The 141,273-nt window shown below is 55.7% G+C and overlaps 1 protein-coding gene across 2 annotated transcripts; it reads left to right on the top strand.

Moving 5' to 3' along the window:
• Positions 1 to 29,540: 29,540 nt before the first annotated feature.
• Positions 29,541 to 136,325, top strand: SEMA3F (semaphorin 3F). 2 transcript variants are annotated; one of them, XM_074958352.1, is made up of 19 exons: positions 29,541 to 29,722; positions 37,777 to 37,928; positions 94,870 to 95,030; positions 98,487 to 98,549; positions 100,435 to 100,554; positions 103,651 to 103,740; positions 116,443 to 116,536; positions 119,358 to 119,477; positions 124,995 to 125,134; positions 125,692 to 125,806; positions 126,532 to 126,601; positions 128,123 to 128,267; positions 129,649 to 129,871; positions 131,781 to 131,869; positions 132,468 to 132,509; positions 133,027 to 133,184; positions 133,537 to 133,604; positions 133,802 to 133,935; positions 134,185 to 136,325. In XM_074958352.1, exons 2-19 carry the CDS (start codon positions 37,817 to 37,819, stop codon positions 134,641 to 134,643), a joined length of 2,403 nt encoding a protein of 800 aa, XP_074814453.1. In that variant the 5' UTR covers positions 29,541 to 29,722; positions 37,777 to 37,816; the 3' UTR covers positions 134,644 to 136,325. The 2 variants fall into 2 exon arrangements, with proteins under 2 accessions (XP_074814453.1, XP_074814454.1); XM_074958353.1 differs by lacking the exon at positions 103,651 to 103,740 and having other exon boundaries at positions 29,542 to 29,722; positions 134,185 to 136,324.
• Positions 136,326 to 141,273: the final 4,948 nt, after the last annotated feature.

Here is a 141,273-nt window from a genome sequence, read left to right as displayed (position 1 = left end):
GAGGGGGCTCAGCACCGGGCTGGGGCCATGGCCTGGATGGGGGCAGCGAGTGCTCAGAACCGGGCTGGGGCCATGGTTCAGCTCTGGGTACCTGACTGGAGACCCGCGCCGCTGATCATAGAATCATAGAATATCAGGGTTGGAAGGGACCTCAGGAGGTCATCTAGTCCAACCCCCTGCTCAAAGCAGGACCAATCCCCAACTCAATCATCCCAGCCAGGGCTTTGTCAAGCCTGACCTTAAAAACTTCTAAGGAAGGAGATTCCACCACCTCCCTAGGTAACGCATTCCAGTGCTTCACCACCCTCCTAGTGAAAAAGTTTTTCCTAATATCCAACCTAAACCTCCCCCACTGCAACTTGAGACCATTACTCCTCGTTTTGTCATCTGCTACCACTGAGAACAGTCTAGATCCATCCTCTTTGGAACCCCCTTTCAGGTAGTTGAAAGCAGTTATCAAATCCCCCCTCATTCTTCTCTTCCACAGACTAAACAATCCCAGTTCCCTCACCCTCTCCTCATAAGTCATGTGTTCCAGTCCCCTAATCATTTTTGTTGCCCTCCACTGGACGTTTTCCAGTTTTTCCACATCCTTCTTGTAGTGTGGGGCCCTAAACTGGACTCCGTACTCCAGATGAGGCCTCACCAATGTCTGATAGAGGGGAACGATCACGTCCCTTGATCTGCTGGTAATGCCCCTACTTATACATCCCAAAATGCCATTGGCCTTCTTGGCAACAAGGGCACACTGTTGACTCATATCCAGCTTCTCGTTCACTGTAACCCCTAGGTCCTTTTCTGCAGAACTGCTGCCGAGCCATTCGGTCCCTAGTCTGTAGTGGTGCATTGGATTCTTCCATCCTAAGTGCAGGACTCTGCACTTATCCTTATTGAACCTCATCAGGTTTATTTTGGCCCAATCCTCCAATTTGTCTAGGTCCCTCTGTATCCTATCCCTACCCTCCAGCATATCTACCACTCCTCCCAGTTTAGTGTCATCTGCAAACTTGCTGAGGGTGCAATCCACACCATCCTCCAGATCATTCATTAAGATATTGAACAAAACCGGCCCGAGGACCGACTCTTGGGGCACTCCACTTGATACTGGCTGCCAACTAGATATGGTGCCATTGAGCACTACCCATTGAGACCGACAGTCTAGCCAACTTTCTATCCACCTTATCATCCATTCATCCAGCCCATACTTCTTTAACTTGCTGGCAAGAATACTGTGGGAGACCATGTCAAAAGCTTTGCTAAAGTCAAGGAATAACATGTCCACTGCTTTTCCCTTATCCACAGGGCCAGTTATCTCGTCATAGAAGGCAATTAGATTAGTCAGGCATGACTTGCCCTTGGTGAATCCATGCTGACTGTTCCTGATCACTTTCCTCTCCTCTAAGTGCTTCAGAATTGATTCCTTGAGGACCGACCTGCTCCATGATTTTTCCAGGGACTGAGGTGAGGCTGACTGGCCTGTAGTTTCCAGGATCCTCCTTCCTCCCTTTTTTAAAGTTGGGCACTACATTAGCCTTTCTCCATTTGTCCGGGACTTCCCCCGATTGCCATGAGTTTTCAAAGATAATGGCCAATGGCTCTGCAATCACATCCGCCAACTCCTTTAGCACTCTTGGATGCAGCGCATCCGGCCCCATGGACTTGTGCTTGTCCAGCTTTTCTAAATAGTCCCAAACTACTTCTTTCTCCACAGAGGGCTGGTCACCTCCCCCCCATGCTGTGCTGCCCAGTGCAGCAGTCTGGGAGCTGACCTTGCTCGTGAAGACAGAGGCAAAAAAAAGCAATGAGTACATTAGCTTTTTCCACATCCTCTGTCACTAGGTTGCCTCCCTCATTCAGTAAGGGGCCCACACTTCCCTTGACTTTCTTCTTGTTGCTAACATACCTGAAGAAACCCTTCTTGTTACTCTTAACACCTCTTGCTAGCTGCAACTCCAGGTGTGATTTGGCCTTCCTGATTTCACTCCTGCATGCCCGAGCAATATTTTTATATTCTTCCCTGGTCATTTGTCCAATCTTCCACTTCTTGTAAGCTTCTTTTTTGTGTTCAAGATCAGCAAGGATTTCACTCTTAAGCCAAGCTGGTCGCCTGCCATATTTACTATTCTTTCTACACATCGGGATGGTTTATCCCTGTAACCTCAATAAGGATTCTTTAAAATACAGCCAGCTCTCCTGGACTCCTTTCCCCCTCATGTTGTTCTCCCAGGGGATCCTGCCCATCAGGTCCATGAGGTTGTCAAAGTCTGCTTTTCTGAAGTCCAGGGATGATGGATCAGACAGGCCCAGCAGGGGTGCTGGGGGGTGCTGGAATGTGCTGTTCTCCCGTGTCGAGGAAGGGGCATAGTGGGGAACCTGCTGCCATGGGGCACACGGGGTCCCCCAGGCCCAGGGGAAGCTGCTCCACATTGCATTACTGTGAGCGACAGCCCTGGAAGTGCTGCCCTGTGGCTTTCCTGGAGCTCTGCTCCCGGCTCCTGCTACCCAAGCTACCCAGGCTAGGCTCCTACTACTCAGGCTGGCTCGGCCCCACCGGGTGTCTGGGTGTCTTGTCTGTCAGGCCTAGGAGCCCAGTTAGGAGGCAGCTGATTAGTTATGGGACCTGACCCTGCTCCTTCTTAAAGGGCCAGTATCACCAATGCAGCCGAGGAGCAGGGACTGGGGGAGGATGGGCAAGAGCTGGAGGTTGGCGAGGGACCGGACAGGAGGAGCAACGCAGGGGCTGAGCTGGAGCTGGGGGCTCATAGCAGGTGAGGGGACAGGCCAGATCTGCGGGGATGGGGAGGGAGGAGAAGAGGACAGGAGAGGCTGGGGGGCAGGGACAGACAGGTCTGTGACCACTGAAGCACATTCCCCTCCAGAGCCTGTCTTTGCTCTAACCCCGTATAATGAGCCAGCATCCCACCCTGCATCGCCCAGCAGGGCCCAGGACAGACGGACACCGGGGAGATGCACAGACACATCGGCAGGTCCTGAGTTGTAATAGGTTCCAATAGAGGCTAGGAGAGGGAAGATGAAGAAGGTGGGAAATTGGGGGCTAAGGGGAGGGGAAGACGTGGGACAGAGGAGAAGGGATGAGGGAGTCCATCGGGAACAGGAAATCTCCTTTGCAGTTTGAAAGTCCCATTCCCTGGCAGCTGTGGGAAGGTTTTCTCAGCTCTCAGCAAGGCCGGGCGAGCCATGACCTTGTCGCTGTGTCTGTGCAGAGCAGAGGACACAGCACAGTTAAACAACCTTCAGGGCCAGGGGGTGGGATGGGGCGGAAGGGATTGGGTTTAGTTAATAATCAGAGATTAATTCTAAAGGTTGAACAAAATTCTGCTGATGGCCCGCTGCCCCGTCCCCCAGCTCTGCTGGTGCCCCTCAGTCTTGACTCACAGCCCCCTGCTATTCCATCCCCACCAGCTCTGCTGATGCCCTCAGTCCTGGCCCACAGCCCCCTGCTATCCCAGCCCTGGTGTCCCTCCTGCCCCGCTCTGCCGATGCCCCTCAATGCTGCCCTCTACCCCACTGGCATTCCAGGCCTGGCATCCCACCTTTCAGAGATGGATAAAGGCTCAGTTACAAGCCGTTGTCTAGACAGGGTAAACACAGCCGAAGGCTCTCAGGCAAAGGGCAGGCAGGCAGCAAGAGGCGGCCAGGGGATAAAAAGCAGGAACGTTCCCAGCCCAGCGGGACACCAAAGGAAATTCCTGCAAACCAGCGGGGAACCCAAATCTTCTTATGCTGCTGCTCGTAGGAGGCTCGTCCGGCACAGCCGTCGGGCTGACGCGTTCTCAGCAGAGCCGCGGGAGCCCAGCCAGATGCGATGCCCTCTTCTGAATGCTAAGTCAGCACCTCATGCTGCATGGGCAGGGTGGATCCGTTTGCTGCCACACCAAGCCATGGGGCCACACGCAGGTGGAGGGACTGGGTGTGCCCACCCCTGGAGTGCCTGCTGAGCGTGAGTGGGACACATGTGATTCCGAGGCTTCTGCCCCGGGTAAATCCCGCTGCTGAGAGGGCCTAGGAACCGCAAGGAGAGTAAAGCATGGAGGCAGCAGCCCCTGTACAGGATCTGGCCACTAGAGGGGGATAGAGAACTGCACCAGGTTGGCCCATGTGATCAGTTCCCCACTCCTCCAGGGAGTCTCCCATGCACAACAGCACAGATGGGGACTGAATTTCCTCAGTTTCTCTCTCCACTTTCAAAGCAAAGCAGTCAGGCCTTTGGTTTTCTATACCCGGATCCCTCCCTCTAAATTCCCCTCACAGGTCACCTTGGGTGGAATGCGGCCTGAGTGGGATAAGCCCATTAGCTGGAGGTTTCTGTGATGAGCATCGACAGCAAGATAATTAACACTTGGAGCATATTGAAATAGCACATTAAGTTAGGCTCCCGCATTAGTCCCCCGCGGGGATGAATGGGGGTGGGGAATTTCACAGTCTCTGCATTGCTTGCTCTCAGCCTGCTGGCTCAGCAGCACCGCACAGCGCTGGGACTGCATTATGGGGGTTACTGCCGGAGCCAGAAATGTTCTGCCCCTGGAGCTCGGGCAGTGGGGAGAACCAGCAGGGTAATGCACAGTGACTGAATTTCTACTGCCCCAGCTTGCTACCCACCTGGCTGGATGGGCAGGGAACTGCCCCCCAGACCTCTCATCGCTCTCCCCACTGGCGTGTGCCTGAAAGGAAAAGGGAGGGCTGAAGGGCTGCCAGGTTGGAGACCAGACCAGAAATGCGCTCAAGGGCTTCGCTGAGATGAACTCCAGAGCCAGCCAGTCCAGTTGTTTCTCCATGTAGGGGCGTATGAAGTCCTCCAGCCAGTTCCAGTAGCCACAGAGCAGCTAGTGGTAGTGGGAGGCCCGGCAGAGCCCGGTCCATGGAGATTTGCACTCACAGCTCACTTGAGGCAAGGCCTTTCTGGGCAGCAGGGTCCAAATCCAAGGATCTGTCAAAGCTGAGTGGTGTAAGTGCTGCCTAGGAAAGGCTGAAGGAGGGCTGCGTGTTAGGAGTGAAAGGTATCAGCAGAGCTGTGTGCGGGGGGAGCCCAGGGCTGGGATAGCAGGGGGCTGCGGGTCAGGAGTGAGGGGCATCAGTAGAACTGGGTCAAGAAATGTACCCAGTCTTATCACCTGGCTTTCCGAGCACTAAATCCACATGAATAACCCCGCAAGCCCATCTCTGCATGCAATCAACCACACTGCTGCTCCGTGGCGCAGGAAGGGTTAATCCCGACGGCCCTGTGCTGCCAGAGTGGTCCCTAATTCCCAGAGACGGAGCAGTGACCTTGCCATCACCTCTTCGCTGACTGTGCCTAGCGCTCCTGGCTGGGCAGGGGAGCATGGCTGAGCACTGAGAGTGTCCAGGGAGGGGAAATGGGAGGAGACTTTCCGACTCCTACCGGAGCAGGCCAAGAGCGTGACACTGAGCACAGCCCCACGGCAGCATGCCAGCCCTGAGTTACAGCACTGCTGGTCTTGCAGGGGACCAGCAAGTCAGGCCAATGTCCCCCTGGTTTGCTGGTGCCTGGGGACGGGGCCAGCTCCATGCTCCTTGGCACTGGGCTTCCCCTGGGCACTGTGTCCAGATCGCCCTATGGCTGTGACTTCTGCACCCGCTCCAGGCCCTGTCTGCACGACAGCCCAGAACTGAGTTTAGAGCCAGAGACGCAGACGGCCCCAAGCCTGGCTCCGGCCTGTTGGGCCATTAGTGACTGTGGCAGCTAACAGGGCTTTGACCTGGCCAGAGGCCAGGCTGGGATGTAGGGGGAGGGGTACCTGGGGGTGGGGGGTGGGGTCAGAGATTGGCCTGAGATTCAGGAGACAGGTTCAATTCCTAGCTCTGCCGCTGAACCCCACCCCAGCCCTGTGATCATGGGCAAGTCACTGCATGTCCCTGTTCCCCAGCTGGAAAACAGAGCCAGCCTGTCCCTCTCTCACCAGGGAGGGTGAGGGCTAACGTGGGGATCAGAAGCCATGGTGAGGGGCCCAGATGACACCCGAAAGCAGGTCATTGCACTGTAGACAGAACCTCCTAACTGTGTCTGCACCGTCAGTCTGCCTTGCTCCCAACTCCCTGGTCACTCAGGGGCATCCCCCAGCACAGGGCCCCATGTGCCACTCCCCATTCATGCCCTCTGGGTGCTCTTGTCCCTACCTCAGGAGAGCTGCCAGACTGTACCAATGCCCTCCTAGTCTACTGGACCCACAACCCACCTGCTGCGGGTTTGAGCTGGGGGAAGATCCACTACGCGGACACAGCTCTGCCATGCCAGGGCTGGATGAGAGCATCCCAACCTGGGCACAAAGCCACGGCTGATGTTGCATGAGAGGGAGCAGTGGTCACTTCATACCGTGCCAATAAACCACCCACAGCAGAAACCCTGCCCAGCACAGAGAAGGCTGAGCCTGACAGGAGGCCCGGTGGTACACCTCTTCATGCCCATACATGGCCACAAGCCACACAACCACAATGGAAAACAACATGGCACAGATGGACCCATCACCCCAGTCGGGGCACCGAGCCACATGAGTGAGGGACACTTTGTCACCACAACGTGAGTTGGAGTAAAAGAAATTTGATTGCAGAGCCATTGGTCATTGGCCATTATCTCTGAAAATTCATGGCGATCAGGAGAGGTCCCGGACGATTGGAAAAAGGCAAATATAGTACCCATCTTTAAAAAAGGGAAAAAAGAGAAACCGGAGAATTACAGCCTCACTTCACTCCCCAGCAAAATCATGGAGCAGGTCCTCTAGGAATCCATTTTGAAGCACTTGGAGGAGAGGAAGGTGATCAGAAACAAGTCAACATGGATTCACCAAGGGCAAGTCATGCCTGACCAACCTGATTGCCTTCTGTGATGAGGCTCTGTGGATAAGGGGAAGGCGGTGGATGTGATATATCTTGACTTTAGCAAAGCTTTTGATATGGTATCCCACAGTATTCTTGCCAGCAAGTTAAAAAAGTATGGATTGGATGAATGGACTATAAGGTGGGTAGAAAGCTGGCTAGATTGTCAGGCTCAACGGGTAGTGATCAACGGCTTGATGTCTAGCTGGCAGCCGGTATCAAGCGGAGTGCCCCAGGGGTCGGTCCTGGGGCCGGTTTTGTTCAACATCTTTATTAATGATCTGGATGATGGAATTAATTGCACCCTCAGCAAGTTCGCAGATGACACTAAACTGGGGGGAGAGGTACATACGCTGGAGGGTAGGGATAGGGTCCAGAGTGACCTAGACAAATTGGAGGATTGGGCCAAAAGAAATCTGATGAGGTTCAACAAGGACAAGTGAAGAGTTCTGCGCTTAGGAAGGAAGAATCCCATGCACCGCTACCGGCTGGGGACCGACTGGGTCAGCATCAGTTCTGCAGAAAAGGACCTGGGGATTACAGTGGACAAGAAGATGGACATGAGTCAGCAGTGTGCCCTTGTTGCCAAGAAGGCTAGATTTCAGTAAGGCATTTGATACTGAGCCACATGGGGAATTATTAGTTAAATTGGAAAAGATGGGGATCAATACGAAAATTGAAAGGTGGATAAGGAATTGGTTAACAGGGAGACTACAGCGGCTGGAGTCAGTGCAAAATGTCTGCTGAAGGAGTCAGCTGTCAGGCTGGAGGGAGGTTACCAGTGGAGTTCCTCAGGGATTGGTTTTGGGACAAATCTTATTTAATCTTTTTATTACCTCGGCACAAAAAGTGGGAGTGTGCTAATAAAGTTTGCGGATGATACAAAGCTGGGAGGTATTGCCAATTTAGAGAGAGACCGGGATATCATACAGGAAGATCTGGATGACCTTCCAAATTGGAGTGATAGTAATAGGATGAAATTTAATAGTGAGAAGTGTAAGGTCATGCATTTAGGGATTAATAACAAGAATTTTAGTTATAAACTGGGGACGCATCAATTAGAAGTAACGGAGGAGGAGAAGGACCTTGGAGTATTGGTTGATCACAGGATGACTATGAGCTGCCAATGTGATATGGCCGTGAAAAAAGCTAATGCGGTCTTGGGATGCATCAGGCGAGGTATTTCCAGTAGAGATAAGGAGGTGTTAGTACTGTTATACAAGGCACTGGTGAGACCTCACCTGAAATACTGTGTGCAGTTCTGGTCTCCCATGTTTAAGAAGGATGAATTCAAACTGCAACAGGTACAGAGAAGGGCTACTAGGATGATCCGAGGAATGGAAAACCTGTCTTATGAAAGGAGCTTGGCAGGGAGCTTGGCTTGTTTAGCCTAACCAAAAGAGGGTTGAGGGGAGATATGATTGCTCTCTATAAATATATCAGAGGGATAAATACCGGAGAGGGAGAGGAATTATTTAAGCTCAGTACCAATGTGGACACAAGAACAAATGGATATAAACTGGTCATTGGGAAGTTTAGACTTAAAATTAGATGAAGGTTTCTAACCATCAAAGGAGTGAAGTTGTGAAATAGCCTTCCAAGGGAAGCAGTGGAGGCAAAAGACCTATCTGGCTTTAAGATTAAACTCAATAAGTTTATGGAGGAGATGGTATGATGGGATAATATGATTTTGGCAATTAATTGATCTTTAAATATTCATGGTAAATAGGCCCAATGGCCTGTGATGGGATGTTAGATGGGGTGGGATCTGAGTTACGACAGAGAATTCTTTCCTGGGTATCTGGCTGGTGAATCTTGCCCACATGCTCAGGGTTTAGCTGATCGCCATATTTGGGGTCGGGAAGGAATTTTCCTCCAGGGCAGACTGGAAGAGGCACTGGAGGTTTTTCACCTTCCTCTGTAGCATGGGGCACGGGTCACTTGCTGGAGGATTCTCTGCACCTTGAAGTCTTTAAACCACGATTTGAGGACTTCAATGGCTCAGACATATTTGAGAGGTTTATTGCAGGACTGGGTGGGTGAGATTCTGTGGCCTGCATTGTGCAGGAGGTCAGACTAGATGATCATAATGGTCCCTTCTGACCTTAATATCTATGAATCTATGAATCTATATTGGACTGTATTAGTAGGAGCATTGCCAGCAGATCGAGGGAAGTGATCATTCCCCTCTATTCGGCATTGGTAAGGCCACACCTGGAGTATTGCGTCCAGTTTTGGTCCTCCCACTACAGAAGGGATGTGCACAAATTGGAGAGAGTCCAGCGGAGGGCAACGAAAATGATTGGGGGCTGGGGCACATGACCTACGAGGAGAGGCTGAGGGAACTGGAATTATTTAGTCTGCAGAAGAGAAGAGTGAGTGGGGATTTGATCGCAGCCTTCAACTACCTGAAGGGGGGTTCCAAAGAGGATGGAGCTCAGCTGTTCTCAGTGGTGGCAGATGACAGAACAAGGAGCAATGGTCTCAAGTTGCAGTGGGGGAGGTCTCGGTTGGATATTAAGAAACACTATTTCACTAGGAGGCTGGTGAAGCACTGGAATGGGTTACCTAGGGAGGTGGTGGAATCTCCATCCTTAGAGGTTTTTAAGGCCCAGCCTGACAAAGCCCTGGTTGTGATGATTTAGTTGGTGTTGGTCCTGCTTTGAGCAGGGGATTGGACTAGATGACCTCCTGAGGTCTCTTCCAACCCTAATATTCTATGATTCTATGAAAACAAAAAAAAAAATTCTGCCAAACTAAGAATTCTTGGGGCTAGTTTCCATTTTGGTCAAATTTTTTGGCCAAAATCCAGCAACTCAAACACAGCTTCTGGGCAAAAACCTTCCCCTTGGGGGGGTTTGAAAACCAAAACTCTTCCCCAAAAGTAAACGTTTATACAGAGCTATTGAATGAAAATGGTTTTCAAACCCAGATTTTTTTTTTTTTTTTGGTTAAAAAAAAATAAAATGGAAAAATCCACAGGGAAAATTTCAAAAAGGAAACAAGATTTAAAAAGAAATGTACATGGAGAAATAATCGGCGTTTTCCAACTGGCCCCTGCCATCAGGACTGTGAGGGGGTAATAAGGTAGAAGGGTGGACTCAGGGCGAGTGTGCCCCCTTGTGTCTGGGTATGGCAGAGAAACATGCCCTGCTGATGGTAACTCCTGTCCCACAGTGCTCTGCCTCATCTGTAGGGCCCTACCAAATTCACGGCCAGGAAAAAGTCCTCACGGACTGCGAAATCTGGTCTCCCCCCGTGAAATCTGGTCTTTTGTGTGTTTTTACCCCATGCTATACAGCTTTCCTGGGGGAAACCCGCATTTCTCAAATTGGGGTGTTGCAGGCGGAGTTGCAAGGTTATTTTAGAGGAGTTGCAGTATTGCCACCCTTACTTCTGCACTGCTGCCTTCAGAGCTGGGCAGCCAGAGAGTGGCGGCTATTGGCCGAGCGCCCAGCTCCGAAGGCAGCACCCCACCAGCAGTAGTGCAGGAGTAAGAGTGGCAATACCATACCATGCCACCCTTACTCATGCACTGCTGCTTTCAGGGACAGCTGGAGAGTGGTGGCTAGGGACTGAGGGCCCAGCAGCGCAGAAGTAAGGGTGGCAATACCATACCAGGCCATCCTGACGTCTGCGCTGCTGCTGGCGGTGGCTCTGCCTTCAGAGCTGGGCTCCTGGCCAGCCGCTGCCCTCTCCAGCCGCCCAGCTCTGAAGGCAGCGCCACCACCAGCAGCAGAGCAGAAGTAAGGGTAGCAGTGCCGCTACCCGCCCCCCCCCCACACACACAATAACCTTGTGACATCCCACAACTCCTTTTCGGTTCAGGACCCCTACAATTACAGCACCATCAAATTTCAGATTTAAATAGCTGAAATAATGACATTTATTATTTTTAAATTCCTATGACCGTGAAATTGACCAAAATGGACCATGAATTTGGTAGGGCCCTACTCATCTAACAGCTCAGCCCTCTGGCTGGGTGACGTTTTGGTCCCATCCCTTCCAGGGTACCAGAAAGGCCAACAAATAACAGTCCTTACATCAGGTCTGTGGCCCCACCGCATCCCCCCTTTGCTCAGGGCTTCCTGGTGTTCTTATCCCCTTCCCACGTCCCTTTATTTCCCCAGTGGCTAGCAGAGAAACCCAGTTGCAGCAGCTCTGTGAATAGTTCCCTTAATAAAGGCCTGGAGCCCGCTCCTGCCACTGTCCAACCCATGGGGCAAGAAACGAGTAGGGCAGGTAACAGCTGGGATGGGGGAGGGGCCCTGGCACCCACACCACTGCAGACATGTGGGGTGAAAGCAGCGTTCCCTGGTGCCTGCTGGGCACGCTGGCCTCTGAGGCTGGGGAGGAGCAGCAGGGAATGGGTGCTTTGGAAAGCAGGAAGGTTCCTCTGGGAGCTGCTGGGACATTCGCCTGGAGGGACCCGGGTGCCCCCTGTTCCTCTCTCCTGGCCATGCTCCCCAGGGCTGTCTGGTGGGCATGCTGTTCACCAGCCCATCAGCCAGGGAAGCCCCTCTCCTCTGCCCCCATTTCACTCTGACCTAGTACAGGCCGCTCCCTGATCAACTTCCCGGCTTCTAGGCTCCCTGGCTTAGTCCTGGCTCTGCCCGTGTGTGGCACAGGGAGCCCAGGCACCTCACTGGGGCTAAGGATTCCCCTGGGCTGCCAGCCTACCGGGTGAGGCATTGCACTGCTGAGCCATGGAACCTGTAATGTAGACAGGGATCAGGCCCTCACATCCTCTGCCCCTGCTCCACACCCCAGTCCTGTCCCCACATTGGCCCTGTGACTGGAGCAGCCTGTGGGGGAAGTCTTGAGTTCTCCCCAGGGCTCTCAGCCTGTGGGATGAGACCAGGGCAGAGCAGCATAGGGCTGGCTAGTGAGGGCAGGCTTTGGGCCTCCGAACAGCTGGCCCAGAGGCACAGGGGCTGAGCTATTTGCCTGGGGAGGGCCCAAGCGCTCTGGGCCCAATTCTCCAAGATCAGCCCACCCCCACTGCCCATCGAAGGCCAGTCCTCTGCGCACCCCAGATCCCAGGCATTCACACACACTGGCTCTTCATGACAACATTGGCCTGAGTGATTTTCCTGCAGCCATAGGGCACAGTGGGGCCAAGTCGCAGCTAGTGCCTGGCCCCCAGCCCCTGGCTTCTAGCCCGTGCTTCCCTCCTCTAGCCCAGGGCTGCAGGACTCGCCAGTTCCCCTTTCGCTGGAGCAGGGCCATCCAGCCTGGCTGAGGGTGGTTGACAGGAATCATAGAATCATAGAATCATAGAATATCAGGGTTGGAAGGGACCCCAGAAGGTCATCTAGTCCAACCCCCTGCTCGAAGCAGGACCAATTCCCAGTTAAATCATCCCAGCCAGGGCTTTGTCAAGCCTGACCTTAAAAACCTCTAAGGAAGGAGATTCTACCACCTCCCTAGGTAACGCATTCCAGTGTTTCACCACCCTCTTAGTGAAAAAGTTTTTCCTAATATCCAATCTAAACCTCCCCCACTGCAACTTGAGACCATTACTCCTCGTTCTGTCATCTGCTACCATTGAGAACAGTCTAGAGCCATCCTCTTTGGAACCCCCTTTCAGGTAGTTGAAAGCAGCTATCAAATCCCCCCTCATTCTTCTCTTCTGCAGACTAAACAATCCCAGCTCCCTCAGCCTCTCTTCATAAGTCATGTGCTCTAGACCCCTAATCATTTTTGTTGCCCTTCGCTGGACTCTTTCCAATTTATCCACATCCTTCTTGTAGTGTGGGGCCCAAAACTGGACACAGTACTCCAGATGAGGCCTCACCAGTGTCGAATAGAGGGGAACGATCACGTCCCTTGATCTGCTGGTAATGCCCCTACTTATACATCCCAAAATGCCATTGGCCTTCTTGGCAACAAGGGCACACTGCTGACTCATATCCAGCTTCTCGTCCACTGTAACCCCTAGGTCCTTTTCCGCAGAACTGCTGCCTAGCCATTCGGTCCCTAGTCTGTAGCGGTGCATTGGATTCTTCCATCCTAAGTGCAGGACCCTGCACTTATCCTTATTGAACCTCATCAGATTTCTTTTGGCCCAATCCTCCAATTTGTCTAGGTCCTTCTGTATCCTATCCCTCCCCTCCAGCGTATCTACCACTCCTCCCAGTTTAGTATCATCTGCAAATTTGCTGAGAGTGCAATCCACACCATCCTCCAGATCATTTATGAAGATATTGAACAAAACCGGCCCCAGGAGTCCTCTGGCTAATGGACATTGCGCTCTGCTGGTCCTTGGCTACCACGGTAACTCTCCATCCCCCAGCACAGCCCACCTGGCAGGGTAGGGGCAGGGTAGGGTGACCTTACCTTCCTTCAGCTAGGGGACCCCGTGGCATAACATAGAGCAGCCTGGCTGCGGCTCTCATGCTCACTGGCACCGCGATCAGCGCAGGCCTAGGGTAGAGGGTGCCGCAGGCATTCCCCAACGCCCCTTTCTCTCCCGGCTGAGTGGATCTCGCTCACAGGGAAGACCCGGCACACTGGCCCGGCCTGGGTGGCAAATTCACAACCCTGAGGAGCCATCCCAGAGCTCCCCCTGCAGGCAGGGCGTGCAGCCATCTCCCCATGGCCAACCAGGCTCTGCCCTCCCTCCCCCCCCGCGCCGCTGCCAGTTCACATTCAGGTGACACACTCCCCTGCCCCCCATGCTCCTAGCCAGAGGCTGTGAGAGGGTGGGGCAAGGAATGGCTCACTGCTCCGAGGGGGGGGGGAATGGGGGGGGATGGGACGGACTTGTGAGTTAGTTCTGCCTCCCCTCCCCTCCCCAGTGCACTGCAACTGACCTGGCAATTAACAGGGCTGTTATCCAGGAATGCCCAGGAACAGGGAACTACTTAATGATTACATTAGATTAACCCTCTGAATCTTACCTGCCTTTGCAGGACTCTCTCCCGCAGGTGCTCTCAGCATCTTTGAGCCCCAGCGGGCCAGAGACAGAACAGCAGAGTTTAAAGCCGACCCATCGGATTTAAGCCTGGTCTAAGCTATGAAATCCAAGGGCCTCTGCAATCATGCCAGCTGACTGGGATTTGCTTATTATTAGTCAGGACCCCCTTGCACTCGGTGCTGTACGGACACAGAGCTCTGCCCCGATGAGCTCACACCTGCCAATGAGACAGGAGACAACCAGGAGCCCAGCAAAGAGCCAGGGCGCCCCACACTGCTATTACAACCAGTGTCATGAGGGCCTGTCACAGCTCACCAGCTGCCTAACCACTACCGAGTTCTTTGCAGCCCACGCGGCAGAGGCGAGTTGTCAGGGGGGTCGGGAAGAGGACAATGAGGCTGCTGTTGGGGGGTTTACTGGGGGACTCCTCTGTGCACAGGGCGGTGTGGAAGAACACACAAAGGGGCTGGTGGGGATGAAGAATGGGAATGTCATTGGAGTGGAGCTGCTGTTTGATCCCACAAGATGGTCCCATCTAGTCTTGGGATCTAGGAATCTCAATAGCTTATACCCCATCCCACGAACAGCCAACTGTCTGCAGCCACCACTGCACTGGGGATGAAAGGAAGAAGGCAGAAAGGGAGAGGTGGGTGTGCAGGGGGTTAGGAGAGGAAGTGTAGCCTTACGGTTACAGCACTAGGCTAGGAGTCAGCAAATCCAACTTTGATTCCTGGCTCCACCACAGTCAGCTTGGGCTGCCTTGGCCCACTCCCTGTGCCTCAGTTCCCCCCGTAATGGGGGAGAATGATCCTTCTTTTCTTCCATCTTCTGGCTGTGGAAACCCTCTTCTCTTTGGGGAAGGGACTGCCTGTCACTGATCCTGCCCTGATCTTGATTGGCACAACAGTTATAATCCCACATATGTTCTTATACCATGCCTAGCACTGTGGCATCTGGGCACCAAAGAGAAGATAGATAGATAGATAGATAGATAGATAGATAGATAGATAGATAGATATTACTGTGGTAATATGAGGCTGGATCCAACATTAGCGAGCGTGAGTCACTCCAACAGCCGAAACCCAATGTGTAATAATCCTCGCAATCGGCGCGTATGTTTCGCAAGTTGACGCATTCTAAAACTATGTATAGATTTCAGGAGCCAGCAAAGAGGTCGTCACTTCCTCTCCAGCTGTAATAATACCACAGCGGAAGACAGGGAGGGGGAGCGGCCCAGAGCCTGCAAAGGTATTTTCTGTGCAACCCCTTTGAATTGCACGAGAGAGAGAGATTGGAAGAGGCCGAGCAGAGGAGCTGGTTAATGATTTTTGGCTCTGGAGGGTAGGAGCTAAATGCTGGTTGATTTTACTTTAACCTTGAATAGCGGCAGGCAATTGACCAAGTGCCTCCATCTGGTTCCATTCTGGAGGCAGGCTGGGGCAGAGACATCCCAACTGGCTCACACCAAGACATTCATGAAGTCCCGCTTCTCCTTCTAAACACAGCTCCAGACTGGGATGTTCCCTACCAGACAGATGCAGCTGCCCATTTCCAGAGGGAAGGTCCTGACCCGGGACACCCTACCTATTCCTGAAAGGGTGCTACAAAGAATGGCCAAAGAAGCGTTTGGGGTTGGGAGCATGGCGACAGATTTTGTCCCAGTGCTGGCTCCCCCGGACAAACACCTCCTCTGCCCCTCGTGCATTTCCTAGCATGAGCATGGAAGATCCTTTGGGGGAAAGCCCCAGAAACAGCTTCTTCACTCTTCCCGGGGAAGATCCCAGCAGCCCAGGTAAAACCTTCCTGACAGGATGGCACAGGCTCCTGCCAGGGGGGCAGAGCACATTGCTTGCATGCATCAGAGCTCTCAGTGGTAGCCTGGCCAGAGGCCTTTGGTGCTACAGTCATGGGAGGCTGGAGCAGGGGGAGTGGAGAGGATCTATTGCATATGGGCCAGCCCAAGGGGAAAAAGCTCAGGGGAATTCCTGGATCCACCTGGAGCAGATTCAGGGTGCAGGCCTAGGGTGAAAGGCTGAGCTGGGCTCCTGTGGAATAAATTCCAGGGACCACCCCGGGAGAAGTGCCTGAACTGGGTTTCCATGTTCCTAGGGAATGGACTCCAGCCTGGCTGGCCTAAGAGCTGGAGCAGGATACAGTCCACACCCGGCTTGTCAGGAGTGCTCTGCTGGGAGGCGATGGCAGGGCAAGGGAAGGGCAGGGCTGCTTGGTGACAGCTGTGGCTAACAGGAAGAATTCAGGCTGGACGGGTGCCAGGGGCTGTCAGCTGCAGGGAGGGCAGGTGTGGCTCTGAGATTAGCTGTAGATAAGAGTGTTCACGTCATGGGGTGTGGTAGCTACCTAGTCCCAGGGGACCTGGCCTTGATGGGATGTGCTGGAAAACATCCCCAGCAGAACCAAGAGGATCCCAGCAGCTCCCGGACCGTGGCAGTGGCACGTCTACACAGCAAAAACAGCTCCGCGGTACCGAGCATCAGAGCCCAGGGCAGTTGGCTCGGCCTGGGGCTGCACGGCTCGAAATAGCGGAGGAGACGCTGCTGCTCGGGCTGGAGCCTGGGCTCTGAAACCCAGCGAGTGATCCCGAGACTTGCTGCTGCAGGGGGGGTTTGCAGCGTAGCCGTGCTCAGCGACAACTCCTCATTGCAGACAGTGGCTCCAGCACCTCTACCAAGAGTCACTGGCCCCTTCAATGGCCTTTTGACAGGCATAGCAAGCCCGACTCACCAGCGCACGGTCCCTGTGTGACAGCTCTGCCTGTGCACAGGCTGGTGGAGCCAGCCCCTGGGGAATTCAGCTAGCCTGGGGGAAGGTCAGGAGCCAGGGCCTGCAGCAGAGCCAGGCTTGGGGCAACCTAAGGAGCACTGTTGGCCTGGAGGAGGCTTCCTGATTGGCTTTGCCACATGAATGGTTGGGAGAGTCAGCAGCCTGTTTTTTTAGTTCAGCAGCTGCTCAAACCATTTGCCCAGGGCTGCGATATCTTCTGCTCCTGCCTTGTTCCTAGCCCTGCTCTTGCCTCACCTCACTTCACTTCAGGGAACCCAGCTCTGACTCCTGACTTCAGCTCTGACCTCCGCTCTGGCATCCGGCCTCTGCACCAGCTCTGACCCTGGCTACCAACTCCTTCTCTAACCATGAGGCGAGGCTTGGCTGCCCACAGGCTGGTCCCTGACAGGGCAGTCCCTGTGTAGCATAGAGCCAGCGCAACAGCTTGATAGCACCCCTTGCAGCGCAGGGGCTTGTGGCCAGGAGCAAAAGGGCCCAGTGAGAGAACTGCTGTACTCTGGTTATTCATGGCTAGTGCGATGGCTGCTTGGTCCCCCAGAGAGCCCAGTGCAGATTACAGCCACCCTGAGGCTGCTCTATGTTGCGCTGGAGCTGAAGACTACCAGAGAAGGTGGAGCACAGTCCCCCCCCACCCCACCCCTACCACGCTTTGCACGAAATGGTGCTTGGCTGCACCCCAAAACTGATCCCCAGTGGTCTAAGCACCACCACTTTGGGCATCCCCCCAACCCCATCCACACTGAAGGTCAGGCCTTAGAAACCATAGCTGAGACCTAGGAATAATAAGTCCTAGTGGAACAATCATCTGAGGAGGGAGACAAGAGAAGTTTCCATCAGAGACCTCAGGGGTGTTATAAAGATGCCAGGGACCAGTTAATCTCATTAGTGAATTAGGACAGGAAACAGTGGGTTTAAGCTGCAGCAGGGGAAATGTAGGTTAAATAGGAGGATGATTTATAGCGATCTACACTTGGGAACAAACCATTCCAGTCAGATACCACCAAACCCTAGGTTAGCCGTGCGGCCGAAGCCCAAAGAGCAATCTGGCTAATAAGACCTGCCAGACAATTTGCCTTGTCTCAGCCCTAACGTTTAAACAAAGTTAGGGGTTCAGTGGGATGCCATTAATTCTGCAACCCACCCTAACACACTAAAGCAGTCTAAGAGCTGGGGAATGTAAGCTCTTTAGCTGCTGCAGGGAGTTACAGTGGTTTAAAGTTTAAGTCAGTTTAATGCCCTGTTGCAGTTCAAGAGTTTAAGCCACTCGGGATTTAAGGTGGTTTAAGGCGGCTCGTGACTTAACGTGGTTTAAAAGTTTATGGAGCAAAGCCATTTTAAGGAATTATGATCCGTTAAGCCTTCCACGATCAATCGATTTGTAAAGATCCATTCAACAAAGCAGTGAATGGGGAGCCCTGAGATCTGGGTTTGAGTCTTGGCTCTGCTACTGATTTTCTGGCTAACCCTGTGCAAGTCACATTAACCACAGTGTGCCATAGTCTCCCCATCTAGACTGTGGCACTCGCCTATCACATTACAGCTGCAGCATGGGATTGTGGATGACGGAATCATCTGAAATCACTGAAGGGAAGCGGGACAGAAGTGACTCAAGAGGGCATCATGGACTTCAAAGTAGGATCACTTAATCTTAAAGCCCACATACAATAAATCAGGTTGACTTACAAAGAGTTGAAATAGAAAAATTCAGGCAAGATCTGTACAGACCCTTCCTCCTTCTAAAGGTAAGCTGCCCAAGTCTAGAGCACTCCCACCTGTATCTCAGGCCAAGTTTGAGATCAAACCAGAATCAAGGTGTGACATATATTAACTTCCCCTCCGCATTGAATTTATAGTCCTTTGGCTCCTCCCAATTTTGATTTCAGCCAATCAGAGCTTTGCTGGAGGGAAGGGGGGGTTCAGAAGTTCCCCTCCACTTTTTTTTTTAAATGTCATTTGGTGCATAGATTGTAAATCTCCTTGAGCCAAAGCTATTCGCCTGTCAGAAGGTGTACACTACATGGGGTCGGCAGAACTCCGACAATCCTTTGTAGCCATAGCCTGCAAGCCAGAGTCCTGCACCTCCACTGTCTGGTCTGTAGAGTTTACAGACTCCGCAGTTCGTATGTGCAGGCTTTATAAACGCTGCAACAGCTACTGAGAGAGCAACAAACTCGGCATTCCGAAATGCAAATATTCATAACTCTCAAGTTAATGAGCCAGCCACCTGAAACCAATAAGAATCCTGTGCATTAATGTGCTGTTGAGAGCACATGAATTAAACAACATTTGGAATTTCGATACCAGGCTCCTCTGCGGGGGATGACGATCCTCTAAGGTTTGGTGTTTAGACAAGGTTTTCGGGGCTTTTTCGGGTTCAAAAGGGAAACATCTCTATGTAAAGTCTTGTATCTCAGGAAGCCCCTACATTTCACACAGCTTATTTTCACTCATGATTAGAAGATTACAGGTGGGGGAGTTAATTGGCACAACAATTAGAAATTTCAACTGATAAAAGGAAAGGGCTTTTTCAAGCAACACAGTTAACCTGTGGGACTCCCAGCTACAAGGTGTCATTGAAGTCTAGAGTTTAGCAGGACTCAAAAGAGGACTGGAAAAACAAAAGCTTCCAGAGTTGCAACAGTAAGGATTTAACACAAAACAAAATGTGACTTTTAGATGGGCTTTCTATGCCCGCATGCATGAGGGCCGAAGCCAATGAGGAGGGCTGAGCCATTAGAGAAGGATGAGTCATTGTGGAAGAACAGCCCAGTGACTGCAGGCTAGTCTGAGACTCAGGATACCAGCATTCAAGTCCCTGCCTCAGATTTCCTTGCAAGTCACTCAGTCTCTGTGCCTCAATTGCCCCATCAGTACAACTGTGATAATAGCCCTGCCCCACCTCATGGAGGTGTGAGGATAAATACAGTAAAGATTCAGAGAGGGTCATGGAGGTCCTGGTGATGTCAAGGAACTATGACGTGATTGGAATAACAGAGACTTGGTGGGATAGCTCACATGACTGGAGTACAGTCATGGATGGTTATAAACTGTTCAGGAAGGACAGGCAGGGCAGAAAAGGTGGGGGAGTAGCACTGTATGTAAGGGAGCAGTATGACTGCTCAGAGCTCCGGTACGAAACTGTGGAAAAACCTGAGTGTCTCTGGATTAAGTTTAGAAGTGTGAGCAACAAGAGTGATGTAGTGGTGGGAGTCTGCTATAGACCACCGGACCAGGGGGATGAGGTGGATGAGGCTTTCTTCCGGCAACTCACGGAAGCTACTAGATCGCATGCCCTGATTCTCATGGGTGACTTTAATTTTCCTGATATCTGCTGGGAGAGCAATACAGCGGTGCATAGACAATCCAGGAAGTTTTTGGAAAGCGTAGGGGACAATTTTCTGGCACAAGTGCTAGGGGAGCCAACTAGGGGGGGCGCTTTTCTTGACCTGCTGCTCACAAACCGGGTAGAATTAGTGGGGGAAGCAAAAGTGGATGGGAATCTGGGAGGCAGTGACCATGAGTTGGTTGAGTTCAGGATCCTGACGCAGGGAAGAAAGGTAAGCAGCAGGATACGGACCCTGGACTTCAGGAAAGCAGACTTCGACTCCCTCAGGGAACGGATGGGTAGGATCCCCTGGGGGACTATCATGAAGGGGAAGGGAGTCCAGGAGAGCTGGCTGTATTTCAAGGAATCCCTGTTGAGGTTACAGGGACAAACCATCCCGATGAGTCGAAAGAATAGTAAACATGGCAAGCGACCAGCTTGGCTTAATGGTGAAATCCTAGCGGATCTTAAACATAAAAAAGAAGCTTACAAGAAGTGGAAGGTTGGACATATGACCAGGGAAGAGTATAAAAATATTGCTCGGGCATGTAGGAAAGATATCAGGAGGGCCAAATCGCACCTGGAGCTGCAGCTAGCAAGAGATGTCAAGAGTAACAAGAAGGGTTTCTTCAGGTATGTTGGCAACAAGAAGAAAGCCAAGGAAAGTGTGGGCCCCTTACTGAATGAGGGAGGCAACCTAGTGACAGAGGATGTGGAAAAAGCTAATGTACTCAATGCTTTTTTTGCCTCTGTTTTCACTAACAAGGTCAGCTCCCAGACTGCTGCGCTGGGCATCACAGAATGGGGAAGAGATGGCCAGCCCTCTGTGGAGATAGAGGTGGTTAGGGACTATTTAGAAAAGCTGGACGTGCACAAGTCCATGGGGCCGGACGAGTTACATCCGAGAGTGCTGAAGGAATTGGCGGCTGTGATTGCAGAGCCCTTGGCCATTATCTTTGAAAACTCGTGGCGAACGGGGGAAGTCCCGGATGACTGGAAAAAGGCTAATGTAGTGCCAATCTTTAAAAAAGGGAAGAAGGAGGATCCTGGGAACTACAGGCCAGTCAGCCTCACCTCAGTCCCTGGAAAAATCATGGAGCAGGTCCTCAAAGAATCAATCCTGAAGCACTTACATGAGAGGAAAGTGATCAGGAACAGTCAGCATGGATTCACCAAGGGAAGGTCATGCCTGACTAATCTAATCGCCTTTTATGATGAGATTACTGGTTCTGTGGATGAAGGGAAAGCAGTGGATGTATTGTTTCTTGACTTTAGCAAAGCTTTTGACACTGTCTCCCACAGTATTCTTGTCAGCAAGTTAAGGAAGTATGGGCTAGATGAATGCACTATAAGGTGGGTAGAAAGCTGGCTAGATTGTCGGGCTCAACGGGTAGTGATAAATGGCTCCATGTCTAGTTGGCAGCCGGTGTCAAGTGGAGTGCCCCAGGGGTCGGTCCTGGGGCCGGTTTTGTTCAATATCTTCATAAATGATCTGGAGGATGGTGTGGATTGCACTCTCAGCAAATTTGCAGATGATACTAAACTGGGAGGAGTGGTAGATACGCTGGAGGGGAGGGATAGGATACAGAAGGACCTAGACAAATTGGAGGATTGGGCCAAAAGAAATCTGATGAGGTTCAATAAGGATAAGTGCAGGGTCCTGCACTTAGGATGGAAGAATCCAATGCACCGCTACAGACTAGGGACCGAATGGCTAGGCAGCAGTTCTGCGGAAAAGGACCTAGGGGTGACAGTGGACGAGAAGCTGGATATGAGTCAGCAGTGTGCCCTTGTTGCCAAGAAGGCCAATGGCATTTTGGGATGTATAAGTAGGGGCATAGCGAGCAGATCGAGGGATGTGATCGTTCCCCTCTATTCGACACTGGTGAGGCCTCATCTGGAGTACTGTGTCCAGTTTTGGGCCCCACACTACAAGAAGGATGTGGATAAATTGGAGAGAGTCCAGCGAAGGGCAATAAAAATGATTAGGGGTCTAGAGCACATGACTTATGAGGAGAGGCTGAGGGAGCTGGGATTGTTTAGTCTGCAGAAGAGAAGAATGAGGGGGGATTTGATAGCTGCTTTCAACTACCTGAAAGGGGGTTCCAAAGAGGATGGCTCTAGACTGTTCTCAATGGTAGCAGATGACAGAACGAGGAGTAATGGTCTCAAGTTGCAATGGGGGAGGTTTAGATTGGATATTAGGAAAAACTTTTTCACTAAGAGGGTGGTGAAACACTGGAATGCGTTACCTAGGGAGGTGGTAGAATCTCCTTCCTTAGAGGTTTTTAAGGTCAGGCTTGACAAAGCCCTGGCTGGGATGATTTAACTGGGAATTGGTCCTGCTTCGAGCAGGGGGTTGGACTAGATGACCTTCTGGGGTCCCTTCCAACCCTGATATTCTATGATTCTATGGCTCTGGGGTCATGGAAGCACCAGACAGAGAGAGAACCTTTGACTAATGGGGGATAGGAGGAAAATTTCCCTAGGGTCAGGTTACTCCGTAGCTGCCTCCTGCAGAGTTTCTTGCATCTGGCACTGGCTGTGATCAGAGACAGAACGTCTAATAGGATGGATTTCAGGTCTGATCCAGTCTAGCAGTTCCTATGTTTTTAATAATCAGTCTCCTGAATGGAACTATGACTACTGAGTGCATCTTCTCTACCATCCCCTGGATGACACTGGGCCAGGGACTGCCTTTGTCCTGTGTTTGTAAGGCACCTGGCATCCCGGGGTCCTGCTTAGGGACTAGGGCTCCTAGGAGCTGCAAGTGACCAGGGCAAAGGTGGTCTGGCCTAGTGGTGTTGGCTGGAGCTGGGATCAAGAGGCGAAAGTCAGGGTCCGAGCCAGGTCAGGGTTGGAGACCAGAGATCAGAAAGAGTCCCAAGCTGGGTTGGACCAGAAAACAAGGTGACACCTGGAGTTCACAGCAGTCCAGGACAATTTCCTGGCCCATTTTCCAGGGTTAAATAGTGAGCATTGGCCAATCAGAGGGCTGCAGGGTGCTGGTCCCTTTGGGCAGTACTTCTTGTGGTGCCTAATCTCCACAGAGCTGCTTGGAGGTGGCTCTGCCTGGCCTCCCAGTGGCGATGTGGCAGCCCCAGCTGTCCCAAGCTCCACAGCCCCACTTCTAGCCCTGCAGCTCCTCACAACAACACAGCTATTTCATGTCCATTTAGTTTTCCCCAAGGGGTGCTCCACCCTGCTCTGCCCCAAGGCCCCGCTCCCACTCTGCCCCTTCCCCCGATGCCCAGCCCTCGCTCTGCCCCCTCCCCCGAGGCCCTGCCCTCACTCTTCCCGCTACGCCCCCTCCCCGATGCCCACACCCTCCACTGGCTGCTCTCCACGTTCCCCAAGCCGCCAAACAGCTGTGACTGGGGGGTGCTGGAGCACCCACAGAGTCAGCGCCTATGCAGCCCCAGGGCAGCATTCTAAAGCAGTACTGTCCCAGAGGTGACATAAAAGTTACCAGTCCTCCCCAAATCACACCAGCAGCTGATTCAATATGAAGACCCGGAACACCGGGTGAAGGCTGCCTTTTAGGGATGGCAAGATATATCATTTCCCTCTGCCGCTGTTATCACGTAAGCTTCTCCGAGCCATGCACGTTCTGATCCTTCTCTTTCATTTAATCAGCCAGACTGCAGACGCGCGTAGCTCAGCTCCCCTGGTCATAATCCTCACCTCTGTGCCGCGCTGCCTGTGAAACATGGGCCACAATTTCTACAAGGGCTAATTGGTATTCTCTCCAGCTCTTCCTTTTCTTTAGGAAAGTCACCTGCTGGGGACGTCCTGATGTGAGGGAGAAAGGTAAACAGGAGAGACGACTGGCTCTCTTTAGCTCATTGATCATTTCATATTCCTTGCTCATATCTCCTCCTAGGCCTAGCCTCTTTCATCTCTCCTTCTGCAGAATGTTTTCATCGTCTCTCTCACCCTATTACATATTTCTGCAGTCTCTTCTTTCGGGACGAAGTGAACATACTAACAAAGGGGAAGATGTATTGCTGATTTTGTGCATCGAGGTTACGGTATTTTCCAGATTGCCCTCTCTGTACAGCACAATTTGATCTGGTCCATGACTGAAGAGGACAGCTCTATGGAAAAACCAGCTGGTGTAGAAGCAGCCTGGTGATTCGGTAGGTGACACACTTCTCTGTGAAGATGTACACCCTGCACTCTGCGAGAGGGCATGGGCTATCTTGCAGACAAAATGTAAGCCTAATACTCTGCCCCCCTCATGGTCATTAAAAGATTCAGTGGCAACATAATTAGCCCCAGTGTCCCGCTCCAATTCCAATGCAGGTAATTCCATTCTTCTGCAACCTAACGTTCCTCCTGGAGTTTCCACTTGAGAAGTTATTCTTCACTTAATGATGCAGCAAGGGGCAGAGTGGTGGGGATGTTCTACCTCAGAGGTGGCTATGTTTTAGCCAGTGGATGGAATGAGTGTCAAGTGGTCTGAGCTCCTCCAGGATGAAGGGACTCTGTCTTGTGGGGCTTCCTGGAAAATGGGAAGTATTTGCTGGAGGAAATTCCAAATAAGTGAAAAAACTATTGTGTTTCCACTTCCTTTTGTAGAGACTTTCCAGGTGTGTGTGTGGGTTCTTTTGTCTGCAAAACCCCCTCTTTTTGGCAATAGAGACCCCTTTTTCACTGAAAAAAATTCAGCCCCCTGTAATAAAGTGATCCTGCAAAGTTCTGTGGCTAGCCATGTGCTCCATGCACGTAACAGGGTGAGTACAGAACTGCTGGACTCTTCTCTTTCATTGGCCTCTCCTCATTCCACTGACCTAGGCCAGTTACTCTCTCTGCATATGAAAAATTGCGGTCTCACCTAGGAGCCGCAGTCCCAGATCAGGACCCAATAGTGCCAGGTGCTGTACAAAGAGAACAAAGAACCGGCAACCTAGGTTCTGGCTTTCCTGCACTGGCGTTGGTTTGGTGCTTTGACCCACATCACATACTCAACTTTGCTTCCCATTTGTCCTATGAGCCTAAATTCCCCTTCCACAGGGACTAAGTGACTGTTGATGGTCTGTGACCCAGAGATGAGGTCCCCCCACCACAAGCTCTGCTGTGGCCTGCAGTTCCATGGGACCAGGCTGGTATCAACCCATTCGTAGGGCGCTCATTTGCAATAGCCCCCTTGGTGCAGGGAGACCATCTCTGGTGCGCTGAGCACCCACAGCTCCAGCTGATGGCCCAGGGAGCCACAGATCAGAGCAGCGTTGTTTAAATATGCGTTTCCTAGGAGACGGGGTGGTAGCTTCCTTCCTTCTTGTTTCGTTTCCCGTTGTGCTGGAGCCAAGCCATCTCCCTATTGCCCAGACCCTGTTCATGGGGGGTTCAGACTGAGCAATGCATCCAGTCAGCTGGAGCCTATCCCGTGGATACGAGCACCCCACACACAACTGCCCCCTGCTGGTGTGCCCCTCAGCTGGCAAGACCATCTCCAGGGGAAGAGAGGAGCTGTGACTGTGGTGAGCCAGATTATGAAATGAGTCTGGGTGAGTTTAAATTGTGATGACTAGCACCATCTCCCAGCACCCTTGATGTGCTACCCCAGCTGAGATTCCTTTCCTTAGACTCACACCCACTTACCAGTATGTATACCCCTCCCTCCCAGTCCATATCACAGCCCAGGGTTTGGAGACAGCCACTACGCACCTACCCCCCATGCCATCAGGTCTCTGACCCTACTGGTTTGTTCTCCAGAACCTCAGCTTTCCTGTAGAATAAAAAGTCTTGTTTTTAGTTATTCTGGCTGCAAAGAAAACATTAAAAATGAGACCCGGGCGTACTTGCTGCAGCAAGGGTCTGCAGAGCCCAGAACAGTCGCTTGGAGAAGTGTGAACTTCCCGGTCAGCAAGGACTGACCACCAGGGCTGATCATTTCAGTGCCCCGTGGCTCACAGCAGAGAGGAGAGGGCAGGTCCCAGATCTGCGCCCTCCGAGAGACATCTCGTTTGCATGTGGGTGGTGTTTGGAAGATACTGTTTTCCTCCCTGAGCCCAGATTTTAAACATCCCCATGATCTACTGTGTGCAGCATCTTATTGGGGCATCCCACATGGACAGAGCTCACTGTGTGACTGGAGCTCGGAAGAGTCCCACGGCCTTTCAACCCTGGGCAGGCCTAATCATGTCTGAGCTTCAGCTCCACTATGGTAGTTAACCAGCTCTACAGCTCACCTTCATATTGCAGGAGCCTGGCAGCAACTCACCAGGGAGGGCTGCGTCTGAGATTGGTCTCCAAATTCCTATTTTTCCTCTAAATGTAGGCAGCCGCTGGGTGGGAAATGTCACCCAGGGTTCATTTTCATGCCTTTGAATATCCTCCATCATTTTTGCTTGGGTTTTCTTCACAGACATTTTTAATAGGAAGGGTTTGAATTTGGGCTCGGGGTGAAATTTTTCCTCGGCAGCCCTACTTTTTATTTATCTCTCTTTTAAAACTTCACCTGTCTGCACAAAATGGAGCAGGGAGGCTAAGCCCAGCAAGATCTGATGCAAGACGGAGTGATTTGTTAAAGAAAACATTGGCTCTTGAGTCATTTTCAGCCACTGTTCATGTTCTGTGCACACAAACCTGGCTGATAGAAAACCAGGCACATAGAAAAATCTTCTCCATGAGGAGCTACAACTGCCGGTCAGGTTTTGTCAGGCAACATCCCATGAGTCACGTGCAGTTGCCGATACACAAGGACTCATGCATGGCTGCTGGCAGACAAAGCGTTCTCTTTCAGCCACTGCATGTCTAACCCCACAAGTCCACCCTCATCAAAACACTGAGAAAAAGCCCAAAGAATTAATAGAGAACAATCTCTGTTGTAAAGTAGTCAGGATTAACACACGCACAGCACAGACCCACAAAAGTAAGGCAATGAAAAGTGAACTTACTCCCCTACACCTCCATCACAAACACACATTGCCACAGCTACTGGCAGCACCACTCATCACAACCTTAACTCTGCCCTGCTTCATCACAACCTTAACTCTGCCCTAGTAGACACACCAGCCTTCCATTGCCTCCTTGACTACCCTTCTGCACCCACCCCTTTACTAAGCCCTCTCTCACTACAGCAGCAAGCCGGGGGCTAACTCGCCAGCTCAGGGAGGGTCAACGTCATATCAGAGTCTGTGTCAGGGCCTTGCCTCATACAACACAATTTAGGGGTTAAACCAAATGCTTAGGCAAACTGCCAAAATAAAGCAGCTCCTCTGCCCCATCTGGCTACAGTTTCTGGAGGCTTTTCTCTCCACTCTTTCAGCCCTTTGCCCTAAACCCTCAGGGACACCCGCAGGAAACTTTCTACTCCTTGCACTTCCCAACTCCCCAGGCCCCATGCCAGGTGCCAGCTAAGAGCTGGATCCTTTCCCCTGATACAGGGTCTGACCTGCTGTCTGCAGGCCACCTGAGAGGCTGATACATGAACTGGGTTCTTTCCCAGGATCCAGGCGCTCCCTGCAGCTCTCCAGCTCAGCTGAGCTCATGCTGGTTCTTCTGGGAATCATCCAGCTCTCACCTGCTCCTTGGCCTCACTGGGAGCCAGCCTGCTTGTCACAGGTGGGGGCCAAGCTGGATTCCCATAAAGGGCCAGCCTAGTCTGTGGCCACAACCAACAACTGCACCAAACACCAACCACAGCTAGCGAATTGGGCTCTTCTCTTGGTTACCATGGGGGACTGAATCACAGACATCTAGAGTGAATCACTAAAGCAGCACATCCCCTAGCCAACAGCTATACTAGACCCATGTCCTCTGTGGGTCCAGCACGCTAACACACATCGAGTGCTGGGCCATGCATCGATTTGCTTTGGAAGCGTACTTTTGCTTGTTTGCTTTAGTTCTGTCCTGGGGAAATGACGGCCTAGGGTTGCCCTGCCCCCCAGGACAGCCGTTGCAAGTGATATAGACATTTCCTTCACAACAGTGGTTCCTCACTCCCTGGATCATCTCAGGAATGAGCAACATGTTTGCAGCACAGACTCACCCAAAGCACAGGCCTGGAGAGAGCAGGGAAAAGACGCAACCAGACCTGAGCCTGGCTTTGGGATCATATGGGATAACTCCAAGAGGAATGTCTGTGACAACCCAGGCTCCCAGCTCTCTGCATTAATCACAAGAATCTCTTGTGTCTCATCCTGACTGCAGGTTGCTCAGTTTTACTGTGCAGAGAACAATCCTGGGCATTTGCAGAACACCTTTTGCCCCAAATGATCCCCAGATGCCCTGGTGGCCACACAAATCACCCCACCCACCACTGACATGCAGCCACCTCTGGGGAGGAAGAGATCAGCAGCCATAGTTTGACACCTCATCGGAAAGAGGTGGCTTCCAGTAATGCAGAGTCTGCCAAAAAATGTGGATCAGCATTGGGCTTGCTCAGAGGAAAGAGCACCACCTGCTGAATTTTGAGGCAGGGCAGGGCCCCAGAAATTTGCTGGAGATCCCTAGCACCGATTCCACTGATACCTTGAAGCCTTGCCACTCCAAACAACTTCCCCAGCCCCACATTGGGGTTCACCCCACATCTCCCTGGGAGCTTGCCTTCTGTCTCGTGTAGGTGACGGCTCCGAACCTCCTCCCCCGAAGGGTTAACCTGTCTTGTCTTGGGGAGCTGATGCAAGGAAGGAGGGGGGTCGGGAGCTGAGATAATGATGGGAACACGCTTGGTGCTGCTGTCAGTTATGCCTGAGTTTTTCTTTGTTGTAGGATATTTGGCTGGCTGGATTCTGCAATATCACAAAGGCCCCTTCCTCCCCCCCCTTCCCTCCCTCTCTCTCTCTCTCTCTCTCTCTGTCTCTGTCACTCACACTCCTCTTCCTCCTCTCTCTCTCCCCCACCCACCCCAGGGAGCCAGGAGGCTCCAGTGCAATAGGCTGCAGAACTAAGCCAGACAAAGGACTAGCTTTATTTATTTAGATTTGCTAGGTGACACCCCCCCCGCCCTTTTCTGGGCACTCCCCCTAGAAAACAGGCACCAAAGAATCGGTGGGAAGTGAAGAAAGGTACCAAGGGTTTGTAAGGGGCCGCACTAGCCAACCCAGGCCCCAAGGCTGGAGCAGGGGAGCCGAGCAGGGCTGGGAGGGTGGAGGGAGTGAGGCTGGAGGTGAGCTGGGCAGGGCTGGGGGGGCATGTAAACTGATCCGGGGGTGGGGAGGAGACCAAACCAATCCCCTTCCAAGCATTCCTCTGCAATGCTCCCTCTGCCAAGCCCTCCTGAGGCTCTGGCACCAGCGACTTCAGCGGGGAGGGGCGGTACAGGTGGAAAGGGGTGGGGGTGGGGGTGAAAGAGAAGCCAATCAATCCAGCCCCTCGCCCCGGGTGGGGGAGGGCGGGGCTATGCAAATCGCAGGCAGCAGAAGCCAATGGGCTGCGGCGGGGCCGCGGGCTCAGTGCGAGTTGTGGAGCCGGGCGGGCCGGGGGGCGCACGGGGCCGGAGTCTGCCATCGCTGCGCGCAGTTCTGCTCGCCTCGCCAGCAGCCAGCGCTCCGCGCACCGAGCCGCCAGGGGAAGGCAGCGCAGCGCAGCCCGGCCCGGCCCGGGGAGCCTATGGCTGGAGGGGCAGAGCCGGCTCGCCCCTGATCGCCGGCACCCCGCAGCGGGGCTTCTGGGGGCGCCCGGGGATGGCGCGGGGACTGTGCCGCCGGGCACCCTGCTGAAATGCGCTTGGGCTGGCGCTAGGGTCCCGCTCCCCTCCGGGCTGGGGCTGCGCCTGGATCGGTGCCGGCTCCACGCCCGCAGCTCGCCGCGGCTGGGAGCCCCGCGCGTCCTTGCTGCCCCGTCGGGGGGCTCGGGCCCCGGAGCGGTCCGAAGAGGTACGTATCCGGCGCGGAGCAGGGTGCGGGCATGGCTGCGTCGGGCGAGTGGGGACCCAGTCCCTGGGGCTCGGGCCCCTGCCCCGCGGGCCCCCCAACTTCGCCAAGGCTTTCGCGCCGGCTGTTGCTGCAGAACATCCTCCCCTGCTGCGAGGTTAGGGTCCGGGGAAGCCCGTTGTGCTGCACCTCCGGAGGGTCGGCAGGGATCGGGCCCCGGCGGGGGCCTCCCGTCCCGATGGGGCTGAGGGGGGCTGGGAAGGCAGAGATCCAGGCGAGCGCTGCTCCCTACAAACTTCGGGCTGGTTTGAACTCCCCAGGACAGCGCAAGTCGTCGGGTCGTTCTGTCCCGCGCCCGCGGGGGCACAGGAGGGGAAAGGGGTCCTGACTTCCTAGGGGCTAGCAGGGCTCAGGGAAGCTCCAGCAGCCGAAAAAGCCGTGGGGGAAGCTAGACCTGCCGAGTCCGCCGGCTCCCCGGGGAAGCTCAGCGGCTCTGTGCGGCTGGCTAAAGGGAGCTGCCCTTGGCCGGGGAGGGAGTCGAGTAGGACGGCAGATCCGCGTGGGAAAAGGAAAGGGATGGCGTGCCAGGGCTGGCCTGGCTCCCCGCAGCGCCCTGGTGGGGCAGGGCTCTGGATAGCCACCCACAGCCCCTGCAGCTCAGAAAAGTCTGTCTCCCTTTCCGAAGTCTCCTGCTGGTGCGAGGAAGGGGCTACCTCCAAACCCCAGGCTGGCTTGCACCTTTAGGGGGTTTGTTTCTCTGTCCCCTTCCCAGGCCGCTTTGCCCAGCCCCCTTGGCGCTGCCCCAGGGGGAGGTTCTGCTCTCAGCCACTCCAGGGCCTTTGCTTTGGGCCTGGAGTGACCCAGCACAGAGGTAGGCGAAACCCCTGGGTCTGAGCGATCTTGCGGGCTCTTTCACCTTTATCAGCTCTTGAGTTCCCTGCATTTGTCTCCATTCTCCCTTCTTTCCTCCCCCTGCTCCCTCCTCGCCCCCTTGTTTGAATTCTTCTCCCAAGTTCTGGGCCTAGGGGCAGCGGTGTGTTCCCTTCTCTGCCCTGCCCCTGGTGGGGCGGTAGGAGAGGGTTAACCAGTCCCCCACCTCCATCATCTCCCTACAGCCTGCATTGTCAGACGGGGAGGAGAGGAGCTCTTCCAGGTTCTACTGCCAGCCTCACTCCCACATCAGCCTGTTTGTTTTCCCTTTGGCTTTCATTTCCCCAATGAAAACACAACTGCTGGGTAATTAGTGGGAGACATTGCCATGCCTGGGGAGCTCCCGCCGCCCTGGCTAATTGCGTCAATTTGTTAGACAGGGCAAAAACCCCAACCCCTTGTTCTCCTTTGCTGCGGCTCAGATCTCTCAGTGCAGCTGGAGACATCCCTGTCCCTGCCAACAGCTGGCGCGGGTTGCTTGGGCTGGGGCCCTTGGGCCAGAGCATCAGGTGTCTGTGTGGACACTGTGGAGCCAAGCCCTGGAATGGGGGATGTCTCTTGTTTGGGTTAGTAACAGCCGCTGGCATTTATTTCAGCATCCCCCAATTCCTGTCCCCTTCCTTTCTTTGTGCAGCCTCAGTCGAAACCTGTTTTGCCTTCTCCCATGCAGGGACCTCTCTCCTCGTCCATCTCTGGATGGCCTGTGGTCCAGTTGTCCCTGAGTTGTGGCGCTCATAAAGAATGGATGTTGGGTAGGGAGGCTCCTGAATCCATGGGAGAGGTGGATCTGCCTGGGGGGAGGCGTGGAGCGAGGGGAGAGTCAGAGGGCTGAAAGATGGAAAGAAGGGACCCTGAGAGGAAAGAGGGACCTGCCAATGGGGAACGGAGGGGCACAGACATGCCAGGCCCTTGGCAGTCTCACCCTGGAGGAGCCAGTGTGCCCAGACCCAGAGCACCGGGAGACTGTTAATGAGCAGGGGGGAGGTAGGGAGGGCAGCTTGGCTGTGTCCTGCTGGAGGGCCAAGGGGTTGGCTGCGGTGACGACTCACATCTGGGTGGGCAGAACACCAGGGCAGGGGATGGTGTATTGGGGAGAAAGCAGTGCTTGACCCTGGGGTATGCTGGGTGCCCCAAGATGGCTGGTTTGGGAATGTGGCAGGGGTAGCCCTGGAGATGGGCAGAGTGCTCCTGCGGGTCCAGGCTTGGGGACCTGCCTGGCTCACTGCCGTGTCTGCTCATTGTTGGGCCCTGGCTCATCCTGGCAGGTTTTCAACACCAGTCCCCTCCGCCTCCCCTTCACTCTGCTTTCTCCCTCTGCGATGAAGGTGTGTGTCTCTCCTCCCCACCAGGCCGGGAGGGAGGCCGATCTCACCTTGGGGGAATAGTCAGGAGTCACATGGAAGCCCCAGCTCCTGCCAGTGCCACTGTGCAGAGCACGGAGTGCCGTGGACTCCCTGGGAGCATGGCTATGGTGGGGAGTGACAGAGGGTGGGGCAGTGGGGTCGCAGATCAGAGTGCTAGTGGGGAGCCTCCAACCGTCCCCTCGTTGTTCAGGCTCAGGGCGCTTCCTCTTCAGAAATACAGGCCTCCCCCACACTGCCAGCCCATGCTGTTAGGATGCTGGGGGCCATCAGCAGAGGGGGCCACATGCAGCTTGCCTGCTCTGTTCCTCTCCGCTGGGAGCAAAGGGTCCTGGGACAGCAAATGTCTCAGGTATAAGGGCACAGCGTCAAACCCAGGACAAGTGCCTTAGTCAGGTGACCCCCCTGACCCACCCAACCTATGATGCCCACCTGGCCTGGTCTCCTAAGTGCCCCCAGGCTGTCAGCCCTTGGAAATGATCTAACGCAGTGGCAGCCCTTCTTCTACCTGACTGATCCAAGCTCCATGCACATGGGGCTAGAAATGGTGCTGCTCTCCTGGGTGGGGGGGGGGGAGGGTACTAGGAGGATGTTTTGTTCTCCCAACCTTCTCCCAGCCCTGACCCACTGTCAGACTCCAAGGCGGCCCCCTCCCACCACAGGTCAGACAGCTGAAAAGAGAGAGGAATATCCCGTAGCCCGACCCCAAGGACCAGAGCCACACCAAGAGACCCCTCTTGGGAGAGGACGGGGCGTGAGGAGGCAACGGAGGGTTAAATGTGGCTGTGGAGGAGTTATGTAGGGGGAAGTTATCTGTCCAGTCCGAGGGGCTGCAGCGTTTTGCTGATGTCATTGTGTGCGTGTCTTAGTTACGGAGTTCTTAAGAAGTCCCTTTTGACTCCTGAGCCTGCGGCTTTCTTTTTCTCCCGGAACACTTCCTGCTCTTGGAGCCCCTTTCTTGGACACACGCACACCGAGAGCCAGGCACGGCGCAGGCCAGCCACTCCCACCCCCTCCGAATGGGCATTTCAGCAGCAGAGCTGAGATCTTTCCCTTTCCGCCCAATTGCCTCGGCTCCCAAACGTTTTGGCTAATTTTTATTTGATTTATTTTGGGGATGGGGAAAATAGCTATGCTGTTTATAATGAAATAAAAACAATCTAGAATGCCCAGTCTCTGAATTTCGCCTTGCCTGCCCGTGCCAGGAGAGGAGGGTGGCTGATTCTTGTTGAGAAACAAATCTGTCCAGGGCAGTTGAGTTTCCACATTTGAGTGTGAGCGACATTGGAGAGAAGAATCGCAGCGCTAAGATGCACTTGGAGATTGGTCTATTCCCCCTGCTCTCTCTGGGCATTTGTTTTCCTCCCAGCTTTGGACCCTGTTTTCATTTCTCATTCCTTTTCCCAATCCCTCTTTCTTTCCTCCTCCTCCCCCTTCTTTCCATTCTCGTCTTTCTCCTCCTTTTCTCCTCTTCCCCCTTTTCCTTTGTTTGCCGTTTCACTCCCTCTCTGACGCGCACACAGCTCCATCCAAATGAAATAGCAGGATCTGCCAGAACTATTTCCCAAAGCCGGCAGGGGGGTTTATTTAACTGCAGCCGACTGTAGCTTTTATATCGCAGGGTAATTTGGTTTTTAGACGTCCCGGCTCCAAAACACATGGCATTGTGCTAAGTGCAGAATCTCAGCCGGGAGACGCTGACATGGAAATGAGCGAGAGTACAATAGACTCCAGAGAGAGCTGTGTGTGCGGGAGAGGGGAAACAGATCGATGAGACAAATATTTACGAACTCCAAAGGCAATAGCAATATAGTAGTGACTGGGAGCGGGGAGCTGCAATTCCTGTGATGGTGGGGCCCACAGTTGAAAGAAGCTCTGTACTCCCAGGGGCTCAGCCTGTACCGCTAACATCCTTCCAGCCATTCGTCTGACTAATTTGTGGGATTTTCCTATCAAATCCCCAAAGTTAGTTTCCACCATTTAGACTGTCTCCTCCCGTCAGCTCCCTGTAGTTTGCTCCTTGGGCACAGGGGGCAGCACTGAAGGCCCCTCTGTCCCCCGCTGCTCCAGAAGCAGTGTCAGGGCATGTTCTGCCCCTCTCAGCCAGCTCACCTGCCATCTCCCTGCCCTACTACCCTCAGCACCTGCCCCAGACATCAGGGCCTCAGACGAATAGTGCAATGGCCACATCCTAGGGCTTGAACCTCCAGAGCGCAATGTGGGACCTGCTGCAGAGCCAGAGCTCCTGAGCAGGGCTGTGCCAGCCTCTGGACTGGCAGAAAGGGGGACCTGTGGCTGCCCAGTGGGGGACGAGCATCAGCTCATGTGATTTCCCCCCTCCCCCCCAGCCCAGGAGGGTTTCGTGCAGGCACATGTGGTGATTTGTGGTACTCTGCCTCCCCCATGCACACTTGCTGGCCTCATCCATCTGGCTCAGGTGGGCTGATTGACCAACAAATACCCCAGTGGAGACAAGGCCCTTGGGCAAATGTCTGAGACCCCCCCCCCCATCTCTCCATCCATACCCCTGTCAACAGTGCTTTGCCACCATCTATTTCCCTGGTGCGACATGTGGCCTTGGGATCTGTGGTGGGAGGGAGATGGCTGGATCGATCTCTGAGCCGGGAAGAATTAATAACCTGGTGCCTGCAGAGCACGGAGCTGTGAAACGAACCCACTTTCCCTCCCCCTTGGCAAAGCAGATATACCCAGACACCGGCAGTGTCGCCACCTCCCGTGCATTTACGGCAAATGTCCCAGAATTTGGGGTCCGTAAAGCTCCAGCGCCTGGATTCATGTGAGCATTTGAGAGCCTCCCTCTTAGATTGGGAAGAAGGAAGTTTCTGGCCCTGCTGGTTGCAGAGAAAAGTTGGAAAACATGACCTGCGGGTGACCGTAACACCTCAGAAATCAGAAGGCAAAGGGGAAGAACCTCGTTTTCTTATTGGCTTAAATCTCATGAGATTTAAGCCAATATCTCCTGATTGGTTGGGGCCTGACTCCTGACTGAGCACGCGGTCTTGGCCAGACTGCAATGAGGAGCCTGCCAAGTGATCAGTCAGTTCCAAACTAGTCCTTTCAGGCCTACTGTGGATGCGCCAGCTGGAGGATTTGGGGGCGGGCCAATGCGCTCACTCTTGGGGCAGCTCTGATCCAACCCAACTCGTTCAGTGCCCACAGGCTGTTCCTTTTCATTGTTGCTTATCCCAGACGAGACCAGATCCACCCTGCTTGTCCAGGGCACCTTGCCGAGCACCTCTCCCACCAGCTGACCCCGTTCAGCAGGGATCCATCCACAAGACGTTGGATGCAGCTGGTCCTTGAAGGGGCAGTGGGTCTCGGCCCAGTTGTGCCACTGTGCCTCCCCGGGGCGAAGGGGAGATGAAGATGGTCATGTGACCCAATCAGACCCCCTGGACTAGATGAGGGACTGGGCTGGCTACTGGGGAGATGGAGAGCAAGAGGGGAGAATGGGAGGAAGGCCGGGGGGCAGCTGCTGAGGAAAGGGCAGGAGGCAGCCCAAAGAAGGCTGAGGGTAGAGATGGAGGGGAGCCTGGCAAGACTCTGTGTTTTGTGTTTGGTTTTGGACTCACACCCTGGAAGAGGTGGGCTTAGCTGAAGGCCTGAGTCACTGAGGGGAAACTGAAGCAGCGATGTTTCAGGAACCCCCTTTCCCCATGGCATGAGGGGGTGCTCTGGAGGCAGTGACCCTGTTAGAGAGCCCCTCCCACCTCCTTCCAGCCACTTGCTGAAGCAGGGAGGCCTAATGGGTGGGGCACTAGCATAGGACTTGGGAGACCTGGGTTCAAATCCCTGCACTGTGGCAGACTCCCTGTGTGACCATGGGTGAGTCACCTGGTCTCTCTGTACCTCAGTTCCCCACCTGCCCAATGGGGGTAACAGCTTGGTCCCCGAGGGTGTGTGAGGAGAAATACACTACAGAAGGGGAAACTGAGGCAAAGCATGACCCACCCAGCAGGTGCATGGCAGAACCAGGACTAGAGTTCTGATTGCCCAGCCTGTGCTCTGCTCACCGGACTGCGCTGCCTCCTTTCTAGCAGATAGGTTGCCATGTTCAGGGGCCGTGAGTGAGGGTTGGGGTATGGCCCACATTTGCAGGTCGAACTAGAAGGGGAAGACTGAGCATGGGCTGTGAGTACCGCACTGGGGAGATCTCTGGTAGCAGGCAGCTCTCCTCGAGCACAGGTAGCCAGCGTTGGCAGGTGACGTTCGACCAGTTCCCAGTGGCAGTAAGTGGCGTTGCTGACAGTGAGGATAATTAGCCAGTGGACTGAGGAGTGTGGGGGAGTCTCCCTCATTGCTGGCTCAGCACAGGGCTAACGCGGGAGGAGCCCTGGTCAGTCACTAGGGTCCCATCTGGATTTAAAATGCTCTCCCTGCCGCATTAAGATAGATCAGCTTCAATTCCCGCCACACCCCCTGGGAGCTACATCCCATGTGAGCCTGGTGGTTCGTGCGTGGCCCCCAGCTCTCCCCTTCATGGTGTTGCCGGATCCCCACAGTGCCCAGCCAACCTGGCACATACGGACCTTCTTTTTTTTTCTCCAAAGTGCCTTTTGTCTCTTTTTGTTCTGTAAATAATGAAGCTCAGATTTCCCCTCCGCTCCCTGGGTCGTGCGCTTCTTTGCTTGGTGGGGGGTGTGAAGGGGAGGAAACAATCATGATCTGGGCCAGCAGCTGCCAGCTAGTGGGCCAGCCAGGTCTTTCCATGACTGCTGTGGGGTCGGGCCAGGAGGGGGCTGTTCAGTCCTGAACCAGCCGCTTGGATTACTGCCCCTCAGTCAAACCCCGTTTGCTTTGGCAAATGAGGCCAGCCTGTGAGCTGGTTAATTACGGCGGTGCTGCACCTGGGGACGCTGGCTTGCTTGGCAGAGTCCACTGTCCTGCGGGGACTGGGGACCCCTTCCTGAAAAGCGTCTGGTCATGGGGCGAGCGTTTGGACCTGCCCCATCACCCGCCTCCCCTTAGTTCCACGTTCAATGAGCGGCGGGTGAAGAGTTTGCAAACAAAAATAGTTTGCACCCCTCCCACCAGATGGCTAGGGACAGACTGGTCAGAGAAGAGCTGGGTTTGAAGGCCGCTTTTATAAATGGGGACCTGGCAAAATGACGGGAAAGATACGAAGGAGCCAACTGCCTGGGCTCCTCTGTATGGGCCAGACAGCAAGAGATGTGGAAAGGAATGACCAAGCATCCTGTCTGGTCTGCTCAAGCCCTAATGGGGGGCTGCCCCACCTCCCCAAAAGCGGTCTCCCCAGCTTCTAGCCCTTCCTCTGAGCACTGGTGCAAGGGGAAGGGAAGCTGAGCTGTGGTTAACCCCTTGTTCACCAGGTAGTGCCCCCTTCGTCTAACAGGTCAGCCCAGATCAGTGCACCCTGGGAGCTGGGCAGGGGCTGGGGAATTACTCCAGTGGTGGCCCCAAGACTTGGGGCCCCATCTCCCCACTGCAGGGTCTGAGGAACAGTCAATAGGGCTTGTGCCGACCATCAGACCCCTTATGGACTCCTAGACTGGCTCCCTCCCCCCACCCCCAGTTCTCGTCCATCTTCTGATGCGAGGGGGACTACGTGGGAAGGAGCCTGGGAGGTATGTGTGAGCTGGGTGTGGCCCTGGCAGTGGTCTGGGGTGTGTCTGTGGATGGTGCTCCCCACAGGAGAGGCGGATGGGGTGAGAACCACGTCCCCTCAGTGGGCAGGCTGCTCTGTTCTCAGCCCCCCAAGTAACGCTGCTTTCTCCTGCCCGCTAGGCTTCCCAAGGACTCTGTCTGGACTTAGACCCACCCCACCATGCCCCTCCTTGGCGTCGTCCTCTGGGTCACCCTGCTGACGCTGGGCTGGCGGGTGGCCCACGCCAAGGACTACGTCTTTGCCACCCCGAGGGTGCAGCTCTCCCTCAAAGGTAAGACACTGTCTCCTTCCTTCTTGAACCTAAAGCTGGGGGTCCTGTGTCTTGTGCTTTGGGGTCACTGTAGCAGCTGGGTCCAGAGTCCATTCCAGGGGCATGGGAATCCAGGTCTGGTTCTTCCCCTCCCAGGGGCTACATCAGAGTCCGTTCCAGGGGCTCAGGAATCCAGGTCTGGTCCTTCCCCTCTTTAACCTCCGGGCCATTAGCACATCCATCAATCCCTTCTGTGTCCAGCCTCTTTCTGAGCCAACATGTGCCCTTGGGGCACAGGGAAATCCTGGCCAGGATCATTGGATCTTGCTGGAATGGATTCTAGTCAGTTCCTCTGGTGCCAATCAGATCCGCTTGGTGCTGTGGGCAGTGCGGGGGAATTGCATTGTGGCACAGGGAACATTCCCGCCATTCCTCACGTCGAGCGTTGTGACTGGTGGACCAGACAGCGGGTGGAAATGTGGTGAGCCCAGGCTGGTCCTGGCACCTAGGACCTGGTGATGCCCAAGAGTGGGCTCCCTCGGAAGGGGGGAGGGGTGACGCAGTTCTTCTGGCTAGTCCCCCCTCTGCCCATGCGGTGGGGCAAGGCTGTTGGACTCCCCCGTGCCAGACGGCTAGGGTTTGGAGCACGCAGCTAGTGGCATCTGTGGGCCGCAGCTGAGATAGTCCTAGAGGGGAGCCCTGTGTCCAGTCCCACAGCACCCCGTGGAAGGGAGCACAGGCCCAGTTCCCAGTTGACGTAGTTGAAAGGTGAACTGGCAGGATGTGCCGGCTGCTGTTGCAACACAGGGTGTGCAGTGCGCGCTTCTGCTTCCCTGCCCTTCCTTCCCATCCCTGCAACACAGAACGGCTTGGGCCTTGGGGGAGCCGGCAGGGTGGATTTATCTGCAAGCCCCAGCCAGGGCGAATGCAGAAAGCACGAGTGAAGGATCGGAGCTGGCAAAGGAGGGGGCAGGTGCAGAGCCCTGGAGCAGGGCTCGCTAGCCTGTTGCAAATTAAGCCACCTGCTGGTGTTGGTGCCTGTATGGGCTGGGACCTGCTCTCCCCCACCACCCCCCGGGTCCGTTTGTGGGATCTGCTCACTGGCTCTGCACTTGCTCAGATACCTGGACGCTGTCCAGATGTACATGGCCTTTTGCGATCGCCCCAGGGGGGTTGGACCCCAGGCCAGGAGGCCTGCTGCCAGGGTGGGGGTTGAGCTGGAAAGAGGCGGGATGTGAGTGGATGCAACAAGTTTCGGCAGGGCCAGGATTTGCACAAGCAATTTGTGATCATTGTGAGCACCTCTGACCAGTCGCTGGGTGAACACTGCGTGGCGCCTGTGTCCTGGGTGTCTTTGTCACTTGCCAGCTGGGGAGAATCCGCAGGCTGGCAACATGGCCTAGCGGGCAGGGCACCACACTGGAACTCACTGTGACCTGGCTTCTGTTCCCACCTCTGCAACCTTTGCCGAGTCACTGCCCGTTCTGTGCCTCAGTTTCCCCTCTTGCTCCTCCGCTCTTGAGACCGTGAGCTCTTCAGGGCAGAGTGTCTCTCACTGTGTTAGACAGGGCCTGGCCCAACAGGACTCCGACATGGGTTGGTGCTGCTAGGTGCTACTGTAGACGATAGGATGCAACCCAGGGAGAGTCCCATGCCTCTTCAGCCCCTGCCTCTTCTCTCCCCTGGAGGGGTTTGCCCTTTGGGCCCCTCCCATCCTGGTACTGGAAGCCACTTGGGACTCAGCTGGGCCTGAGCAGAGTGGGTAGGTGCTGTGTGGACAAGGAGCAGGTGGATGGCTGGGGCGGGAGTCCTAGAGGGTTGTGGGAAGGCTTTGAGGGTTTGCAGCCCTCAACAGTTGTGCCATGGCGCTAGCCTGCATCCACACTAGAGGGAGCAGGAGGGACGGTCGCTGTACCCCGGCCATGCCAGCGCAGTCCTGGGATTGCCGCCACTCCGCCCGTGTGGGGTTTGTGCATGTGGACAGGGTTGGAGTTAATGGGAACACTCAAGTGATAACTCGCTAGTGGAGGCCAGCCCACAGCCCCATTGCAAATGAGGTCCCGTAATGATGCCCGCATGCCCCTGCATGCCCGCTGGCTCAGCCAGGCCCTTCGCCACTTGATACCACTGGGCAGGTGTGCAAATCTGTGCAAATGGCTGCAATCCGTACAGCCGTGGCTCCTCGTTGCCCCCACCCTGTGCTGCTAGGGCGTAGAGCTTTGTTTCCTGCCTGGGCCGTTGGCCAAGGAAGCAGGACACTGCATGCCCCCGTTTGTGGTACTGCTGTTGTGCTAGCATGGTGCAGCCAGGGTAAGATCCCCCCTCGCCAGGCCTGGGTGGCACCTGTGTCCCTGCTTTGCTGATTTTGGTGTCCAACAGGGCGTGTGCCGGCCCTCAGTGAATTTCATTTCACGCTGTATGTACCTGATCCTGCGTTGCCCTGCTGACTCTAGCGGTGTTCCCGCTGGCTTACGCTGGGGTACCCGAGTGCAGAGCCCGGCCCTTTATTTTTCAGGAAAACGTGAACGGAAACATTAATTCAGATGGTCTCAGGGTGGGGGTGGGGCGCTGTCAGGTGGGCTGGAAAGTGGGTCGACCACCGTCCCAGACCAGCCCCGTGTTGTCTGGGAGATGAGTGGCCATGGCGATGGGCTTAGCCTGGCCTCGAATAACATCTCTGCTAATGGACTGGGAGTGACCCACACGCCGATCCAGGCGAGCTGGGAGGAGGCGAGGAGAATGAAACCACACAAAGGCGCACGGCAGGGTTAGGCGCGCGGGCAGAAAATGGAGGCTGATTTCAAGGGGAGCGTGGTGGTGGGGCCACCTGGGGAGCTGGGAAAGGAGCCGAGTCCTGGGACAGATCTAGCTGGCAAAATGAAAAGTTCAGCTTTACAGACTCTTTGCAAAAGGCCACTGCTCTCTGCCGTGCGTAAACCGCAGGGGAGGAGTTATTTGACACGGTACTTGTGGGTATAACTCGGATGACGCTCAGGGGAGCTGGGCTGGGGACAGTCCAGCCCTTGGGACTTCGGGTGTGTTTTGTGCACAGGCTGGGAAGTGGACTCAGCTACTAAGGTTTTTGCAGGCCTGTGGTTCTGTGATACGCTGCAACAGGGCTGCATCGCAATGTGCGGTGTTCCCAGCTGGTCTGGGCTCCAGCATGGAGTGAGAGCCAAGCCGGAGTAAAATTCAGGCTTTAGTCCTTCCTTCCACCTACGCTGCCCTCTCCCGGCAAGCCCTCACTGAATGGAGAGGCCTCGCTGCCCCGCTACGTAATCACCCAACAGCGCCCCCTATTGGGAAGCTGGCTATCACAACACCCAGGTGTCCGTGCTGAGCGAAGGATGCAATGTTGCAGGATTGAGAAATGGGAGGTGGGGGAAATTGCAGCCACCTGCTTCTCACTTTGGAGACTAGACCAGGCAGCATGTAACCGCACGCTGAGTTTCCGACAGCATGTGCGTTGCTGCAGTGCCCATGCCGGGGCATGCCGGGGGCCGCAACTCTCGCACAGTTCGGACAAGCATTGTTAAGCGTGGTATGCGGCGGGAGTGTCCACACGCAGTCGCTTCCATGGGAGCTGGGCGTTGTTTGTACGTCTCTGGTATAACGGCCAGATCGGGCAGTTGTCAGGTGGGATTCTCTTGACTTAAGAGCCCAAATCCTGTCACCTGAGGGATTTAGGAGCACGGGTCTTATTGACTTTCACTTTCCTCTGGAAATCCCACCGGTTTGGGACTCAGGGTGGCGTTTCCAATTTTCACTCCTCTACTTGCCTCTGCTGCCCCCATCAGCCGCTCCGCCTCCAGGCGGTACCCGCTGGGGATCTGTGTGGCTGCGCTGGTTGACAGCTGCGCGCCTGCCTCTGCAGCCATTGGAGAGCTGTTAATGAGGGGCACTGAGGGAATTGCTGCTTCCTTTTATCCCCTCCCCGAAAGCCACCCACCCTAGGTGCTGGTGGGCACGGATGTGATGGGCAAGGAGGTGCAGTTTACACGTCGTTGAACTGGAGTAATTTTTGGAGCGTCTTTTTGCCTTACTCCGAATGAGCAGGTCACCTGCCCCCTGTCCATTAGGGGTTCTCTCTGCCCTGCTGCTGCGCTCTTTCAGTGTCTCCAGTCAATGAGAATTAACCTCTCGCCTTCCTTAAGAGCCAGCTGGGATGCTGGAGCTGTAAACTGAGCTGGCTTTAATCGGCTTTTACGAGTCGATAATTTCTCTGTGTGTCTCTCTGCACCGAGGCTGCAGGGCGAGTTGGGGAGGGCGGCTGCAGGGAGACCTGCTAAGCAGCGCAGGCCCTCGTAGCCAGCTCTGTGCATGAAAACAACTCCAGGGCTGGGGGAAAGGTGAGGGATTCACTGGGCCAGCTCTCTCCTCCCCCTTGGCCCAAATCCCACCGCGGATTAGCCGGCAGAAACAGGCCCTACCTCCACAGGCAGGAAAGGAAAGCAAGTGAGCAAAGATAAGCCCTGTCGGGGTCGTCGGTGCAGATGGCGCAGGCCCAGCAGGCACTGAAATGGGAGCCTGGACTGCGCCTCTGCCGAGCTGTCAGGGCTAATGGCATGCCAGCTTTGCGGGACAGGGATCCAGCCCTGCTTTTATGTCACCAATGGAATGAGTTTGGCGGTTTCAGCCATGGGCCCATTAGGGGGAACTGGTCATGCCATGAAAGCCGTTGTCCAATATGGCACAAGTTGTTGGGTTTTGTTCAAGAGAAAATTATTGGAATTGGGGCAGCACTGCAGGTCAGGAGTGAGGGCACCGGCAGAACTGTGGGGGGGAGCCCAGGACTGGGATAGCAGAGGCTGTGGGACGGGAGTGAGGGGCACTGGCAGAGCTGTGGGAGGAGCCCAGGACTGGGATAGCAGGAACTGTGGGTCGGGACTGAGGGGCACCGGCAGAGCTGTGGGGGTTGCCCAGGACTGGGATAGCAGGAACTGTGGGTTGGGACTGAGGGGCACTGGCAGAGCTGTGGGGGGGAGCCCAGGGCTGGGCTAGTGGGGAGCTGCAGGTCAGGAGTGAGGGGCACCGGCAGAGATCTGTATGTGGGGAGCCCAGGGCTGGGCTAGTGGGGGAGTGTTAAAGGTTCAGGAAGATGCCCAGAGCTGGGGGTGGGGGACTCAGTTCTGTGGGGTGGCTGCAGGTGGGAACTGAAGGGCACCTGTCAAAGGGGTGTCTGGGAGTTTAGCAGGACTCCAGGTGCCAGGAATGCCAGGAGCCTCAGACAGCTGGACTGGCCAAGCCCTGCGGGGGTCCCAGATCTGGCTACTAACTCTGTGCCCAGCCAGCCAGGTCCATCCCTTGTGCCGCCCAGTCTGGCAGGGCAGAACAGTGGTCTCCAAGGCCAGGGGGTGTCCAACTGGGAGAGCAGCAGAGGGTGGGTGGGAGCTAGGCTGTGATGGGAGGGGGCTGGTGGATCAGGTTTGGGAGGCTTGGTCATCCCACAATGACCTGGAGAAAGGGGCTTGCTTGGGGTGGGGTGGAGCAGGGGCCATGGCAGCACCCGGTGGCTCCGATGGTAGCAGAAAGAAAAGCATTTTGCCCCCAGAGCAGATAAGGGGAGGTCAGGAGGAGAGGTGAGGATGGTCACCTGCTGGGCCTCTCCCACAGGCCTGCAGTCTGATTCCATGTTTAAAGTCCCCAGGCCCAGCTCCCCACCTGGCTGCAGACCACGGTGGCAGCCAGTTACCCTGTTGGGATCTGCCTGTAGGAGGCTGATAGACAGCCCAGGGCAGTTGGCACCTGGTTTTCATCCCTAGATTCCACAGCTGGAAGGGACCACTGGGATCTGACCCCCTGCCTATCCCAGGGCAGGGGTCTTTTCGAAAACCGTCCAGTCTTGCTTTAAAAATGGGCAGGGACGGAGAATCCCCCTTGGCTGGACCCTGGGCTCCTGGGGACCCTTTATGCCACTGGCTCTGGTACTTTGACCTGACATAAAGGAGCTAGAGTGGGGGTGAGGATCCCACCCTGGGTTTCTGTTCTCAGCTCTGCCACTGGCCAAGTCACTTCCCGTGCCTCAGTTTCCCCTCCCAGCACTTGTCTGTGTGATCGATTTTGTTTGGAAGCTCTTCAGGGCCAGAGCAGCTCTTGCTGTGTGACTGTACAGCACCTAGTGCTGTGGTGCTGTGATCTCCGTGAACCACCTGCCAGGGACACCTTTGCCTGCTTTACACACAACATGTTGACCTAGCCATTAGCAGAATGGAGCTGTGTCAAGGAGCAGGGAATTTGGGACTGTGTATGGAAGGAGATTCCTTAAGCCACAGCTGGAGCTACATTGCTAGGGATTGCCTGGGGACTGCATAGTCAAATAAACATGGCAGGGCCTGGGAAATCTCGGGGGCGGGGATCGCTGGCCAAGGTCTGGAGAGAGACCGACTTAGAGTATCTAAGTCACGCCTGGGGAGCTGCGCGCCGCTGCAGGGCGTTGGAGAACAGCAGCCCGCGCACCCAGAGCACAGTGAGCCGTGGCCTGCTCTCAGCCACAGCCATGACCCTCCTGCAGTCCAAGGAACCTCAAGGACTGCTTCAGTGTTTTTAAATGCCTGTACCGTTACAGGGGCTGGACAGCTGGCGCTTATTCCACAGAGGACGGACTCCAGGACCGGCTAGGAATTGTAACTGGTTTTACGCTATTTGTGTGCATAAGAATGCAGCTCCCCCAGGTCCTTGCTGATGGACTGCATCCAGGCCTGGTCTCCCTCCCATGTGACTCCTCAACACTCTCAAGGGATTTCCCGTGGCCATGTCCAGTTCTGGGCTGGGAACAAAGAACCGTCGGCCTACAAGGGCATTTGCTCCAGAAGCACCTGAGAACAGGTTGCTGAGGAAAAGCCCTGCACAGCTTACCAGGGCTCCTTTCTGAACACGGCTGTAAGACATAACAGCAAATGACCTTATCTTGAAATCAGAGATGAATTTGAGCGCTGGAGAAAGGATCAACAGCCCTGGAGACTAAGACCTGTCCAGCACAGGCTGTGCCAACCAATGTCCTTTAATCCTAACCTCGAGGGACCCCTGCTAGAGTTCAGGGGATGACACTCCAAGGGTCTGTCCTGCCACCCGCCCCAGGGGTGCTGCTCCAAGGGTCTGTCCTGCCACCCGCCCCAGCCTGCTCACCTGGCCTGTAACGAGCCCAGCCAGCCACTCATCGCTGACCTGGCTTGGACTGAAATTGGTGATCTGGAGCTGAAAGACTCTGTAATCTTGTTGCCAGTCTGCTAAATGCCTGACTAAAGTCAAGATATAGTAAGTCCCTTCTCCTCCCTTTGTCTACTAAGCCTGTTATCCTATCAACATAATAAATAAAGTTAGTTTGGCTTAGTTTGTTTCTGAGTAACTCCTGCTGCTTACCACTCATGGCTTGCATTGCTCTATGTGCTTGCTTCCAAAGGGACAACTTGGTCACTACCTCAGCCCTTCCTAAAGCAGTGGACTTCCTTTGAGGGTTCTTGTTTCTCCTCTTGTCTTCCCCTCGCTGCTGTCTTTAACTCTTTCCATTCCTTTGGGTCAGCTGTGCCCAGGAGTTCTCCAAAACTATCCCTGATGCTTTAAACTATTGTAGAGGATGCAAGAAGGAAAGTCCCAGAATGGAAGCTGGCTTGAATGTGTTCAGGTTCGCTCTGCATTCAGCGTATCTGTAGCCATGTCGGTCCCAGGATATTAGAGGCAGGTTAGCCAAGTATTCTCGTAAGTGTTGACTAATGGGGGCCATTGGAACTCTCTGCTCCCGGAAATGCCTGTTGTGAACGCCGTTCATCGCACCAACCTGCTTCTCTTTAAATCCACTGCCTCTTTGCAAGGGCTGGCTGCATGTCATGGCAAAAGTCTGAATTTTAGCTTAAAAAAGAATCCTGGCACACAACAGCTGATATTACTAAGTTTGTTTTCCATTGGAACTAGCTGTCACGCACAGTGTAAAAGCACCGCACCACAATCCTCATGCTGCCGACTAGATCTACAAATCTTCTAAAACATTTGCTGGTGTGTCTTGTTTGGATAAAGCATGTTCTACATTCTGAAATTATATGCTTGAAAAACCAAAGTTTCTCTTCCAAACCCCACTAGGTTGGACATGGACAGAGCCAGATGTGTAAACCAGTTCGTGGAGTGTTGCTCAGTCGCACGCTGACTGGGATGACAGACTAATTTTTTTTTTAAATATGGGTTTTACCCCAAAATGACTTGGACAAACAGGCTTACTCGTAACTCCTCACCAGGGCCTGATCCTGATACCCTTTCTCCAGTGAACTTGCTCCGTCAATGAGACTTCTCACAGACTAATCGAAGTATGGAAATGTACCACAATCTTTTCTTAATAAGTTTATGGGTTGTTTCTTTGGATTTTTAGGCACGTTGCATGGCTGATCAGCTAGGTCACATGCACGTTTCCTCTCCCTAATTGGATAAGGGGAACCGTTTTAAAGGGAGAAATAGGCTATAGCATGCTTTGGGGATGAATTAGCCTTTGGGCCTAACATTGTGCAGCTTGCTGGAGGGGTAGCTGGATTCACCAAGGCCAGGGGGTGTGCCTAAATCCTGGGGAGACATAACAAGCGGTGGTGAGCTGGAGCCGGTTCGTACTGGTTCGCGTGAACCAGTTGTTAAATTTTGAAGCAGTTTTAGACCCGGTTGTTAACCCTCTTCCCTGCAGGGGGCGCTGAGGCTTTGATGGGCTCCAGCCGGGAAGTGATGTTATTCCTCCTCCGGCCGCTGGGGGCGCTGCACTGGTGGAGCCATGTGGGCTGCCACCTGGCCCTGCACCCGAGCCCTGTTGCTGCTGCTGCTCCCCTGGCCCTGGGGCTCCCGCTGCTGCCCGGTGGGTCCCCGGCTGCTCTGCTGGGCCTGGGCTGCGTCCTGCTGCTCGGGCTGCTCCGAGCCACTCTCCCCGTGAGCACCCACCCTCTGCCTGCAGCCACCCCCGCACCCTCTGCCTGCAGCCACCCCCGCACCCTCTGCCCTGCCCACATCAGCCCCTTCTGCACCCCCTGCCCTGCCCGCAGCCAGCCCCTGCTGCAGCCACCCCCGCCCCTGCTGCAGCCACCCCCACACCCGCTGCCCGCAGCCAGCCCCTGCTGCACCCCCCTGCCCTGCCCGCAGCCACCCCCTGCCTCCAGCCACCCCCGCACCCGCTGCCCGCAGCCAGCCCCTGCCTCCAGCTGCCCTGCAAGCAGCCAGCCCCTGCCTCCAGCCACCCCCGCACCCGCTGCCCACAGCCAGCCCCTGCCTCCAGCTGCCCTGCCAGCAGCCAGCCCCTGCCTCCAGCCACCCCCGCACCCGCTGCCCACAGCCAGCCCCTGCTGCACCCCCTGCCCACATCAGCCCCTTCTGCACCCCCTGCCCTGCCTGCAGCCAGCCCCTGTCTCCAGCCACCCCCGCACTCCCTGCCTGCAGCCAGCCCCTGCCACACGCACCCCCTGCCCTGCCTGCAGCCAGCCCCTGCCGCACGCACCCCCTGCCCTGCCTGCAGCCAGCCTGTCTCCAGCCACCCCTGCCGCACCCCCTGCCCTGCCCGCACCAGCCCCTGCCACACCCCCTGCCCTGACTGCAGCCAGCCCCGCACCACCCTGCCCTGTCTGCAGCCAGCCCCGCACCCTCCTGTCTCCAGCCAGCCCCGCACCCTGTGCCCTGCCCGCAGCCAGCCCTACACCCCCTGCCTCCAGCTAACCCTGCCCCACGCTCCTGTCTGCAGCTGGCCCCGCGTTCCCTGGTGCCCTGCAGTTCCCAGGGCAGTAACCCTGCACACCTGCTTCAATGAGGGGGGCAGGGAGCAGCTGGGACCCACACATGTGCACACCCTAGGGTGACCAGACAGCAAGTGTGAAAAATCTGGGCGGGGGGGGGTAATAGGAGCCTATATAAGAAAAAGACCCCAAAATTGGGACTGTCCCTATAAAATCGGGACATCTGGTCACCCTAGCACAACCCCAGGGAGTGGTGGGGACCCACACATGGGAAACGGAGCTCATTTCTAGTTCAGGCCTATCTTTTTAAAAAAGAACTTTAGCCAGGGTTAACATACATCCGTATTTTCCCGGACAGGTCAGGCTTTTTGGTTCTTAAATCGCCGTCCGGGAAAAAAAATTCCTCCCGGGAAAAGTATGGTAACCCTGTTGGTACAAAAAATACATACTGGGGCACATTCCTTAAATCAGAACTTTTTATAGGGAACTGGTTGTTAAGATTTTGGCAGCTCATCACTGCTAACAAGTAAACCTGGCCTCCAGAGTTAGCCCTTTTGTTCACCACAGTAAAGCCCCTGTCGTTTTACTGTTTGGGCCTTGTTTCTTCTAGAGCCCATCAATGGATACAGTCTGAGTGGGTGTCTAGGGTTGAGGAGTGGTTCCTCCGGGTGCACATGTTTCTCCGTCTCTTGCGCTCTTTAAATCAAGCATGGGTCTTTCTAAAAGCTCCGTGCCAGCTCGGCCACCCGTTATGGGGCTCGACACATGAATCGCTAGGGGTGCAAGGTCAGACTTGATGATCCCAATGGGCCCGTCTCGGCTTGGAACCTGCGGGTGGAATCTGGCCCTGGAAGAAGGTGATGGGAGTTTTGCTGCGGGGGCCAGGATTTTGACTCACATAGCTATGAAAAATGAATATTCGTGGCAGCAGCCTTTCAAAACCAAACCAAACTGAGCAGTGAAGTAGCTTGTAAATGTTTAATCAGAGCGGATCTGTTCAAATAAGTAACCACAAGGGCGGCCTGTGGCCAAAGTCCATTAGTGCTACTTCAGCAACGCTGGCTGACGGCATGGTCTGTGCGGCTGACTCCTAGCCAGTTTGTTCGGTTTGGCCATGAAGGCAGGCACTCAGACCTCTGTTAGTCCTGGCGATGTGAGTCTAGGTGCCATTTGCACATGCACTGCAGATGTTAACCTGCGGAACGCCCTGCTGTAGGATAGCTGTTGAGGGAAATAGCTTGGGGGGGTCGGGGGAGGATTTGAGATTTATATGCGTTAGCAGCTGCAGTGTCAGGAGCAGGAGGGTGGGTCTTTTCCAGGCCTGCAGGTTCTGTGTCCTGCACAGAGCTATGCAATTCTCTGAGGAGAAGCTGCGCTATCCCACCCCTGGAAACGCCACTTGAGGCCTCACCCTCATCATGGAGGGCTGTCCCCTTACCACCCCCTCTGTTCCCCCTTGCCTCTTGAGTGCTTCCCCGACATACCAGCTGCTCTGCCCCACCAGCAGGAGTGTTCTTGGGAACTGCAGCTAGAGGCCAGCTGGAGTCTAGGGACGGGCCCGGCGGCGAAATGCTCCCGCCAGCCCCAGCTCCACGGATGAGAAGTGGTGGGCTGCATGGCCACCATGGGGAAAATTCCTCCTGCTGTTCTCTGCATTTACAGCAGTGCCGGGGGAGCAGAATTTGGCCCTTGAGCGGCTGAGGTGCCAGCCCACTGGCCGGTGGAGTACAGGGTTAAATAACAAGTGGCCCAGGCCTTGCCTCCTAGGATCCCAGCCAAATCCCAAGGCAGAATATCAGGATCATAGAATATCAGGGTTGGAAGGGACCTCAGGAGGTCATCTAGTCCAACCCCCTGCTCAAAGCAGGACCTATCCCCAATTTTTGCCCCAGATCCCTAAATGGCCCCCTCAAGCATTGAACTCACAACCCTGGGTTTAGGAGGCCAATGCTCAAACCATTGAGCTATCCCTCCCCCGGTCCCAATGGCTGAAGGGCTGTGAGGATGCTGCCGCTCTCTGAGCACCTGGCCCCTTCCCTGCGAGAGGGGAGTGGCAAACCTGGGGCGGGGAGGGGGCTGGGTCACTGGGAACCAGCGGAAAATGCTCCCTGTGAAGGAGTGATTTATTGATCTCAATTAGCCGTGGAGAGTTTGTTTCCGTTAGGCAGGATAATGAGGTTGAGCCTGGGGGTGGGATGCTCTGCCCAAGCTGCCGTGTGGTGCTACCGGGGCTCAGCTGGCTTCAAGAAGAGCACCCTCCCACACACACACACACACCCCCTCTGTGAAAACTCGCCCGGGTTCCCAAAGTGCTTTCCAAGCAGCGAGATCCAGAAGCCTCATGAGGGATCAGAGGGCCCCGCGAGCGCTGCTCCCCTGGCTTTGTTATTCCTCATGCCCTCCTCTTTTACTCTCCGTGCCTGTCTTCCTTCCTTCCTTTCCCTCCGGCGATCTGAATGCCTTCCTTGCTTGGACAGTGGGCAGCTACCCTTCTTCTCCAGCCGCAGGGTGGATGGCTTCTCGGCTTGCTGTTGGCGGTGGGGGGGGCAGTCTGGCGCCCCACAGCTGTGTCTAACCCCTTCCGAGATGGCCGCTCCCAAGGCCTCTGCCTCCTGCCCCCATGAGGCTGGAGGGGCCCTGGCCCCAGCCTCGCTGCTTCTGGGATGTCACCATCATTCACAGTCACATGGTCTTCCAGGTGCTATGTGCCAGTCCCACGAGGGGCTTTACAGTTGAGGCCTCCCCCAGTATTCGGTAGGAAGGGGAGCATCACGGGACCTGCTTGTGGGGCCCTGTATTTTCATTCTGGGTAGCTGAGGCAGTCGAGAGCACCCCCTCCTGGCAGCTCTGCTCTTTCCCCTCCCTGCCCGTCTCCAGTCCTGATTCCCCGCTGGAGGCACTGTGTGAGTTTTGAGGCAGGTGTTAGGTGATCATGCAGGGCAGAGCAGCCCTCTGGGAGGCGGGAGCCACTTGCAATCAAAGCAAGCGAGCACCAGTAGCACAAATGCTCAGCAGAGCTGCAAAGAAGCCAGTCGTTTCATCTCCAAGGCATCGTCAGCGTTCCTCCGTTCCCTCCCACCTGTGAAGTGGTTAAATAGGAAAAACGCTTGGCTCAGGGCCATGGAGCCGCTCGCATTACATGTAATTAGCTTAATTACATCATAAATAACCCATCAAGGGGGAGCGACGCTCAAACAAATCAGCAGTGCCACAGTTAGAATGCAGTCCACGCTGCTTTCTGATCAGTCCAATGGCAACAAACCATTTCAGCGCACGAGGGGACGACCCCATGGCAGTGGCCTCCACCTCGCCAGCAGCCCAGCAAACTCCTGGAGCCACCGTCCGACCTGGGGAGCTCTGATGTCAAGGATCCAAAGGGATTTAGGTGCCTAAAGCAACTACTAGGCACCTGTAAAGCACCTAAGCAGGGTAGGCACCTAACTCCAAGTGGAGTCAGTGAGAATTAGGCACTTTCTGGAAGTCCTACAGGCTGTGTATCTGTGTCTTTAGGACCCTAAATACCTTTGTCAGTCTGGCCCTGGGCCCCAGTGGGAGGGTGGAGGCTTGGGCTCTGTTCCTGAGCTGCTGGGTGACGTGCCTCAGTTTCCGCAGATGTACAATAGAGAAAACTCTTGTTACCCTCATACCTTTGGGCACACAGCACTTTACAAGAGGGTAAGGCCCAGACCCACAATGTAATTATCAATGTTCCTAACTTCCATTGTGTCTAACTCTTTATTATTAGGCATGCTCCTAGCTCAGTGACATGACCCCCTTTAAAAGCAGCTCAGACAGTGCGATGACAATTTTCTGAACTGTGCCCCAGAGGCGTGGCCGGGTGCTGCTGGGCCGCTGGGCTCCCCTGCCGTCACGCGCACACAGCAGCTGAAAGTGGCTCGGGGCAGTGTGGAAAGGGCTGCGGTGGGTTTGCTGGGGCCCCTTCCCCTCCCACGAGCTGAGGCCAGCGCCCCTGGGGTAAAGCAAACACAGAATGTGAGTGTGAGTGTGATCAGAGGCTCAGACAAACTGGCCATCCTCAAGCAGTTGGGAACCATTTGGAGCTGTGTAAAGAAACCCAGCCACACACCCTCAGCGTCGCCGGCCCAAACAGTCCCCAACTCCAGGGCTGGGCCCCCCCGACTTGGCACGCCATAAAAGGGAGTATGGGTGGGATTGTTGTTCTCCTCCTAGGGGTGCTGGCACCTTTCCAGCTTTGCGATGCAGCCCCAGGAGCTAGACATGGTGGTGGTTAAATTGAAGCTACAGGTCTGTCATCACCTGCCTCCCAGAGCTGTGGCTTGAATAGTGTAAGATGCGGAGTCCAGTTGCGGTTGGTTGCAGCCCCATGTGCCCATTGCCCAGCTAGCTGTGCTGCTGATCTGACGCTCTGGCTCGTGGCAAAGCATCGAGTCAGCAGGAAAAGATGACGGGCTCTGAAGCAGGGCAGGGGGGCCTCCCCGGAAAGGCCACGCCCGGGTGCATTCCAGGCCCGCCTCTCCCACCTTACTGCCTTGGTTCAGCACCGCAGAGTCAGCGTGGGGCAGGCTGGCTGTCAGCTACCCAGTCAGCCCTGAAAGCCCCATGCCCCCTGGTGACAGGGATGGGGGAAGGGGGCAGGGGGAATGGACCTTTTATCCCAGGGGGCCCGCAGGGGGTGGCATGTTTACTGAGAGGGGTTGGATGTTCAGCTATGTGTGAATTCCCTCTGCACCTGTGTTTGTGTCCCACGTCCCAGGAGAACCCCACGCTCGCTGCCTTTTGATCACACAGCAAGGCTCTGCTTCCCGTGGATTGGCCTTCCTGTGGCCGCTCGCCTCATCCAGCGAGAGGCAGGATGGGCACATGACTAAGTCACAAGGGCTGGGTTCTGATGCTACACTGCCTCGGTTATGTCCCCTCCCTGGGCCTCAGTTTCCACATTTGTTGAATGCTGACTGCACAGCAGGGAACCTGCATCCTGTGAGGCTCCAGGTCTGGCAGCAGGTGGCTGAGGGATGATGCCTGTAAATAACTAAGGCCAGGGATGGCTGCACGGCCGTGTTAGCCCCAGGTTACGGGTCTGGTGTCCAGCTGGCAGGCTGTCCTGGGATGTATTTAATGGCTGAGCCCAGTGTTTCCCAGCTGTAGGGGTTGGACTGGAGCAGGGCAGGGGAAGGTTGCTGCATGGCTGAGCAGCGTGTCTCTTTCCCAGAGCTGGCTGCTGTGCGTGTGGCTCTCCTTGCAGCACCAAGGGGCAGGAGATGTTAGCACAGGGCCTGTGTTGCCGTGTTATGGACCATGGGTCAGAGAGCATGTGCTCCCCACTGTGCTGAGTAGTGGGGCTGTGGCTGGGCACAGGTGGTAAACTTGGTTCCAGCAATGGTGCTATGCCTGCAGCAGCTGAGAGCCCTGTGTCTCTGGTGCCCTCTAGGGATGAGCAGGCCATTCCCTCTCTCAGGGGCTCCCTACAGGTTCTTGCCATTGTCCCACTCTGTGCAAAGGGTTCAGAATGCACTTCCTCCTCCCCTCGAGCCCCACAGCTTCCCAGCTGGAGGGGGCATCATGGCTGCGAAGGAGCCCTGGGGGCTTAAACCAGGCCTCAAAATCCACCGCAGGAGCCTTGTCTCTGAGCATCCTGAGTCTGGGCATGGAGGGGGAGTTAGTGTGTGTCTGGCTACAGCTTCTACCCCATACCCAGTGCCGTCCCTGGGACTATGGTGGCTGGAAGGACAGTATGTGATTCTGTTCATGTCTAGGGGCACTGCAATACCAGTGTCACATCCCATAGGGGTGCTATTACGTGGGGCAGGAGTGACAGCTGTTATCTTGGCTGACGCTCTGGGGAATTGAATCAGGGCTAAGAGCCTGAGCTGCTACCATTTGAGCTACAGAGCCAACTTCCCTCCCTTGCCCAGGGTTGTAACACTCCTAACCTCTGTGGCTCGGGCCCTGAGGGGGCCCATCCTGCCCTGGCCAGCGGGGTGCACACACGCTCCGCACTCTGCTGTTGTGCAGATGGGTACAGATCGGAGCCCATGCCATGTGCCCACATGCAGGCTAGGAGCCGGAGGCTTTTCTGAGAAGCCAGCTGGGGCCAGGGGGATGGACGGCTGCGTGGGAACAGGGAGCAGACGCTGGCAGCAGGAACTGGGCTTTGCAGCCCGGGCCTTCAGCTGTCCTGTTCCTGCTTCCAAACCCTCCCCAGCTCAGCTGGGTGCCCTCCCCATCCATCTCCCAGGCTGCCGGAGAGCCAGCCGGGTTCATTAGAAAGCACCCACTCAGCTGAAATCTCAGCTTGGTTTGCTGCAGGGACGGATGGTCCCCGCGTTTGTTTCCCAGCTGTGCAGCTGAGCGATTATTGGGCAGATCCCGTCTCTGAGGGGAGGAGGTGGGGCAGGCCTGGGGAGTCCCTCATTCCAAGCAGGATTTCAACCCCCTTTCAGTGATCTCTGAGAGCTGGGTGTTCCCTGCTGGTGCCCACGCACCCCCTACCAGGGCTGCCTGGTGCCCGCCCCCCGCCCTCCCTTCTCCAGGGATGTTTTCTGTGGGAGCCATGTGCCATGCCTCTGGCTGCCCACAACCACTGAGTGAGAGCCGGGGGTCTGGGGAGGGTTAATATATGGAGCTCCCTGCCCTTTGGGCCAGTTCCACCCACGCCCAGCTCCCACTAAGAGCACCGAGCTCTGCCCCGGGCTACGAACCGGAGCTGAATCAAACCTGCCATGCAGGATATGGGCCTGTGCAATTCCCAGTGCAGGTGCAGACAAGCTCGCCTGAGTGAGACAGCCCTAGGTTAGCGCTAATGCCGGGGCCAGAACCTCTCTGCTGAGGACGTAACCTCCCTGCCAAGCCGCAGCCAAGATCTCCCAGGCTACGGCCTCCCCTCTAAGGACACGGTTACCAATGAATGCCCTGCACTCTAGGAATCTGGCCCAAAGCAGACCCGAGGCTTGATTCTTAGTTACACCTCGGCCCCTCTGGGTGTAAATGACCCTGCCTGAGTGGTGTAACTGAGACTCACACAGCATCCTAGCCCAGTGCACCGCCCAGCTCGGGATATTTTGCCATCAACCTTTGCAGAGGCAGGATCAGCCCTTTCTGTGAGCGCTTTCCCACTCTGTCTGTGCAGGCTTGTGCTCTTCCCTGCTTTCCTCTTCTCTTTCCTCTCCTCCCCTCTGTCTGGCCCATCCCTCGCTCCTTGCCTGCCTCCTAGCTCTTTTCTTCACTCCTTTGTCTCTTTCCCCCACCCATCTCCTCTCACCTCCACACATTGCTCTGCTCCCTTAGCTTGGAAGCAGATTGCTCTTTGCCTTTTCCCAGCTGTGACTTCCCCTTTCTCACTCTGCCTTCCTTGTGTGTGTGTGCACACGAGCGTGTGTGTGGTTGTGGGCCTGTGAATGTGTGCACGTATGCATGTGTCTGCGTACGTGTGTGTGCATGTGTGTGTGTGTGCACGCGAATCCTGCTGAGAGACACATGCAAGGTGTGAATGATCCCTGCGTACCAGCCGTCATTATGGTGTGCGCCTTATAGCTAGGGAAATACGGTATCGGCTACTCTGTTGGCATTTAAATTAAATTCAGTCACCCAGATTAAAATAAAGCAAAGCCCCCTCCCGAAAGGCAGCACCATCCCTGCAGCCGGGAACACTGGGAAGTGGTTATTGAATATAAACATGCCGTGTAATTTACATGTTAATTACGTTGAATGCACTACAAGGCCGTAATTAGAAACTAATTGGGTGAGAGCGCATGTAATTGGTTTTGCGGGCGCAGCGGATGGGTTAATGGTGCACCTGGGGAAAGAGCTGCCTCACACCCCAACCGGAATTAACCCTTGATGCCCGCCATGCCAGCTCCCAGCAGGGGCCCTGTGTAGGTACCAAGGGAGGCGGGCAGCCAGCGGAAGAGCCTCATGGGGGAGTGGGAGCGGGTAGAACTGCCCTTGGCAGTTAGTGATTCTGGGTTCCCTGGGAGCATGGTTCTTTGTCCACAAACCAGTCCTGGCCTCTGCCATCATATCTATAAACAGACCTTGCAAACACATTCCAGCCTGTGGGGCATTCGCCTGCTGGGTCGGTAGCATTTCTCTCTTCCTGTTTGGTGATTGGTCACTATTATCCCGATCCTGGATTCGATGCTTGAAAGTTTGAAAATGGGAGAGTATCCAGTGGCACCCTTCCAGTGTGAATTTTTGGGATCCGTCACATTCACGAAACCTTTGGAGTCATTAGGCAGGCTGGTGGCTATCCAAGCACTGGAATACGCAAGATCAAGGAACCACACAGCCCGTGGCTAATGGGGAAGCAAAGCCACTTTGGCTATCCACGAAACCACATGCCAATTGCTTTCTTGCACGTCTGGCCTGCCTCGGGGCTGGGTTCTTCTCTCTCCACCTGGACGGGGTTTTTGTATGTAATTAGAGAGCCAGATCCTCAGTGGATGGCATCTCCTGATTTATACCAGCTGAGGATCTGGCCTCCAATGCGAGTAAGATGCTTGGGAGGTATTAAAAAAAGGGGGCGGGGATAGAAAATAACACAGAACATGCTATTGTTAGGGCCAGAAGATTGAGGCTCAAGGACTTGGAGCAGTTGTGAGCGGGCCATGCAAACTCCAGGAAATGCCTGTTTTCAGGTGGAAAATGACCATCTGCGCATAGGCGTCCACTTTCTGACCATCCTACCCACCGTGGCATCATCTCAAACATGGCTGGAAAGTGAGGGGCAGAGGGGCAATCCAGTCTGGGTCAGCTGTCCTCAGGAAGGAAACTGGCTTGATTGGAATGTACCAGAGAACGACAGTGGAGATGGCTGTGGGTATGAGGAAGCTTCTCTCTGCCAAAAACTGGCAAGAACTGCTTTGCCCAGCCACGAGAAGGCTTAGACAGGACAGGACTGAGGGTGGAGTGAAAACTGATGGGCAAGTTCTTTCTTTGCTGCCCCACAGTGGGGAGTGGTTGGATGAAGTGACGAAGCTGGAAATGTAGAACAAGTCCAGGGGAATTCTGCTTGATGGAGCATCTCATCAGCCGGCACGATTCACTGCCGGGAGGGCGCATTGAGTCCCGGGGGCTGGGAGATTGATTCTTTAAAGGTCTGGATAATTTCACGATCACCAGCGTCATTTGTAGCTGTTCAAGAGATGATGACTCGGGTAATTAAAGCTAATGCTTGAGGGTGGAAAATGTTCTCCTGGATTTCCCCACTGCCCATGTTCAGCATGGCACACGGGGTGAGCTGCATCCTGGGCAGGTGAGGTGGGTACCAGGTATTGGCTCCTACCAGGCTCTGGATTGGCTAGACCAGGGGTCTGATCTAGTGTATGAGGCAGGATACCGGACAAAGGGTCTGCTGCAGGGGAAGGACACGGGCTTGGATGGGTCACTGCATTGTCTGGTGGAACTGGAGGCAGGATCGTGGATTAGATGGGCCAATGGTCTGATCCTGTCAGGGGACTTCTGTGTCCACATGCCATGGGATGTTGGTTTGGTGGGATGGGAGAGAATGGATCTTGTACCAAGGAGGAAGAAATTGCTGAGGCTGGAAGGCCGTGATCTGTGGCTGCAACAAAGCCAGGCTGGAACGCACTTCACAGCACAGCCAAAGAAGCAAAGCAGTGTGGCCAATGCCAAGAGTTCAAAACCCCTGAGCCAGCCCCCTCTCCCCGACCCTGCACAAAAAAATCCTGAGATTATCTTTAAAATCCTGAGATTGTTTTAAAAAACAATGTTGGGGGGTTCTTATTTCTTGCTGGTTTCTGAGAATTAGGGGCTCATGTTTTCATGCCGCAACCAGAAGGGCTAGAAACTTCCTGGGGTTTTTCGCCTCTGAAAGTGGTCATTCCCCCATAATGATGGGACTCCAGGAGCTGGAGCCTTCTCAGCCCCAGATATTGCGAGAGGGTAAAGAAAATCCCAACACTGCTTGACATTTGGGATGTCCTGTTGTTTGAGTGGGGGAAGCGGGGCTTTAATAGCAAGCACCCCAACACAGAGGCCCCCTATATCAGAGGCCACTCTCACAAGTTGGGGTGGCACCGTTCGCTGCTTGACCTCCGGGAGGGTGTCTGCCCAGCAGCTTGACAGCGCCCATTGTCCCCCATATGCTCTTCCCGTCCGCGAGGAGCCTGGCCCAGGACTCCGCGCCGCTGGCTAATTGGCTAGTCGGGCAGAAGACGTTTGGGAGTTCCGGGATTTTCCTCTGGTGGCAGCCAATTAAAAGGGGATTAGGCTGCTGGCCAGCCGTGGAAATGGGCTGCTTTGTTGGTCTCCCTTGGTGCAAGGCAGGGCTCTGGGATGCAAGAGAAGATATGTTGTCAGGAAAACGACTCCACTAATTAGCTGTTTTCTTTGGCATGCCTGTGTTTCGTTTGGTTACATGGGTGCTGGGGAGACCCCAGCAACGCTGCCTCCATCCTGTGGCCAGGGCTGCGGCATTTCCCAAGCTCTGGGAGCGGAACCGTACCAGGGACGCCGACTTTCCCAGGCTGGGAAAATGCTGTCTCTGCTCGGGAGCGCATCCAGAGAGACAGGACAATGGCTCAGCAAATTCTGCTCTCAGCCGTGCCCTGTCAAACCCCTGGGGCAAGGGAGTTACACTGGATTTATGCCCCCACTGAATTTGGCCCACAATGTCTCAAAATCCTTGTATGATCTTAAAATCCAAGGTCCAGCTCCTCAGCTGGTGTAAATTGGCACAGCTCCATTGGCTACAATAGAGTGACACTGACTTACCCCAGTGGGGGGTCTGGCCCCACTGACTCCAATGGGGTGCTGGTGATTCCCCCCAGTGTGGGAGCTGGTCCTACCATAGGACGTTGGGTTGCAGAGCCAGAGGCAGGTGCTTTGCTGGGGTGGAGAAGGGCAGGACTAAGATGGGATGGCAGGACTCTGGCTCTGTGACACAGGTTGAAGGGCTGCCAGGCTCAGTGCCTGGGGGCTGCTTGTGCCCAGCCGGGCGTTCAGTGCCTGGCCGCCCTGGGGGGCTGGGACTGGCCACTGTGCATATGGGAAATGGCATGTGCTGAAAACTAAACATGGGGCATTCCATAGCGAGGGGCAAGAGAGGCCTCCTCAGCCAGAGCAGCCTGAGCCCAGACACACCCCAGGGCCCCACATACACCCCCACAGCCTACCCCCTGAGCCCAGACACATGCCAGGAGCCCCCATACCTCCTAGCCTGCCCCCCAAGCCCAGACACGCCTTGCCCCCCAAAGCCTGTCCCCTGAGCCCAGACTCACTCAGGGCCCCCCATGTCCCCTCAGGACTCTCACAGCCTGCCCTGCCCAAGCTCGGACACACCCGAGGGCCCCTCAGGAGTCACACAGCCTCCCCCCCAGAGCACAGACACCCCCTTGGACTCCCTCACACCCCCCAGAACTCATACAGCCTGCCCCCCAGAGCCCAGATATACCCTGGGGACTCCCCACATACCCCCAGGACACTCCCAGCCTGCCCCCCGCAGAGCCCAGATATGCCTTGGGGAACCCCCCATCACACACTTATTATCTGCACCGCTTCCTCAGCGCACCCCAGATGGGCATCCCTGTGACCCACACACACAGCCTGATAGGTCAGATCCCAGACCCCAGCATTTATTCCCGGGGCACCCCAGCCACTCACACTGTAGACCAGACCCACACTCCAAGCACCCACCCAGCTTCGCAGCCCGGTGGCGAGAGGGTGGGTCTGTCTGGCAGGTCGGGGGCACGGGGTTTCCCTGCCTGTGGGATGGCATTTCAAGGCAATGATTTAGCGAGGCACAGGGCAGCAGTACCCCCCTGCACACACACCTTGAAGAAGCAGCGTCCTGGCTCGGGGTGTTGCCATGGGATCTGGGTCAGGTTATATCCCACCCTCCCTTTTTTTCCCACTCATCTGCCCCATGCTGAGTCTGCCTTCTAGAGCTGAGTGCCCGGGCAGCTCTCAGAGCGGCGTCTAGCGCCTGCTCCCCTCAGGCTCAGCACTCCAACCAGAGCCCTGGACCAGGCCTGGCCGAGCTATTGGGATCCATACAGGCCCTGGGATCGCAGAGTAGAATCGCCCTGCCCAGCCACCAGTGCCGCACTCCCTCTCCCAGCACCTTGCTACAAACCCAACTGTGGACTGGGACTTGAACCTCTAACCTTCCCAGTGAGCCGCAGGCTGGTGTGCCTGGCAAAACACTGCCTTGTGAGTACAGGGCACTGCTGGAAGGAGGCCCAGCCCCTGGTATGAGCCCACTCTCGGGGAGCCCATTAGATTCCCAGAGTCTAAGGCTGGAAGGATGTGACCGTCTAGCCTGACCTAGCTAACCAGGCCAGAGAACGCCCCCACAATCATTCCTGGAGCAGATCTGTTAGCCAGCCAGCCAGTCTGGATTTAAACAGTGCCAGTGATGGAGAACCCACCCTGCCCCTTGGTAAGTGGTCCCAGTGGTTAGTTACCCTCCCTGCTAAAAATATACACCTCATTCCCAGTGTGAATGTGTCTAGCTTCAACTTCCAGCCATGGATTGTGTTCGACTTTCCTCCACTCAGTTAAATATCTGTTCCCCACGTAGGTTCTTATAGACTGGGCTCAAGTCACCCCTACGCCTTCTCTTTGTTAACCTAAATAGATCAAGCTCCTTGAGTCTACCACTATAAGGCAGGTTTTCTAATCTTTTCATCATCCTTGCGGCTCTTCTCTGAAGCCCCTCCACTTCATCACCATCCTTCTTGAACTGGGAGCACCAGAACTGGACCCAGGGTTCCAGCAGCGGTTACATCAGGCCAAAATAGAGGTAAAATCACCTCCCTGCTCCTACTGGAGAGTCCCCTGTTTATGCATCTGAGCATGGCACTGGAAGCTCCTGTTTAGCCAATTAGCCCCCCCACCCCACTCCAGATCTTTTTCAGACACCGTGAGGAGGGGAATTGGTCTGTCCCCTGGTGGGAGCCGCTCAGGCATGGCCTGACCTGAGTGTGTTTAAAATCTGTGACGAGCTGCTGAGATCTCTGCTGTGGGTGACCCAGGCCCTGAGCCCCCCTCCCCATAGAGCTGTCTGAAAGGCAGGGATTAAGCAGCAAGGGGCCCGCCCACCTTAGTTGCGCTTGTCAGCGGTTCCTGGGGATTTAGGGTTGGGGGGGTCAGAGGTCAGTGCGTGGGCGCGGCTGGCTGTCCATCACCTTTACAGAGCTCAGATCAGCGATTGCTGAGCTGTCACCGGGCGTCAAGCGAGCAGACAGGGGAGTGACGAGTGTCCATCAGGACCACGGCCCCCTTTGTGGGCACCTTAACTGAATGGGTGTGTCCGCCCACCGCTGAGCACTCAGCCGTGGAGCTGTTTTGTCTTGGCAGCCGACGTTTGACTGGTGGGGCGGGAGGGTGAATGGAGAGCTTAGCTTCTGAATGGGCTGAGCAGTGGGGTCTGGAGCCCCACAGAGCCCTTTGTACCCAGCCTGTCCCATTCTGTTTGCAGGGATACACTGAACAGAACCCAGGAAAGCCCTTAGAGACAAACCTCTGATTCACAGCAGGGTCCAGGGAGAGCGGGCGGCTAGGTTGGATGATTCCCAGCTCCCAGCATGGACCTTCTCTGGGAGAGTCCAGCACAGACCCCAACAGGGATGGGGCGCCCATGGCTCTGCGATGCATTCAAGATCCATAGGAGAGGGGAGGCTGCTTCCCCTTCGGAGCAGGGTAAACCAGAGAGTTTGCTGGGTGTGGGGACCAGGGGGAGCCCAGCCTCATAAAACAACTTAGAGAGATGGGTGGAGAGATGTAATCTATCTATCTGTCTATCTATCTGGTGCAGCGTGGCCCCTGGGCAGCTGTTGGGTCCGGAGGGGGATCCCGTGTGCTCAGCCAGCTCTGGGTGGGTGTCAGGGCAATGCCAGCACTGGGCATAGACAGGGCAGGTAGTGCCCACCGAGGCACGTCCCCGGGGAGTCCCGTTTGACCCTGAGGCCTCAGCACTGGCACTAGAGAGCAAATGGGTCATGGCGAAAACAGTGACCCCTTGCCCTGCCATCAGAGACCGCTGCCTGCACCCCACGCTCGGGGACATGGCCCTTACAGTGCTGGGGCCAGCAAAAGGGGTTGGGGATGCTGATTGGCTAGAAGGTGTTGATGGCTGGACAATGCTGATTGGCTGCAGGCCTCTCATGGGTAAAGAGCACTGGTTGGCTGGTCCAGGAGCGCTGGTCGGTGGGAACATGCTGAGCAGTCAGAGTGTGTCGACCAGCCAGGTGCCACCAGGTGGTGCCGTTACACATCATCCACCAGTTCTTTCTCCTAGCGTGCGAGCAAGTTTTGACTCTTGGGAAGACAGTCTGCCTTGTGATTAGTTTGGGATTACGCCAGGTTTTGTGTAGAGGCATCTTTGGGGAACTGTATAAGCAGCAGAAGAGTTTGCTCTGAATAGGCAATTCTTGAGGCAGTGTCACTGGTTGGAAGCCAGGAATTTGGGTTGAGCTGATATCCCTGAGACAGCATTGCACTGGCTGCTGTTTGACTACTGCTGTTCCACACCTGGTGTATCTGTGTAAATAAAACCTCTTACATTTAGCATTCACCCAGACTAATCATTAACTTCTCCTCCACTGGGAAGACAACTTTCAGGGCCCTGCTCAGCAGAGAGGCAACAGAACAGGATGTCAGCTGGTGTCAGGAGAAGGGGCAACACTCGCATGATCAGATCATCAGCTTAGAGTAGACATTGTACCTGTGAGTTGTAGCAGGGGGCTGACTTTGGGGACACCTCTAGTGGAGGTGGTAGGTGATCGATGGACTCCTTGAAAAGCATTGAGCTGTGGCTACTTTCCCTGTTTAAGTCCCCTGCCTTGCTTGAAGGCCTCTGCTTGCACAGTGTTTCTTTTTATCCTGTGGCTGATGATTGGTGGATTGATGGTTTTTAATGATGTCGTAAGCTTTTCCATTGATCCCATTCTGTAGCAATTTAAGGAGCCTTCTAAAAGTCTATAAAAGCAGACAAGTATCTCCCACCGCCTGGTTTGTTTGTCTCTTGTTTGTTAATGAACATCTGTGTGGTCAGAGATGTGCGTAGTGGTTTGTTTGTCTCAGTGGAATCCAATTTACCTTCCCGGTATAATGGTGTTACCTATCGGGTATTATGTGTGTCTTTTTTTGAGGATTCTGCAGAACAGTTTGCTGACATTAACATAGATGCCTCTGCCTGTGTTTGGGGTGAGAACATCTCAGTTTGGGTGGACTGGGGTAATGTGGCCACCTGACAGTATCTCTAGGAAGTCTCAAAATTGAATAGTTGGTGAACTTTAACAAGGCTTCCTGCAGTGTTTTAGCACCTCGCTTGATATATTGCAGAGGTGGGCAAACTACGGCCTGCAGGCCACATCCGAGCTGCCGGGACTGTCCTGCCCTGCCCTTGAGATCCCAGCCCCTCCCCTGCTCTCCCCCCTCCCCTGCAGCTATGCCGCCACGTGGGCAGAGCTCTAGGTAGCGGGGCTGCTCGCTCCTGTCCTGCTGCTCTGAGCGGCATCGTAAGGGGGCCGGGGCCAGGGGGTTGGATAAGGGGCAGGGGATCCCAGGGGGCAGTCAGGGGACGGGGAGCAGGGGGCGGTTGGATGGGGTGGAGGTTCTGGGCCAGCAGTCAGCGGACGGGGAATGGTGGGGGTTGGATAAGTGTGGAGTCCTGGGGGGCCTGTCAGGGGGCGGGGGTGTGGATAGGTCATCAGGGGACAGGGAGTGGGGGGGTGGATAGGGAGTGGGGTCCTGGGGTGCAGTTAGGGGCAGGGGGTCCCAGGATGGGTCGTTTAGGGGACAAGGGGACAAGGAGCATGGGAGTTGGATGGGTCGGAGGTTCTGAGGGGGGCAGTCAGGGGACGGGAAGTAGGAGGGGTCGAATAGGGGGCGGGGGCCAAGCTGTTTCGGGAGGCACAGCCTTCCCTACCTGGCCCTCCATACAGTTTTGCAACCCCAATGTGGCCCTCGGGCCAAAAAGTTTGCCCACCCCTGGTCTATTGTCCGGGCCATAAAACTCCCTGAAGCGGGATATCTGGTGGTAGTTTGGGCATTTTCAGGTGTAACCGGCTCTTCCGCGATGCCGTTTTGTTCTCTAATACGTCGTTGGGGTTGGATTGACTAGAGAGTGGCCCCGTTCTCTCTAGGTTTCACCGCGCTGGGATCAGATACCTTTCCCTGGGTTTAGCTTCTTCTCAGCTTGGCTGGCAGAAGAAGTTGCACCTTCGGTTTGTGCTAACTTTCCTTTCCCGGGCTCTGTCTGATTCCTGTTGATTTGGGGCACTGCAGGGAGCACAAGATAAGTCAGCCTCAAGTGGCTCTCGGAGGTTTCAGCTGGAGAGCTCCTACAGTTTCTCCCATGATTTTTGGCTGTTTGTGTAAACCATTTCCCTTCTTTCTTTGCCAGTCGCAGGGCTTGTTCTCTGGCTGTGCGGTTGGGGGCTGCTTTGCCCTGTGCAGATCTACCCACAACACTGCTGTGATCTTGGCCAAGTCCTTTCACCTCTCCATTTCCCCTCCCCCCATTTGTTTATTTTGATTGTAAACTCATTGGGATGGAGGCTGTTACCATGTGTCTGTGCAGCGACCAGCACAAGGAGGCCCTGATCTCACTCCGGTCCTCTCGGTTCTAGTGCAATACAAATATTAAGGAAGTAGGTAGCTCAGGCATGACGCTGGGCACCAGCCAGTGCAGGCGCAGCACCGCCACAATGTCCGGCAGACCGCATCTGTGCAGGCACGGCGCGTGGTCCAGCTCCACACCCATGTGGCGATGCCACGCCAGGCCAGCAGCAGCATGGGGCCCGGCTCCAGCCCGCCCTGCACGACGCGCAGTGGCAGTGGCTCCCCGCCCCAGCGACCCACCCATTGACTGTTCTGCCCTGGGGCCCGGAATTGCTGTCAGTGAGCCTGAGGTAGCTAGAGCCAATGTATTTACTTATTTAGTGGCCAGGCTGGTATCACTAACCAGCTGGCATTAGGGCTTATTCAGCAGCCTAGCAATTTGCTCTTTTGATGATGGTCATTTTCACAGCACCTCGGTCACTTTCCTTGGAGTCCCGACCCAGGCGAGTTCTTTGGACAGAGGTTTTATGGGGCCTGATCCCAACTTGAAAGGTATTTCAGACTATGGGTTTCCACTTGAATTAATTAGCTATAACTGTTCAGAAACGGTACCGGCATGCTGTATTATTATGCTGCTTCCATTCTGAAGCGCTGCTCTCACCCCCGGCTGCACAGTGTCCTAAATAAGCCTCTGGCATTCTGGGCAGACTTCCCATGGTACAGTGTGGGATGCCACTGGCGTACATGGGTGGTGACGGGCTGCTGTGTCCGGTGGCATCTGTCTCACTGTCAGTAGGGCTTGGTGCCCCACAGCACATTTTTTCCAGGGAGATGTAAAGTGAGACTCTCATTGGAGGATGGGGCGGATGCAGTGCGAGTAGGTTGGCACTGGGCTCCGTGCAGCTGCTGCAGTCCATTCAACCTGAGAAGGAACCCAGGTATCCCTGGAGCAGCTACTCGCTCCTTCTCTCCATGTTGCCCCCCACAAACATCATATTCTCAGCCCGGGGCTAGTCAATGTCTTTATCAGTGATCTAGAAGATAATATAAAATCATTGCAGGTGAATCAAACGTTGGTGGAGCAGTAAATAATGACGGGGGGCAACAGGTCAGCTAGACAGAATGAGCCAGGTCGCTTGGTCAGGTGGACTCAGTCGAACAACAGGGTTTTGAGTGTGTCAAGTGCAATCCCATGCATCTAGGAGCAAATAATGCAGGTTGCCCTTACAAGATGGGGGACTGTGCTCTGGAACACAGTGACATTGCAAAGGACTTAGGGGGCATGCTCAGGAAACAATTGAACACGAGCTCCCAGTGGGATGCTGTAGCTAAGAGGCAAACACAGTCCTTGGCTGTGTAAGTCACAGAACATCAAGCAAAAGTTGGGAGGTGGTGTTACCTCTGTACATAGCATTAGTGGGTACTGTGTCCAGGTTATACGCTTGGAAAAGGACATTGAAGAATTGGGGAGGGGTCAGAGAAGAGTCACGAGAATGACTGGAGGGTTGGGAAACCTGCCTAAGAGTGAGACACTTAAAGAGCTCAAGCTGGGTAGTTTATCCAAGAAGTGACTTGAGCATGGTGTACAAAAACCTACATGATATTAGATGGTACCATAATCTAGTAGGCAGAGGCATAACAGGATCCAAGGTCTGGCAACTGAAGCGAGACAACTTCAGATTAGAAATAAGGCGCCCATGTGCAACAGTGGAGGTAATTATCCCTGGGAGTGCTAGAGCCAGGGGCATGGCGGGTTCTCCCTCTGAATCTTTAAATCAACCCTGGGGGTCTCTTTAAAACCCATGTTCTAGCTCAAGCTGTTGTTAGAAGCTGGAGGAAGGGATCCCTGAGTGAGACCCTCTGGGTTGGGTTGGGTTGGGTTGGGTAGGTCAGGCTGGATGATCAGAAAGGTCCCTTCTGGCTGTACAATCTGTGAATCCCGCTACTTCAGTGCAACTGCACAGGAAGACGACTTTCTTTCTTTCTTTCTTTCTTTCTTTCTTTCTTTCTTTCTTTCTTTCTTTCTTTCTTTCTTTCTTTCTTTCTTTCTTCCCCCCATCCACCCCCTCTATCTGTCTGTCTGTCTATCTCCTGCCCGGTGCAGTCTCTTTGCTGTCACATTGTATCTGTTTACACAGAGCGCTCCCTGGAGGTTGCAGTCTCTGGAGAAGAGAGTCATTTTGCTGTAACTGTTCTGCACCCAGCCCCATGACTTCCCCTCCCTCCCCGCACAGAGCTGAGCCCGCCTGAGCCTCCTGGGCAGGTTTGAATGTCCTCCGTCTTCCCCTCGCAACCTACTCCACACCAGGGGAAGGATTTTCACAAGGGCTAACTGCCACCAAGAACAAGGGACACTCCTCCCCTCTCCCACCCCATTGAAAACAATGGAGACCCCCCCCCCGTTCTCCCTCCCAACAAGAACAACGGACACTCCCCCTTCCCAACGAGAACAATGGAGTCCCCACCACCACATTGAGAACAGTGGAGACGCTCCTCAGGTGTAATGGGAGCTGCTCAGTGCTGAGCTTGTGAGAATTGGACCCAGTGTGAGGTGGGCAGCATGGCATGGGAAGGGCTGGCACTGCACAGCCAGTCTGTGGCTGGGTTATCAGTGGGGAGGATGGACCCACTTAGTAAGTTCAGAGCCAGGTATTCGGGGTGGGCGGCACTGAGGAAGGAGGAGTCCCTACCCTGCTCCCTGGGAGGGTGCTGGCAAAGGAGGGGGTCCATGCCCTTGGAAGGAGCAGTGGCTGCTGTCATGGGCCAGCCCCACTGCAGGGGGGTGGCAGGACAGAGGCTGCTGTGCCTCTCTGGCCTGGCGGAGGTAGCTGATGGAGGTTGCTTTCCTTGGTAGAAAGGCTCTGCAGGGCTCCCAGCTGAGAGATGTTGGCATACCAACCGCAGGGGCCGCAGTGCTCATGTGGCGACCCCTAGCCCTACGCGGTGGGACTGCGCTGGCTCCATTGGCACAGGCTGGTGCAGGGCGAGCCCCTTGGGGCAGCAAGCTAGACGCAAGGTGGCTCGGTAGGATTTGGATCAGAGTGGAAAGGAGCCGAGGAGCCGGGCATGCGATCAGATGCAGAATACGTGGCCAGTGCGTTTACTGATTTGTCCAAAGTGGTGCTGCACCCCACACGACTCCAACCTCTCTCTCCCTTTGCCCCATTGCCAGCCCCCTGGCAGGACACTGTTCCGGCCCCACAGATGCTGTTTCCAGGGTGAGCCTTTTGGCTCAGCCAGCTGCTCGGGGGATGAGCCCAGAGATGAGTATGGGGCATGGCTCCCCCTTCCCAGGGCAGCGCAGGGCAGGACTGTCTGAGGCTGGGGGTAGGCAGGGGGACCAAATGCGCAGAGAAGGAGATTGTTCATGGGAGGGGAGCCATGAGAGAAATGAGGCGATTGGAGCAGTTTGTGGCAGGGTAAGGGGTTCAAATCCAGCCCCGGAACAGAAGCAGCCAGCAGCCTGTGAGCTCAGGTCCGTATCCAGTGGGACAGCCATCCACTGGCACCCAGCGCCCATTCGCTGGTGGGCTCAGCTGCTTGGGCAAGTGGCGTAGGTTCCTCTCTGTCTGTGGGGAGAAACATGCTACGCTGGTGCCTATGCTGTGACTGCCCGGAGCATCTTTCATGGAGTCTGCGCAGCCGCGGCTGGGCGAGCACGCTGGGAAGCAGGGCTGGACATACGCTGGCCTGTCTCTCGAACAGGGGGCTAGTGGAACGCCCAGCCCTAGGGAGAGAGTGGGGCTGCTTCCCAGCCCCCGCTTGTGGCCCCGGTGGGTGTGCTGCACGGGCGGGAGAGCATTCCCAGCCCAGGCACAGGCTGTGCCGTGTTTGGGAAGGGCAAGGAGCCCTCAGCCAGGCAGTGCTGGGTGACATCAGTTTCATTGGTACCCAGCCCCCCACGCACTGCGCCCCCAGCACACCGGAGACATGGCCCTTGGCTGGCATCTAGCAAGTGGACTTCTAGCGCGTCCATCTCAGCTCCCACACTGGCATACAGAGCCACTGCCACCCTGGTGCACAGTGACTCCATGGCTGGCAACACCCAGCCTGCCTGACCACCACCCTCCTCCCCCCGATTTACCCCAGCCTGCTGGTCCTCAGAACCCGCATACAGCCCTCCCCCAATCTACCCCAGCCTGCCTGATCTCATACCCCCCTGAAAACCCCTCCCCAATCTACCCCAGCCTGCCTGACCTCATACCCCCCTGAAAACCCCTCCCCAATCTATCCCAGCCTGCCTGACCTCAGACCCCCCCATACACCCCTCCCCAATCTACCCCAGCCTGCCTGACCTCAAAGCCCCCATAGAGCCCTCAGCCAATCTACCCCAGCCTGCCTGACCTTATACCCCCCTGAAAACCCCTCCCCAATCTACCCCAGCCTGCCTGACCTCATACCCCCCTGAAAACCCCTCCCCAATCTATCCCAGCCTGCCTGACCTCAGACCCCCCCCGTACACCCCTCCCCAATCTACCCCAGCCTGCCTGACCTCAAAGCCCCCATACAACCCTCCCCCGAGCTACCCCAGCTACCCTGACCTCAGACCCCCCCATACACTCTGTCACGGAGTGTGGGGGAGTCAGGGCCCTGCACCCCCCACTTCCTGCAATTCACTGTGACTCTCAGCCAGCTAGTAAAAGAGAAGGTTTATTAGATGATAGGAACACAGTCTAAAACAGAGCTTGTAGGTACATCAACCTGCATTAACACCACACCCAGCCCCATGTCTGAGGTGTCGGTGAACACCATAAAGGGCTTGTCAAAGTCTGAGTTTATCAGAACTGGGTCACTGATCAGAGCCTCCTTCAGCGCACAGAGAGCCTTCTGGCACTGCTCAGTCCAGACCACCTTGTCTGGCTTACCCTTCTTGCATAGCTCAGTGATGGGGGCGGCTATAGAGCTAAAGTGTGGCACAAATCTTCGATAATACCCCGCCATCCCAATAAAGGCCTGGACCTGCTTTTTGGTTTGGGGAGTGGGCCAGTCTCTGATCACCTCCACCTTGGTTGGTTCTGGCTTTAGGCAGCCGCTCCCCACCCGGTGGCCCAGGTAAGATACTTCAGCCATCCCCACCTTGCACTTCTCAGCTTTTATGGTCAGCCCAGCCTCCTGGAGTCGGTCCAGCACTTTTTTAACCTGGGACACATGGTCCTCCCAGGTCTGGCTAAAGACACAGATGTCACCAATGTACGCCACGGCAAAACTCTCCATCCCCCTCAGTAGCTGATCCACCAGGTGCTGGAAGGTAGCAGGTGCCCCTTTGAGGCCGAAAGGCAGGACCAGGAACTCATAGAGCCCCAGAGGGGTGATAAAGGCAGGTTTCAGCCTGGCATCTGCATCCAGTGGCACTTGCCAGTAGCCCTTTGTAAGATCCATAGTGGTAAGGTAGTGAGCTCCTCCCAGCTTGTCTAGGAGCTCGTCAGTCCTGGGCATGGGGTAGGCATCAGACACAGTGATGGCATTAAGCTTCCGATAGTCTACACGGAACTGGATCGACCCGTCCTTTTTGGGGACCAACACCACAGGGGAGGCCCAAGGGCTGGAAGATGGCTGGATCACCCCCAAAGCCAGCATGTCACTGACCTCTCTTTCCAGGTCCTGAGCAGTTTCCCCTGTGACTTGGAAGAGGGACCATCTTATAGGAGGATGTGATCCTGTCTCCACCCGGTGGACAGTCAGATTAGTGAGTCCAGGCTGGCTGGAAAACAGCCGTAGGTACAAATGCAGCACCCCTCTGATCTCAGCTTGCTGGGCTGGTGTTAGCTGATCAGAGAGGGGAATTGTTTCCAGGGAGGAGCCAGCTCCTGTCTCAGGGACTAGATCTACTAAAGGGTCATCTCCCTGCTCCTCTCAATGCCTACACATGGCCAACACCACATTCCCCCTGTCATAATCTTGCTTCATCATGTTAACATGGTACACCCGGTGGTGTAGGCACGGAGAACCATCACCTGATCCCCGGTGGTGTAGGCGCGGGCCCACACTGTGCGGTCATACCAGACCTTCTGCTTCTTTTGGGCTCTGGCCAGATTCTCCTTGGCCAAGCCCAGGAGCTCAGCAAGTCTTTCTCGGAAGGTCAAGACATACTCCACTGCTGATTCTCCATCGGGAGTGGCCTTCCCTTCCCATTCGTCTCTCATCAGGTCCAGGGGCCCCCTTATCCTTCTTCCATATAACAGTTCAAAAGGCGAAAACCGGGTAGACTCCTTGGGCACTTCCCTGTACACGAACAGCAGATGAGGTTAATACTTGTCCCAGTCCTGCAGGTGCTGGTTCATAAAGATTTTCAGCATCATCTTTAGGGTTCCACTGAACCTCTCCACCAGCCCACTGGACTGGGGGTGATATGCTGAGGTCCAGATATGCTGGACCCCACATTTCTCCCACAAGCACCGGAGCAGGGCTGACATGAAGTTGGATCCCTAGTCTGTCAAGACTTCCTTGAGGAACCCCACTCGGCTGAAAATGGTCAGCAGCACATCTGCCACTGTGTCTGCTTCAATAGAAGACAAGGCCACTGCCTAGGGTAACAGGTAGTGAAATCTACCACCACCAGAATATATTTCTTCCCCGACTGGGTCATGTTGCTGAGAGGCCCCACTATGTCCACAGCCACCTTCTGAAAAGGCTCCTCTATGATGGGCAAAGGTCTCAAAGCCGCTTTCCCCTTGTCCCAGCCTTCCCCACCCTCTGACAGGGATCACAGGATCTTCAATACTGTTGGACAGTATTAAAGACTCCAGGCCAGTAAACATTCTGTAGCAGCCTCTGCCTGGTATGCCGGATTCCCTGGTGTCCTGAGATAGAGATGTCATGGGCCAGATACAGTAGCTTGAGGCAGTACTTCTGGGGGACCACCAGCTGCCTGTGGATTCCCCATGACTCCACTTCCCCTGGGGGAGCCCATTCTCGGTACAGGAATCCCTTCTCCCACAAGAACCTCTCCTGGCAGCCTTTCCCCATGGTCTGTGCTGCACTGAGGCCAGCCAGGTCCTTAGCTTCTGCAAGGAGGGATCTTTCTGCAACTCGGCTGGAACTCAGTGATTGGGGAAGGGATGGGGGCCTGCTCCCTCTCGCTGGCTGGGTCTGAAGCCGCAGCCCCTCTGAGCCTTGTCCTTGGGCACTCCCTCCCCACGAGGGTAAGGTCTTGTGCCTCCGGAGTGGTACTCTCCCCGATGTCAGGGCATATAGCCCCTCGCCGGCTCTGGCTACGGGTCACAAGTAGGGCGTTCTGGGGGTTGCCTGGCCAATCCTCTAGGTCACCCCGCATCAACACTTCAGTGGACAAATGATGGTGCACCCCCATGTCCTTGGGGCCCTCCTTGGCCCCCCATTTCAGATGTACCCTCGCCATGGGCACCTGGAATGGGGTCCCGCTCACGCCCATCAGGGTCAAGTAGGTATCAGGCACCACCCGATCTGGGGCCACCACCTCGGGCCGGGCCAGCATCACCTTGTCCCAGTATCCATTGACCTTCCTCCCATCCACCTCCAGGGGAACAAGGCAGTCTCTCTACAGGGACAGCCCTGCGCCCACCCTTTAAACTGAGAACCTTGAGTCTAGAGCATCAAGCCCCACAGAGGTGCTGGTCTGGGAAACTCCTCCCTCCTGAGCAGTTGGTAAGCTGCCAGCCCCTCCTGCCTGGGAAGCCTGCCCCTCCTCTGGCTGGGTCCCTACCCAGTTAACCCTGTGAGGGTTTGATTTGCTCAGTCTGTCCTTGAGCGTGGGGCACTGGGTCTGTTTGTGGCCTCTCTGCCCAAAATAATAACAATTCACATTCCGTTGGTCGCCTCGAGCTGGTCGGTTGGTCCTGGTGCCAGTTGTTCCCCTGGAGAGGGGGCTCTCCACATTCCCCCTTTTGGGGGTCCCAGGGTGACTCTCTGCACCTTGGTGGGCTTATTCTTTTGGGACTTCTCCGTTCCATCCCCTGACTGGCTGTCCACAAATTCGTCGGCCGGCTGCCCTGCGCTCTGCAGGTCCTCTGGCTTTTTGTCCACCAACCATATCCTCAGGTTGGATGGGCAATGTTCATACAGGTGCTCCAGTACAACCAGTTTAACCATGTCCTCCTTAGTCTGGACCCCATCTGCCCACTTGACATATCCCTCCATTCAGAGGATCAGTTCTAGATATGTGTCCTCAGGGGTTTTACGCTGACTTCAGAACTTTTTCCAGTACGCCTCGGGAGTCATCCCAAACTTGCATAACAGGGCCTTTTTGAACAGTTCGTAGTCCCCTGCCTCCATCCCTTCCATTCGGCTGTACATCCCTATGGCTTTGGGGTCCAGTAAGGGGGTGAGAAACCGGAGCCTGTCTGCAGGGTCAACTCTGTGCAGCCCACAGGCCTTCTCAAAGGCCATCAGGCATTCATCTATGTCCTCCCCTTCCTTAAACTGGGACAGGATGTGCTTATCAAAGTTCCATGTAGTCCTGGGTCTACCCAACTCACCGCAGCAGGGATCAGCTCCTCCAAGCGATCCTCCTCCTCCAGCTGGGCAATCCGCTGTGCTTTGGTGGCCTTCCCTCTGCAAAGCCCCCTCTCCTTGCACAGCTCTACAAGGTCGCTCTTGAGGAGATGGTTATAGATCTCCCCGCTGTTCCCAAGGTGTTGTGGACTCGCAGGCCTGTGTGCTCTCAGCTCCCCACGGTTTCCAGGAAGAACCCCTACTGTGCCAGCCCTTCTCTATGACACCACCTCTCTCCCAGGGTCAAGCCGCAGACTCCTCCGCCCCTGGAACTGCTCACTGCAGTCCCCAGGGGGACCCTGTTACTGCAACAATCCTTCTCGCTGGTCCCACACTCCCAGGGGTTACGTGTAGCTCCTCCACCTCCTGAAACTGCTCCACTCTGAGCCTTCAGCACTCCTGGTTCTCGTTAATCCCCCTTCGTTTTACTGCTCCCCAGTCATTTACTTCAGGAAGCGCCATCCACGCAGTGCAGTACATCCCACCTCTGCCAGCAGTTGTCACAGAGTGTGGGGGAGTCAGGGCCCTGCACCCCCCACTTCCTGCAATTCACTGTGACTCTCAGCCAGCCAGTAAAACAGAAGGTTTATTAGATGACAGGAACACAGTCTAAAACAGAGCTTGTAGGTACAGAAAACAGGACCCTTCAGTGAGGTCCCTCTTGGGGGGTCGGGAGCCCAGATCCAGGGTCTGGGCCTCCCCCCATCTCCCCAGCCAGCTCCAAACTGAAATCTCTTCCTACTGCCTCACCCAGCCACACCCCCGGCCCATCCTCCAGCCTTTGTCCAGTTTCCTGGGCAGAAGGTGTCACCTGGCCCCAATCCCATCCTGGGCTCAGGTTACGAAGGTCAAGTATCATCCCTCAGTGAAGTCCCACCCTTATTTCCCCTCACCATCTAGTATTGGTGCAGTACCCCAGGGAAACGGAGGCACGCCCCGCATTAGCAGAAGACAGTAAATTAGTAAAACTCCCAAGCAACATTACCAGGTTAATACTCCCTACTCCATCACACACCCCTCCCCAATCTACCCTAGCCTGCCTGACCTCAGACCACCCCGCATACCCCTCCCCAATCTACCCCAGCCTGTCTGACCACCACCCTCCTCCCCCTGGTCTACCCCAGCCTGGATGACCTCACACACACCCCGTACACCCCTCCCCCTGATCTACCCCAGCCTGCCTGTCCTCAGACCCCCTTACCCGCTCACCACGGCCCCTTCTGTCCTCACCCCACCTGTCCCTGCCCACACACCCCTTCATCCACTTGTTCTCTTCTCCAATCCCAGCCTCCCTGGCCCTCTTCCACTTCGCAGAGGGTAACTGTGCCCTGCCCCCCCGGGAGTTGCTGAGTTGCCCCTCACTGGCTCTCGGCCCTTGGCTCCAGATGCTGGTTGTGATGCCGGGGATGGTGCTGTCACATGGACAGGCCATGCATCGGAGGGCACCCATGGACAAGCAGCAGCAGCAGTGCCTGGCTGCGGAACTATGGGGGAGCGGGCGGCCTACCGGGTCCTGGCATGTTCTGCATCTGCAGGCATGGCAAGAGGTGCCAGCGGGCAGAGCTGAGCAGTGGCAGCAGAGACCAGGTTGGCTCAGGGATGGCTGGTCAGTCTAGGCTCTGGGGTGGCCCTGGAGGTTGTGTCCTCACAGCACCGTGCTCTTATCCCCATTGCATCAAGGGAAACGGAGGCCCAGCGAGACTGAGGGTCCATCTGCGCTGCAATTGGGAGCCGTGACTGCAGCCTACGTAGCCATGCCCGAGCGAGCTCACATGGCAACAGCAGCGAAGGCATGGCAGCACGGGCTAGCCTCCCTCACCCAGGGCCCTGGGCACACACACCAGGGGCCCCCCGCCCAGCTGCAACGGCTTCACTGCTATTGTTACTCAAGAGAGCTTTGATCTCGCTAGAGCAGGGCCTGGTTGGGTGTGTCTACCCGGGCTGCAGCCAAACGTCCAGGGCACAGTGCAGGCAGACCTTCAGTCTCACAGGGCCTCAGTTTCCCTCTGAGTTCAAGGATGGGTATTAGCCTGGACTAGCCCATGGCCCTTCAGGAGGCTTCATGCAGCTCCCACAGCTTGGATGGAGACTCCGCCAGCTCTGTCTAGCCTCCCCTGAGCATCAGAAGCATCTGCCCCATGCTGTGGCATGGTACCCACAAGCACAGAGCAGATGCAGCCGAGCTGCTGACACTCGTCATCCTCTGGGCAGGGCAGTGGGTTGGGGAAAGCAGAGGAGCCCGTGAGTCCATGGAAAGCCGTGGGGGTGTTTGCACCATAGTGCTGTGTGGCTGCGCGGTCTTGTGATGCAGTGCCAGGGCGTCTCTTTGTGGCTCCCTGCTAGGGACCCAGGGTTTGCAGTCTCCTGGCTGGACTCCCCTGGTACTGGGATTTGCTGGCTGGTGTGGATGCAAATCTGCAGGGCCAGGTTCAGTGCTCTGGAGTTTACCCACTAGCCAGCATCTTCTCTCTGAAAAGCAAAGCAGTGTGAGAAGCTGCGGCAGAGCCCATCCCGTTCCCTCCTGCCAGCCGCTCTCCTGGCCCAAGGCTGCAGGAAATGCTCAGCTGGCAGCGTCCCTGAGACTGGGAGCACCGTGTTCGCTCACCGTGGGGCCAGGAGGCTAAATTTAGCTCTTGAGGAGAGACCTTGGGCAGGGTGGCCCCGGTTCCCTTTCCTGCCCTGCAGGACATGAGAGAGAGTGGCCCAGCCATGCCTGGAACAAGAGGGGATTTCGGCCTCATCCGTCCTGGAGCAACCCTACCTCTGCTGGCCTGAGCCAGGGGACGCCCCTCGGCTGCCATCTTGTTTTGCAGGGATGCGATGGGCCCGGCCGGGCCAACAACATTTCCTCCGTTACCAGGCTCAGTGGCCCCGGACGGGCGTTTCCATCCCGGGTGGAGAGAGCAGCCCAGTTTGCATCTGGGGTGCTGTGGCACACAGCGGGCAGGACATTCCACACAGTGCTGTTTTGGCACCCAGAGCAGGTCTGTGTTCCGGGGCCATTCAGGGGCCCCTGAGTCAGGGTAGGGGTCCTGGCGCTGGGGGAGCCAGAGTCTGCGGGGGGAGGACTGAGCCCCCACTTTTACAGCCCTGGTGCCTCATGGCAGTCCATAGGTGGGTGTCTGTGCCCACATGAAACCAGCCCCAGAGTGCCCCTGCCAGAGGGGTACGGCCCAGCCTTCATCGGGCTGCTGGATGCCCGTCTGCACAAGCGAGGCTACGGAGGAGAAACGCTCCCTGACAGTTCAGTTGGGTGCGTGCTGCCCCCTGTCACCCACTGGCATCGGGGCTGGTGGTGTCCTACAGATGAGCCGTTTGACTTGGGGTAGGGGTCTGAGTGTGTGTAGCCCCCAGCTCCTTGGGCCATCCCAGAGCACCACTCAGGGGTAAGAGATCCCCAACAGGCAGGACTGGCACACACATAGCTGGCCCTGCCCCGCCAGCCCCACACACAGAGGGCACACTGTGGACAGAGAGGATCACCTTGGGGGCGAGGAGGGGCAGATGCAAACTCTGGTGTTCCTCACACTCCTGCTCCCAAAGGCGAAATGCCAGGGAGCCAGGCCCAGGCCAAAGATTTTAAAATGCCTCTGGTTGGAGTCCAGACTCCAGGCCTTGGGATAGAGGGACCCTGTCCTCTGGTGGCCCCTCCTGCTGGATCCCCCTCTCCAGGCAGTGGGGAACAGCACCTTCCAGAGCCCGAGCACAGCTGCCTTGGGCCCCCTGCTTTTCCCTGCCCTCCCAGGGAGGATCCCGTGAGCTCCAAAACAATGTCAACAAACCTGCCACCCACAAACAATCCATCACCCCAGGGCTGCAGCTTATTGAAAACAGATCCGACGGCCATAAACAATCCCGGCCCCGGCCCTGTCTTTGCTGTGCTTTTGTTTGCTGTCACAGGTTGGGTTTCCTTGGCCAGCTGTATTGAATAAACCCAACTCGAGTTCATCAATTATCCAGACATGCATCTGCGGGTCCCCCAGGGAGCACACCAGCCCCACGAGCCGGCCTGCCAGAGGTCAGGAAAGGCACTCGTCCGCCTGAGCCCTTGGGAAAGCAAACAGGGAAGCCAACCGTCAAGGCCAAAGGAGGCTGGTGAGCTCACATCCTGTGCCCGTGTTTCCTGCAGCGGAGGTGACCGTGGCACGGCCCAGAGAGGAAACGGCTGATGACTGCCCGAATCACAAAGGGAAGCGGCCAGCTGCTCCCCTGACTGTTCCTACCCATTTTCCAGCTCACAGTGACTCATTTGGGCATGCATGTCAGCCAAAGAGGCAAAAATCTGCCACTCCCTGCTTTGGGTGGACTATGGTCCCTGGGCTCCACATCACCCACCCGATCCTGCCTGCCCTTTGCTGGAGGAAGAAGGGATGAGTCATTGGGAAGACGATGGACATGCTGCCAGCTGCTGTGTCTCCCTGGGCTGCACTCGGATGCTGAGCAGTGTCCAGGCTGGGCTGGGAGACGCCCAAGGAAACCCAGGGGCTTCAGGAAGTGGTGTTGGCAGTTCAGTTGGGTGCGTGCTGCCCCCTGCCACACACTGGCATCGGGGCTGGTGGTGTCTTACAGATGAGCCGTTTGACTTGGGGCAGGGGTCTGAGTGTGTGTAGCCCCCAGCTCCTTGGGCTGCTAGGCACTCCGGGAGTAGGCACAAGAAATAATGATTGTTAATTACAAACCGCCTGGCACTTTCCAGCAGTGCCACTGGCTTTCCTGGTAACCACACTCTGACTCCCGAAATTTCCCCCACGATTGCAGCTACATTCGATCCTCTCCCTGCCTTTATGTCCCAAAACGGGTTGCTGGGATACGTGTGTACCCCTTTGAGTTCAAACCAGACTGGACCGTGTGCGGTCACACCCTCAGAACCTGCTTGGCACCCCCTCGGCATACCCCCGTTGTCTCCCTCAGCGTCGGGTCCACTGGAGCACCAGGTGGGGGTTCTTTTACACCCCTCCCGTGGCAGCATTAGCTCCTGGCCCCACATGCCTAGCTTTAAGGGCAGGGAACTGGACATTGAGAGCTGTAGATTTCCTTCCCAGACCCCACAAAGGCTGAGCTCAGTGGGGAGTGCCCAGAGCAGGTTGCTGCCCCAGCACAGTACAGCCAGAGAGCAAGGAGGGTAGAATTTGGGCCCCAGGGAGGGCTGGGTAGGCTGGTCAGAGGGGCAGGAGAGCTGCCTTGGCCTCCCGCCAAGGGGAGACCTCAACCCCTCCGAGTGGTGCGGGTCTTTGGGAACCTCCGCCTGGAGGCCTCGGAGGGAGCCATTTTGAACCCTGGCACTTGGGCATGGACAGGGTCTTCTGGCCGGGGGTGCAGGACCCTGGAGGAGCTGTCACTGTTGGCTCCCCCAGTCATCTCCTCCTCATCTCCTGCACCTGTCCTGTGGGGGAGGTCACAGGAACTGGGGGGAGTCTCTGGATTCAGAACCTCTTCCTGTCCTGGCAGCAGGAAGAGCAACAGGAGCAGGCCTAAAAAGGCGGTGAGGGGCTCTCCAGGGGATTGGTGGAGAGACCAGCAGTAGCTGGAGCATCAGTGGGGATTTAGTGGGTGGTTATGAGTGGGTCAGGCTTGGCCGGCCGAGCAGGTACATCCCCGAGCTGCTCCACGCCAACCCTGACTGCCAGCCCCAGTTGGGGCACCACCAGCTGGACCTACCGCTGGCCCCAGCCACCTATAATTGGCTCCCAGCAGGACGCTGGAGGGGCTGCAGCCCCGCAGCCCTTCCCCAGGCCCCAGGGAGCACTGCCTTTTGGCTCTGTGGTTGGCGCAAATTCCATGGGCATCTGGAGAGGGGGTGCGCAGGCTGACAGCCCAGGGAGCAGGCCCTGTGTCAGGATGGCATGTTTGTGGGGGCTGAGGGACGTCCGGTGATTCTGTGCGACCTTGGAGGGGTCACCTCAAGCGGCTGGGGCGCAGCTTCCTCCAGACAGGGCTGATAGCCCTGCGCTGCCCTGCCCCGGGGTGTGTGGGGAAAGGGCCTGGCATCACGGTCCCCATGCTGGCTCTGCGGCTCTTGCCTTGGGATCAACAGGCAGCGGGTTTCTATCCCAGTCCCGGGTGGGGACACCATGCCCGGGGCTGGCCCTGCGGGATAGCATGTGGCCAGCTAAGGGGCAGCACTAACCCCAGGCTCCTGGCCAAGGCGCCCCCAGTGGAAGGTCACAGGCTGTGTGTGGGGCGCTGTGAATGTAGACAGCATTGCAGGCTAGCCCAGGAAACCAGACTCCAGCCCGAGCATGAGCAGCACCGGCACCTGTGTGGATCAAACAAGCCTGTTCGCGAGGTGTGCTGTGAGTTCTGAGCCCAGCCTAGTCCCTAGCCTGGCACCCCACTGCAGCGTGGGCCCAGTGATGCCGGGTCCGCAGGGGAGAGGCTAAGGAACCTGGGTGCAGTGGGGGGTCACTGGCAGGTCAGCGCCTGTCCCAGGGCAGGGAGGGAGCGAGGGGGGCTGGGCCGGGACTCTGGCCATCCCGCTTGGCTGAGTGGGCCAGGGACTGGCAGAGCCAGTGGGTCAGGCTCACAGGCCCCATGGCTTGTGTTGGCAGCAAAGCACTGGGCGCGCAAGTGCCTTGCAGTGAATCCCCCCACGATTTGTCCCATTTCTGTTTGGTTTTGTTGTCGAAAGCTTGGAAAGTTGCTGTCTGTTGAATGAACGTACTGATGCAATAATTTCAGCCAGCTCTGGTGTGTGGGTAGGTCCCTGATCGGGGTCGTGGAAAGGGAAGCAGAGAGGGAGGAAGAGCAGGTGCTCAGAGGTGAGGACAGGTCTCCACAAACCACACTAGCGAGGGGCATTTTGCACCCCTCTGACATTGGTGTGGGAAAATTTGCAAGTGCTTACGGAAAAAGGGTCACAAATACTCGTGCGTCTCCCCCATCGGCCAGGAGCCCCGGATCCCACCCTGTGAGCCAGCACAGATCCATCCCACCCACACGTGGATTATCCCCAGGACCCTGCCATGGGTCTGCCAGCCCGCTGAGAGCCGAAAGCACTGGCTAGCCTGGAAGGCTTGGCGCGGCTTCTGTCTCTGCCTGCTGCTAACCACAGGCATGATCGCAGGTGGGACATCTCCACACATTCCTCACCCAGGTCTCCAGAGCTGCCCTGCTCCCTAGGGTGAGCTGTGCCCCTCATCTGCTGACACAGCACCATCCTGCCTGCCTGTGCCCAGTTCACATGCATCACCCAGCTGGGACACCCAAGTTAATGAAAACCTGCCACAGCCTTTGCCTATGCCATTAGCACAGTGATAGGGGTGGTCCCCCATGCCTGTTACTTTCACGATGGCTTTGCTAATTTAAAGGGACAGTGCCCCCCATTTGAGCTGTCAGCCCCGGTGCCTGGGGAGAGTATCGCCAGGGCTACCCCGATGAGGTGGAACAGGCTAATTCACTCTAATTGGTTCTCGTCTAGAGCTAAGAGGTGGTTGCAGGGCGGGTGCCCCGGCCTCACGGAGTCAAATGGACACTTGAGTATTTCCTTGTAGCTTTGATTATTGTTTATGTGCAAGCTGATTGCACCAGCCTGGTCTCGGTCCAGGACCCCACTGTGCCAGGCGCTGGACAGACACAGAGCAGAGCAGTCCCTGCCCTGGGGCGGGGAGGGTTAAATCACCTCTTGGAAGGTCCTTTTCTGTTTGACTCATAAACACACACAGTCTCTGTTCCTGCAAACACAAAACCACACATTTTCCCTACACACGCACACTCTGTTCCTACACACACAAACACACACACACTGTTCCTGCACACACACAAACACACTGTTCCTATGCCCACACACACACACATATTGTTCTTACACCCCCCCACACACACGCACACACATTGTTTCTATGCGTCTCAAGCTTTGGTGTCAACCGTCTACTGGGAGAAGGATGTCAGCCCGGCTTCCCCTCAGCCCTTCCCCAGGCTGCCCCAGTGTGAGAATCGCCCTTTGCAGACCCGGTGGGAGTTTTGCCCTGTGCCAGAAATGCTGCGGAAAGAGTTAATTGGTAAGCTACGCCCTGTTGCCTGTACTGCCTGAGGCCCAGGGGAGGTATGGTAGCTGGGAGAGCGGAGCTAGCTGCACAGAGCACAACAGGCTGGACTCAGCAAAGCTGCTCGTTCTTCACCTTAGTACCCAGTCCCACGGTCAGACCATCCAAGGTATTCTGGTGCCTAGCTGCCCTAGGAATCAGCTCCTTTGCAGACCTGGCCTTAGTATGTTCAGTGGCCCCAGAAGGAGCTGGGTGGCAGCATGGGTCAGGTCCTGCTGTGCCCCGTGTGGCAGAGAAGGGCCAGGGCCAGGCTGCAGAGGGGAAAAGAAGAATTCGTTTTGTGGCTGCGGGACACAGACAGACCCTGTGGTTCCCTCTGGCTTTTCAGCTCGCAGACTGGGGGTCCAGGGCTCCCCATGGACTAGCCTGGACTTGGCAGTCACGGAAGGGACAGTGCACTAGGACAGGGCAGAGGGCATGCCTTCTGGGAGCCAAGGGTGGCGGTGAGCGACTGATTGAGGAGTCACTCACTTCCCCTAACCACTGTCATTTGGGAGCACACCAGAGAATTGCTTTGCTTCCTTTCCTGCGGCTGGGGGAAGAGCAAAATAGACACATCCCTGGGCGGGTTTGACTTCCCATATGCGTGTGTGTATGTGTGTGCGTCTGAACATGTGCACATCTTTGCGTGCATTTGTATTTGTGAGTGTTCACGTATGTGCATGCATGTGCACGCTGACCCTGCTCTCAAACACTGTACCACAAGAGCAGGTTTCAGACACTCCCTAGGGCAGAAGATCTCGAAACAGAGGGTGTCTGGTCTGTTATGCCCAGCTACGGAGCTGGGCCCCACATCCCGTCTCAGGGGACGGCTAAGCTGAGAGTGTCTTTTATAGGCTGACTTTTCTAGAGTCTTGTACAGTCTGTGTTGCCTGGACTGTGGAAGGGTGCGGGGTGCTGGGGCTGGCAGAGAGAGGGAGATGGAGGGATGGTACCAGAAAATATGTCCCAACTCCTACGACATTAGTGCACTATGCTTTTAAGAGATCTGGAGGTGGTGCATGCATGCACACATACACACAGACTGGGAACACACACACGCACGCACTGGGAACATGCACAGGCTGGGAACACACACACACAGAGGGTGGGAACGCACACACACACGCACCCACACTAAGGCTGGGAACACACATGCGCGCACACACACAGAGAGTGGGAACGCTCATGCGCGCGCGCACTGAGGCTGGAAACATGCATGTGCACATGCGCACACGCACACAGAGGGTGGGAACGTGCACACACGCATGCACACCGAGGCTGGAAACATACAAGCACCCACATGTGGACACACAGGCTGGGCGGGTGAGAGGCTGCCTGGAAATGGGGTGTGGGCAGAGTGGCTCTGAGAGGCTGCTTTGAACCGTCCTGTTCTCCAGGCCCCAGGGATGTTAGTTGTGCTGAAGGCTCTGCTCTGCCCTGCCACCCAGCCCCAGTGGGTCTCTGGATCCTCATGGGATGTCGCTGCTCAGGGCCCCCTTCCAATCCTGTGCCATGCACCTAGTCTGCACCGAATTCTGGGGAGCGGCTCTGACAGTCAGGTGGTGTCGTGCCAGGCTCTAGATATCCCAGGCCCGCCATGAAGCTGCGAGTCGTGGGGCTGTGGCGGAGGGCACTGCTAGGACAATGGGGAACGCGGACAGGGCTGGGAGCAGGGGGTGCTGCAGGAGCGTGCGGGGGCAGCCGGGCCCTGTTCGCCTGTGGGGTAGCAGCAGCTGGGGAGGATGTTGGAGCAGCAAGCGCCATGCAACATAAACAGAGCTGGCCAAAGCCGCCGGCCCCCCTTCCCGTGTCTCCTACTTGGGCGATCGCTCAGCCCAGCTGGGAACCAGATGTGGGAGCCACCCACCAGCTCCCCTGCCAGATGTTTGTTTGGGAAGAGTGAGGGCAAAGGCATCTGCTCCCAGCAAGGGACGTGCTGGAATATCGCAGCGGGCAGGGTGCCAGCCCCCTGCCATGGCCCCCCCTGCACCCATCCCACCAGGCATGGCCTGCTGTGGCAGCTGGGCAGGCAGCTCCCTGCAGCTCCCAGGTAGTGCACGAGGGCACCAGGGTCAGTGTGGGGGCCCCTCCGGAGAGCCGGGGTCATAGCACAGGGCTCCCAAGGTGCAGCTGGGCCTGGGGGCTGGGCCTGGAACGGAGATGGACTGGGAGTCTGGTGGGGAGAGCCCCCGATACAGATTTGTTGCTCTCCTCAGGTTCTGCTACGCACCCCAACTCCCCCAATCCCCTACCCCTCCCAACTCCCCTCAGCCCCCCTGCCCCTCCCAACTCCCCCCAGCTCTCCCTTCCCCATCCCAACTCCCTCCTGCCCCCACCCCTTCCAACTCCCCCAGCTCCACGGCCCCTCCCAACTCCCCCTTCCCCCTCCCAACTTCCCCCAGCCCCCCTGCCCCTTCCCAACTCCCCTCTGCCCCCTCCCTATTCACCACAGCTCCCCAACTCTCCCACCCAACTCCTCCACCCCGTCCCAACTCCTCCTGCCCCCTTTGCCCCCCCCCACATTAGACAGGGCAGGGATCTATTCCCCCCACCACCACCATTACATGTCTGCCGTTCACAGGGACTCATGCCACTGACTTCCCCCTCCATCCCCCCAACCTTTACCACCCCACCAGATCCTCCCCAAATTTCTCCCCCCTTCCTCCCCCTCCCCCCCGGTCTGTGTCTAACATCCATTGGCACAGGCCCACCCTGGATTTCCCAAGGGGTCTGGGGTGAATGGCCTTAGGGCTGCTCTGGAGCCCGTTGCCCTCCTACATCCCCCTTGTGCCCTTTCACAGCTCAGCCTGTGTAGCTATATAGGTATAGTCAGTGCATTCATCAACCACTTAAGGATCTCCTGCCCTGCTCCCCACAGCGCCCCCTGCTGAGAGAGGCTGGGGCCGGCATAGCTAGGAGCTGCCCCCACAACCAGTGCTCCTGTACTACTCCCCACAGCGCCCTCTGCTGGAGAGGCTGGGACCAGAGTAGAGAAGACATCTGTCAAAAGAGTTTCCCTTTCTGGAGAGGCTTTGGAGGCATCCCTTGCACATGGACATCCTTGGATGACCTTGAAAGGATTTGTTATTTCAGCCGTATCTGGCAGAGCTGGGATTGCAGCGACGCGGAGGAGAAATCCAAAGGGCACAGCTGGTCGCAGGCCTGCGACTGTGCTCCTGGGTTCAGTGTTTGCAGGGAAGAGGGGACCTGGCTGGGAGGCAGGGGATCGAATCAAAACTCTTGGGATGCCCTTCCCACTTGTGTGAGGCCAGTGCAGGGACCTGGGGGATTTCAGTGAGTGACGCAAAGAGCTGGCTGGGATGGGAGCCGAGCGGGAACCTGGCAGTGCCGTATGCCATCCCAGAACAGTCCCAGGAGCTGGGTTACTAAGACCTTGCAGAAAATGCACTCTGACCAGTGCATAAAGAGAACAGAGGTCCAGACCCTGTGCGAGCCCCATGCTATTTTGGGGTATGGGCGGATCCGGGTTTGTGGTGGGGCGTCAGGGCTGGGACTCGGCAGAACCAAGCAGTGACAGAGCAGAACGAAGCACAAGTGTCCCTGTGACACAGGTTAGGTGTCTAACACTGACTCTGCCCTTCATGCCATGGGCACTGCCAGGGTATGGCTGTGAGGGACCTTGCGTGCCCAAATCCCAGCTGGCACTGGAGGGGCACTGCCAGAAGGAATTAGAGTAGCTGGGGGCTCTCCCACAGCCAGGGCTCCTGCCCCCTCCCCACAGCACCCCCTGCTGGGCGAGGCTGGGGCTGGAGGGAGGGAGCTCACTCCATTCGCGTCCTGGTTAGTGTTGATGAGGCACTGCTGGGAGGAATCCCCCATCTCCTGTGGAGTGTCAAGTGCCCTTGGTGAATGGAAGCATACGCCTTGTACTGATGAGCCAGCTGCAGTCTGCCCATGCTGCCCAGCTCCTGATGGGCATCCTGGGACATGCCCTGAGAGGTGGCATCACTCCGTGCCCCCAGCCAACAATCCAGGTGGCATCATTTCAGTGCCTGTCTAAGCACACCCCGCATGCAGGTCTTTCCTAGCCTGGTGCTGTTGCTTTTGGCCCATGGATGTAATCTGGCCTGGGACTCTGCCATTCCTAGCTGCTCCCTCCTGGGTGTGCCATGGCAGGAGGGGTGGGCTGGCTGGCTGGAAGGGAAAGAAGATAGGAAAGTCTGAGGGATGGACGAGAGGATGAACGGACCTGTGGACGGACAGCTGGCTGACCGACTGACTGGATGGATGGACGGAGGGATGGATGGATGGACAGACGGATGGAGGGATGGATGGAGGGACAGATGGATGGAGGGAGGGAGGGATGGATGGACAGAAGGAGGGATGGACAGAGGGACAGATAATGTAACCAGACTGAGTCCTGCTGTAGCGCCAGTGACACTGTGTGCTTACAAAAACCTGGCTCTTGCCCAAAGCATCTGTAGCACTCCTGACTTCCATCTGTCTGCCTCATTTAGCACGTGAATATTCATGACCCTCATTATACTCTCAGTCGTTTCTCCCACACTCAGGCTAAAAATAATTTCCCAAGGGGGAATATTTCCTTCCTAGAATATACAGCGCCTGCGCCCGTGGTTCACCGGTTCACAACATTGCATGCGGGGACCATTAGACGTCAAGAGAAGCTCCCAGAATGAGAGACCACCTACCCCATGAGGACATTACAGACCTACCCAGGTCGGCTCTTTGTCCTTTCAACCACTCACTCTCTTCTCGTCTTTCTGGGCTTTCCTTCCCCTGGACCGGTTCCAGGTCCCCCCCGCAGAGCTCAGTGCGAGGTGGATCAAGAGAGTTCTTCAGTTTCAAGAGCCTGTGATTTCAGTGTGCTGGTGCTGATCAGAGATAAAAGGGCATGAGGGTCATTGCTGGGTCCCTCGGGGAATCCATCTCCAGAGAGGGAGGGAGGGAGGGAAAGAAAGAAAAAGAAAGAAAGAACAAATGAACTAGCAAGCAGCATTCAGCCTAAATGGCCAAGGGTTGGAGCCATCTCTGGTGTCACTCCATTGAGGGCAGGAGATCTCAGGTGTGGCCTGGCTTTGGGAAGAGCTCTCCGCCTATGAGGCACCTGAGTAAGGGCCAGATTTCCTCACACACTCCACACCTAGTAGCTCCTGCCGAGGCACCTCAGGGCAGGTTCTCAGGGTGCACCCAGCATGCTGAACTCTCGGTCAGATCTGGTCAGATCTGGTCCCTCTGTGCAGTTTGGACCCAGTACCTCCTTCCGGGTCACTGTATTCCTGGCATTCGTCCTAGAAGGCCCCGCTCAGGTGGGGGGGAAGTACAGAGGTGTGCACCTGGGAAGCTTCTGAACTACGAGGAGGAAGTGAGAATGGCAAGATGGATGGGCTTTGCCAGCTCAGGCATTGGAGCAATTCTTGGCATGCAGCTTGTGGGATGACTGTGGGGGGCTCTTCCCAGGGACCCCCCATCCTGAGTGCAGTCAGCCAGCGCCCAGGGAGGGGGTCTCCCAGGCACTGATTGGCTGGGGAGGTGGCATCACTGCTGCATTTAGAATTGCCCATCCCCAGCAGCCAGCCGGGTAGGACTGGCACTTGTGCATGGTGCTCAGCCCCTGGAGCGAGGAGTCCAGCTCAGTCCTGGCCAGCACCCATTGGCATGGAGCCATGGTTGCTGGCCCAGCAGGCCTGGGGGGTTGATCTGCTGGCTGATGTATGAGTACACCTTGGCAAGATGCCTGGGGTACGGCCCACTCAGCGTTGTGTGGGTGGCATTGCTGGGGAATGGAGCTCTATGAGGAGTGCCATGACGGTCAGGAGGCAGGGGAGTGCAAATCCCCTGTTAATATCTGTGCTGGCTCCATACGGGGAAGGGCAGCGCGTGGCGGCCATGTGGGAGCTGGTGCCAGCAGGGCTTGGGGGTGACACGTGGCTCCAGGGTGCAGGCGTCATTAAAGAGCTCATCAAGCCACACCCCATAGGGGATTTAATGCCTCTGTGGGGAAGGAGGGGGCGGGGTGCTCGGTGCTGCTCGTCCAGGGTGAGCGGAGGTGGCTGCCATGGTATGAGGGTTTGCAGCCCTGGTGCCCACAGGGAGCAGGCAGGTGGGTGCTCTGGTGTCTGGGCAGTGGGTGTAACCCTGGTGCCAGGCTCTGGGGCTTGTTTCCCTTGCAGGGTGGTTGGGGCAGCTCCTGGCAGAATGCAGAGTCCTGCTGCAGCCAATGGTGCACCTGGGCCTGCCTGGCACGGGAGCCCAGCCGGAGGGGGCCTTGGGGCTGGTCTGACCTGGAAAGTGGGCACAGATCTGCCCTTTGGGGAAATCCTACACCAGTAGCCTGGGCAGGAGCTAGCTGATTCCCTTGCATCCAGCGAGGCAGGTGTTGGGCAACCGCCCCCACCCCCCACAGCATGAGCAGCTTGGCTATTAACATGGCAAAAATAGCTGTGTCCTTTGCAGTGCTGGGGCATGGGGGAGGGAGGTGTTCAGAGGCAAACCAGGGGCTCCCAACAGTCTCCACTCCTGCACTCCCTGGGGGACACCTGCTGCAGACAGTGTCCTGAGCTGGGGTTCTTCAATGAGTTTTTGCTGTGCCACCCAGCCCTGCCCCCTTGTGCCACCTGGCCCTATGCCACCCAGCCCTGCCCCCTTGTGCCACCCAGCCCTATGCCACCCAGCCCTGCCTCACTGTGTCACCCAGGCTCTGCCATCACTGGTGGATGGATGTGTATGTACAGGGAGGGAGGGATGGATGGATGCATGCATGAGGCGTGGGAGGATGGATGATAATATTCTACATTTCCACAGGGCCGGCCAGAGTATTTGACTGCTTTGCTTTCTGGTGTGAGGGGCCGGAGCCTTATTCTGAGCCCAGGGCCTCACTGCGCCAGGCGGTACACGTACACATGGCGAGAGAGTCCCTGCCCCCACGGGCTGCCAGTCTTAAATACTCACAGGCTGGGAGGCGGCACAGAGGGGGAAGGCATTGCTGACGGTGCTAGGCACAGTTGGGCATAGACCCTGATGCTCGGTCCGCTCTGCCTTACGACCCAGCTCCCCAGGGGGCACAGAATCCGCTTTCCCTGCATCCCCCCTTCACTGACTGGCAGCTGTGGGCACAGATGCCCGTTGCATGCCCACTTCCTGGCACAGCTCAGCCAGCCTGTCATGATGGGATCTCCAGTATGACTGGACTCCCAAAGTGATGACGCGACCTGGGCTGGATGGACCTTTGGTCTGACCCAGTATGGCCATTCTTATGACCTGGGTGTCTATAGGCATGACTGAAAGGGCTGTGGGCTGGGATCTCTTGATGTGAAAGGAGCCATCAGCGTGTCCAGTGTTAGCCTTCAGGAGAGCGAACAGAGGTGGGGGAAGGGGGGATGGAGGTGCAAAGAGGGATGGGACAGGGAAGGGGTGGGGGTGTCCAGATCTGTCCTATAGGATGGTGGCCAGCCTGAGTTTAAGGATGGTCGGTCTGAGGAGTGCGTTAAACATAGGCCACATGGTGCCACGGCCCAGGTCATTGTAATCCCCTGCCAACCCCATCCCTGCCCAGCCCAGGGGTACCTGGGCCTGGGTCATTGTAATCCCCTGCCAGCTCCGTCCCTGCCAGACGCAGGGGCCCCCATGCCTGGGTCATTGGTATCCCCTGCCAGCCCTGTCCCTGCCCAATGATATCTGGGCTTGGGTCATTGTAACCCCCTGCCAGCCCTCTCCTTGCCTGACCTAGGTGCCCGGGCCTGAGTAGAAGGGCTGCTTCATGCCCCTGGGTTGATCGGTGGAAGATCAGTCCAGGAGTGAGGAGGGAATGCTGGAGGGTCCTGGCAAGTGGATCAGGTGCTCACAGCCTGGCAGGGCCCTGGCCTGTGGGTCGGGCGCTCAGAGGCATGTAGATATTAATATTGTCCATAGTATAGAAATCTTGGCATTTAGCCATGAAAGCAATATGGTAGTGTGCCTCAGTCTTCCTTTTTATACAGCACATCAGGTCTGGAATGTCTTTTCCCCTGTGAAAAGTTCCAGTATTGTTTACAGGCACTAACTGTGCAACATCCATATAACAAGGCCTTTTAACATAAAGTGTGTTCTTAGGTAATCCTTTTAACATGTTCAAGGGTTTTTCCAAAAGATTAGGCACATTGTACATTTTTACAATTCTTGGTAACAGCAACACATTCGTTACAAAAATCACCATTCGCAATAACAACAAATTCATTGCAAGTGTCCATCTACAATCATGTTTGTCATGCCACACCTTTGGCTCAATACCATTGGGGTTTTGGCATTTTCGGGTTAGCCTTTGGCTTCCCTTTGCAAAATTAAGGTCTCTTTTTCCTCCATGTCCTGAAGGATTAAACCCTGATTTCTCTTGCTTAACAGAATTCACTGGCTGATTGGGTGTGCTCTCTGTGCTACCAGCTATTAGCAAGTCTTTCCTCCAGTCAGTCAAGTAATTTGCAACAACACAAACACTAGCTTTTAAATTCTCAGCCCTTACCAATTTCAAGGCTGGACTCTGTCTGAAAGAGATACCATCCATTTTTACCAGCAAGTTAGACTCAAAGTTTTGTGGTCCTACCATTACCAACCTCTGCTTCCACAACATGGAATCAGATGTTAAGTCCACTGAGAGACTACAAGTCATATCCAAAGTGTCTAGAGATGAGAGTATACCTGCCCTCCCCTGCGTCCTCCAGAGATTAACTGCACAGCTGTCCTGCTCTGCAGACTCAGCTATCCAGTCTTCCCTCTGAACCCAAGACACAGACTGTTCACTTACAGAATCAGCATGGAGACATTCCTCTCTCAGCAACCTTGACTCCCCAACAAGCTGGCCACTTGCTTATAGGGCTGTTTAAATTCCTTAACAGTTTTACTCCACCTGAGACCTTCTTAAAGCTATCCACACTGGATCTTTCAAAAGGAAAGTCAGTGGATCCATTCACAACAGAAAATTTCTGGCTGTTAAGAACTGAAACTTCCACACTCTTCAGCTACAGCAAACTGCTTGCACACATTACCATGAGGTTTCCTTTCCATAGGAGCTTCTCTAAGCAACAGTTCACCCCTCACAGAAATTCTGCCCTTACCCTCTTCACCTAGGGCTTGCTCTAAAGCCGTGGTTCCCAAACTGGGGTCCGTGAACCGCTGGGGGTTCATGAAATGTTACAGGGCGTTCTCGGGAAAAAAATTCCCTAATGACTGTCCCTAGGAACCCCTGGACTTCCAAAAGCTAAGCAGATCAAAGCAAGCATATCTATCACACAGAGGAGATTTAAAGTTCAAGACTCCTTATAAGAAATGGAAAGGGAGGTGGATATTTTTTGCTGTTTTTAAAATTAAATGGGCAGCTAGTATTGTTTTTAAAATTATTATGAAGAATAAGTTTAAGTTTTGTTGTAACGTACGTTGTTTGCCTGGCCTGCTCAAGACCTGAATGCTTGTGTAGGAAGAACTCTTTGAGTTGGCTTCTTAAATACCTTCATGCTGTTTCACATCTGATGCTCCTTGATGAAACATAGGAGCCTTGTCTTATAACTGGCTTATTCAAAGTGATACAAGCTACGAAAGTGAGATCTTGGAAGAGTGTTGCTGTTTTCACAATGTAATAAAAATACGGTAATGATAAATCATAATTAATAATAAATAGTATGTAATAAGCATGTCATAAAAACAAATTTTATATTTCCAAGATCACTGCTTTTATAATTTATACTCAGGTAAAGGAGAAAATCCCTGGAAATATTCATTTTTAGGAGGGGGTTTGCAAGCCTTGACATTTTAGTGAAAGGGGTTCGCAGGTTGTTAAAGTTTGGGAACCACTGCTCTAAAGGAACACGTTCCTGAGCAACAACAGACTCTTTCTGGATCTTACACCCAGGATCACCTCTGGCTCATCAGGTGGATTTCTACACAATTCCCTTTCAGGCAAACTGCTAGATTTCATAGTCAAAGGTCAGAAGCATTCTCCTTCCCTTTGCCACACACAAGCTCAGGAATTTTTTCCTTCTTGTTACAAGTTTTCAAACTGTCAGTGGGTAACACAAATCACCTTTATGCTCTCCTTGTGCCCTGGCTAGGATATCACCCTGATTAGACCAAGTTGCTACATCCTTTTTCAGCCATACATTAAGCAACAGGCAAAATACAAGCACCAGAATTGTCTGGTCTCTGGGATTTTGCTAAAACACTACTGGCTTGTCTACACTTACATTTTATAGCGCTCTAACTTGCTGGCTCGGGTGTGAAAAATCACCCCTATGAGCACAGCAAGTCTGAGCACTTTAAAGCGCTAGTGTAGACAGGCTCCGAGCGCTGGGAGCTAATTCCCTCGTGGATATGGATTACCAGGAGCATTCCCGCAGCAGCGCTTTTAAGTTTCCAGTGTATACATACCCTAACTGGATGCAACCTAGTTACAATGCCATTCTCCCTCGCAGACACAGACTTAGGACCATTCCCTTCCTGGGCTTTAGTTGAATTCAGAACCAACTCTGAGACAACTGCAGTATTCTCAACCATCACAGGTTGAAAGGCACCTTCTGTCTGCTTCACAGACAAAGAACTGGAGACACATTCTCCTTCACCAGACACACAGCTTGGGATCTTATTTTCCTTGTCCCAGCACACAGGGCTGTTCTCAGACAACTGCTTGGAGACCGGGGTAGCTCCCTCCTTAGACAAGTCATTACCCCCAACAGACACAGGCACATTTCCTTCACTGTCACAATTCTCCACACAGGTACCAGGTAAGGTATAGGGACACTCATCTTCATTAGATCAAGCACAGAAAGATCTCCTTGATCAGGAAAATGTTTCTTGGGAGCCCCTCGCCAGGCACATTGCCACTCCCAACACATAAACTGCTGCTCTTCTCACTACCCTCAGCTACTTCCAGTAAATCAGTTACCTTTTTCAGGTTCACTTTTACAAGCTGTACTTGCCAATAATTCATCACCCATCAAAAATCTACCCTTTCCTTCCTCAGTTAGGGCTTTAACCTGACCATCTATTTTAATCTGCTCCCAAGAAACATTTTCCTGATCAAGGAGATCTTTCTGTGCTTGATCTAATTCTAGATTCACTTCTGAGACATTAGACAGACATTCAGAAACTTCATTCACACACAAACTGCTCTTTTCCTCAGACAAACATTTGGCGAAACCCTCCCTGGGCAAATCATTGCCCATAATAGACACAGGTTTAAGATCATTCCTTTCCTGTGACCGGCTACCTGGACTGAACAAAGCTTTAACATCTTCCCCAATCAAAAGATCCTTAGGCAATAACTTCCTTACCTCAGCTATAACTTATTGGTTAGTCTCTAAGGTGCCACAAGTACTCCTTTTCTTCATGCTTAGTACAATTCAATTCAAGGTAGATTCTGGCTAAAGGCACTCTTACAGTAAACTCATTCACACTTTGATTTGGTAAGTAATCTTCCTCTTTGACAAGATCCGCTTTAACAAGAGTGATGTTAGAAGGCATAATTTGCCCTAAACAGCTTTTACCATTGACTTTTACACTCTCTATGAATTTTTCATTACCACCGCCATACATAGCACTGGCACAATTTATGGGGTCTCTACTGAACTTACAGTAACAGCATTTACATAAAAGGTGTCAGTGTTGGGGTACATTTGGTTACACCCAGACAACTGCTCAGAGTTATACACCATACCAACATTGTTAGAAACTGGACAGATTCTGTCCCCAGCTTTGCTATTGAGAGAAGCTGGCTTTCCATGATGATACAGTTCCTGTTGTTCCTTTATTCTCTTTAGTCGGAGCTTAAGTCTTTCCACTTTTGCCTTAGCTTCTAGTTCCTGCTATTGAATTTCTGCCAGTCTTTGTTCATGCTCAAGTTGCAGTTTACTTGCTGCCTTTTGCATTCTAATTGCCTCTGCAGCTTCTGTAGCATCAGGTAAGGGCTGTGCTCCTGATCACTGGCCATTAACAGATATCTCAGTCCTTGATTTGTAGTTTTCTTTTTAAAGCTTATCCCCTTTTCTGAACACAAATCTTCCAGGGCTTTTTTGTCAAGACCTCATATGCTCTGTGCTCACCCACTGCAACTGCTCTTTAACCAACCAAACTCTCACTACCAAAATTCAAATGTGGATAGTGTGGGGTTCTGACCCAAAGCTTAATGGACCTGGTTCTGTGGATCCTAGCATGACAACGCCACTGTAACAATGCTGGTTCTGGTGGGACCCAATTGAGAGTGTCAATTCAGGACAAATTACTTAAAGCAGGGCAGTTACCGCCCAACGCTGGGGTTTTTCCACCTCTAAGGCAAACCAAACGAGCCAGAAAGAGAGGGCTTTGGTTTTACCGGACTGGCTAACCACAAGTCACACAAGCAATTTCCTTAGACACTCCAGTTTCCCAGTATCACCACCAGTGCCACTCATTATGGGGGCAAATGGTTATGAAAACCAATACCCCAGTAAAAGAAAAAAGGTTCTCCCGATCCCAAAGGGCCAAGCCCCACACCCAGGTCAATATACAAATCAGATCTTACCCACAAATCACGCTGTTGCCAATCCTTTAGAATCTAAACTCTAAAGGTTTATTCATAAAAGGAAAAAGATATTGATGAGAGCAAGAATTGGTTAAATGGAATCAATTACATACAGTAACAGCAAAGTTCTTGGTTCAGGCTTGTAGTACTGATGGAATAAACTGCAGGTTCAAATCAAGTCTCTGGAGTACATCCACAGCTGGGATGGGTCATTCAGTCCTTGGTTTAGAGCTTCAGTTTTTAGCAAAGTCCCTCCAGAGGCAAGAAGCAGGATTGAAGACAAGATAGAGATGAGGCAGCTGCCTTTTATAGTCTCTTCCAGGTGTAAAAACACCTCTTTGTTCTTACTGTAGAAAATTACCACAAAATGCAGTTTGGAGTCTCATGGGCAAGTCACATGTCCGTGCATGATTTAGTTCTTTACAGGTGGCAGCTATTGCCTACATGCTATCTTGAACGTCCCCAGGAAGACTTCTTATATGGATTGGAGTCTCCCAAGGTCTATTGTCAGTTAAGTGTTTCTTGGTTGGGCACTTAACTTGCAAATTCCTTTCTCAAGAAGCTGTCCAAATGCTTTGGCTTGGCTACACTTGCAAGTTAGAGCGCATTAAAGCAGCCCCGGGAGCCCTAGCTCCTGAGGTGTCCACACTTGCAAGGCAGGTAGAGCACCTGGACTCTGCAGCTGGAGCACTCCTGGTAATCCACCTCCATGAAAAGCATAAAGCTTGCTGCACCCCGGCTGAAATGCCCGGGTGTCAGTGTGGACGACGTGTTGCATTACTGCACTGTGATTGGCCTCTGGAAACGTCCCATAATAGAAATCGGCTGTAGGAATGCAGATATCCCCTTTCAAAGCTCCGTTTCTGACAGCCGGAATGCTTATCTGCCCCGGGACAAAGCAAACCATTAGTATGGAATGCTGCTGTTATGAGTGTGTATGAGAGAGGGGGAGGAGACGGGAGGGGGGGTCTGTTGCTGTCTGAATTTACAAGACAGCATGCTGACATGCTCTCAGCCCCCCAAAACACACTGTCTCTCCCCCCACATACACACAACACACTCCCTGTCACACTCCACCACCCCACATTTGAAAAGCACCCATTGCAGCCACTTGGACACTGGGATAGCTACCACAATGCACTGCTCTTTGTGGCGTTGCAAGAGCTGCTAATTTGGCCACACCAGTGTGCTTGCAGCTGACAGTGTAAACACACGGCAGCGTTTTCCCTGCTGCAGTCTCCGAAGGCTGGTTTAACTCCCAGCACTCTTCACCCAAGTGTAGCCAAGCAAGGCTACTTCAGACTTATAACACATTGAGATACAAGTACATAGCCAATATTCATAACTTCAGGTACAAAAATGATGCATGCATACAGATAGCATAATCATAATCAGCAAACCATAACCTTTCCATAGATACCTTACACGACAACCTTTGTACAATATTTGCTGCAAATATATTACAGTGGTTGCAACAATGATTTATATTGCCCCAGGTTATGTCAGTAATGTCACAGGCTGGCAGAGTCCTGGCATGTGAGTTGGGTGCTCAGAGCCTGGCAGGGGAGACCCTGGCACATGTGCCACAGTCCTATTGCACCCCAAAGCTGTGGGGGTTTGAACCTTGCGGCTGCTGAGGCTGTGGTGGGCATCGTGGCCCTGTGTTGCAGGCTGGCTGATTCTGAGCCGTGGGGTCATTGCTCTCTTGGGTCCCACTGCACCCAGAGCCCTGCCAGGAGGAGCCTGACCCCCCAGTCTGTGTTTGCCCGCAGAGCTGAAGGCCACTGGCACCGCTCACTTCTTCAACTTCCTGCTCAACTCCACGGACTACCGCATCCTGCTGAAGGACGAGGACCATGACCGCATGTACGTGGGCAGCAAGGACTACATCCTCTCGCTGGACCTGCACGACATCAACCGGGAGCCCCTCATTGTAAGAGCCCTTCTGAACTGCCTCCACCTGGGGGGTCCGCTAGGGATGCAGGGCTGGACAGTGGGGCAGGAGGGGGAAGAATGCTAGGCCCCTGGGCTGGAGTGAAATGAGTTGGTAGCCACCATCCATCCCCTGCTTTGCCTGGCTCCACCTTGTATTGAGTCATTGCTGGAGGGAGACCAGGGCCCCAGGACGCGAGACCCTTGCTGGGGATTGTCCAGTTCTAGTTTGCACTTCCCCCAGGACCTTGGCAGGCTGGGAAGCCGAGAGCCAGTCAGGGCCCTTTGCTGACCGATTTAGGAGGCTCCAGCTGTTTAATTGATCCCAGAGAAGGTTGATCCTGGGTGATGGGAGCCTGAGCCGGGAGGACAGATCTGGTAGCAGAGGGTCTTGGGCCTAGCAGACAAAGGCAGAACCCGCCCAATGGCTGGGAGCTGAAGCCAGAGAAACACATGCTAGGAATAAGGTACAAATTTCTCTAGGTTGGGGTTCAAAGCTGGCCCATGCCAGTGGTGACCGTCTCAATCCTACGGCCCTTCCTGGCTCTTTGGGGACAGGGAAATGGGCTCCTGTCTCAGTCTGGGTCTCCCTAAAGCCCCCTGACCCAGTGCTTTCTGGTGTCTCAGCAGAGGGGCTGAAGGTTAAATGGAGACTTGCCCCATGGGCTGGCTCTGCAGGAGCTCTCTGAAGATTCCCCGTTGGCGCTAGCGAGAGTGGAAGCACTAGAGCAGACGGGGCTCCGGTGCCTGTGTTCCTGCACTGGCTAATCCTTCTCTGAGAGCAGATGAACCACCCAGTAAAAACATCAGCCTCCATAGGCAGCCTGAGTACTCCAGTGCGGCGGTGGGATATGGGCAGGAAAACCTCCGAACTGAGGAGGCCCCGATGGGGATGCTTTCACTGAGCTGCCAGCCAGACGCCTCTGACCAGCACCAGCATCACCCCCAGCACACCCACGCACAGCCATTAGGGTTGCCAACTTTCTAATGGCACAAAACCGAACACCCTTGCCCCTGCCCCTTCCCCAAGGCCTTCTCTGAGGCCCTGCCCCCACTCATTCCAGCCCCCTTCTTCCCCCCCATCGCTCGCTCTCCCCCGTCCTCACTCACTTTCACTGAGCTGAGGCAGGGTACGGGAGTAGGCTCAGGGCTGGGGTAGGTGATGGGGTGCGGGAGGGGGTGTGGGCTCTGGGAGGGAGTTTGGGTGTGAGAGAGAGTTCCAACCTGGGGCAGGAGGTTGGGGTGCAAGTAGGGGTATGGAGTCTGGGAGGAAGTTTGGGTGTGGGAAGGGGTTCCGACCAGGTGCAGTGATTGGGGTGCAGGACGGGGATCACTCCATCTGGGCAGCGCTTACTTCTGGCGGCTCCCGGTCAGTGGCACAGCGGGACTAAAGCAGGCTCCCTGCCTGCCTGCCTGCCCTGGCTCCGTGCAACTGCCAGCATGTCCGGATGCTAGGCAGAGGCATGGCCAGGCAGCTCTGCATGGTGCACGCTCCCCAGGCCCCTGCAGCTCCCATTGGCTGTGGTTCCCGGCCAATGGGAGCTGTGGAACCAGTGTTGGGACAGGGGCAGAACTTGGAGCTTCCCTGATCGCTCCTGCACCTAGGGGCCACAGGTACATGGCGACCACTGCTGGGAGACACGCAGAGCCAGGGTAGGCGGGGAGCCTGCCTTAGATCTGCTGCACCGCTGACTGGACTTTTAATGGCCCAGTCAGCGGTGCTGACCGCAGCCATCAGGGTCCCTTTACGACCAGGCGTTCCGGTCGAAAACCAGATGCCTGGCAACCCTAATGGCCGTGTGGTGATGGAGCTGTGGGGGAGGGGAGCATGAGCTTGCCCAGACCCTACCTCCTCTCTTCTTAGCTCTTACTACTGCATGTGGGATGTCACGTGGCAAAGCCACCCCCAGAGCATTCCCAGGTCCCTCACAGGTGCCCTCCTGGCCCATCAGACTGGGCTCAGCTGGACCCTCTCTGGAGGAGCTTTCCCCAGCCCTTGGCTCCTGGGGCCTGGCCAATGGGGAGCCATGGAGCAGCAGCAGCAGATTGTGGGTCCATGCCTGAGGCTGGACAGGGGCTAAAGGGCAGGATAAGCTGAGCGGGAAGGGTGCCAGCCCCGCTTGGGTCCTTTATCTGCGCCTGAGCCGCCTCCCCCATCTGGTGCCTGAGCTGCCAGGGAGGAGACCAGGAGCAGATTTACCATGAAACAAACCATGCAGTGGCATGGGGCCCCCAACAACAGGGGGTTCCCCAAAATGCAGGACGAATATCTGACAACCTGCCCCCGAGTCTCAGCCAGCAGCTCAGCAGAGCTCAGGCAGGCAGGCTGCTTGCATGCCATGGCCAGTGGCCCCACGCCACTCCCAAAAGTGGCCGGCTGCTGGCATGGCTCTGCACGCCCCTGGTGGGGGGAGACAGCGCATGGAGCCCCATTGCTCCTCTCCTCCCAAGGGACACAGAGACGTGCCAGCAGCAGTGCAGCAGGGCTAAGGCGGCTCCCTGCTCGCTCTGCCTCCCTCCCTCCATGCCGCTTTGCTCCCGGAAGCAGCTGGCATGTCCCTGTGGCCCCTGTGCTGCCCCCGCCCTGAGCACCGACTCTGCAACTCCTACTGGCTGCAGTTCCCAGCCAATGGGAGCTGTGGAGGCGGTGCCTGCGGGCAGCGGCATGCAGAGACCCCCTGGCCTACCACCCCCACTGCCTAGGAGCCACTGCCAGAGGGGGGTGTGTGCCGGTCACTTTGCGAGCCGCGCCACCCAAGGTATGCGCCCACCCCCGTCCCCCTCCTGCATCCAATCCCCCTGCCCCAGCCCAGAGCCCGCACCCTGCACCCAAACTTCCTCCCAGAGCCTGCACCCCTCACCCCTCCTCCCACACCCCAAATCCCTGCCCCACCCCAGAACCCGCCCCCAGCACCCGAACTTCCTCCCAGAGCCCACCCCTCGCACCTCCTCCTGCACCCCGACCCCCTGCCCCAATCAAGGTACCTCACTTTATTTTCATTTACTTCCCATTACTTAGAGGAGAAGGAGGAATGAAAACCCGGGGGTGGTGGGAAGATAAGAGAGAATGTTCTTTTTCTTGGCTGGGTCCCAAGTGGGGGGGGGGCAAAAATGAAGCTGCGCACAATGCCCCACTAGCTTTAAATCCGCCGCTGTAGAAGATGCCTTCTCCGGGGGCCGAAGTGGAGCCACCCCTGCGGAGAAGGGAATTCAACCTCCCCGTATGTCAGTCCAAGGCAGCTTCTCCCGGCCCCCGGAGCACGGTGAGATGCAGAGCCCTGGTGCAATCCCCGTGTGCTGGCCAAGCTGTTGGCTGTTCCTGCCAGGAAGCCGGTAGCAGACCCTGGCGTGGAGCTCTCTGAGGGGCCCAGGCCTCGGCTGCGTGGGTTCAGCCAGATCTAAATTTAGCCCCGGTGGAAAACCCCAGGTCACAACCGAGTGCCTGTTGTTTTGTCAGATTCACTGGCCCGCGTCCCAGCAGCGGATCGAAGAATGCATCTTGTCGGGGAAGAACAACAATGTGAGTCCTTCTGGGGGCGTGTGCCTGGGGGATGGGCAAAGGCACCTGCGGTCATGGAGAGCCAGCCTGGGCACTCCTTCAGGGGTTGGCTCTTTGAGATCCACACTCCCCGGGTCAGCTGACAGACTACGGGCTCTAATGACAACAGGGAATCTCCATCCAGGTGCCTTGCATCCCAGCCGTGTGATACTGGCACGTGGTTCAAGAGGCCGTTGGCTCACCGGGGAACGTACGTGTGACCTTCCCCGGCGCGTTGCTATGGTAACCAATCGACCGTGGGGAGAGGATCCAGGTTGCCCGGGCCTGGTGATCATCCCGTCATTCAACCCATGGGAGGGTCTGAGTTCAATCCTTGCTGTGCTGGGAGGCTAAGTGATCGCAGCAGGATGCTGAGAGCTGGGGACGTCCTCCCATTCCAATGGACATCTCAGGGCCCAAACTGGAGAGGATGTGGGCGTGGGGGGCAGAGGCACCTCCCAGAAATCTTGCCCATGGGACGCACCTGTGGAGCCATTCCCCCTGCAGCTGCTGCCCCCAGCACCTTGCCCCCTCAGCCCATGCTAGGCTCAGGCCCCGCCTGCCAGCCTGGCCCACCCAGGTACAGCGTCACTCCCCGTCCCTAAGAGTGGAAGTGGGGCACCCGGAGGGAAGGCCTGGTGCAGGAGCCAGCCCCATGGCAGCGGCGATAAGCAGCACTGGCTGCCCCCTGCCCAAGCAGGTTTGGCCCTGTGGCCCCTCTGTCAGGGGTATAGGGCCAGGAGGGGGCGGGGGGCAGCCAGCACTGCTGCTCCTCACCATGCCCGGAGGTACACACCGTGCGTGCCGTACGGTCATTGCTGCTTGGGGCACAGCCAGGCTTAGGCTGGGCTCCTGCTGGTACCAGCCGGGCTCCACCTGAAATCCCCAGTCCACGTGTCCCGCAGTTCCCATCTGGCCATTGAGCAAGTGTGCCTGGTTCTGAGGAAGTGAGGGGTTGGCGGTCACTGAGATGCCTCCACCGGAGCCAAGCCCCACATGCCTGGCAGCCGCCTGACCCCCAGTCCTTCTCTCCACTGGTCGCTCAGCTGCTGTCGGTCCTGTCCTGCTCTCCCTGATGACGAACGTGCCTGAATCCCCACTCGGCCCCCCAGTTTGCCACGGCTCCTTCGCCGGCTTCCCGTGCTGCACTCCCAGGCTCCCCTCCCCCGATGCGGAGGAAACAGGAGCTGCAAACAGGATGCCTGGCCCTGACCCTGGGTCGTTAACTAACAAGCCGGGCCCAGCAGGACACCCAGCCATAATTGCTGTACTGCTGCCTTTCACCCGTTGGTAATACAGCCTGACTGGCCCCGGAACGCGGCCCCAGCAAGAACAGTCCGGCATCCCCTGCCTGCGCCCTGGAGCAGAAAGGGGTGGGGCACCCACTGGCCTGCGCCCTGGGGCAGAGGAGGTGTGGTGCCCGCTGGCCTGTGCCCCAGAGCAGAGGGGTTGGGGTGCCCGGAGCAGGGCAGGAAGCGCTGGCTTGGGGGGAGCTCATGGCTACGCCAGCCCCATCCGCTCCCAGTGGGACTCCATGTGGGGAGAAAGTTCCTTCACTGAGTCCTCGGGGCTGGATCAGCTACAGGCCACGCAGCGGGGTCAGTCCTGGCCGTACCTACTGACCCCCACCATCCCTGGGCTATTTGAATCCCTGTGCTCTGAGGAGCTCCAGGCCGGGATCAGGCTACATCACCTCTCTGGCACCGGGACACCCTCCTGGCTACATGCCAGTCTCCAGCAGCCCTGACACCTGAGGCCTGAGCATGCACCATGCAAGCAGAACTGGGGTGTGCATAGGGGTGCCGAGGATCCTGCGCATGCTGCCCCAAGCCCCCATAACCCCTCTAATTCTCCTCCTGCTTCTCAGGGCGAATGTGGCAACTTCATTCGCCTGATCCAGCCCTGGAACCGGACCCACCTGTACATCTGCGGCACTGGTGCCTACAACCCCGTCTGCACCTTCGTCAACAGGGGGCGCAAAGCACAGGTGAGGCGTCGGAGGGCCATTGCTCAGCCACACACCCCCAGCCGGAGTGGTGGCATCCCCTCTGCCCCAGGGAGCTGGCCTAGGCATGGCATGTCCTGGCAGGGCTCCCTGGGTGGTGCAATATTTGCTCCAAGAGGCCATCACCCTGGCTCAGCCTGTGGCTTGCAGCTGCTCTCAACCCAATGGACCCTGCGGGAGGCCCATAAGAGGCCTGGCTGAGGTCTCCAGCACAAGGCCAGGCAGCTGCTCCTCTCAGTCTGGAACCTGGGGCCATTGTAGCCAGCTCAAAAGGGGGCACTCATGGAATAGAGCAGCTGTCTGGCCATCCCGGTGTCTCTGAACTGTGTGTGGGGTTCGCTTTATGGATTTCCTTGCCAGGGGGCAGTTTTCAGCTACTGGGCTGTGAATCCCCTTTGGACAGGATCCTCGGGCAGGGAAGGGCTCCATCTGGAAAGCAGCTGGGGAGTCCCTGCACTGCGCTGAGATGCGCCAAGCTCCTGGCTCTCGCTGAAGATCTGCTGGGAGCTTTGCACACTCCTTGAGGTGGGAGAATCTCTGCTTTGGGCCTGGCTGCCTGCAGAGTCGTTGGCGCTGCTCGGTGGCCTAGCTTGGGGTAGTGAGTGATCCCATTGGGGGGCTGGAATGTCTCTCTCCCCTTGGAGGCTGATGAGTTTTGGCAGCATGGGGCACATGGGAAATGCAGAAATTTTTGCATGGCAGGTGCTCAGGTAGCTATGGGGAGGGAGGGGTAAATGAGGTTTGGTACATTTAACTTCAGTTTACACTAGTGAATTCTTTGTATCTGTATCTAAGATGGGCTCATGCCCCCGAAGTCAAGGATGGGGACACATATTAAACAGTGAAAAATGAAGTCATCAGGTGCTGCTCCTCAGCTCGGCTCCACCAGGGCTCTGGTAGCGCTCGGCTCTAAGTTATTCTATCATGTGCATACAGTGAGGTGTGGAACAGGGAATCTCGGTTTTTGCGTCGCAGCTGGTTGGGGTTGCCAGCGTCCTGTGTTACTGGAGAGCTGATCCCACGCACGGGTCAGCGCCTCGGTCCCTTTACTAAGCCTGTCTGTGTCCACGAATGGCTTCATTAATACTGCTGCCCCTCTGACCCTGCAGAGCTCTCTGCAGAGAGCCCTCTGCAGAGCTTGGGGCCTGCAGGCCAGCCTGCCAGTGGAGGAAAAAGCAGTGTATCCACCAGGCCTGGAACTGAGGTGGGCCCAAACCGCCCTTCATCCGAGAATCTCGCCCATGCACCAATGCTCAATTCTTCAGCAGCAACTCGCCCTCCGGACTTGACTCTAGTTAGAGTGGATGGGGCGGCGAGCAAACTGCCCTGCTGCTTGCCACAGCTCCCTCCTACAGAACGTGCATCACAGCACCCAGCCGCCCCGGCATTTCTTCCAGCTGGCCAACTTGTAAGTCTGGGGAACAGCGTCACCCAGTGATGCCCTCTGTGTTGTGGACTGTGCCTGGCTAACACCTGCCTTGTTCTAATTGTGTGATTTGGGTTCATCACTCACAGCCAAACAGGCATGCATTTTTGCGCACTCTGTGCAAGAAATGGACGCGCATCTTCCTGGCTTTCTATTGGCTGCTTGCCCTAGAGGATGGGGGCTGGGACAGAGGGGCTCCCCCACATCCATTCCAATCCAGCTGTGATCCCTGACAAGCAGAGGCTGTTCTGTCCCCCCCTTAAGGCTGTTTGGGGGCTCATGGAGATCTCAGTGCGTTTCCCCTGGGGCTGCATCCCCTAATTGCCGTGAGCATCAGGGGCCCTAATTGACCTCGGGTCCTTGCTGTCAGTCTCCTCCGAGAGGCCAAGGCAGGAGGGGGTCACTCCCCAGCTGGGGGGGGAATCTAGTCCCACTCTTGCCCATATAGTGGGAGTGGGCTTTTCTTTTGGAGAGGCTCCGCCCACCACCTCCCAGGATTCAAATAGGCTATGGCTGTCACTGGAGGGGGCGGGGCCTGTTGTTTGCCATGGGCTCTGCACACCGGTCCTGGGGTCCTGGAGGGGTGGTACCTCCTAGCACCGCAGTCCATTGGAGAAAAGCCAGATGGTGAAGCTGTGCATAAAGTGAGTAGAGAGGGAGGAGCTGGCCCCCCGCAGCAGCTTTGTGGGATTGGGGTAATCCCAGAATTCCTCATTATCCTCATGCTTCAGGGCAAGAGCTGGGGTCAGGAAGGGATTTCCCAGCCGTATTATGGAACTGTGGGATCCACACTATTCCCGGCTGAGAATATAAACTTAAGTTTGGGGTTGTTGTTGTTTTTTTTTTTAATTTAAAATTGATACACCATGACTAGAGAACCATGTGCCTTGAGCCCATCAGCCAGGGTGGCACCTCCTGTATAGCACCCATGGGCACCGCTGGGCAAGCCTGGTTGAGTGTGGGGTAAGGACTGGGAAGCATTGAGGCTCCTCAAACCGCAGGCCACATCAGGGCATTTGCCACTGTCCTGGCCTCTCAGCAGCCTGGGGTTCTCAGTCTGGGTGTCACGAGGATGCGGCAGGCAGAGCAAAGGGCACGGTTATGAGTACTGTGTGGCAGGCCTGAGCCAGGCATTTGGTCTGGCATTTAGTCCCAGAGCGGGGCCAGGACCCAGCCCTGCTGGAGCCAGGATTCCCTGATGTTTAACCGAGGGTCCTGGTCCCTTCCTCTGTCCCCAGGTGGGGGGAGGGGGCTTGTCACAAAGTTCCACATCTGCTGTCAGTGTCAGTATGGGGCAGGAGGAGGCCCATCCAGTGTGTGCCACACACACGTGCCACGCATGCTGGCACACACCATGCCCACACATGCCATCACAAGCATGCCACCACACTAGCACATGGTGGGCACAATTGCATGCAGCACACACAAGAGCCTGGGCATGCTCACAATGCCCTGGGCTCAAGAGCGCTGGCTCTGCCCACGGGGGCGCTCTAGGAACAGGGGCAGGCGCGCTGGCTGGGGGCAGGGGGAGTTTCTTGCCCTTCCAGGTGGGCATGACCCCCTCCCGCTGCCCTAGTGACCATCCCCGCCCACCCCCTGGGTGGCCTCTGTCCCCGCCAGCTCTAACTCTCTGCACTGCTCCTTCTCCTCAGGCCTTTGCGCTGACCCAAAGTGTCCAGCCGGGAGGACGGGGAAGCCGAGCCGCCGACTCCTCCCACAGCCCGACACCAGCAGAACGCAAGGTGGGACTCGCGCTCAGATCCCCCCCAAGGGCAGGAGCCGGCTCCCTTCCCAGGGCATGCCTGGGCTTCCTAACCCTCCTCCCCCATGGCATGCACCTAACCGCTAACCCCCAGCTGGGCACGTCCCTTGCAATGGCTGAGCTGTCTGTGCCACCGCCTGGCACAGGGCAGCTGGTCCTCGCATCTCCTCTCGGACTAACACCTTGTTCCCCCAGGCCTTGCTCCAGACGCTGCGGGGAGGAGGGACACTGTCAGGGGCCCTGTGTCAGGAACGGAGCCACGGGCTCTTGATTCCTTTCAGAACACCGGCCGCTCGCAGGGGTGGGGGAACGGTGGACCTACAAAAACACTCCCCCAGCTGGCTCTTTAAGCACGGCAGTGCCCACCACCCGGACAGGAAAGTTGACAATGCTCCAGCTGGAGACGGATCGTGTTGTTTAATTGGGAACGGGCCAGATCAGGCGAGGGAATGGGATGCACAGCTCTGAGGCCCTGCCCCTGACAGTATCTCTTCGATGAGATCATCTTCCCACCGGGCTAGCGGCCAGGTTGGCTCACTGCATGGAGATGGGGTTAGCCCAGGTTCGCATCGCTGATGCCATAAGCAGCTCAGGGTGCTGGGAGGAATCAGGAGCTCATGGTCTCAGGGGGAAGTTCAGCTTCTTCCAAGATTTGATTTTCCCTGTGCCACGAGCGACACACTCAAGGCTCCTGTTTGAGGGCATGTGCTCTGCCCTCCTGACTCCGGCTGCCTCCAGAGCATGTTCCAGGAGCTCAGAAACCCAGGTCTGGTCCTTACGTCCCCCCACAGGAGCAGCCAGCAGGGGGCTCTGCCAGTCCATGGGCACGTCCCATGCCCCAGCACCTTCTCCACGGGACAGTTTGCTTTGGGGAGGTTATTCGCTGAGAGCCTAGAGACCAAAGCCCCCCACAGAGCTGGTGGGCAGGGCCCAGCGAGATCCAGCAGTGCCCCTTAAACACACATGCTCCTCTTGGGCTCAGAGCGCCCCAACTGCCCACGCTCAGCTAGCGTCTCTCGGCTGTGACCCAATGCCAAGGCTTGTGGATGCCTGTCCCTGTGCAGGTTTCAGACCGGCCACCTCCCCCACCCTCCAGAGGGGTCCAAAGCATGGGGGGCATAGAAAGCTGCCTGGCAGGAGGCACCATCTGCCACCCAGCAAGGGGCCGAGACATTGACATGGGGACAGTTCCCTAAAGCAGCCGTGGGGCGGGAGGGGGGGTGTCATACAGACCTGGGCACCCGCCTCCCACGGCAGCCTTCTGGGATGGGGCCTGGTGTCCTACTCTCCTTCTGCCATCCCAGGGCAGGGTGGGGGTGGCAGCTCCCCCATTCCTGGGTCTTCTTAGCCCCTCTCTCTCCCCCCCATGAGTATCTCCTCCCCCAGCCTGACTGCAGTCCAGCTCTCCTCCCTGGCTCCCATGTGGGAGCTGGCTCCTCATGTGATTGTGCAAGGCCCCCCATGGCACATGGTTCTCCTCCAGGCACCTACCTGCCGCAGCTCCAGTCCCTCAGCATCGCTGCACCCCACCAGAGAGGAGCTGTGTATCCCCATCAGGACAACAGCATGCTCCCTGCTGGGCCAGGGGCAGCCTGGGCTGGGCTCGGGGCAGGAGCCCCCGTGACAGGCAGACAGCAGTCCCTGGGAGGTGCCCCCTCTGTGCCAGCCCCTCTCGGGCCAGAAAGGAAGAGCTCCCTTTGATGTCTCACCACACGCCCGCTGCTGTGCCTGGGTCACCATCGTCAGAGAATGGAGGAAAAGCCTCAGTGCCCTTCCCCTGGGCTGAGAGGCGAATGTCTCGGGGGGGGGGGTCACCAGGGCCCTCCTGGACAGGACCCCCCCAGCAAGAGGATGAGGAGTTGCAAGGCAGAGAGAGAACGTCATGAGGAAGAAACAGGAGCCTCTGGTCAAGCTCTACTCAGCACGGAACTGGGGCAGGGGGCCACTGAGCTTGCTGGATGCCATATCTGTGCCCCTGAGCTCTTGGGCAGCCCGGAGCTTTAATCTATGCCAGTTTGTAGCAGCCCCAGCGCACCCACGACCAAGCCAGGAGAACCCTCTCCAGTGGGAGAACCCAGGCCTGCCTGGCCACGAGCAGAGAGACTATCGTTGGGCTGGCTCCTGGATATCTCACGTTACCACATTCCCCACTAGCACCTGGCGAAGCCTGCAAACCAGCGTTTGCCGATGGGCCTTGGGATTCCAAATGCCTCAATTCTCGTAAGCTTTCAGGAGGGGCGGTTCTTAAAGTGCCAGTACCTGGAGTCAGGGGTTTATGGGAGGAACTCAGCTTGCATCTTTGAGCAATTTTCTAGCCCTCACTGATGTGCTTGGAAGCATGGAGGCCAAAGGCTCCAAGCCCAAAGGCAATGAGTTTGAAGCTGGGATTTTTTTTTTTAACTGCTGGTTATTCACGAGTAGGTTTTACTTGGTTTGAATATTCGGGGGATGGTGCCCTTTATCATGCTCTTCATCACACAGTCTCCCGCTTAAAAAGTTAAGTCGTCCAATCAGGGAGCAGAAAAAATATCATGTGGCTTAGGGGACCAATCACGCACTTGAGAAACAGTGGTGGTGAAGTTTTCTGAAGCCATTGTCTGAAAGTGTCTGGCCCAAATGACTGGTCTCACCATTGCAAATAGGCACTCAATTTGGGAAGATCAAAGTCTGCTTCAGAAGGAAAAAGGGTTTAAATTTGCTGGATGAATTATCCACAATAAATGAGTTGCCCAGCGCTGGGTCAGTCTCCGGTAACCTTTAGTGCAGCTCACCTGCACCACTGAATTGCAGCTGCCGTTCATGCTAGGAGAAAGTGCCATAGTTCTGCATATGCAGATGGCAAAGGAGTACTTGTGGCACATTAGAGACATATGCAGATGGGGAGCCATGTGTTTGTATTCAGTGCGGGTGTGGCGATAGCTGTTGGATTGGGATGGTTGGATATACACCAGGGTGGGGGTCATACATACCCAGTTTTACCTCAGTCACATTGATGTGCATGTTCCCAGTGAAGCTAGTCATTTGCATTACCCATTGTCACTGCACTAAATGCTCTTTTTCATCCCATCCGTTCATCCCAGCCAGGGCTGGATTAAGACCTTTAGAGGCCCTAAGCACTGAAAAGATTATGGTGCCCTCCCATATGTAATTCAAAATAAAAACAATACTATACCGTAAAATAAAATTTTATTTTTCAAAATGACACAAAAAACTTACATGTTTGCTGAAATTAAAATAGCTTCTTTCTAGATTTTCTGATTGCAAAATTCTGGATAAGTTCATCGAAGCTGACTCGACGAAGCATGTCCGCTTCCATCCACAATAGGGAAAGTGAATCATGTCTGTCCTGACACATTGTTGTTCTCTGAAGGTTTTTTATTCTTTTCAGCTGAGAAAAAGAGCGTTCTGCGGAGCAGTTAGTAATCATCAATGTTAGAAAAATACGTAGCGCGATCTCTACATTTGGAAATACACATTGTATTCCATCTTTCAGTATTGTGTCATGAAGATCAATGTGACTGAATTTCATTTTTCCTGTTTCATTAAACTTTGCGCACATATAACAGTGGAACTGCTGTACTTTTCCACAGAGATTCATGTTCAAGTCAACAGGGTATGAGTCAACTAGCTTTTGGGAACCTTGTGAATATTGTTCATCAGATAAGTCCATATCATTTAGAAAAGAAAATCTACTTGATACGTCTTTGTACACGTCACCTCTCCTCTTCATATGAGCTTCAAGTGTATCAATTATAGCGTAGTAAGTAGATACGCGAAATTTGTCTCTAGGATTCAATGCTGTTTCTGTTGCAATGGTATCATTTGCTTGTTTTTTCCTGATTTGCTTGTGGGACTGAGCTTCTTTGTAGTTAGTATCAGGCAAGATATCTTTTGATATGCCTTCAAATCTTTTGAAATCATTCCTCAACGTGTGTACATGGTCTGCTAATGATTGACAGAGGTCTGCACATGTTTTCAAATCCAATTCTTTTTCTTGGAGAGCTTGACTTGTGTGGTAAAAGTGTTGTAAAATTCATTCCACATAGTCAACATGAATACAAACTCTAGTTCTTGCATCTTGTTTGCAATGTTTTTTGCCTCTCTTATAGTTTCTCCCTTTTGTGATTGGTCTTCATCTATACTTTCTAATGCATCCACAATCTTTGAGTAGGACTCCAGAATTGCACTTGTTGCCACTGCATGTGCTTCCCAGCAAGTATTAGAAAGAGATTTCAACACGCGATCATTACCCAAATATGTTTTAAGAACTGTCCATTGGTGTGTTGAGGCAGAGAAAAATGTATAAAGTAACTGGACTGTTGAGAAAAAACTTACTGCCACCGGACAACAATCAACAGCACTGCGGCCAACAAGACTGAGAGAGTGTGCAGCACATGGTATGAATATGGCATATTTGTTCTGTTCTAAAAGCTTCTTCCGCATTCCTTGATAACGCCCTGACATGTTGGCAGCGTTGTCGTAAGATTGACCTCTGCACTTTGAGAAATCTCTTTTGCAAACTTGGCACAGATAATGCAGTATTTGATTTGCCATTTCTTCACCAGTGTGGCTTTTCAAATTGAGGAATGTTATAAATCGTTCAACTGGTTTTCCATCTGTGGGAGACACATATCTTAGTACAATACTCAATTGATCAATATGTGAAAGATCAGGTGTAGAGTCGACAGATAAACTGAAGTACCCAGCAGTACTTATTTCATCCACAATAGCTGAACACACTTTGTCACGCATTAGACCACTGAGTTCATCACATATTGTCTTGGATAAGTATGATGGGTTACCTTTGCCAGCATTCCCATCTTTTGAGATATGGCCTGCTAAAAATGGGTCACACTGAACCACAAGCTCCAACAATCCCAAGAAATTTCCATTCTGAAATGATCCAAATGTCCAAATGTCCCATTAGTAGGACGCCCCCCTGGTTTAGGTGGGGATAAGTAATAAAAAGAGAACAGAAAAACGGCGGGAAGAGTGTGTAGTGGAGTGTAAGGAAGTCTAACAAAGTTCTGATTTTTCCCATGATGACTACTTTGATGCTTTTTTTGAAATATCAAATATCATTTTTTTTTAAATCTCATTTTTTTTGATGCCCCCTGCTTTGCTGGGGCCCTAATCACATGCTTAGTCTGCCTATTGGGTAATCCAGCCCTGAAAATGCCCCTATATGACTCCATGTTATAAGAGCACCTCCTGCCCTGACTCAGCCCATTCCACGGAAAGGACCTGACATGAGCAAGTCCTCAGGTAAAAGAGGGGTCAAGGGAGGGAGATTAATTCTGTCTGATCCAATCCATCTTGAAGACAACTTCAGCACAGCTCAGCAGAGCTCATTTGTATGGCTCTCTGAGACAGGGATGAGGTCAGCAGTTAGCTATCTGAATCCTGTGTCTTTCACTTCCAGCCCTTCAAATCCGGCCACTTCCAAAACAGTTACCATGCTCTGAAGCCCATAACCGACCCTCCTTTTCATCCCCTTGTTAGACAAGTATTCGCAGAACATTCCAACAATCAACAGCAATTATGTTACCAACAGCTTAGATGCAAGCGGAACTTCTGGACTAGATACGGTTGAAATGTTCCAATGGAAAGTTTTTCTATTGAAAAGTAGCATTTTTTCATAAATGCCCCTTTTTTCTTTTGGTCACACACCATCACCAGTGTTATTTTTGGTTTCCAGCAAATATTTTTTTTATCAGAAAGGTGATCAAAGTGTCAATTGCATTTTTTGTTTCCCAACTTTCAGGCAATGAAAAATTGCAATGACCATTTGGATAAGGATTTCAATTTAAAAAAAAAAAACAATTGTATAACAATTTGCAAAGAAAGAAAAAAATGGGTCAATTTCAAACCATTCAAAATGAAAACAACTTCAGCGGTTTTCACTCCACTGGTTTTTCAACCAGCTTTAAGCAGGACTGGCTCTTGGATTTCAGACAAAAAGGCAGAAGACACCTTGTCAGGTTCTAGGAATGGGTGCATGACTTTTCCTCGAAACACCGAGACTGATACCCATGGCTCTCTACTCACAAGTGCTGGAGTGGCATGAAAGCAGGCTGGCTTAGGGCAGTTGGGCTGGTATGACTATTCATTCAAGGATGGTTTGTCCCATGCTGCCATACAAAATATCACTAGCCAGGGATGAGATACCTTGGACTGCCCAGATACACGGGAGCATGGGCATTGCCAGGCTGGATCAGAACCAAGGTCCATCCAGCCCAGTGTCCCATCTCTGACTGACACTGGCACCAGCTGCTGCAGGGGAAGGTGTAAAAGCCCTGCAGCAGTCGAAGTCGGGTAATCTTCTCCCCACATAGGTCTCTAGTAGCCAGCAACTGGCTCATGCCCTATGTACAAGATGGACTATCCCTACCAAAAGTTATTGTGGGCATAAGGTGGCGATAGCATTGCTAGCGCGGACAAACAAGGCAAGCCCATTGCTGGTATAGGGCTAATACAAGGTGCTATAGCAGATCGCACGATGGTAGGCTGGCTGCCATGGAGATTGCCTGGGAACTTGGAGCGAGTTCAAAGGGCCGCCATCCATTTGAAATCTAGCCCGTTTCAATCATGAGTGAAATGTCTCTCCCGGCCCTGCCCCTGTCAGTTCTGTGGTATTACGCTCACACTCCTTTCTCTGTGATGCTTTTCTCTGCCGTCACTGTGTGGGGACCCACTCAGACTGCGGGAGAAGCTGACTAATGCCTGGGCTGAATGGAGGATGTCACCCTGGTGTAGCGACCCCTGCTGTACACAAGGGAAACGACAGCTGGCACAGAAGCAGCCAACCCAAATGGCAAGCAGGGGTGGGCTCAATCCGTGCAAATAGCTACTTAGCCCTGCGTACACTAGGAGTTGCACTGATTCAGCTACAGTGGTGGCTGGCTGGACTCAGGGGAAATCGCTAGTACAGACCAGACCTAATTAAATATGGGCCCCATTCAGCAAAGCACTTAAGCACATGCTTGAACTTTGTGGTTAAAAGTTAATACTGCTGCCAACTCTCATGGTTTGATTGTGAGTCCAGCAGTTTCTGGAGTATTTGTTTAAAACTCCGGCTGGTGGCATCAAGAGATCGCAGGAGAGTCTCGGCTTTCATTCAAAGTCAAAGGCAGTTTCTAGCCCTCCTGGTTGCAGAGGAAAGCTTGAAAACATGACATACGTGTGCCCCAAAAGCTTGGAAACTAAAAATCTAAGAAAAACAATCCCACAATTATTATTAGGTTGGTTTTTTTTCAAATCTCATGGTTTTTAAGACAATCTCATGATTTTGGCAAGCCAGATTAAGGATTGTTCTGCATTTAAAGTTGGCAACACCTGAGTTCAGCAAAGCACTTAAGCATGTGTTTCACAGGGATGGTTTGCTGACTTGGGACCTACTTTATGGGGAAACCAGGGACTATTTCCCAAGTAAGGTCAAATGTACAAAGTAAATAAATTGCCACACTACCTGGAACGCCATCTTAAGGGGCAGTACTTCCTGGATTGCACTACTGATGCGTGGAACTTCCTGGAATGAAATCACCCAGTACTGGTGGTATGATGTAGTGTGAGAGTAGGACGTGTAGCCTGATCTCACCATTTGATCTTCTAACACCCATTTACATAGAGACACTTGCCGTCCCACTTCCTGTGCTTCCTACTCAATGGAGTTTAATTAGCAGACAATAATCGTGGTATCGCATGCAAAGGATGAAGGTGGATGGGAACCTGGGAGGCAGTGACCATGATATGATTGAGTTCAGGATCCTGACACAAGGAAGAAAGGAGAGCAGCAGAATACGGACCCTGGACTTCAGAAAAGCAGACTTTGACTCCCTCAGGGAACTGATGGGAAGGATCCCCTGGGAGAATAACATGAGTGGGAAAGGAGTCCAGGAGAGCTGGCTATATTTTAAAGAATCCTTTTTGTGGTTGCAGGAACAAACCATCCCAATGTGTAGAAAGAATAGTAAATATGGCAGGTGACCAGCTTGACTTAACAGTGAAATCCTTGCTGATCTTAAACACAAAAAAGAAGCTTACAAGAAGTGGAAGATTGGACAAATGACCAGGGAGGAGTATAAAAATATTGCTCAGGCATGCAGGAGTGAAATCAGGAAGGCCAAATCACACTTGGAGTTGCAGGTAGCAAGAGATGTTAAGAGTAACAAGAAGGGTTTCTTCAGGTATGTTAGCAACAAGAAGAAAGTCAAGGGAAGTGTGGGCCCCTTACTGAATGAGGGAGGCAACCTAGTGACAGAGGATGTGGAAAAAGCTAATGTACTCAATGCTTTTTTTTGCCTCTGTCTTCACGAGCAAGGTCAGCTCCCAGACTACTGCACTGGGCAACACAGCATGGGGAGAAGGTGACCAGCCCTCTGTGGAGAAAGAAGTGGTTCGGGACTATTTAGAAAAGCTGGACGAGCACAAGTCCATGGGGCTGGATGCACTGCATCCGAGAGTGCTAAAGGAGTTGGCGGATGTGATTGCAGAGCCATTAACCCTTATCTTTGAAAACTCATGGCAATTGTGGGAGGTCCCGGATGACTGGAAAAAGGCTAATGTAGTGCCCATCTTTAAAAAAGGGAAGGAGGAGGATTCGGGGAACAACAGGACAGTCAGCCTCACCTCAGTCCCTGGAAAAATCATGGAGCACGGCCTCCGAGATAACTGGCTCTGTGGATGAGGGGAAAGCAGTGGACGTGTTGGATCTAGAATGTTCTCAGTGGTAGCTGATGACAGAACAAGGAGTAATGGTCTCAGGTTGCAGTGGGGGAGGTTTAGATTGGATATTAGGAAAAACTTTTTCACTAGGAGGATGGTGAAACACTGGAATGCGTTACCTAGGGAGGTGGTGGAATCTCCTTCCTTAGATATTTTTAAGGTTAGGCTTGACAAAGCCCTGGCTGGGATGATTGAGTTGGGGATTGGTCCTGCTTTGAGCAGGGGGTTGGACTAGATGACCTCCTGAGGTCCCTTCCAACCCTGATATTCTATGATTCTATGATTCCTTGACTTTAGCAAAGCTTTTGACACGGTCTCCCACAGTATTCTTGCCAGGAAGTTAAAGAAATATGGGCTGGATGAATGGACTGTAAGGTGGATAGAAAGCTGGCTAGATCATCAGGCTCAATGGGTAGTGATCAATGTCTCCATGTCTAGCTGGCAGCCGGTATCAAGCAGAGTGCAACAAGGGTCGGTCCTGGGGCCAGTTTTGTTCAATATCTTCATTAATGATGTGGAGAATGGCGTTGACTGCACCCTCAGCGCGTTTGCAGATGATACTAAACTGGGAGGAATGGTAGATATGCTGGAGGGTAGGGACAGGATACAGAGGGACCTAGACAAATTAGAGGATTGGGCCAAAAGAAATCTGATGAGGTTCAACAAGGATGAGTGCGGAGTCCTGCACTTAGGATGGAAGAATCCCATGCACTGCTACAGACTAGGGACGGAATGGCTAGGCAGCAGTTCTGCAGAAAAGGACCTAGGTGTTACAGTGGACGAAAAGCTGGATATGAGTCAACAGTGTGCCCTTGCTGCCAAGAAGGCCAATGGCATTTTGGGATGTATAAGTAGGAGCATTGCCAGCAGATCGAGGGACGTGATCATTCCGGATGACTGGAAAAAGGCTAATGTAGTGCCAATCTTTAAAAAAGGGAAGAAGGAGGATCCTGGGAACTACAGGCTAGTCAGCCTCACCTCAGTCCCTGGAAAAATCATGGAGCAGGTCCTCAAAGAATCAATCCTGAAGCACTTACATGAGAGGAAAGTGATCAGGAACAGTCAGCATGGATTCACCAAGGGAAGGTCATGCCTGACTAATCTAATCGCCTTTTATGATGAGATTACTGGTTCTGTGGATGAAGGGAAAGCAGTGGATGTATTGTTTCTTGACTTTAGCAAAGCTTTTGACACGGTCTCCCCCAGTATTCTTGTCAGCAAGTTAAGGAAGTATGGGCTAGATGAATGCACTATAAGGTGGGTAGAAAGCTGGCTAGATTGTCGGGCTCAACGGGTAGTGATCAATGGCTCCATGTCTAGTTGGCAGCCGGTGTCAAGTGGAGTGCCCCAGGGGTCGGTCCTGGGGCCGGTTTTGTTCAATATCTTCATAAATGATCTGGAGGATGGTGTGGATTGCACTCTCAGCAAATTTGCAGATGATACTAAACTGGGAGGAGTGGTAGATACGCTGGAGGGGAGGGATAGGATACAGAAGGACCTAGACAAATTGGAGGATTGGGCCAAAAGAAATCTGATGAGGTTCAATAAGGATAAGTGCAGGGTCCTGCACTTAGGATGGAAGAATCCAATGCACCGCTACAGACTAGGGACCGAATGGCTAGGCAGCAGTTCTGCGGAAAAGGACCTAGGGGTGACAGTGGACGAGAAGCTGGATATGAGTCAACAGTGTGCCCTTGTTGCCAAGAAGGCCAATGGCATTTTGGGATGTATAAGTAGGGGCATAGCGAGCAGATCGAGGGATGTGATCGTTCCCCTCTATTCGACACTGGTGAGGCCTCATCTGGAGTACTGTGTCCAGTTTTGGGCCCCACACTACAGGAGGGATGTGGATAAATTGGAGAGAGTCCAGCGAAGGGCAACAAAAATGATTAGGGGTCTAGAGCACATGACTTATGAAGAGAGGCTGAGGGAGCTGGGATTGTTTAGTCTGCAGAAGAGAAGAATGAGGGGGGATTTGATAGCTGCTTTCAACTACCTGAAAGGGGGTTCCAAAGAGGATGGCTCTAGACTGTTCTCAATGGTAGCAGATGACAGAACGAGGAGTAATGGTCTGAAGTTGCAATGGGGGAGGTTTAGATTGGATATTAGGAAAAACTTTTTCACTAAGAGGGTGGTGAAACACTGGAATGCGTTACCTAGGGAGGTGGTAGAATCTCCTTCCTTAGAGGTTTTTAAGGTCAGGCTTGACAAAGCCCTGGCTGGGATGATTTAACTGGGAATTGGTCCTGCTTCGAGCAGGGGGTTGGACTAGATGACCTTCTGGGGTCCCTTCCAACCCTGATATTCTATGATTCTATGATTCTATGATTCCCCTCTATTCGGCATTGGTGAGTCCTCATCTGGAGTACTGTGTCCAGTTTTGGGCCCCACACTACAAGAAAGATGTGGGAAAATTGGAAAGAGTCCAGCAGAGGGCAACAGAAAAGATTCGGGGACTGGAGCACATGACTTATGAGGAGAGGCTGAGGGAACTGGGATTATTTAGTCTGCAGAAGAGTAGAATCATAGAATATCAGGGTTGGAAGGGACCTCAGGAAGTCATCTAGTCCAAACCCCTGTTCAAAGGGGATTTGATAGCTGCTTTCAACTACCTGAAGGGGGGTTTCAAAGAGGATGGAGCTAGGCTGTTCTCAGTGATAGCAGATGACAGAACAAGGAGCAATGGTCTCAAGTTGCAGTGGGGGATGTTTAGGTTGGATATTAGGGAAAACTTTTTCACTAGGAGGGTGGTGAAGCATTGGAATGCGTTACCTAGGGAGGTGGTGGAATCTCCTTCTTAGACATTTTTAAGGTCAGGCTTGACAAAACCTTGGCTGGGATGATTTAGTTGGGGATTGATCCTGCAGGGGGTTGGACTAGATGACCTCCTGAGGTCCCTTCAAACCCTGATATTCTATGATTCTATGACTGTGGAGGCTTTAAACTCATTGCTGCTTGTATTGGAAGATCATTTCCTTAGCAGCCACTCAGACGGGCCCTAGCTGTGGTTGCTTCTGTTTTTGTTCTAACCCAGGCTGCCATCGAAAGCCTTGTGACTGATGACCAGCAGCATTCCTGCAAATCAGTCACTCTGTAGCTGTAATAACATGCCAGGGGCACTGATTGTCTCTGCTCTCACACGCTAAGCAGGGCCAGGCCTGGTTGATATTTGGATGGCAGATTGCCCATTAAAAATGAATGATTAGGCCCTTTTAGCTTTGGGTCAGCGCCCCCAGCGTGGCTGAGGTGCCGTTGCTTAGGCGAGATGACAGAGTTGTCAGCTTGTGGCTCTTACTACTGTAATAACCCTGCATGCAATGCTACTCTGCATGGAAAGCCAGGACAAAGGTGTGGCCAGACTGGGGCCACACTACCACAGATGCCCAGCCACTGACTCCAGCGAGATTAATGGTAGAGACAGAAGGACAGGTGCTGTGATGGGGCGATCGCTGAGCAACCTGAGGCTTGTGCCGTTGAGAGCTTTGTCTAGGCTCAGCTGGGAAGGGAACTGGGCACTCGCAGCAGCACTGGAGTAACAGCCCCTCACCGTTCCACCATACCAACACATTCTGTTTCAGCTGGTGCTCCCAGGTTGCCTCCGGGATGCGCCCCAGCTGGAGTTTGGTGCCATGACAAAATTCCCCAGAGGAGAAGTGATAACCGCCGTGTCCCACTCAGATTCCTCCTCGGCAATGGGTAATTCCTTTCTGCCTCTTAACTTTGCCTCTGCAGTTCCAATGGACCCAGCATTCTCCTTCACTGCCTACCATTCGGTATGTGCAGCATGACTGTGGGCTGCTAACAGCTGCCATGCTCCCCCCCCAGAGGGGGCTGCATTTCACTTCTGGGTAAGGTGAGGCTTGTGAGCGCTGTGGAGTTATGAAAGCGCTTTGGGTTCCTCTGTCCTATGGAAATGGAAGGGGCGGGTGTAATGGGCTCCCTCATATCTCTGTTCCAGGATTATATCTTCTACCTGGAGCCGGAGAAGCTGGAATCAGGGAAAGGGAAGTGTTCCTATGACCCCAAGGTGGACAGCGTCTCAGCCTTGATAAGTGAGTCCTTCTCTCTTGCGACTGCAGCACTGCAAGGTGGCCAAGGGGACCGGGGCTGCTCTGGCTGGGCCCTGCGGTGCTCCAGAGGGACACCCAGCTGGTTCTCGGCACTGATTCCAGGACCATAGATGGACCTAGACCAAGAGGGGCAAAGGGGTATAGTGGTGTCAGCCATTGCCAAGGCACAAGACCAGGAAAGGGCCAGAGCAGCAAAGGGGAAATGCAGACAGGGCTGTTGCCTAGTTTCCATGCGGGGAGATGTCTGCAGGGGTGAAGGTGGAGTAGCCAAGGCCCGGGGGGCACCAGAGCCCAAAGATCTAAGCTCGGCTGCTCGCCAGAACCACCTGAGCCAGGGCAGGAAGGTGCCTGAGCCCTCCCCCAAGGGACCAGGAGACTGGGAAGGTGCCCAGGCATGTCAGAACCCAGTTGTGGCCTTTAATTCATAAGCTCCAGCCCGGAGCGAGGAGGGACCTGGCTGGTTGGCTCACGGGGAATGCAGCCGCTGCAGATAACGTGTGAGTCTTGTTGAGCTACTCTGTCCTCCCTGCTGCCACCAATTGAACCCTGGGTCACACTCTCCAGTGGTGCCACGCGACCACTCTCGCTGCCCAGGGAACCCCCAGGGGAACTCAACAGCCACAGAATGCCTGCTGCCTGCTCTGGTCTCGGCTGCTGGCGAGCCCTGCCTTGTGCAGACACCACTGCACTGCAACCCATGCGAACTTGCCACTCCAGCGAGAAGCAGCCACTTGCAGGTTACGGGGAGCTGAAACCAGGAAGTGCATAGGCTGGGGTCCAGGTTGAGGAGGAAGCTCCAGAACTCCTGTCCAGGCTTTGCCTGGGACAAGCCAGAGAGCAGAGCCCTGGGGAGCCGGCTGTTCTCTTCCCGGCCCCGGCACACACGGTTCCCCTTGCATAAACCTGGCATGGCACTCACCTGAAACAGATGCTGCTGGCCTAACACAAGGCTCCACCATGACTCTCCATTGCTCAAGGCTGGGGAAGTCTCTCCCCACGAGCTCCCATTTTGTGCCTCCCCTAGGCTGTCCCCCACCCCCTTGAACTAGCCAGCGCCACAACTGCGTGGGGGTGGCTCACAGACCCCTGCTCTCCCTCCCAGCCGCATCAGAGCGGAGCAGTGGGCCGGGGAGGGACCTGCACCAATCTGAGTTGAGTGCCAGGGCTGGTTGCATGCCAGGGAAATATTAGGTGCTTTGAGACCAACGTTAAAATGAGAGGTGATGAGAAGCTGTTTAGGACTGCAGGGCAGGTGACTGCTGGGGGGCTGCTCCCCCCTCCCCGGAGACATTAGCCTGGCGGCGTTCTGCAGCTCTACTGAAGGTGGCTGCCCCCAAGAAAGCCAAGTAGGGATCTGAGTCCAGGGCCCAGCAGCTGTGGGGCCAGCAAACCCAGTCCGGGTGTGTGGGAGGGAAGGCAGCAGGTCGAGACACACGCAGACGGGGCACTTTGGCCCAATGTGAGGACTTGGAGGGCTGTGGCATGGCAAGAGGCGCCCGGATGCCACGGTGTTGGGTGTGGGACAAACCTAGGTAGAACAGAGTGGAAATGGGGTAGGAGAGGCTCCGACAGCCACCGACAGATGATGGAAAAATCCCCAGGGCATCTCTTTCCTCAACAAGGTCAGATCCAACCCTGGGGTAGGAATGGCCACAGTGAGTCAGCCCCATGTGCTAGGAGCATCTCCACCCCAACTTCCTGTCCTATTTCTGTCCCTATTCTCCCCATTCACCTCCCATTTCCTATTTCCCTCCCCCCCCCAGCTAATCAGGCGCAGCCCCGGGCACTGCTGGCGCCCTCCTGGAAGGTGCCAGGCCACAGCGCATGGCAGCCCTGGTGTCCATGGTGCTTTGCCCCTGGGGTGGCGAGGGGCAGGGATGGCTGGGATGGGGTTGCAAAGGGCAGGAGACCAAGTTGGAGCAGTGAAATAATGCGGGTCAGTATCGATGTCCTGCCGTCCCCGGGCCTGTCTGGGCAACAGCTGTGCCGGGCTCCCCCAGGAGCACTAGCCAAAGCTCTCACTTACTGCTAATCCCCCCCACCCCCTCCCGCCCCCAGGCCTTGCGGGGCCTCGGCTGCCTTTGATCCTCTCCAGGCACAGGTATTGCCTTACACGCCAGCCCCAGCACTGCTTCGTTCATTGGGGAGCAGCTGTGAAGCAGGGGGATGGCAGCCAGACCTGGGACCGTGCCCCCGCCACAGTGCCAACCGGGCACCATGTGGGAAATGGAGACCTGTCTATGAGCTGACAAGGAGCTGGGGTCCCTCTCCCCAGAGGGGAGATGGAGTGCTCTCAGGGCTGCCCCAGGCTCTCTCTCCTGGGCTTTCTCCCCACACCCAGGGGCCCCGTGCCAGCCCATACACTCTAGGCTGAAAGGGCATTTCTCCTGGACAGCCTTTGAGTGGCACAAGTTGGTGACCCCGGTGTTGCAGGAGCAGCAGGTTGTGACTCCCTGTCTTTGTCCCATGGCGTGTGCCGCTCGCAGTGGATGTGGGCAGCGAGGACCTGCCAGCTCCTGGGGCGTTGTGGGCACCAGTCGTCTCCTCACTGGCTCCCATGGTGGTGTCCTGCATTCCACCCCCGGCCCCAGGATGTCCTGGTGGAGAGAGGGCATCAGCCAGCCCCCCATGCCAATCAGCACCACCACCGCCCGCAAGTTCCCCCTTTTGGCAGGGCTTGGGGGCAGGACAAAGGGTCTGCATGAGGAGGGGCTGGGGGGTCCTCAGGCCCCACACGCTCCCCCTTCAGGAACTGCTCCCCCACACACCCCAGTCCCTGCTGACCTCTGCCTCCCACCTACAGATGAGGAGCTCTATGCTGGCGTCTACATTGACTTCATGGGCACGGACGCAGCCATCTTCCGCACCATGGGCAAGCAGACGGCTATGAGGACTGACCAGTACAACTCCCGCTGGCTGAACGGTGAGTCTGGGGGAGCTGCGGGTGGGGACGGGCCGGCATCGTGCGTCTCCAGGACATGGGATGCTGCCCAGGGGCCTCGCGCTCTGTATAAAGCCCAGTGCCTGGCTGCCCTCTGGCCTGCCATTCCTGGGGCTTCTCTGGGGCTCATATAGCAAGAGCACTGCATCCAGGATGGGGCCCACATCCCACAAGTGCCCTGGAGATCCCCACCCCCTGCAGCGTTTCAGGAGAATCTCCATGGCTTAGCCCCGGTGGAAGGCAATTGTGGCCTCGTGCCAGCTTGGCAAGGCTGTGCCAGGTACATGGTGTAACGATGCTGGCTTTGGTGGGACACGACTGAGATTACCAATGCAGGACAAATTGCTTAGAGCAGGGCAGTCACAGCCCCAGGCTGGTGGTTCTCCACCTCTAAGGCAAACCAAACCAGCCAGCCAGAGAGGACTTCGGTCTCACCCCACTGGCTAACCATAAGTCACACAAACAATTCCCTTAGACGCTACAGTTTCCCAGTATCACCACCAGTGCCACTTCTTATAGGGATGAATGGTGATGAAAACCAATACCCCACTAAAAGAAAAAAAGGTTCTCCCGATCCCAAAGGACCAAGCCCCAGACCCAGGTCAATATACCAGTCAGATATTACCCACAAATCATGCTGTTGCCAATCCTTTAGAATCTAAACTCTAAAGGTTTATTCATAAAAGAAAAAATATATAGATGAGAGCTAGAATTGGTTGAATGGAATCAATTACATACAGTAATGGCAGAGTTCTTGGTTCAGGCTTGTAGCAGTGATGGAATAAGCTGCGGGTTCAAATCAAGTTTCTGGAGTACATCCACAGCTGTGGTGGGTCATTCAGTCCTTTGTTCAGAGCTTGTTCAGAGCAAGGTTCCTCCAGAAGTAAGAAGCAGGATTAAAGACAAAATGGAGGGATTTCCAGGGCCTTTTATATCCTCTGCCCTGTGGAAGGACACCCCTTTGTTCTTACTGTGGAAAATCACAACAGCAAGATGGAATTTGGAGTCACATGGGCAAGTCACATGTCCATGCATGACTCCATTCTTTACAGGCCGATGCCGTTGTTTACATGTTAGTTTGAACATTCCCCAGAAAGCTCAGATGTGGATTGGTGTCTCCCAAAGTCCATGGTCAGTTAAGTGTTTCTTGATTGGGCACTTACTGAGAATAGTCCTTTCTCAAGAAGCTGACCAATTGCTTCACTGAGGCTACTTAGAATTAAAACACATTGAGATACAAGTACATAGCCAATATTCATAACTTCAACTACAAAAATGATACACACATACAGATAGCATAATCATAACCAACAGATCATAACCTTTTAATAGACACCTCAGATGACAACCTCTGTACAATATTTGCTGCAAATATATAACAGTGGTTGCATCAATGATCTATACGGTTACAGTTTATGTCAATAACGTCACGCATGGGGCAGCCTCGGGGTGCAGTTTTCCCTTTGCCTGTAGTATGCCAGGCAGAGCTGGTGAAGTCACAGCCCTGAGGGCTCAGGGCAGGAGCGGGCGAGGTGCGTTTTAACCAGGGTGAAGTGAACGACAAACTTTCCTCGACTTCCCTCCAAGCCCCCAACTTCCCTTCACCCCCCCTCAGCTTTGTGCCTTCTCCCATGCCGCCCCTGTGCTGGGAGCCATCACTCTCTTCCTTCAGAGCCTGGCGCCAGGGCATTTCCACCCCTCTGAGCTGCTTCCAGGGCCCCCTGAAGCCTGAGACCTGCACATCTGCCCCCTTCTGATTCCTGCTGGCAGTTCTGCCTCTGCCAGCAGAGCCCGCGACAGTGGGCTCCCGCCGCCAACCCGCTCACGGCTGGGGGCATTCGTAGGCAGCAATCCCCACTCTGGGTGTGTGTCCAGCAGTAAGAGATCCCTCTGCAAAGACCCATCAATGCACGCTTGGCCCACTCCATCTTCAGCAGGCACCGCAAAGGTGCTGCCTGCCTGCCTCCTTGCCAGTTTCTCAGGCACTCCCACCATGGGAAACCGCTGTGAGGGCCCCAGCAGGAATGCCGAGCCTCCTGGTTCTGGTCACAGCGGGTCTAGACATCCCAAAGGCCTCCCACGCAGCGACCTGCTGTGGAGCTGCGGCGATGCTGGTGCCGGGGGGCAGTTCTAAGGCTGGGCCCGTCTTCTTCCCTCAGCAGTTGTGCAGAATATGGATGAGCGCAATCGCTGGTCCACTGGGAGCAGAGAGAGATTCCACTGCTGCTCCCCTCTGCGCCGGCCAGAACCAGGCTCTAAGTCCTTGGGTGCCCTGCTTGGGAAGCTTGTGAGCACTGGAAATACCAGAAGAGCAAATGGGATGGCCACCATCTTGGCCTGGGGACCTCCAGAGCTCAAACCAGGAGCTGCTACAGCTTGAGCTAGAGCCCAGACTGGGGCTGTGAAAGCCTCACCTCCTGTGGCCCATGCAACCCAGGAGGAAAACAAATCGGAAGGTTGATATCTTCCCAGGACACAGAGCAAAGCAATTGGCATCTGGCTGCATTCTCCCCTCAAAGGCGTTGTCCTCATTGAGCAGGAGAACCTGTCAGACTGGGAAGTGCTACAGACAGGACATGGCTGCCTAAGACCAGCCGTTGCCTAGGACGGGGGTCAAAGTTTCAGCCGTGACATAGAAGTGCCCTGCTGAAGGGGGTTCTTACTGAAGGACCAGGCTAGTGCTGGAGCTGAGGAGGAACTCTGAAGCATCCCTGACCTGTTTTGCCAGGGCAGCCCTTCCCTGGTACAGTGATCTGAAAGTGTGAGATCTGCCCCAGGTGCATGATCTGAGACACTTGCAGATGTGCACCCAGACTCGCCAAAATTCAGGCCAGTCAACCCAGTAGCTGCCAAGCCCTCATGGCTCCATCCCTGGAAAGTGGACAACCAATCAGCAGCACTATGTCCTCAGCCACCTTCAGACCTGGTAAAACCCAGAAGAAGTGGTGGCCATTTCATCAGGCAAGGACAAGAATTCCCTCCCAGCATGTGAACCTCAACGAAAGGGTCTTACCAAAGGAACAGGGAGTCCCTTGAAGACCCATGTGGGGTCTGGGGGAAGTGCCCACACAAACTCAAGTATTGCAGAGCCAAGTCCTGGAATAGAAACAGCAAAGGACAGAGAACAAATAAAACTGATAGATAGATAGATAGATAGAGGGGGTGTGGGGATCGATAGATAGATAGATCTGTATGGGACTGGATGGGTGAGGATGGAGGGATATGTGGGTCTGGATCAATGGAAGGGTCTGTATAGAGCAGGGGTGGGCAAGCTTTTTGGCCTGAGGGCCACATTGGGTTTCCAAAATTGAGGCTGTGTCTTCCCAACCAGCCAGATGTGGCCAGGCCCCAGCCTCCTATCCGACCCCCCACACACCCCCTTCTCGCCCCCAATGGCTCCCCTGGGACTTCTACACCATCCTCCACCCCCTGCTCCCTGTCTCATCACCACCCCCAGACCCCTCTCCCCTGACTGCCCCCTGCCGCCCCATCCAACCCCCCCTCTCCTTCCTGACTGCCCCCCCCCAGGACCCTGCCCCATCCAACCCCCCTGTTTCCCGCCCTCTGACCGCCCCGCCCCCTATCCACACCCCCACCCCCTGACCACCACCCCCAACTTCCCTGCCCTCTATCCAACCCCCCCTGCTCCCTGCCCTCTTACCACGCTGCCTGGAGCACCAGTGGCTGGCGGTGCCAGAGCACCAGGTCAGGCCACGGCTCTGCAACTGCGCTGCGCACGCTGAGGCTGTGGGGGAGGGGGAACAGCAGGGGAGGGGCTGGGGGCAAGCCTCCCAGGCCAGGAGCTCAGGGACCGGGCAGGAGGGTCCTGCGGGTTGGATGTGGCCCACTGGCCTTTGTTTGCCCACCTCTGGTATAGAGGGATAGATGGTTCTGCATGGGAATAGTTGGATGGGTCTGAATGGGAATGGGGTGTCAACCCCATCATCTGCAATAACCAATCCAGAACATTTCTCTCCTGCTCTCCCTCCCTTCCCTGCTGCAACAGAGGGAGATCCCTGGTGGAAAGTATGCCTGGCCTTCTCCCAGTAGCACCTGCACCTGTGACAAAGCAGCAGTGACAGCTGAGTAAACTGAAGTTGGAGCGATCATATTATACCTCTGGGCACAGTAGCTGCAATTGAGAAGGCAGAGCTGTCACCGTGGGCTTGGAGGCATATTGATTGATGATGGACAGAGATTCTAGCAGGAACAGCACTGGTCACTCCACTTCCAGCTGCCAAACAGTTTCCATTCTAACTTCCTGCTTCCAGTTGCTCGAAAATTGCTGGAACTTCAGGGCTGAAATTTCCCAAGCGTGGGCTCCTTCATGTGAATTGATATCCAAACGTTTGAGCAAAACACTGTCAAGCCATTTTGGAGTCCAGGGAGAGTTGGGAGCTGAGGGGGGATACACTTTTCTCATTATTAAGAAAAAAAATCATCAGACTTTTGTACAGCACCTTGAGCACTGGCACAAGTGGGGGTAGGCCACTGACGTATGGTATGAGACATGCCAGTGAGAATGCATGGGCATCAGTCTGCATTATGGCCTCAAGAAAAGGAGTACTTGTGGCTTATCTAAAGTGATCACTCTCCTTACAATGTGATCACTTTAGATAAGCTATTGCCAGCAGGAGAGTGGGGTGGGGGGAGGTATTTTTTCATGCTTTGTGTGTATAAAAGATCTTCTACACTTTCCACAGTATGCATCCGATGAAGTGAGCTGTAGCTCACGAAAGCTCATGCTCAAATAAATTGGTTAGTCTCTAAGGTGCCACAAGTACTCCTTTTCTTTTTGCGAATACAGACTAACACGGCTGTTACTCTGAAACCTGTCATTATGGCCTCAGTGAAACATGCGTGCCAGATGGTTAACCATGGTCGCCCTAACCACAGTCAATGCTCCTGTCGGAGTCAGTGGCAAAAGTCCCCCTGGCTTCCATGGGATTGGTCACAGGATATGTTGTTGCTGCAGTTAGCCTGGGGGCTTGGCAGCTAGGTCTGAGCAGCCAGGTTAGCTTCGTCTGGGTCTGAGCGTCCCCACTGCAAGGCCCAAGCTGTGCTACGGTGTCTTCACTCACCCATGTGCCTGCAGCAAATCCCACAGTTATTTGTGCTGTGGAGTCCTTCCTGGTCATTTGCAGGAGAACTTGTCTATCCTTTGGGAGGACTTGTGGGAAGGCCCTGGAGGCTTCTGGCTAGGAGTGCATTCCCCCAAAAGGCAGGGAGTTCTCTAGCTAACTAGTTCCACTTTACGGGCTTTATTGCTAGCTAAAAACTTAGGATATTACATTAAAAACTGTTAAGAGAAAACTAAGGTTGCCTTGCTGAGCATTCCAAAGCCACAGAACCTTAACTGCTCTGTGTGTGGGTATTGCCATAGGGTGTTCCTTGACAAATTCACATGTTGTTTTGCCAGCCGGGGGGGCAGCGGGGCCACGTACTGGCCTCTCAGTAGATTGCAGGGCAGGCTTACAGCGCTGGCATTTCTGGTTGCAGACCCAGCGTTTGTTCACGCCCAGCTCATCCCAGACAGTGCCGAAAGGAATGACGACAAGCTTTACTTCTTCTTCCGGGAGAAATCGGCTGATGCCCCACAAAGCCCTGCTGTCTACTCCCGCATCGGGCGCATCTGCTTGGTATGTACCTGGCTCCCCACGGCGCCTCCTGCTGGGAGTGGCTGGGAGCTCCCCGCACAGACAGAGTTCCTGCTCCATTCTCTACAGTGCCCCCAGCTGGGCCTGGAATACCAGCAGTGTCCCCCACAGACTGAGCTCCTGCAGGGAGAAGATGGGATTTGAATAGAGTAGCTGGGGACCAGCAGTGTCCCCACACAGCCAGCGCTCCTGCCCCCTCCCCGCAGTGCCCCCTGCTGGGACAGGCTGGGGCTGGAGTACGGGGTTGCCCCCCACACCAAGCATCCCCTGTCCCACTCCCCACAGCGCCCACTCCTGGGAGAGGCTCGGGCTGGAGCAGCTGGGAGCTCCCCCACAACCAATGCCCCCTGTCCCACTCCCCACAGCAACCCCTGCTGGGGGAGGCTGGGGCTGGAGTAGTTGGGGAACCCCCAACAGCCAGTGCTCTTGCCCCTCCCCACAGCGCCCCCTGCTGGGAAGCCCAAGCTAGGAGGACGAGCCTAGCTCACATTCTGGTTGCCCCCGGGTGCCTGAGGATGGTATTTTCCCCCCTGGTTTAGAATGACGACGGAGGTCACTGCTGCCTTGTCAATAAATGGAGCACGTTCCTGAAAGCCCGGCTCATCTGCTCCGTTCCAGGGCCTGACGGGATCGAAACGCACTTCGATGAGCTCCGTAAGGGCCGGTGGGCAGGGGGCACGCCGGGCAACGAGGTGTCTGGGTGGGACAGCAGCTGACTACAGACCCCAGAGGTGGTAGCAGACAGAACCTCTGTGCTGCCCGAGTAGTCACTGCAGGCTGCAGCGTCTCTGAGCAGGGGCATCGCTTGTGACAGGGCAGCGCCACATCTGGGTCCCCAGCGCCTCCTGGGGAGCTCACAGGGGCCTTCCTACCCAGCCAGGAGCCTCTCCGGAGGCACCCAGCGAAGTCGCTCTCGGCAGAGGCTGGGAGGCAGCACAGTCCCCAGCAGCTTGTCAGCGCCTGCCGTGGCACGTGATGGATGGGCTGCACCCGGGAGCAGGACGCGCCATCCCATTGCCAGCTGGTTCCCTGCGCTTTGCTTGCCTAGATCAGAGGCTCCCCTGGTTCCTGAGGGGCACTGTCCCCAGCCTGCATCTTTCCCACTGGTGCACGCCCTGCAGCCAAAGCATCCCCTATGCGACAGTGCCCTGGGCGAAGCCGGATGTTCCCCCCACAGCCAGCACTCCTGCCCTCGTCCCCACAGCAGCCTCTCCCCTGATGGGAGAGACTGGAGTAGCTGGGAGCCCCCCAACAGGCTGCGCTTCTGCCACGCTCCCTGCAACGCCCCCTGTTCTCTCTCCATCTGCCCTGTGTCCCCCAGTCCCTGCAGAGCTCTAGGGCGTCTCCCCGGCTGTTGATGCTTTCTCTTCTCCCCTCAGAGGACGTGTTCATCCAGCAGACCCAGGATATGAAGAACCCCATCATCTACGCCGTGTTCGCTTCCTCTGGGTGAGCCCACCGGGAGGGGTTGGGGATGGGTCTCCATGGGGACCAAGCTGGGTGCAGCCCCTGCTGAGTGAGTGCATCCCCATGGGAGCGGAGGGGGAGGCACTGCAGCAGGCCCTGAAGCCCAAGGATGACATGCAGGGGCTTCTGGGGGGAGGGGAGTAGATATCGGGGGTATCACACTCGGGGGCAAACCCTCCTGGCGCAGGGCACGCTGGTCAGGCATGTCCCACCACAGGCAGAGGGTTCTGGTTCAGGCCTGTCCTAGCACAAGCAGAGAGGGTTTGGGGTCAGGCCTGTTCCAGCATGGGCAAAGAGGTTTCTGAGTCAGTCCTGGCACGGGCAGAGAGGGTTTGGGGTCAGGCCCATGCCAGCGCTGGCAGAGAGGGTTCTGGCTCAGGCCTGTCCCAGCGTGGGCAGAAAGGGTTCAGAGTCAGGCCCATCCCATCGCTGGCAGGGAGGATTCAGAGTCAGGTCCCCCCAGGTGAGAGCAGTGCCCTGTTGGGCCCTGTTCCCCACTCCCCCTGGCAACCCCCACCCCCCTACCAGCATGGCCTCCCATTGCACAATCCTAGCTCAGGCAGGAGGGGCTCCATGGCCTGAGACTCCCTCTTTCCTCCCTGCACCAGGCCCAGGAGTGGGGATCCCTCTCGGCTTCCCTCCGCAACCTTGGGAACCCCGCAGGGCCGGGTGCTGGCCTGGGCAACGTTGGGCTCTGCCCCATCTTGGCATGGGCCTGGGGCTGGCACTCCCTATCTAGCCACATGCTCCCCGGGGCTTCGTGTGCGCAAAGGGGTCTCTTTCCTCCCACAGAAGCCTGCCCCACCCATCCAGCTGATCACTGAAGGGGGGCAGGGGTGTCGGGGGGGTCTCGCACTACCCCAGGGGAGGGGATCCCAGCCCGACTGGGGATTCACCCAGTGTCACCCAGAGCCCCGGAAAGGATCACTCCCACCCTCGGCAGGGAGGCACGCACTAGTTCACAGATGGGGAAACTGAGGTACAGAGAGGCTAGCGACTGGCTCAGGGTCACACCGCAGTCCTGCGGCAGAGCCTGGCATGTAACCCAGGAATCATGGCGCCCAGGCTGGTGCAGTAAACATGTGGGCAGCCTTGCGGTGTGCCAGCTGGCGTCACTGAGTCAGTCCTAGCTGGAGAGGTCATGCCGGGCAGCCACTGAGGACCTTGATCCCTCCGGATCTGCCTCTGCAGAGATCCAGGATCACAGGCAGCTGGGTGGCGCTGTTTGCTGGACATGTCCGGGCATCACTGTGCCATCACCTTCACAGCCAGTGGTGCCCGGACACCCCCATGCCAGGCTAGGATCCTGGCACCCTGGGAACAGGCCCCTCACACACGTTTGGGATGAGCGTTTCTGGATCCCACATGAGCAGAGAGCTTGAGGTGCTGTCCCAGTCTGACTGGGCAGGATCCCTGCCAGGCAGGGCAGGGCGGGGCATGGGTTCAGGGTGGGTCTGTCAGAGGTGCCCCCTGGAGATAACGTGATGTTCCCCCGCACCTCAGGTCCGTGTTCAAAGGCTCCGCCGTGTGCGTGTACTCCATGGCTGACATACGCATGGTCTTCAATGGGCCCTTCGCCCACAAGGAGGGACCCAACTACCAGTGGATGCCATACACGGGCAAGATGCCCTATCCGCGCCCAGGCACCGTAAGTACAATCGGGGCCTCCTGCCAGAGCACCCAGCCAGGGCAGGCAGCAGGGGAACGGGGGTCCTCTGGGGATGGCTGCAGTGATGGGCACCGGAGGTGTGGGGCCAGGGGCACAATCACAGAGTGCCTGCCAGTTTGTGTGTGTCTGGGCATGGACCGCCCCTGTGCAGAGACTCTGATGCTTCCTCACCAGGAGTTCTGGGACCTGCCTCACTAAAGGGCCTAGAGCAACTCCCCCTGGTGTCTCCCAGGAGGGCCAGGGGGTGGCAGACAGGCTGTGGCCATGAGGGGATGCACCTTGCCAGGGCTGGGGGGCTGGGCAGGGGGATGAGGGAAGGGCCACGAGATAGTGCACTCAGTGCCAAGGGAGTGGGGCTGGCACTGCCCAGCCCTGTGGGGAGCTGACTGGCTCCAGGCCTGGCCATGGCCCGTAGAGCCTTTGACCACTGCCTGGGCTCCGCCTAGCCTAGCCTGGCTTGGGATCAGCCCCCTGTCAGCCTATCGCTGGGTGGGCTGGGGTCCCCTGCCGGGATCCCCCCCACTCTGAACACCCTCAAGCCCCTCTTCCCAGCAGAGAGGCCAGGGACTGAGAGGGGCCCAGGGAACTGGGGAAAGGGCACTTTGGCCCTGTGGCTGCCTGGCCACCTGCTGCGAGGAGAGGGCATCCATGTGTGGGGCGCTCAGCCCAGTGCTGGTCCCATGCTGGCCTTGTGCCAGGGCTCTGCCAGCCCCTGCACCAGTGGCACGCAGCCTGCTCTGCCAGGGCAGAGGCTCCCCCTGTACCACAACCTCCGGCCTGGGCAGAGGCAGGGGCAGGTCACAGGGGCAGCACGGTGGGGAACGAAGGAGTCAGAGGCTCCCCTCAAAGGGGGGCACACATGAGATGTTGCTTTGGGTCGAGGTCTCATGGCACCAGATGCTGGCTGCAGGATGGGTGCGCCGATGCCTTCAGGAAGGGAGAGATGGGCAGAACAATGCCCAGGGGCATGAGCTGTCATGCAGGATGGGTGGGGTGGGGGCCATGCCCTGGGGGCATATGGGGGCCATGCCATGTGGTGGGGTGGGGGGGCTGTGCATAGGGAGGCAGGCCATGCTTTGGGGTGGAGGGCTGTAAATTGGGAGGCAGGCCAGGCTTTGGGGTGGGGGGGCTGTGCATCGGGAGGCGGGCCTTGCGGTGCGGCGGAGGGACCATGCCTCAAGGGACTGGGCGGAGGCGGTATCATGGGGTGGGGTGGGGGGAAGCCGGGCCACGGGGTGGGGCATGGGGAAGCCAGGCCACTGGGTGTGGGGAGGGGGGGACAGGTCGTGGGGTGGGGAGCAGGGGGAGGCCGGGCCGTGGTCGAGAGGAGGGAGGTCAGCCTGCCCGCTCTGTGTTTCAGTGCCCGGGAGGCACCTTCACCCCTTCCATGAAGTCGACCAAGGATTACCCAGACGAGGTGATCAACTTCATGCGCACGCACCCGCTGATGTACCATGCCGTGTACCCCGTGCACCGCCAGCCGCTGGTCGTGCGCAGCAACGTGCACTACAAGTTCACCACCGTGGCCGTGGACCAGGTGGACGCAGCCGACGGGCGCTATGAGGTGCTTTTCCTGGGCACAGGTACCCGCAGACGTGCGCTGGAGACACACACACCATGGACCCACACAAGCCATGTGGGAGGGCCTGCTGCCTGGCACTGGGCATGGCAGGGAGCTTAGTCCTGCTCTGGGCCGACTCGCCAGGTCAGCGTTGCCAGGGCTGCCCTGCCGCGCTCTCCCCGTCAGACGTGCCTGGCCACTGTGAGAGCTGACGATCAGCTCGTTGACAGAGGAGCCTGGCAGAGAATTCCATCTGGAGTCCCCCCACCCAGGGGCTGCCCCAGAGCCCGTTCCGGGGGTGCAGCAATCCAGGCCAGGCTGTGTATTCAGGATGAATGGAGTGGGTGCCCTGTGGTGACTCCAGCCTGGCACAGAGCCGGGGAGGGTGGGGGGATCTGGAGGTGAGTGTTCGGCCCCCCCAGGCTCCTGGCGTGAACAATGCCCAGGGGCATGAGCTGTCCTGCAGGATGCATGGGGAACGTGGTGCCCTCAGCAGGGACTCAGCCACCAGAACTGGGCCGCACCAAGCGGGGCTGTAGGTGGGGCAGGGTCTGCACTAGCTGTTGGTTCCCCACCTCTCACGGAGGGATTGTGCCAGGCTGACGCCCTGGGCAGATCCCAGCCCACCCTGTGCTGGGCAGCTTGGCACTTGCTGGGCCATGTGGGGTCTGGGTCATCTGGGGCCGTGGGGGCAGGGTCTGTGCCAGGCCCCCAGGGAGCCAGCCTAGGAGGCAGAGGGGCTTGTTTAACTGGAGGGCTCGTGACAGAGCGGCCAGCGCTGCCTCGGCCCCTCTCAGGGAGCTGTGCCCTTGGCTGCCAGCCGACCCGGGGAGCCCAGCCGGCGCCGCCACACAGGTGGCAGGGAATGCTAACGACCCAGAAAGATCCCATTAGCTAACGAATGCGCTGCCTCCTGGCCAGCTGTTCACTCAGCCGCCCCTGCACACGGCAGCCTGGCCAAATCCTCCCAACACCTGTCCCGCCCACCAGGGAATTTCCTCCCTGCCCCAGCATCAGTGTAACGAATCGCCAGAGCTCAGCTGTTCCTTCCCCTGGGGATAGGGGCTGCAGCAGCCTGTGGGATGGCGTGGGGGGTTCGGGCCGGTTCCCGGATGGAGACGACTGCGCCAACGGCACTTGATGGTAGCGAGGAACTCCCACACCTGTGCCCCTGCCCTGCCAAGGGTGGGGTGCCCAGCAGGACGTGGGGGAGGGGACAGGGCTTCCCCATCGCTGCCTGGGCAGCCCTGCCTGCGAGCCAGCTCTCCCCAGGCCCAGGATCAGAGTCCCAGACCAGCCTCGCTCTGCATTGCGCAGCTATGTTCTGTTCATCCGCCGCGCACTGCCCCCCAGAGGCAACTGGTTTGAGTGACGGGAGTTGGCCTGTCCCACCCCCAGTCAGTGGCATGTGCTGTGAAGTGCTGGGCGGCCCACGGTTGAGGGGCCAGCCGGTGCCATGTGCGTGTGTTCGTTGGAGCAGCATGTTCTGCAGCACCCCACGTGCGTGGGGCCCATCTTGGGGGCCCACACCGAAATCAGAGCAGACGCTGGCAGCTTTGTGAGTTCCTCCTGCTGGTGCTGCCTGCAGGGCTCCCCGCCTCTCCCTGGCACTCCAGCGGAGGCTTCGCCTCAGAGATCCCCAGCCAGGCGCAGCGGCTGCTGGAGAGATCCAAGCACCTGAGGCGGCACTGGGCAGCTGGATCCCCCTGGGGAAGATGAAGCCGTGACTCTGGGGTTCAGTCCAGGCCCCAGAGTCCTGTGCTGGCTAAAAGCCTCGTGCTGATCCAGCCTCGGCGTGTTTATAAAGCTGTGATGGCGGGGTGGCCTCTCCCTTCCCACGCCATCCCCATCAGCACGGCCCCGCGCCCCAGGCTGTGACAGGGCGGAAGGGTCCATCCCGCATGGCGCTGAGTGCTGGCTGTGCCTTGCAGATCGCGGCACAGTCCAAAAGGTGATCGTCCTCCCCAAGGACGACTTGGAGACCGAGGAGCTGATGCTGGAGGAGGTGGAAGTGTTCAAGGTAACGTCTCCTGGTTCTGTGTGCATTGCACTCTCAGGCCTTGCTGTGCCCCCCCCTCCCCCCCGCCATGGCCTGGGACAGTTCTCCCTCCCTCACCCCCAGCCTCGGGGAACCTCCCTTCTTCCCGCTGCTGCAGCGGCAATGTGCAGCAGGCTGCCACTGCAGCCTCATCTGCGGCTTCCCAGCAGGCACCTGGGCCTTGATCCAGCACTTGCTGGTGTCAGTAGGGGGTGTCACGGGGCCCCGTCGGCTGCTATGAGGTGCCCAGTCCCATGGGCTCTGACCTCCGGCATGGTCAGTGGCAGGAAGTGAGCATGCCATTCGGCTGGCTCCACAGGAAGTATGAGAGCCCTGCTACCGCAGCTTGCTGAGGGAGCGCTCCAGTAGATCATGTGCCAGCAGCCTGTTCCCGGCGCTAAGGGGCCGGGGTTGGAGCCCTGGCTCCCTGGGGCATGTGTGACTGCTCCAGGGAGAGGGTTTGGTGCCAATGGATTTGTTTCTGACTCTGTCTCAGCCCTTTGCTCCCTGTGATCAGGAGCAGCTCCGAGGGGGCTGAGTGACCCAGACTAACTGCTGTGCTCCCATGCTCTCATTCCAGGTTCCAGCCCCCATCAAAACCATGACCATCTCCTCCAAGAGGGTAAGCCGGTGGTGCTCTGCAGGGGATGGGGTCCTCACGGGGGTCACCCACCTGGTGCAGATGCCAGCCCAGCCACGGCACTCCCGCCTGCTGAGGAGGGATGGAGATTCCACGTGTTCCTAGCTGGACAGGGACTCTCCGAGCATCCCCAGGGGCTTCCACCTTCACTCGCGTAGTGCGGCCCGTGGGCTCAGACGGGCTCTGTTGTTAACTCGCAGGGGTGGGCGTGGGAAGGGCCACTCAGAGATCTGAATGCCCAGCCCCGCTTGTGGAAGCACCAGGGGGCCGGCTCGGTGGGCGATGCACGGGGCATACCAGAAACCCGCTTGCTCTGCCTCAGCCAGCCCCGGGGAGAGGGGATCTGCTGGGAGGGTGCAGTTCCCGGCCATTTCCGGACAAGCGCTGAGCTCTCAGAGAGGCAGCCCCTCCTCATTCCCAGCTGGTGGGTTTGGCACCTGGGAGAGTGCAGGGTCTGCCGCAAGGGGGCATCTCACCACGTCCCCTTTGCCCCCCACAGCAACAGCTGTACGTGGCCTCGGCCATAGGCGTGACCCACCTGGCCCTGCACCGCTGCGATGTGTACGGGGAGGCCTGTGCCGACTGCTGCCTGGCCAGGGACCCCTACTGCGCGTGGGACGGCAAGGCCTGCTCCCGCTACTCAGCATCGTCCAAGAGGTAGGGGCCAGCCGCACTGTGGGGGCGGTTGTACCGGGGCCCAGCATAGGGCCAAGCAGTGCTACAGGGAGGGGCTTTTATACGGGGGGACCCTGAGCCCTGCATGGGTTCTCGTACTCACTGGCTGGGTTTGCCAACAGGGCGCTGGGAGGCAGCGTGGGGGGGCAGGGGACTCTGTATCTTCGATGAGAGGCAGGATTGGGGCTTAGCCCCAATCCCCGCGGTACCTGGAGGGGGGTGACCGAGCCCCGCACACTGCAGCCAAACTCCACCCACGGGGCTGCCCCAGGTGGTTGGGGACACCCTGAGACTGTGAGCAATTTTCCATCTGTGCCTTCTCCCCCTCCCACAGGCGGAGCAGGCGCCAGGATGTCCGACACGGCAACCCCATCCGCCAGTGCCGGGGCTACAACTCCAATGGTGAGTAGGGCCAGCTGGCCACCCTGCCCCTCCTCACACACACGGCGGGTACGTCTGGGACACGAGGGATGGAGAAAGAGGGCGAGATGTGGAATATGTAGATTAGATGTCCTCTCCTAACTCTCTGGGTTGGGTCGGGTTCGCAGCGTTGTGTTGATTCCATTGTCCGACCTCCCGTCTCCTCTGCCCCACTCCAGCCAACAAGAACACGGTGGAGGCTGTCCAGTACGGGGTGGAGGGCAGCACGGCCTTCCTGGAGTGCCAGCCCCGCTCCCCGCAGGCCACCGTCAAGTGGCTGCTCCAGAAGGACAACAGTGACCGGCGGAAAGAGGTAGGAGGGTGCGGCGCTGGGGGGTGCCTGGAGGGAAAGGCCCTGCAGCCCACTGCCTGCTGTCTGGGGCCGGGGTTCTGGGGGCCAGGCTGGCATAGCGGGGGGCTGCAGGTTGGGACTGAGGCAGTGGGGGAGGCTTGCATGGAGCCTGTCTCTAATCTCCCCTCCCGCCCTCTGATGACCCCCTGCCATGCCCGACTGTATCTCGCCCGTTCTAATGCTCTGGCCCTTGGCCTCTCTCCCGTCCAGCTGCGCACAGAGGGCCGGGTGCTGCGGACGGAGCAGGGGCTGCTCCTACGCTCCCTGCAGCTCTCAGACAGCGGTCTCTACTCCTGCACAGCCACTGAGAACAACTTCAAGCACACGGTGGCCAAGGTGCAGCTGCACGTGCTGAGCAGCGAGACGGTGCACAGCGTGCTCTTCCAGTCGGAGGCGCCCGCCCTGCAGGCCGACGGCGACGTCTCCACCTCTGCGCTGGGCATGCGGGCTGGCCTCCCTGGTGCCCCCGGGCCCCATTACCAGGACCTGGTGCAGCTCCTCACCCAGCCTGAAATGGGACTCATCAACCAGTACTGCCAGGGCTACTGGCGGCATGCAGCCTCCAGCCACAAGGAGGCGCTGGCCAGCCTCAAAGCCAAGGAGCTGCAGGAAGAGAAGAAGCCTCGAAACCGCCGGAATCACCAGCCAGACGTGGACCAGCTCACATGAAACTGCCACCAGGGACTTTGTAATAACAGTGCTATATTTCCCCCCCCTTTTAATATTAAAAATATCTATAAATATATATATAAATATATATATATATACACACACAGTCCCCCACTCCCTTTCAAGACAGTATTTATTTGTAGGTTGTACATAGTCCATGGGAGATGCAGTCCCACCCTATTGCCCCATGGCCCTTTGGGCAAGATAGCCAGGTTCCCAGAGGCACCCTGGCCAGCAGCTTGTCCTTTTCTCTTCCTAATGTCTACGGTACTGTAAAATAAAAGGCAGGCACCAAGTATGGGGCGGGGCTATGGTAAGATCCCCTCCCCCAGTCCCTCATCAAACCAGAAGCTCTCAATGCTAACGTAGGAATGAGCCAGCGCAGGACCTTCTGCCCACTCTCTTGATCCCAAGCCAGAGTGCTGGCACCTGGAGGGGCCACTCTCTCTCTCTAGCTGGGAGGGGGTGTCTCTGAGCTGGGGTGCCATTGGCAGAGCTGCCATGTTCCCTCTCCCCCTGACATGGGACCCATTGGGGAGCCTGGGTTTGGTCTGTTTCCCGCCAGTGCCGTGGGCATTGATGTGTGGTGGGTCCGAGCTGGGGGGGTGTCTGACTTAGGAATGGGAAGTCCATGCTGGGGGTGGAACTTCTTGGCCACTGACAATATCCTTCCCCTATTGGCACTGGACTAGGAAGGGACTGGCAGGGAGAGAGGGAAGTGGTCCCCTCAAGGGGACTGGGTCCCCAGGAGCCTGGCACCCATTGTGCATGCATGCCCAGTTTCACGTCACTCCTGGGTGCCTCTCGAATTCCCAGGGAGGCACCATTGTTGGGCTAAACCCCATGGGGGTCGAGGGCACAAGGCCAGGCTCTTCCACCCACTGCTGGCCACGCGTCACTCCTGCAAGGGGTATGCTGGGAATGATATCACAGGCTCAGCCTGGGCTGATTGGTGGATGATGTGATGCCCTCAAGGAGGTGGAGCTGCAGTGGTATAAAAAGCTGGCTCTGCAGCCGGGTTAAATCAGGGATTCAGGAAGCAGGAGGGGTGAGGATGTCAGCTGCAGCTGCGCTCCTCTGGTGCCAGCTGCACCTAGCAGGCACGCCCGTTCCTGGGCTCTGCTGCGGTGGCACCTTGGAGGGTACTAGGGAGACTGGGCATAGGGGCCAAAGCTGCTCTCTGGTGGAATGGATGGGGCAGACACTCGTCCCTCCCCCTCACCCCCCCCCCCCTCGGAGGTGGGAAGAATTCCTTTCGGCAGGCGGGGTGAAGTAAGGAAAGGACAAAGCAAGTAGGGGGATGGAGCGAGGCAAGGCGGAGAGCAGGCAAGGTGGGGAGCAGAGGCAGGCAATGGGTACCTGGACAGCTGGGTCCCCCCTACTGAGTGACCTTGGGCAAGTCACTCCCCTATCTGTGCCTCAGTTTCCCCATCTGATTACTTCTCATTATTTATTTAGCCATGGCCCCACTGCCACTGGACCTGGCAACACCAGCCTCTCTGCTGTGCGGCTTCATGATGGGGGGGGGGGGGCGCAGGGGGAGAGAGAAGGGTCAATATTGAGTTGTGAGGCATTGTGGGTAGTGAAGTCCTGGGGCGCCCGGTTGCTACCCTGGGCCGTGTGCGAGAGCTGAGTAGTGGGTCTTCTGGCAGCTACACTGACCCAATCATGGGGATTGGGAGCTAGAGCAGAGTGTATGTGGGGAGGGGGCCAGTGGGATGGGGGGGTGAAAAAAGGGGTTGTGGGAAGGGGTTGACTGGCTGACAGCGCTGCCTGCATTCAATCCCTAGGCTTAGTGGCCACAGCCACACTCACCCTGGCAGACCCCAGAGTGCTTTGCAAACTGGACTGACAGGGGCACTTCACCCACTGCTGAAATGCAGCTACCTCTTGGGGGGGGGGTTACAACAGTGCCTCTGCCCCACAGCTTAAGTCAGGACTCCGAAACTGCCCCGGGAGCTGGGGGAGGAGGCAAATTGGGCTCCAGGTGCCTGGGGCAGGCATTGGCTGCTGCTACTGCCGTGGGAGTTTTAAGGCCTGTGCTCAAAGCACCTGCCCAAAAGGGCTGTTAATTGGTGGGGAGAGACCGAGCCTGGGGTTTAACCTGGCTCCCTTGCTCCCAGCCTGTGCTGCCCGGGGTCACCACTAGGGGCCAACCTCAGCCCTGGGTTCAGCAGGGGGCCCAGCGCCTGGGCTCACAGAACCGCTAGCATGTTGCCCACACCACCCCAATAGTTCAGGCCAAGTCCGTGGCTGGTGCAAAGTAGCGTGGCGTCATGGCCTGCCGTGGGTATTGGTGGGGCTTCGCCACTTCCCACCAGCTGAGGATCCGGCCCTGGCCCCTCCGGAGTCAGGTGCCCATCCTCCCACTAGCGTGGCATGGTCCTCTTGCACGTGGGCACTCCATGGCCACTAGCGGCTGTAGCGCTGCCCGCTGGGGAAATCCAGGCAAGCTGGAGCAGTGGAGCCAAGCAGGGCAGGCAATGCTGCCCAGACAGCACACAGGGACACTCCCAGCCAGGGAGGTTACTCAGGCTCAGGGCAAGGGGGCTGGCCCAAGGGTTGGGGACACAAAGAGGACTGTGTACCAGTCTGGGAGAAGGCATCATTAGCCACCAGGGTCACTGCCCCACCTGAGCCATGATGTGTGGGCACAGCCGCCATGGCACTGCACACTAAGGAAGCCAGGGCAGTACTCACTGCACTAAGTGCTGATTCTCCCTGGGCAGGGGAGACTATAGCATGGAGATCAGCTCTCCCCAAGCAACTCCTGGCTTTCTGGGGTTGGAACCAGCTGCCTTAGGTGGCAAGTATATGGGGCTATGGAAATTAGTGGCTAGCCCCATGGAGGTCTGTAATGAAAGCTAGGCAATACTATGGATAACTACCCATGATTTCAGATGAGAGAAGAACATGTGACAGGGTCATCATACTGGGACACACTTCACCCTGCAATTCCACCACAGTCAGAGTGCCTGGGCGCCCTGGGGGCTGTGCCCATCTCTATTCACATGACAGGCATCCGAGAGTCATCCATTGGTTTTCCTCTGAGATAACAATGCCAAGTTCCTTACCCATACACACCCCTCATAGGGCTCAGCTCCCCCCAGCTGAGGGAGGGTGAGGGAGCAAAGCATCCTGGGGTCAGCTATGCAAATTCCAAAGCAGGAAGTCAGGCCCTGAGAGCCCGCTACCAAGTTGGTTGAGACTCAAAAGGGTACACCATGGGCCATAGGGACAGCCAGGGAGAACTCGCCCTTCCCAGGCCAAGCCAGTGAGGCAGGAATTGTGCCCTTTGCTTCCCAGTGCTGCTAATGCCCGGTGTTAACCACTTCCAAGCAGGCCGCTCATGAGATTGAGTAGCTCACAGCTCATGTGGTGTGTACTGACAGTTACCCGCTAGGGCCATGCCCCCTGTCCCCCACCCCATGGGACAGCTGCCTGTGCCGGTTCAGACCAAGCACATCTGCTCTCTGGTGTAAATAGTTGTAAATGGCAAATGTAACGGAAGCGGAGCAGGCAGCAAGGCTGAGCTCCAGGCACATCACACCTGTACTGTGAACTTCCTGTGGCTGGGAACGAACTAATAAACAATGGCTTTGTTTACGGAGACACTGCCTCTTCCTTGAACCTTCTCTCAGCCATGTTCTGTCTAGAAAGGCCTTAAGCTAGTGGGAGTTCTCTAGTGATCAGAGCAACCCATTGTCCAGCTGTGCCAGTGCACATGTAACCCACCGGCGTGCTGTGTTATGAGTCCCCCTCTAGTGGCTGCTCCCCTAGGAGGATAAGAGCCTACTACTGCTACTAATGCATGGAGTTGCTCCTTTAGCTAACATAATAGCAACCCAGGCTTTTAGTGCTCACAGTTCGGGGTTTGATGTCCAGCAATGATTCTTAGCAGCCGAGGAGGGGTGGGTACATGTGGCCATGTGCCGTGCAGTCAGACACCACGGTCCTCGGCTAAGCACGTGTGTGGCATCAAGTGTAGCACTCAGGCGAGCCCGCTCCGAGCTCAGCAACCTAGAGGAGACAATTCACCACTCAGCCACTAGAGGGTGACAAACCCTGGAGCAGAGCCCATCCAATCCAGTAGAGGGCAGCAGCAGGTGTAATACACCTCAGACCCCACGTCTAAACAGCTGGTTAGCACATGACTGTGCAGTGACACTGTGGGCAAACGCCAGCGAGAGGACTTCCTCCCCCCGCCCAACTGCGCTACATCAGACTGTGACACCCCAAGAGAGCAGCACGACCTGTCAGTATTGGGCAGGGAGGCTTGGGAACTCAGAGCTGCTCCCAAGGCAAAGGGCTGGGCCAGCACCACACAGGTGGGCTTTTTCTGTATGCAAAAGAATTGCTTGGAAAAAAGCAGCTGCAAACAAAGCAAAACACTGCAAAACTCACAGCAGTTTCCTTCGTGAAAAGAATTCAAAATGAAAAATGTCAGACTTTGGGGGGACGGTCACTTTCGATTCATTGGGGACCGTTCACGGTTTGGCGCCTATGAAATGCTCACACCATGGGCTGGGGCAGATGAGAAAATCAAAAACTCTGTCATTCCATTTAGGTGGGGAAAGCCCTTTTTGCTTCTCTCGCCCCAGTCATCTAGGCAGATGGGGGGGTCACCCAAATGCAAGGCCCTCTTTGACAATTATCGCATTGAAATTTTCATTTAATCCCCCCCACCAGGTAACAGCTAATGAAATTAAAACGTTCCTTTCTTCTGCTTTTTTCCCAAATGCTGAGTTCTGCACCAGTTCTAACACTGACCCTGATCTGGCGCATCTTGGTTCCGCTGGCAGGGCCCAGGGGACGGGCCTGAGGGGCCCGAAGAGGGGTCGCATGGGGCACACAAACCCTCGGGCGGAGAAGCCAAGGTCTGCACCCTGGGCCTTCGGCTAGCAGCCAGTGCTTCCTACGTAGTGCACCCCAATTTAATGCTAGGGACAAGGACTAACCCTGAGCCAGGGCAAGTGGGGGCCTAAGCCTGCTTCCCCCTTCCGCTCCGCCACCCCGGGCTAGTTCTGATTTTGTCAGGAGGGAGCTCTTACCCAAACCATCTCCCTGGCTGGAGCACACAGGCCCCACAGACTCACTCTCCCCTCCGGCACAGGAAATCCAGTCAGTCTGGGACGTTCATGGGTGGTTGGGCTGTCCCTGTGCTGCAGTGAAGTTTTCGGTCTCCGGGGCTGCTACTCAGCCTCTCACGACGCCCCTATGTAATGTTTTAATGAATCTTGTCATGTATAGTATGAAGAAGTAGATGTAGAATGTTAAATATGTTAAATTTTCTTTTGATAATTGTTAATAGGTTTTTAATATGACATGATGTGGGTATATGTTGTTAATATGGGCCCGGATGTATCGGTTTGAATATTGTGGTTGTGGCAGAATTTTAGCAAGGGGGAATGTAAGAGAACTGTTGTCCCCTTACTAAAACTCAATGGGGGTGTTTTGGTTGGCTAGCTCCCAGTACCAAAAGGAAGGGGAAGGATCGATGGGGAATCAGGACCCTGAGACTGACAGTCCCCAGGAACAATGGGGAGAGGCCAATGCTCCAGGTCAGCCTGATTGACAGGGCGGGCTGAGCTAAGGAGAAAGCAGGGTCCTGAGCTGAGCTGGGGAGCAGAGCCGTGCCAGATCCAGAGCGGCCAGAAAAGCAGCCCAGGAAGCAGGTCAGTGGTGGGAGCAGAGTCACAGAAGCAGCCCACAGAGGAGACCTGTGCTGGGAGCAGAGCTGCAGCAACCAGAGCCAGAGGGGTCAGAGAAGCAGCCCAGGGAGCTGGAGACAGAGCAGCAGCCGTGCTGAGGCAGAGTGGAGCTGGAGCTGAGACAGAGTGGTGGAGCTGGAGCTCGAGCTCGAGCTGGAGCAGTCAGGAGCTGGGTGAGGTGAGCAGCTGGGAAGAGCGAAGGGGACCCTGGGCAGCGGGCCCAGCACAGGGAGACGCCCCCAGCCAAGACACCTGGCAGGCCAGACTTGGAGGGGGACTGTAATCCCGACAGGGCGGGGTGACACTGGGAAGAAGGGTCCTGCCACCTTGTGACATTATTGACTTGAACTGATAGAACATTGTTGCAACCAAGGTCCTATAGCGGCATCAGATCTTGTATAAAGGGGTCAAATAAGATGTCTAAAACGAGGTTATGGTTTGCTGGTTAGGATTATGCTATCTGTTTGCATGTATCATTTTTGTATTTAAAGATATAAGTATTGGCTCTATACTGTCTGTATTCCAAACTTATGCTGTGCTTCTGGGTGACACCCCAGACAAGTTGGTGTCAGCTCTGCCTAGCCTGCTTGATGGCCCATTAAGGACCAACAGCTATACAACTGGCCCATTGAGAGAAAGCAGCTACAGCTTGGCACTCAGCAAGGCACGCAGGGACCTGCCTATGGACAGAACTCTGAGGTTTTTCCAGGCCATGTGATGGACAGCTTGTCTTTGGGACACAGAAAGAAAGACCACCTGGTGAGAGAATATAAAAAGCTGGTGCAGCTCCTCCATCTTGTCTTCAATCCTGCTTCTTACCTCTGGAGGAACTTTGCTACACTGAAGCTTTGAACCAAGGACTGAAAGACCCATCCCAGCTGTGGATGTGCTCCAGAGACTTGATTTGAACCTGCAGTTT

The sequence above is a fragment of the Natator depressus genome, chromosome 7 (genome assembly GCF_965152275.1).
Source record: "Natator depressus isolate rNatDep1 chromosome 7, rNatDep2.hap1, whole genome shotgun sequence".
NCBI classification, from domain to species: Eukaryota; Metazoa; Chordata; order Testudines; family Cheloniidae; genus Natator; species Natator depressus.
This window is presented reverse-complemented; position numbering and strand designations above follow the sequence as displayed.

Bases quoted from the DNA above. Each gene is read 5' to 3' on its own strand.
- SEMA3F (XM_074958352.1), top strand. From the start codon at position 37,817: ATGCCCCTCCTTGGCGTCGTCCTCTGGGTCACCCTGCTGACGCTGGGC. The intron at 95,031-98,486 runs GTAAGAGCCCTT...TTGTTTTGTCAG, and splicing joins TCAACCGGGAGCCCCTCATT to ATTCACTGGCCCGCGTCCCA. The intron at 126,602-128,122 runs GTGAGCCCACCG...CCCGCACCTCAG, and splicing joins GCCGTGTTCGCTTCCTCTGG to GTCCGTGTTCAAAGGCTCCG.